Source organism: Fundulus heteroclitus, unplaced genomic scaffold, assembly GCF_011125445.2.
Source record: "Fundulus heteroclitus isolate FHET01 unplaced genomic scaffold, MU-UCD_Fhet_4.1 scaffold_66, whole genome shotgun sequence".
Classification (NCBI taxonomy): domain Eukaryota; kingdom Metazoa; phylum Chordata; class Actinopteri; order Cyprinodontiformes; family Fundulidae; genus Fundulus; species Fundulus heteroclitus.
Window position 1 is genome coordinate 175,844 of NW_023397099.1, and position 113,541 is coordinate 289,384.

Genomic DNA, 113,541 nt, shown 5'->3' on the forward strand with positions numbered 1-113,541 from the left:
TTTAATGCTTTAGTTGAGAACAGTTAAAGATAAGAAAACTTAGAACTTACTAAGTTCTAATTTTAATCAGGTATGGTGACCATACCTGATTAAACTGTATTTTCATACTTCATCCTGATTTGCTGCCATATCCTTTCAATACCTTTTGTAATCAATGCGCCCCCACCCCTTTTGTGTTGAATGAGTGAAGTGTGAGAAAACAGCTTTAATTCTCTATCAAATAACTCTCATATCACTCATGCATTTACTTTTTCAGCAATTCTCTGCCACCAACTATTTTAACTATATTAACTTTCTTTTTCCGCAGCAACAGCATTGGTTATTATGGTTTCATATTCTCCATATGCTTTAATTAAAGATTTCTAATTCTACTCACTTCCACAGGCTTCTAATTTGCTGTTGTTGCCATGGTGAATCATGTTATCTGCGTACCATTGATGAAGGCTTCTCTCATGGTTGTGGTTAACTCAGGGTTTAGTTAGCTGGTTGATCTGTGAGCTCTATTATACACTGTAGTGCTGATTTGCCCATAAAACTGAAGTCACTGGCCGCCATCTTGCTACTCCCTACTCTCACAGAATCCCACAGGATTTGGTTGCAACAACAAGCAGTTTTCTGGCTGTGTGAAAACGTTTCACAGGCAATTCTACAGTCAGTGGATGTACTAACACTATCAACTACTAGGAAATTAGGTGCGGAAATATTTAACGTTATTCATATTAAATATGTATGTATGTATGTATGTGTATATGTGTATATGTATGTATGTATGTGTATATGTATTTATGTATGTGTATATGTAAATATATGTTTTTGTATATTGTTATTTATATATTTATAAATGTTATATATATATATTTAAATAAATAAAATGCAAAATATTTCAGCACATGACTTTCTCAGTACTTGATATTTTTAGAACATAACATAAAAGTATATGGCATTTGACATTTTAAAAGTTTTAAGCCCCCCCTGAACATGAGAAAATCCTCGTTATTCGATGCTGTAGTGCACATATTCCCTAGTTACTGGAGGAAAATTGGGAGTACCAATATGGCGGCTGATGGCTTCACAGCGACTCGTTCAAACAGCGGCTATTAGCCAGTGTATAATAGAGCTCAGTGGGTTACTGCTCTTGTTTATTTTTGTATTATCTTCAATTATCTACTCTTGCTGGATTGGTGTCAAATGTTCTTGGGATGGGGGGTTAAAATATAAATATGAGTATCATGTCTCTTGTAATTGAAATTATATGATGTATCACTGATGCTCAATAAAAAAAGTATTTGTCCTTTACTTCCAGTGTCTAAGGAATGACACCAAAATTGGATCTGTTGCAATAACAAGTTGCTTTTTAAAATACAGTTTAATAATTAAAGGCTACCATTTTGTAGAATATTCTTGTACTTCACTTTTACTTGTCCCCATGTTCTAGTGGGCCCCGTGGAGGCTCTGACATAAAAGTAAATATGAAATTATTAAAAAAGCAGAAATACATACTGTAGAATGTGATAAAAACATCTAACATGGACCAGCACTTACACATTTAATTTGTCTGCTGTTTTTTGCCAGCCCTCTCTCCTGACTTTAACAGATTTTGAGGTGTTTTAATTAATGACTCAAATTCTGCATAACCTTCCATTAAAAGCTCTTGTTCTGCTTGGGAGAAAAACTGTGGGCGTTCTTTGGCCATGCTGAACAGCCAATAGCAGCGCTGCTGATCATTGTTTCTACTATCGATACATTTCCCCCTTTTAAACAAACGCATGAACGTGCAGTTATCTCAGATAACTCAATCCAGCCATACATAAACAACAGGTGTGTTCTAAGAACCCAATTAGCCGGATCATGATTAGCCGGATGAAATCATCTTGGATGTCTCATTTGATCTCGGATGTTTTAAGCAACGTACGAAGAACGGGGCCCAGCTCACCAGAATTGCAAAATGGTACAAAATAACTTTATTATTCTTTTGTTAACAGTTCACCTTGAACTTTATTTACTGAACATCATAGATTTGCTATGCGCACTGAATCCAGATGGAATGCGCCATCGCCATTTTTCTGAGACTGAAAGGGATAAGAAATGTGACAAAATAAGTTTCCGAGGGTTTTGTTTGGAATAGGGGTTCCCTGGAAATCACAGCTTCCAATTAGGATTTATGGGAGAGGAGGAGAGATAAGAGTGGATGAGATGGGGGAAGATAAAAATCCTAAAATATTAAATCAAGTATAAAATCAAAATCATAATAAATATTTTGCTAAAATTACCATTTTTAAGACAGAAATCATCGTATGACAGGATGTGGCCTGTACTATCAATAAGGTGTTATGGAGACCAGTTGCCTCTATCCAACCAATCAGTGTAAAATAACGACCTGTTCCTGAAAGTAATGCATCTATTACTCCATATCGGATTATTATGAGGGGTAAAATTATGGTTATACTGAAGTTTCCAATATAAAAGCACTTGTTGGTGGAAAACAGACAATTTAATTGGAAGTCTTTGAATCATGAAGTCACATTTAATTAAGGACTTTATACCACCTAAACTTCTAAAATCTTTACTGGGAATATGATATCAGAGGTCACTTGAGTTCAAAAAAGATTTTAACCAATTAAATTTAAGCTGCCATTCAGTGACGCCTCTAGCATGAGGTAAGTCATGTTAAATGGGGCACATAAATTTAACACCTATTAGCAGCAACACATTTTTTTGTGATCCATACAACCTGAATTTAATACAATTTTTATTAAACAGAAGAATTAGCATAAACCAACACACTAGAAAATCAATTTTATATAAGCTAAATGTAATTTAAGTTTCATACATAAAATTACAAATAAAATCTTACTAATATTGTTCATTTATTGAACAGAAAAGATTCACATAAATCCTTCAATGAGCCAGCGAGGATGACCAACACTAGATTGTTTGCTTTTAGTTGGTTTAGATTTTCCTACATTTTATTCCAACTGCTTTTTTACTTGCCTTTATTCTGTTTTTATTTTTCTATGTTTTAATCATGTAAAGCACTTTGCATTGTCCATGACCCAATATCAAGGCGCCTCAAGAGGATTTAGCTACATGCTCAGAAACGTGAAAAATTAGGGAGAACACTGGTCTTACGATTCTTTCCCCAAGACACAGTAAATAATTTGCGTACGCAATACTTAAAATTATAAAAAACTTTAAATTCTCTTATTCCGCCCATAGCTAAGGAAATTCATTATAAAACATTTAATGATATATACCCTTCCAATGACTTTATGCGTCTTCGTTTTTGGGTTTGAAGGCAGCTGCTGTTATTTTGTGAAAATGACATTGAAACTACTGACCATTTATTCTTTCATCATTTGTTCTCAGAGGCATTGTGGCTGGATATTTTCTTGTGGTTGCGTCCTAGAGATTCTCAGCTGGGAAATTCTGTCTAAAAGACATTATATACACACTGATTCTGGAATACCAGAAAAACTCTTTCTTAGTCAACACTATTCTAATACTTGGGGAAAACAACAGGTTTCTTATCTTTATTAATGCCCTCAAAGGAATGCAAAACTCCAAGTCTAAAAAAACTTCTCAATATTATCAGTGAACACAATCTGGTAGCCAGGAAAACGTGAGGCCGTTTAACTTAATTTATCTTAGTAATATTTTATTCTTTGTATACTTTCCTCTTTTTTCTTCTGTTTTTTTTCTACCTGTTTGCTGTACCTATGCATCTAAGTATTATGTATATGGATATGGATAATTCATATGTACAAATGTCTTTTTGTTTGTTGATGTCATGGTTGAGTTTTGGTTTGGCTTTGTTTTTCTGTTATTTTAATTTTTTCATCTCTTTTGGGTTAGGTTTGACTTTATTTATTGTTAGTTTTCAGTCATCAGTTATTTTCTGTCAATTTTCACTTCACCTCCTCAGCAGTCAGTCACACCTGATAATCATTTACCAGTCAATTAGCCAGACCCTTGTTCCACCTGTGAAGTGCTCTATTTAAACCTCCCTCTGTCTTCAGTTCAGCACTGGGCCGTCATCATTCCACACCTCTCCATGCCAGTCCCCGTTTTGCCTTGGAAGCTTTGTTTGCTCCTGTTGTTAAGGTTAGTCCTGTCAGTCACTCTAAAGACTGTTCGTTCACTGTTTGTTCCTGGAGAGGTTCTGCTCTGTGTCCTGGTGTCTCCAGAGAACTGCTAACTGGACTAGCCATCCTGAAAAGGCTCTGCTCTGTGCCCTGGTGTCTCTCAAGTTCTGCTAACCTGACTAGCCGCCCTGGAGAAGCTCAGCTCTGTGCCCTGGTGTCTCCAATGAACTGCTAAGCTGTTGTGGCTATGGGCCCTGCTAGCCGAGCAGTATTGAGCTTTCCCTGCGGCCTGTATAGTTGTGACTCTCTCTCACTCCGGCCCGTCAGCTCCTGCCATCACCTACATCCCTGACCTTCTGCAGCCCTGAACCTCCGGTCTTCATCATCCGCCATCCAGCACACTTCCTTTAAATAAAAACTCTTAAACTTTAGTCCCGTGTGCGCGTCCTGAGTTCATCGATAAACAAACCCTGACAGTTAAATAAAAAAACTGAAAAAAAGGGTCTTAACTCTTAGGTCATAGGTTGCATGCCATAAATACCATGTCACAAGTCACGAATCTTAGATCAGACCTGTTGCTCTGCTGCATTTAATATAAAACACACTCTCTCAAACAAATTTACAAGTGGTCAGAATAAAACAAATTATCAGTTGCCTATTAGGGATAAAAAAAATTTAACAACCATTTTATTGGCAAAGCTTTTAAATGTAAAACCTTTCATGATTATACTAGAACGACAAAGATTTGAATAATTAATGACTCATGTAACATAGAAAAATATTTAAAATTGACAATTCCACCAAAAGTAAAAGTACAATATAAAATTATGAATAGTTATTACCCAACAGCAGAAACTCTTAGGAAAAGATTTGGATTTGAGGTTGATGCACGTGTTTTTTGCCTTGAAGAACCTGAAACTATTCAACATCTCTTCTATTCGTGTAGAGTCACACGTCATTTTTGGCAGAACCTGCATATTTGGTTGAGTACCAAAATAGAAAAGATAACACCTTTTGACATAAATCAACTATTAACATACAAAAATGACATTGCTGAGGATATACCGGACATGGTCAATATTGTCATGAGTATGGGAAAATATCATATACATGTATGTAAATGGGGAAAATCAAAAACCTTCATTAATATGTCTTAAAAATGAACTCAAAATATTGTATTCATCTTTATCTTTGTTAGCTGACAAATATGGACATATACAAAGAATTTGTAGAGACATGTCACAATTTCTGGTGCTTTGACTTGACAAAATGTTAAAGTTAACATGATGCTGTATTGGGTCTGTCTCTATAAAGTGTTGATTTTGAATCCTTAAATACATTTGTTATATGTATTTATACTTTTGGAGATTGTTTGTTTTATGCTTCCACTGGTTTTAATGTAAATGCCTGTTAATGTATTCTTTTTCCTTTGCCTTGCACAAGTTAAGTTGATCTCCTGTATATAACCATTTTTTTCTCTTTTTGTAAGAATAGAAAGTGGAGATTCTTATTTGAACATGTAATTAGTGTTCTGATCAATAAAGTTTTAAAAAAAAAAGCTCACGGGGCCACAGGTCACGGGGTGACAGGTCACGGGGCAGATCATGAATCATAGATGACGTTGTCATATCACCAGAAGTTCTGGGGGCGGGGCTGGATGTGTGGGGCTTAGTGATTTGACGAAAGGCGGGGTCTACTCATTTTTTGACATGCGCAGCTTCTTAAGGCGTCTTTGGATATGATATCCATGAATATGTGAAGAACTCTCCGTATGCCAGTTTCTCAAAACCTTTCACAAACGCGTCATAACCAATCATAATTTTACACATTTTTCTCAAGTTCATATGCTCAGTTTTTTCCCTCAATTCCACCAGCAGCTATTCTGTGAATTCTTGTGTGCCCTAGAAGAGGGGAAGTGGTGGCCTAGCGGTTAGAGCAGCATACCTGCATTCTGAGGAGGCTGCAAGTACCTGCTTTGTTTCCTGCTGACTGCAACCGTGGGTCCCTGAGCAAGAGCCTTGGCCCCAGCTCACTTCCTGGGTGCAGCTCACACTGCTCTGTAAACTCTGTCAAACACAGAGACAAATGTCTCCTCTGAAGAAGCGGAATATGTTTCTCTCTAATCGTGTACCCAAGCAGAACATGCTTTACAGAACACACTTCATGCCAGCATTCATTTATGAAGTGTACATTTCAATGGTTTAAAAAGGAACATTAGAGGCCTGGATACAGAAAAGCACGTATTTCATTATCACAAAAAGTTTCACAACGAGGTTTTTTTTAAAGCATTGCAGCACTTACTCTTTTTCTGTAACCCCCCCCAAATAAAAATCTGTTAGTAGCAGAGTTTTCTGAATTTTATTTTGTGACCAGTCAATGGAATTTGGTTGCCAGCTTGTTTGCTGCACAGTATGTCATAAGAAAGGTATGACCCTGCACCACAGCTTACTAAAAAGGAATAAACTGAATTTGATTTGTAATCTACTATGAACACTAACTGTTTTAAAGGAATCTGGACTTTATTTGATGATTTTTAATTCAAGAGCTAAAATACCTGCGGGCTCATCCCCACGGCTCCTGGGGGCTTCGGCACAGTGGGTTTCCTCGGGGGCCGTCTCTCCTCTTCTCTTGGGTGGGGGAGGCTGATTTCCTGTGTTGGCCCCTCTTGAGAACCTTTACTCTGAAATTCAATTCAGTTCAATTCAATTTTATTTATATAGCGCCAATTCATGAAACATGTCATTGCGAGGCACTTTACAAAGTCAAATTCAATCATTCAATCAAATTATTATACAGATTGGTCAAAAAATTCCTATATAAGGGAAACCAGTTGATTGCTTCAAAGTCCTGACAAGCAGCATTCACTCCTGGAGAAGCGTAGAACCACAGGAAGAGTCGTCTGCATTGTACATGGCTTTGCTGCAATCCCTCATACTGAGCAAGCATGAAGCGACAGTGGGAAGAAAAACCACCCATTAACGGGAAGGAAAAACCTCCGGCAGAACCGGGCTCAGTATGAACGGTCATCTGCCTCGACTGACTAAGGGTTAGAGAAGACAGAGCAGAGACACAACAAGAGACAAAAAAGCACAGAAGCACACATTGATCTAGTAATCTGTTCTACATTAGATGGTAATAGTCGGTGATCTGTCTTCTCTGGATGATGTCACAGTTAACAGAACGTCAGACCAGGTGTACCTACTATGAAGAAAAAAGAGAGAGAGCAAAAAGTTAAAAGCTGAAATGACGACAGTCATTTCAATGTAATGCAATGCAAAACTGGAGAACAGTAGAAATCAGTAGAGTGAGAAAATTAGACCCTGATGTCCTCCAGTAGCCTAGGCCTATCACAGCACAACTATAGAGATAGCTCAGGGTAACATGAGCCACTCTAACTATAAGCTTTGTCAAAAAGGAAAGTTTTAAGATTATTCTTAAAAGTAGACAGGGTGTCTGCCTCACGGACCAAAACTGGGAGTTGGTTCCACAGGAGAGGAGCCTGATAGCTAAAGGATCTGCCTCCCATTCTACTTTTAGAGACTCTAGGAACCACCAGCAGACCTGCAGTCTGAGAGCGAAGTGCTCTGTTAGGAACATACGGGGTAATCAGAGCTCTGATATATGATGGAGCTTGATTATTAAGGGCTTTATACGTGAGAAGGAGAATTTTAAATTATATTTTTGATTTAACAGGAAGCCAATGAAGGGATGCTAAAATTGGAGAAATATGATCACGCTTGTTGATTTTCATCAGAACTCTTGCTGCAGCATTCCCTTTGGGCATCTGGGGTTTTGGTTCCCCTGGCGTCTCGGTGCTCTGGGGGACAGATCTTTGACTCCTCACAACCACTATTGAGCATTTTTCTCATGGATAAACTTTACATGCACAAGCTCACTCTTACAAACACCTACAGGTGCTTGGATCCAGGTACTTACAGATTCACTGAATATACTTCAGTGATGGTACCAAGGCGTTAATTGATTGTATCTGTAATACTTTATCGGCTGGTTGTGCTGTTCTTTTTACATCTCTCTTTGCAGGTGAAGAAGCAGGCTGAGGGTGTTGTGTCATTCTTTCCCTTTATCTCCTCTATTTTTCACCTTTTCTCCTTTTTTCTCTACTGCATTTTACTGTCAATATAACATGAAATAATCCCTGCATAAATTAGGAAAAGATTAAAAAAAAAATCTAAAATACAGATCAGTTCAAGAAAATCTAATTTTTCTCTATTTGACCTCAAAGTGTCATTGATCAGAATTTATTTGAATTATGTTCCATAAAGCCAAAATGTGATATGGCAAATAATGAATCTATCTGTTTATTTTTGTTACATTCTTTTTTGGTGCAAAATAAAACAACTGATCGGTCTCCAACAGTAATTACTATTATTTATTTATTTATTTTTTTGCCTGGTGTGTGAAAATGTCACTGTTGTTTTATTATCATTATTATTTGGGATACAGTCCACAAGCTTCTACAGTCCGTGCTGCATTCTTCGAAGGCCCCTGGTGAACGTAGGCAGGGTCCTTCGAAGGATGCAGCCCCTTGAATTTGGACCCCGCTTTAAAAAATGAGCACGCGGAGGGGAGCCCCGTGACTGTATTACGTCGGCGGTGCTGCTGTCGTCATCTAGCTTTCCGTCCGACAAAGAGCTGAAAAGAGGAGCGAGCGCTCACTCTGTCGTCAAATCTGGAGAACGCGGTGCTCGTTTCTTGACTCCGATGCACGTATTCACTTTAAACTTGTACTAATGCTTTGAAGTTTTAGAATGAGTACACATGAAAATGCCGTTCATACTACATTCAGTTTTAGTGGAGAAGATCTGACAGCAAAAGGAACAGCAGACGCTTTAGGATTCATGATTAATTTACTGTGGAACAGAGTGTAACCGAAGGAAGCTTTGGCCGAGATTGTACAGAAATGTACTTCATTCTCTTTCGTGCAGTCCATAATAATAATTGTAGCTACTACTGATACTACTACTATTAATAATATATATGTGAATACGACGTTAAGTGACTTGTGGTTTTGAGAAATGGCAGATACAAATATTCTGTTATTGAACCAACACAGCAGAAGATTATGGTATTATGAGGGAGATAATAATAATAATAATAATAATAATAATAATAATAATAATAATAATAATAATAATAATAATAATAATAATAATAATAATAATAATAAGGAAGAATCATTATTAATTACAATCAGCTTTATTTGCCAGAAGTGTGTACACATCCAAGGAATTTGACTGTGGACTGTACATAGTACTTTCACAATAATACAATAACAATACTACAGTAACAAAAATCAAACACGGGCTGCAGCATAGTGGACACTTATGAACACACTGTAAAAAAAGTGGATAAATTGAGACAATATTGCAAGGGTTTGATGAGCAGAGTGCAAAGGATACAGGAGTTAATTATTATTAAGATTATTGTTATTATGTACATCTCAGAGGTGGAAATGATGTACAGGTGCACATACACATACCAACGTACATGTGCACAGAGTGTTGATGTAATAAATGGGTATTATACACGTTGTTATGTACATTAGGTGAGATTTGGTATACAGTATATGCAATATTTCACAGTGAAATGGAGAATAATAGATTAATAACTGGAGTTGAATCCAAATGCAGACAGGTGGAGAGGAGCAGCTTGGTGGTAAAAGGCTTTAATAAAGATAACACAAAAGAAAAACTTCCAAGATAGGCATGAGATGGATGCAGCAATAACTCTGGCAGAAACAGGCATTGATAAAAATGGCATGGACAAATAAAATAATAAATAAGAAGCTAAACCTTAAGGGATAAACTACCAACACCCCTCCAGAAAAAAATATGCATAATGATCAGAAACAGTTAGCATGCGAGTTTTCTACCACCCATTTAATATTATGATAGGATACACGATACATTCTTGAGAAACATGTCCACACAAAATGCTTTTCTATTATGTTGTGGCTTTTACTCTGCGAAAAAACAAATACCACTAATGATAAGAAATATTAATAATAATAATGTCATGGCGTGAGGTTGCGAAGGAGGACCCTAGTGCAGACAGGATCATGAACATTAATTAATGAGAAAAAAACCTTACAGGACACGAGGGATCAGACGGGAGCCAAGGAGAAAGTAACAGCAGAATCCGGTAACGAGTAAAGACAACCAGGCAACCAGGCAGGAGAAGGAATCAAGATAAACACAACACAGTTTGGAGTAACCAGATGAGAGACGAAGAACAGTTGAGATCAATGAAGGCAGAGAATGCTGAGCAGAGGGAAACTCAGGGAGGAAAAACAGAAATAGCATAAAATATGTACAGACAAAAAATCTAATCCACAAAATGTATGAACTAAAATAACAACTAGAAAATAAAAGAGTAAAAAAACACAAACATCTATAAGCATAAGGAAATAACTAAAGAAGTCACAATCAAGAAATAGTCAAAATGCAAAAAAGAAAAAAAGAAAATGTAAATCCTAATTTATCTTTAGCTCTAATGATAAAAAAGCACAAACAGGCTTCAGTTTCCACTTTTATTAATAATGCTGCTGCTAATAATAATAATAATGCTACTACTACTACTACTACTACTACTACTACTACTACTACTAATAATAATAATAATAATTACTTAAACCAAGTAATGTCCAAATATTCTAAGACATATATACAAATAACGAAACATTTTCTCTTCATTTACAGGACAGTCGTTACATTATTAACTAAATACAATTACTACTAATAAAAAACATATACTACTGAATAAATGCAGCAGTGTATTGGCAAACAATATTCATTTATTGTTTTATGGTTTAATAATAATATGTATTTGTTGTATTTAACGTCGGGACCGTAAACAGCGCATGCGCTCTCAACCTACGCCCAAATGCGGAAATGGGTTGAGACATTTCGCGACAGAGTGACTCATCTGTCAAGCGCTCCCTATCTCCGACTCCTCCTGAGTAGTAGCAGTTGCCTCCTGCCCCAACGGTAAGGGAAGAACGTCCCTCTGGTTAACGTGTAACGACAGAGGTCACGCTATAAAACCCTTCCCTCCTCGGCTGTCAGCATCCCCGGCAAGGCGGCAGACAGAGGTAAGAGTCCTGCCTTCTGTCAGCATCTTCCTTCTAGCTGAAAGGCTGAGCTCTGGAGGTTCAAACTAAACTCTTTTCTTGTCCTCGAGGTAGCGGCTAGTACAGCCGGGCGCGTGCCCGCACCTGTAAAGTGTCAGTGGCGCTAAACCGTGTAGTATTACGCGTAAACCACTCTTCAGTGATAAGGTGGTTTTTATTTTTTGATTTAAAAAAAAGGAGAAAAAAAAAGATGAGCTCCAGGCTCTCACTTGTTGGCGCGAAGGGCATTGGTGATTGGTCGGCTTTTTGTCGTCATTCTAGGAAGCTACAGCCCTAATGTCACTGTAAACTTTATACAAACGCGCTTCTGAAAGTGCTTAGTCTCCCTGGGAGCATTAAAAATAGGTAACACCACAAGATGTCTGTTTTATTTCTGAATTAATTTACATAAGAGGCTCCACCTTAGCAGAGTCCTAAATGTTAAAGCTGTCAAATGTTCCACTATTATTCCTCTGCTCTTAATCCTGTCACTTTCAGAGCTTGAATATGATTTATGTGATCAGCTCATAGCCCAACGGCGCTGGCTTCTTTTTCTTCTTTTAAATAATAAGCTCCTCCTTTTTACGTTTTGTCCTGTCATGTTGACTGTCATAAAAGACCCGTGTGGTGTGTTCCCAGCTAAAGGAATGAAGATCTTCCGGTCCAGAGCGATGGCTGAGGATAAAAAGCGGGACGGTTGAAAAAGGCAGGAGACAGCAGTGACTTGCAGCCCTTCCTCTCCATGGAGCCCCAGCAGGCCTCCGCTCCTGAGGATGCGGCCCCCCAGCTGATGCTCAGGGTAGAGCGCCCGGTCTACGACGAGGGTCTCCTCCGGACTCGGCTCCTTCACCGCAAAGAGAACTCCACCACCTTCCGCCAGAGGCTCGCTGACAAGTTCAGGTGAGTCCACTTTGGTCCTGCAGATGTTCTCAAGGTGGGGTTTTCAACAGGTAGTCCTGTTCTAGAACTGCTGATGTGCTCTGGCTGTAGTTCGGCTGGATTTTAGCTCATTTTATTTTCTTTATCCTGGGAGTTGAGAGTTTTGGATTGATTATAAAGATAGAATCGTCGTCTGGGTTCAGTTTCACTGGCCACCGCGTCCAGGCCTGATTTACAGATAAAAATTCTAAAATAATTTTTTTAGCGGGATTGTTCAAGACCGCTTAGGTCAGCTTTAAGATACTCAAGTGACATCAAGCTGGATCGTTTCAGAATCCTGCTATAAATGAGAGGTCTCAAAACCCCCAATTTTAGACCCGTGTCGTTTAACACTTCTCAAGCGTAGGAAGGAAAGTCGCAACATTAGCCCTATTATATTATATTAGCCAGGTGTAACTGGAGTTGGGGCGGGGCGGGGGGGCAATTAGTTACATACAAAGTTTAGTCACGGTGTTGACAGAGTAAACAGCCTCAGGAAATAATCCAATACTGGATAGGATCAGGTGGTCGGAATGCTGCTTTCTGTTTGCCAAAGGCTGACCACTTGGCGTTTTTCAGATGTAGTCCTAACAAGGCCAGCTGTATGCTTTCTGATTAAAAACATGCATCTGTTAAAAAAAAAAAGAGAGTGATCATCTTTTTTTTTTTTTTTTTTTTTTTTTTTTTTTTTACTGTGCATTTGGTCTTGGGGTTAGCCACAAACAGAGTTGCTCTCCATTCTTTAACAATGGTTCTGGGGTCAAAGATGCAGCAGGAAGATCATCAATCCACAGACGATCATCCCGAAGGCTTCGTTGATCATCAGATGTTTTTTTTTGTTTTTTTTGCAGAACTGAGATGAGTTTTACTTTTCTTATTTAGTTTGTTTTGTCTTTTTGTTGTTGGGGTCAGGTGGATTTTGGCGCTAGAACTCCGTTGGTTGCCATTTTTCTCCAGTCTCGTGTTATTGAGTCATGAACTCTGACCTTTCCTGAGACAAGTGACACTGGCAGAGCTAGATATTTTTCCGGGTTCATTAGTTACCTCCTAGATGAATCCTTGGTGCCATTTAGAAGTAATTTGGTTAGGCCGGCCAGCTTTACCGTTGGTTCTGTGTTCATGGCTCTCTCTGTGCTTCACTGGAGTCCAGAAGCCTTTTGCAGAAGGGGATAGATGTCGATTGTTGTTCTTGAATTTCCACAGATGGGGACATGATGGGTTGTTTATTTTTGCCTGCTTTAGTTGTGAGGCAGGTTTTATTTAATATATTTTGTTTCTCTAGCTCTGGCAGTAATCAGCCTGTGCATGACTATTGAAACTGAACCACAAACATGTGGTTCAATCACAGTTAAATGAATGTTTAATAAAGGGAGACATTCTGTTTTACCCTAGGATCAGGTTGGTTCAAATAGCTTTTTTTCCTCCTGATAAATTAGATCATTTGAAAACTTCTTTTTTGTATTTACTCAGTTTATCTGTGTCCGACTTTAAACGTTGCGTCATCTGAAACATTAAAGTGTCCGACACAAACAAAACCAGCAGGAATCTGTAAGAGAGGAAATCCTTTTCAGTTGAACTGCATGCACGTGTGGTTGCTCGCCGTAAATGAGACGCTGAACTGTTTTGAAGCATGGCGGATGGCAGCGTGACTGTCTGTCTGCTTTTTCTAGGTGTTCGCCTGCGAGGGCCAAAGCCGTGGCTTTGAGCTTTCTGCCCATCCTGACATGGCTGCCCTCCTATCCTGTGAAGCAGTACCTCTTCTCAGACGTGATCTCAGGTCTCAGTACGGGAGTTGTGCAGCTCCCACAAGGTCAGTAAAAACATGTCAGGACCCAGCAGCAGATCACTCTGGCTCTGCTTTTGGCTCCACGCTGTCTTTGTTTTTCAATCTCTGCGGGGTTTGACGCTGTGAAGCAATCGCTGTGCTTCCTGAACGGCGTGTTGAAACCTCTGACTGTTCTCTGCTCCGCAGGTCTGGCCTACGCTCTTCTTGCTGCAGTGCCTCCCGTTTACGGCCTCTACTCCTCCTTCTACCCCGTTTTTCTCTACACTTTCTTTGGCACGTCCCGACACGTGTCCATGGGTAAGACCTCATATGACGAGCCTTTTCTGCTGAGTCATGCATGTCAGAGTCGTGAACGGTTCTTTGTTGCTAAATACGCAGCTCAGCGGGATTATTAACGCTGTGGAAAACGTTTACATCGCAGCTGACTGTTCATCACGCGCTGCACCATTACGCTAGTTGTAGCCTGTTTTTCACATTCATGATCACAGCCAGTTAAAACAACATATCTATAAACCAAAACCATTTTGCAACATGAATATACCTGCTATATACTATTTACTCTGAGGTCACGTCTGAGCCTCAGCAGGTTTAGCGTTCACGTCAGTGAACACCAACATTCATACTGTATTCCCAGCACAATGTTTGTATTTTTTTTCCCACTGGATCTTGGAACTTTCTTCATTGTTTCGGTGCGAGATGCTCATAGCCGTCAGCCGCTTCCTTCTAATTGTAAAAAAAAAAAAAGAAGAAAAGACTCCAATAGGTTTTTCATACTTCAGTCTTAAAACCTGTTGGTCTGCTGTCTCTTTCTCCCAACAAGTTGTGACTACAACGGTGCAGTTCTCACATGAAATCCCACTTTTCCCGAGACAGCCGGTTTCCTGGCTGGTCGGACAGGAAGAGTGAAAATTACAATGGAAACAACCACAATACTAATCATTTTGGAAGATGACGACGTCCCAGGAGCTTCAGTTCAACCTGCTGCGATGGAGAAACCTGCGTAGAACAGATGAAACGTTGGTTTAGATGTAGAGGGCTGAAAATGAAGGAAACTATTAGTAGAAAGGTAGGAGAGGCTGTCCTCTCCTCTCACAATGGATCAAACCCGAGGAAGAAACCCACTGAATCCATGTAGAATTATAGCTAATACTAAGAAAAAAATACATGTATTATTGCAGACTCGTGTTTTAATTTATTATAGATCTCATTGCAGAAAATAGACTTAAAAGCAGTCAGTCATCCCGCTGTGATCACACACTCAGATCCCGTCTCCTCTTCACACACACGGCCCTCCACAGACACACACACAGGATCACTGTGAGAGAAACATCAACCTGATCCATGAAAAGAAGCAGAAGACCAGCCAGAGAAGCACCACAGCCCCTTCTGATCATCATAAATATGTATTTAGCTGGTATTTCACCATATCACTAGTCACCCCGGCAGATACCAACGCAGCGGTGGTGTTTTATTATTGCCATATTCAAGCATTACCGCTCTGCTTGTATGATCACAAGCAGTGTCCGAAATTAACTTTGTTATTCACCGGCCAAGTTGGCCGGTAGATGTAAAAATCAACCGGCCAGGCATATTTTTTACCGGCCAAAATATAAATTTCGACCAGACCTCAACTTTTATAAAAATTAAGAGTGAAATTATGTTAATTATGGGGGGCGTGGTTGGGGGCGTGGCTGACTGGAACCTGGAAGAGAAATCTTCCAGAAAAAAAAGAAAATATTGTAGTTGATTATAAAAGACACAATATGAATTATCAGATTCACATCCAGGCGATAAAAAACTCTACAGATTATCATTATTCTATCCATGTTGGTCTTATTTGTGAATGAGGCAGAGTTTCATCAAGCCTGTACGGTCAGTGGGGGTTCTAGACCAAATGTAGCAGGGGGGGTCAGGGTGGGGCCAGTGTTTTTTCACAGGGGCACAGAACAAAAGATTGGGGGGGGGAACTTAACAGGTCAACATTTCATCGTTTAAAATATTAAGTAAGCCAAAGAGCCAATTGTGGCTCTGGAACTGCAGGTTGCAGACCCCTGATCTTTTCTCAATACAGCGGTAGCTTAACGTGAAACAGCTTGATTTTTATTATTGTTATTTTTTTTATATTTATTTTTTAATTATTTTGTTATTTTATTATTGGGTAAAAACATAAACGAAAAAAATGCAACTGATCCAAATGACCAGTCAGTCACGTTATCTTTGTCAGCATTTATCATCCTAAGAAATATAACATCATGTTTTTAGTACAGGGGCCATAACAGGGGCCAGGAACAGTTCTACATGGGCATAGGCCCCTGTTGGCCCCTGTCCAGAACCGCCCCTGTGTACGGTTCAGAAATTTCCCCTCAGCTGCAACACTTAAAGCACTCAGGGTTCACGCTGCGTCTTTACGCTGATCTCGCTGCTGGATTTTACCCTCTTGCGCTGCGCCCCCGATGTTACAGGTTACATGTAACGTAATTTTGCGCACCTGAATTCAAGCGCAACGCACCACGCCCACCGAAGCACCGCTGGTCCTGTGTCGTTAAAAACAAAAGAGCATGAAAAACAGTTACCGACTCTCCTACTGACTTTAATTGGGACATTTTGGTACGAGTGGAAGGACATTAAACGTAGCGATTCACGTTTTGAAGGCTGGCCGCTGATAAAAGCACCTTGCTCCGAGAGGGGGCGGGGGAGGCGCAGTAAGAGCGGTGAAGCACAGAGCCGCAGCGCAGGTAGTTAAAAAAAATCAGAATAAATAAGAACGAAACTTATAAACAGACTAATTGGCGTTTTTTACACTGTATCTGGTTAGCAGATCTGTTTTCTGATCCAGCGTGCAGCCATGACTGGTTCTGAATGTGAAAGAAGCTGAACCAGCACCGCAGAAGGCGGGTCTAGACTGAGCTCTGGATGGACAGAGCTGTGAACGGATCGTATGGGTTTTGTTATTTTTATGTTACTTTTATTTTATTTGGTACAAACATTTACTCGCCATGTGGCAGCTAGCCCTCTGAAATTCACTCGCCAAACGGGAAATTTACTCGCATTTGGCGACTGGCGAGTGTTAATTTCGGACCCTGATCACAAGATGGCCGCGACGCATGCGTCTCAGTTTAGTAATTTGACGTCATTTAAGGAATGCTCTATTGGCGTGGCTACTTTTAAAAAATCCCCACCTGCTTTACATGCGTGGATTCCAGAACCTGGCCATGCATATCATCTAGATCTAAGTTTTCACGTACCATATAATAGGTTTTTCCCCTTTTTCGTGGCATTCACTGTGAAAGAGAAACTACTGGCTGCTTCAGCCTGCAGAGAGCCGCTGAAACTCTACTTGTTAAGTTCCACAATGTTCTGAGCGAAGCACAAAGTTTAAGTAGAAGACTTTTTAATGTGGTGACTTGCATGTCATTAACTGCAAGTGCGTTGAAGTCTGTTTTGAACCGAATTATCAACGTTTTGTTTATCAACAATTATCAGGTCTTATCAAAACAAAGTGAACGTTAGCATGGGCTTGAGCGAATTAGAGGCCATGCTCCTTAGGGCTGGACGCTAATTCAATAACGATATATATCGATCGATAAACGTGTGGTTCAATAGGAAAAAGGGGGTCAATAAAAAGTTCAATAAAAGAACATAGTATTAACATAGAGGTTAATACTACAGTCATTACATCCTCCCAACCAATCACAAACACACCCAGGAGGGTCAGCCTTCAGAGTTCAGAGAGCTGACTTACAGTTTTGGTCAAAAGTTGGTTGAATAAAGGGTTGTGTTTGAATCCATTTATTTAAAAATTGATCATTAAGCAACAGCATAAAGTGATCCTGACTGCAATTAAAATGTATGTTTTAACTTTTTTTTTAATAATTATCGATATCGATCAATGTGATTTCTATTTTATTGATATGCTTTTTTTCTACATAGTCCAGCCCTAATGCCCCTTAATATCGGAGGGTGTCAGTTGAGGTGGTTGTGAACCCTGAAAAGGATGTTTTTTTCTGGGCCCATCTCACTGGGAGGAGACACCAAGGCAGACCCTGAAAATTCTACCCTTCTGGTTTAGGAACGTTTTGGGATCTGCCAGGATCAGCTAGAAAGGTTTACTGGGAACAATGTCGTAAAACTGATGGATGATACTTTCAGTTTTAAGCTCAGAAGACAAACTGTTCCCTAAAACCAAAGCAGAACATCTAACTTTCATGTTGAGTTGGGTAGGGCTGTTTCCACACTTTACAACACAAACAAACTCTTGGAACCTACGTCACATCTGTGGGCTATTTGTGTTCAAAGTCGATGCCGTTTTTTTTATCGCATTGAAACCAGACAGATTATGTAGCAAATTCTTCCATTTATTTGTATTTTTTGGTTTATTTAAACTTAAAAATGACCCTAACTGTTTGCGTATTCCTACTGGAAAAGTAGAATGATGTCTATATTCTTCTTATCCACGTGTTAACCTTTTAAAGCCAAATGATGATTAACAATGCCTCACTTCCTCGGTTTGTTTTTTACTACCTCCGTAAGAGCAAAATTTCCCCTTTGAAGGACAATAAAGTTGTCTGACTGTAGCAGTTAGCTAAACGCGGGCAAACATATTTCTTGGAAAGCTTTTCTTTAAGTGCTAAAATGTCTTAATAGTTAACTGGGCTTAATCTCCATCTTTAGTGAAATAGTTCTGAGAAAAGCGAGCGATGTGGTTTATTAATCTCATGCTGCTTGGCAGGCATCCTAATCTAGTTTAACAGAGGGTGCTGCTACATGAAAGTTGTGCTTGATGTTATCCAGGCCAGGTGCTAACGCTGATCAGAGATCTTGAGATAAAAGACGAGGAAGAAATGTTTTCGTTCAACTGCAGCAACTGTACCCACGGATGACCTCATTGAGTCTGTTGACAAATGAGGACCACTATGGCAAGCTGTTTTAACATAAATTCAGTTTCGTCTGACTATCTGTAATTACGTTCCAGATATCTAAAAATGCATCTTTACTAGACAAAACTACGTTGTGACTATCCAGAATGGTAATTTAAGATATCTGTATTTACATTCTGATTAGGAAAGAATAATAATTCAAGATATCTTCAATTACATTTTGACTAGTCAAAATTCCTTTCAAGATATCTCCAATTACGTCACCGGATTCGTCATTGAAAGCGTCACATATCGGTAATTATAATTTAAGATATCTCGAACGTAATCACGAATTACAATTTTAGATTTCTGAAGTAAGAGATTGTGTGTAAGCCCCTTATTGGCTGTAAGCTGCCCAAACAATTGCCTGAACATTCAATGGCGCTGGCAGTTTTCGACAAAATTGTGAGAAAATGCCACAATATAGAAAGAGCTTTTTCAGTATGGGATATGCGGAGAGCGCGAAAATAGTATACTTCAAGAATGCTTAAGAAATTTGCAAAGAATTTCTGATTTCTTTTCTGCCGACACACACAATGCACTGAAAAACCGCTAAGGGGAGCTGAAGGCTCTAATGTCGACTCTTGTCCAAGCTGGAAATAAGGAATATTCCTCAGCCTGGGCCAGTTCATTTAATAACCAGATGCAGTTTTTCTACTGTGGTAAAGCTATCTGCCTCTTCAGAAATTATGGTAAAGCCAGCTAGCTCTTGATTTTGACATGCTAGACGGCACAAGGCATTACAGCACCCTCTGAAAACAAAAGCGCATCTCCGGTTCACGTGTGATGATCTATGGCAAGCCGTTTTATAATTTCAAGATATCAGTAACGTAATTTTAACTAGGCAGAATGTCTATTTAAGATATCTTTAATGGAAAAGCTGAGTAATTCAAGATATCTCTAATTCATTTTAGAGAAACGGCTTGCCGTAGAACCACATCTGTTTGAACAGACAACAAAACTGACTGAAACTAAGCTGTGAATTCACAACAGGAAGTGGCTGCCTTTGCCACCAAACGGCTCCTCATTCGCCCCGATGAGCAGCAAGGCGTCGTAATGACACCGCTGAATGTGGGAGGCGTGGAGCGGGGAATAAGTTGGCAGCCGTCCCAGAGCTGGACAGGGTGGCCTTCACTCACAAAAGTCATGCTGGCGCAACGTGTTCGCCCTGGAGTGCATGACCCCGTGGTTCCAGTGGAAAGGCTGCACAGCTCCATGGATGAGAACGAGTGGATGGAAGGTGAAGCACGTTCGCCTCTGTTTGGGTACGGGCGCAGGTCAGCGCTGATAACGCACTGAGCCGGCGATACGGAAGACATTTTTGCGTAATGTCCCTGTGCAAACATTTCACATGCTTTTTCAGTCGTGTCGGGTTTTTTCACCGCTTTAAAAAAGAAAAAACACATTAGTTACCTTAAACCTTTTCACACTTTGTCACATTACAGTAATACAAATTCCAATTTGTTAGAATTTTGTGTGATGGACAAACGGTGTTTACGAGTACCTGCGTTCGTCTTCCCACTAACTTTGATCAGCTTCCCCGTCCCTGCTGGAACAGAAAGCCTCCCCACAGCATGATGCTACCACCTCCATGCTTCATTCTGCAGGTTGTTGTGTTGAGGATGAGGCGCTATATTTGTTTTCATTCCTGCATGAAATTTTCCGCATGGGCCAAAAATGTAGATTTCTGAGCAGAGCTTCTTTTGCGTGTATCTGGGGCCTCTGACTCGTAAGGCTTTCATTCACCAATGGCTTTCTTGTTGCCACTCCTCCATGAGGGCCAGATATCAGGAGTGCACGACTGATAGTGGGTCCAGTAGCCTTTCTTTTTAGATTTCTATGAAAATGTGAAAACTATGGCCGCTTTCCTCCCATTTTGCTTTGACAAAAATGTACTGTAGACAAAAGGATGTTTTGGTCACACAGTATTAACTTATTGGAGGGAAGGTGCATTCACAACAAAGCAATGAGACCAAATTAGATTATTTTTAATGGTACTAAGCAGGATTATGTAAAGGGAGAAAGGTATGGCCCTAAAAATAGCTCCTTGGGGGGCCTTAAGTAAGTGGAGCTGCAGAGGATGAGCCAGCATGTCTCAGACAAACTAAAGATAAACATCCTCCATTTGAGATGTTTTAAAAATGTTCTCTTAATCAATAAGTCTGAGGATTGCTTTCTCAGACTTGGATTTGCAGGTTGGATGGACGGGCGACCGTGCAATTTTGAAATTATTGTAGAACTAAATCAGTTAAATCGGTTAATCCAAAAGTTTTGTAGTGTTTTTGATAGGTGTGTCTTTAACGTTTGTTAAAACGTTCTTTTTTTTTTTTTTTGGCCAAGGTTAATATTTTGCTGTGAGACAGATTTACATTCTCCACAAATGCGTTTTTCTAAAATAACCCCGACTATCACAGTGCCGGTTATTTACTTGAAAAGTCAACTAAGTCTCAAAAGGCAATTCACGGTTTTGTAGCTGGAGCACAATTTGTTGCAACAAAACAACCAGAATTTAAAACTATATGAAAATGTAATGTTGGTGTTTTCATAACAGGCAAATAGGAACAAGGTTTTTCTGGTTTTAGTCAAAATCAGAAGGTCAACTTTGCGAGTGTGTAGATAATGTTTATTCTTACATTATGATTAATGTCACGGATGTATTCGTATATCTGACAATTTAAAAATGTGTTTTTGTCCAGGAAGTGGGTTTGCAAGTCCTTTGATGAAACTTTTAAGCTTTGTGTGTAACACAACTCCAGCTGTTCTAAATAACCTTTTCTCCATTTTCAAACAAATGAAAATGTCAAAAACATGAAAGGCTGCGATGTACAGGATAAAAAGGAACAAAGATGTTCAGAGATCAAAGACATTTGAACTAGAGCAGGATGTGCTGTGTGCAGTATTCATCTGTTTTAAAGATTTAGTTGAAGCTAAAGTTTGAACCCCTAATTTGAATATTCTCCCACATTTCCTCCTGACTATAAACTCTCATTTTGTTCTGCTGTCATAAGCTTTCTGTCCTAACAGCCACAATCTAAATCTTTTAGACTGACCACAGATCAAATGTTGCAATTAATTCAAAGCACAGATCCCCCCAAAAAAGGAGTTTGTGGACTAATGCTTTATTTGTAATGAAAGTTCAAAGGTCAGATTTCTACTTCTGTTCATGAGCCACGCCCACTTTGACCAATCATTATAGCATTCCTCCGGCTGTACCTTGTGTACAGATTTATTTCAAACAGGTTCAGTCCTTTTGCAAAATACACCGCTCCACATTGTAGCGCCCCCTAGTGTTTTTGTGTGTGCCTGAAAAGTTACACAAGATCATAAACTGAATCATAATTCTAGGCTGTGATGTGAATTTCATCTGAATATGAGTCACTGTGTCATAGGGCTGGACGATAATTCAGTAACAATATAAATCGATCAATAGACGTACATTGATGATAGAAAAAAAAGGGTCACTAAAAAGTTCAACAGAATAAAAGTTTTCTTTTATTCTATCCATGTAGGTTAATATTACAGTCATTACGTCCTCCCAACCAATCACAACACAGACCCAGGAATGTTCTGCTCCCCAAGCTCCGCCCCCTTCAGAGAGTTCAGAGAGCCTGTGTTCTTTGTCATTTTTTTAAATACTTGCAGTTTTAGTGAAAAGTTGGTTGAATAAAAGGTTGAGTTTGAATTCAATGTTTGTGTGTTCTATATGTAAAATTAGGTTGCTAAGCAACAGCATAAATTGGCCAGGGCTGCTCTCGATAATTATCGATATCGACCAATATGATTTCTGTTTTATCGGTATATGCTATTTTTCTATATGGTCCAGCCCTGCTTTGTCAGATCTTCGCACATTGCTTTCAGCTTTTCTTGCATTTTAAAAACGGCCATGTTTAGCATTTGGCTTCATCAGAAACTCGTATGCCCTGTATTGGCCGAGTTTAGCGTACTCTGGATCGTCCAGAGATGTGATACGGCGTTCTGCTGCAGCTTCTCTAAGGACCCGGTGGGTTTTCACAGCAAACATGTTTCGTTACGGCTACTGCTCTGGCCTCTGGAGCGTTTTCCTACCGTGTCCTGCACGTCTTTGCTCCGTATGAGGATAATTTATCCTTTTAATGTTTAAAAAGCACACCATGTTCACTTGGTAAAGGTTTCTGCTTGTTTAAATTAAAACGGGCCCTCCACACGGCCTGTGGCCTTTTCACACGGCTCGGTTCCACGCCGCGGGATGTTCAGCTCAAACGAGCTGAGACTGGTCCAGAGAAGAAGACATTAGATGCTGCCAGGAGGACAGTAAATTCTCAGCTGGAGTCTGCGAGCGGGGATGTTTGTTTTGGTCTTGCTTGGAGGGATGGATTACAGAGGAGACCTTTAAGTGTTCTGTTTGTGAACCTGCAGGCACCTTTGCTGTTATAAGTCTGATGATCGGGGGCGTGGCAGTGAGGGAAGCACCAGAGGGCTCTTTCCCTGTCCTCCCCACCAATGGCTCCAACTCGTCCATGACCTTTGGATCTCTTGACGACAGGAGAGTCCAGGTGGCCGTGGTGCTCACCACCATGGTGGGAGTCATCCAGGTCAGTCTGGCAGCAAGAGGGGGCTGATATTTAGAGAAAGGGCTAAAGTTTCTCAGGCTCGGAAAAGTGTGTTTACCCAAAGCAGCGGGCTGAATCGGTCTGTGCGTATCACCTCGATGTGAAAGTTTTCATTTCAAACAAAGCCTTCCCTTTACACCTCTAACGTATTTCCCTTTTTTTTTTCTTCTGTCAGTTTGTATTCGGCCTTCTCAGGTTTGGCTTCGTGGCGATCTACCTGACGGAGCCTCTGGTGAGAGGCTTCACCACAGCGGCGGCCATGCATGTCGTCATCTCCCAGCTGAAGTACTTACTGGGAGTGAAAACGCAGCGCTTCTCCGGACCTCTCTCTGCTGTTTATGTGAGTCTGGAAGGTTGGGAGAAAACAAGCGCGCTGGTTTGTTTAAATGTGTGTTTGTGTTTAACCCCCCCCCCCCCCCTCGCATTGTCATTGTTTCTGTTCCCACAGAGCGTTGTAGCCGTATTCAGCCAAATCAAACAGACAAATATTCCCTGTCTCCTCCTGGGCCTTGTGAGCACCGTCTTTCTGTACGGGATCAAAGTCATCAACGAGCGCTTCAAGAAGAAGCTGCCCGTCCCCATTCCTGGAGAGATTATCGTGGTTATTGTGTCAACTGGGGTCTCTTATGGTTTATCCCTGTCGGAGATACACAAGGTGCAAACCGTTGGGAAGATACCATCAGGGTAAGCCTTTATCTATTGTTTTTTTTTGTTGTTGTCAGGGTTTAGCCTCTTGTTCCCAAACAGCAGATTGTAGATGAAACTAGTCATAACATCTCAGCTGAAAAAGATTTGCTGTCTAGGTATGATGTACTGTGAGAGTTTGCTTGTGTTCTCAGGCTTCGTGCTCCCGCTGTCCCAGATTTCTCTCTGATACCAAATTTGATCCCGGATGCCTTCGCTGTAGCCATTGTGGGATTCTCAATGAGCATCTCTCTCGCAAAGACCTTTGCCTTGAAGCATGGTTACAGCGTGGACGGCAACCAGGTGAGGATTGGGCGACGAACAACAAAAGATACCTGCAATATTAAAGTGTGTCTCTGATTGTAAGGCTTTTTTCTATGTTTTGCAGTTGTAAGGTTTATTTCTGTTTGGATCGATTTCACACAGTGATATATTGCTAGTGTTTAGTTCATTTTGATGATTACTACTTGCAGGTAATGAAAACCCAAAAGTCAGCTTCTCAGGAAAAAAAAAGAAAACCACAAGATTATTACCAAAAAAATCTACAGTATATAAGCTCCAATGTTACGGGGAAGACACACTTTTTCCTTCCACTGAATTTTCCATTAATATGCTTGGCTCCATCATTCTGTGATGATGCATTTTTCATGCAGTGACTTGTGGTTTACCCTGCGTATGGAGGGTGTCACTGTTTGTTGGGTAACGGATTCCTATATTAGGCATGGTATGGAAAGCTGTTTTGACTCATAATGATGACTGTTGAACTGCTGAACAAACACTGTTTGATATCTGATTGCCGGTCCATCTCAGATTTTTCTGTGTGCTGCTTTCAGGAGCTGATCGCCCTTGGCTTCTGCAACTTCATTAGCTCCTTCTTCCACACCTTTGCCATCACCTCTTCGATGTCGAGGAGTTTGGTGCAGGAAAGCACAGGAGGAAAGACGCAGGTGAGATGAATGCTGCCACAGTCAGGCCACAACGCTAGGATTCAACTATATTGGTGCCATAAAGCCTGGAAGAATGACCTATAATGTTCACAAACTTCCCTTTTTGGGTTTCCACTCAGATCGCAGGACTGCTGTCGTCTCTCGTAGTGCTGCTGGTTGTGTTGGCCATCGGTTTTGTCTTCCAGCCTCTCCCTCAGGTAAGCGCAGTCCTTCCATGTGGCTGGGAAGACAGCTTAGTGTTGCTCGTTTCTCTATCTATGCCAAACAAAACTGATCTATTTATTTATGCTCTTTTTTTTCAGACTGCACTTGCAGCTATCATCATAGTCAACTTAGTGGGGATGTTCAAGCAGTTCAGAGATATTCCCTCTCTGTGGAGGACCAGTAAGATTGAACTGGTCAGTTGTTTTTTTTTTTTTTTGCACTCAGATTAAAAACTGTTGCTGTTTTCATGCCTGACACACAGCTGGTGTTACTGTTCCTGTTCTAAAATTACCGACAAAGTGCTCAGCGCGCTTCCTCTGTCTTTGTTTCTATGACAACACGCTTAACCTTTTCGACCTTCTGTAAAAATAGACCCCCCCTCCCCCTCCCCCACCGGTATTGAGCAGAGATTGAAGAACATTGATCATGATAATGTCAATTATTGCACTCATCACAGCTCCGTTTTTCAACCCCAGCAAAAGTGAGTTGCTTGTAGATCTTTTGTAGACAGCAATAAACGTAATATAATCATCTTGTTCAAAACCTATTATTGGTCACACAATAATAAATAAGACTGCTATTACACAATCTATGCTGTCAGAAGGCCTCGAATAAGCCAGACTGGTGTATTTATTAAGAAAACAGCTTTACAGCGTATAGATGGATGCATAGGGTTTGCCATCTCAGATGTGTTTTCAGGTAAAAGTCTTTCTACCTTTAAGACAGTAAACAGTAATGTAGTGGTGCATGTCAATAAATTAGAATATCATGTAAAAGTATGTTTATTTCTGTAGTTAAATTAAGAAAATTAACCTATTTATCGACACAGTGATGTATGTCAAGCATTTCTCTTTATTCATTTCGAAGGTCATGGCTTTGTTGATGCAAACCTACAATTCAGCCTCTCGAATTTAAATATTACATCAGACCAAATAAAAAAGTTTTTGGTGTAGCTGTGCTATGATCACACAAGCAAGGAGAACCCTGCTGACTTGGGATTGATAAAACCTTCAGCGTTGTCAAGCAGATATACGAGGAAGGCATGATCACTAGAGACCTTTGCACATAGCCTCGTGAGACCATCCTGACCTCGCGAGCTTTCAAGGTTTCACTTGCAGATCAGTCTGGCTACTTTCCTTTAAAGAAAATTTGGAGCAGTTCACCAAACGAACGTTCAATCAGCGTTGGCTTTGAGGCGGGTTGAGGTGTGATGCAACGAGAAGCGCGACAGTTTAATCTAAAGAACATGGCGGCTTCAGCCGATGAAACTAGCGTTAGCGTGGCTATCGAGCAAGTTTTATCGGAATTACAGAGTATTTCTTCACTGAAAGAAGAGCAAAACACTGCTCTGGAGGCTTTTCTCAGAGGAAAAGATGTTTTTGCTCTTCTCCCGACTGGTTTCGGCAAGAGCTTGTGGTTGTGTTTTTGTCGTCACTGTTAGTACGTCAAATGCTTCGTTGATCTGATTGGTTTATTTGGCCCGTCTATCACCAACCAGATGGATATGCGGAGCAAATCCATCTGGCGGAGTCAGCATACTTTGCACAGCAAGCTGGCTTGTCATGGAAGGATCCAAGCATTTTAATGGAAAGCGAAGTAGAAGGGGTTTAAAATTCTCCTTCTAACGTATAAAGCCCTTAATAATCAAGCTCCATCATATATCAGAGCTCTGATTACCCCGTATGTTCCTAACAGAGCACTTCGCTCTCAGACTGCAGGTCTGCTGGTGGTTCCTAGAGTCTCTAAAAGTAGAATGGGAGGCAGATCCTTTAGCTATCAGGCTCCTCTCCTGTGGAACCAACTCCCAGTTTTGGTCCGTGAGGCAGACACCCTGTCTACTTTTAAGACTAGGTTTAAAACTTTCCTTTTTGACAAAGCTTATAGTTAGAGTGGCTCATGTTACCCTGAACTACCTCTATAGTTATGCTGCTACAGGCTTAGGCTACTAAGCCTACTACTAAGCTTGGTTCTGCTGGAGGTTTTTCCTTCCCGTTAAAGGGGAGTTTTCCTCTCCACTGTCGCTTCATGCTTGCTCAGTATGAGGGATTGCTGCAAAGCCATGGACAATGCAGATGACTCTCCCTGTAGCTCTACGCTCTTTCAGGAGGAGTGAATGCTGCTTGTCAAGACTTGATGCAATCTATTGGGTTTCCTTAGATAGGAAACATTTATACCAATCTGTATCATTTGATTGAATTTGACTTTGTAAAGTGCCTTGAGATGACGGGTTGTGAATTGGCGCAATATAAATCACATTTAATTGAAGGGGAAAGTTGGTAGAAAAAAAGTGCACAAGGAACGGATAACTGTCTCCATGGCAGGCAGGACTGCTGCAAATATTCACCCAACTACTGAGCTCACATTAGAATTCCTGTTTAGTACATATACCATTTGTGCATTGAAAACCTGGTCTAATCTAATATTGAAATTTTTGTGATTAACCACAGTTTGAGTTTCAATTAGCTCTAAGCCATTATCATTCAAATTAAGGCAAACAAACACTTGAAACACTATGTAATTAATCATATGTGTGCCACTGTTTGAATTTAATTAGTAAAATACACACGCTATATAAATAAAATTGAATTGAATTGAAATAAGCAAATTTTACAATGATTTTGTAATTTACGAGATATGCCTGTAATGAGAAACACAAGCTGCAGCATTGGGCTACCTTTGACTAGCAGAAAGTGCTGCTTTTAGATCTTCTCCGATTTTGACTGTTTCATCATGCAAAATCCCCCCCCTCCAGGCTATTTGGCTGGTGTCCTTCGTAGCGTCTGTACTGTTGGGTCTGGATTACGGCCTCCTGGCAGCCATCGCCTTCGCCATAATAACTGTCATCTACAGGACACAGAGGTACTGCTCCCTGTCACCTGCTCCATTTTAATTTCACTGTTACATGCTGAGTCATCATGACCTAGTCATAAATTCATACCACTTATTAAAATAGGTTAAGGATATGTGTTGGAGCAGTCTGGATTGGGCCTAAAACTCATCGTTCTAGAAGTTTTTAATAATGTTTAGGCTTGTAGGTCATGATGGTTGAATTCATTTCTAGGTTTGACAGAAAGACGTTTGTAAAAAAGCATAAAATAAGGTGGCTGAGGATATAGCTGGAGGTTTTTATGATGTTGTATAATGAAAACAGAACTCTGGTATCAATGTCTAACAAAACGGCTTCATGAACTGATGGTATTAATAGCAACTCTGAAGGGAGTTTAAAAGGCAACATTCTCTCAATGATTTGTACAGTTAGGACAAAGTCAGAAGAAATGTTTTCTGGGAGCAGTAGCTTGAACCCCTAACAGACGGGCTCCCAAATTACGGATTTAAAAGGGCATCTGTGGAGACCCCATTCTGCCGGGTATTCTCCACAGCAGGAAATGACTAACTGAGGAAAAACTACCATTCCAAACACTCAAACTCTGACAGCATTTAGGTAGATGTCATTTCTGCTATGATCCTGACCAGGATTGTTACTCTGACGTGCAAAGGCAAGATGGCCTCTGCAATAGGTGTGCAATGCATAGTGGCAGGGTATGTAAGTCTCACTTTTCTCCACATGAGCAGTCCATGTTTTACTCATCACGGTTCAGCCACACTGCTGTAATGTAATTGGCACATCTTGTGATATCTCCATATATCAGGCCATTCAACCTTCAGAAGCTCTTCTAGTTTTCAGGTTCAGGTTTGTTTATTTATACCCTTTAGTAAATTAGCTCTGCAGCCACACAGGACGCATGGCATCTTAGTTATAGAACAATAAAGCACAGTAAAAAGAGGTTTACATGTAATGGACATTTGATGGAAACCATGTCTGAGACAGAAACGATAAATAAACAATAAATAAATAATATATAAAGCACTGGTTGTAATAATAGGATTTAAGGATAAAAAAAAATGCTCCACTGGATTTTAGCTCATTTACAGCATGGAATAAAGTTGTCCAAAGGGTGAGTAATTTTGACAAATAGACCTGGTTATTATTAGTTATCTGACAGTGTATTGTTTGGCTCTAAAAAGTAACTTTAAGCTAATGCTACATAGCAGCTGCAGTCCAACTCTCTCTCCTTCATTTGGCTCAGACACAGAGAAAAGGGACTCGCTACTGCTCACTGTGGGAAGACATGCGTTGGAAATGTTTTCAGAAAGTGGATCTTGGCTTTCTTTTCTCTAACCGACAGAGAACACTGAAAATGTAAAATAAATAAACAAATAAGTTGTTCAACTTTTTGTTCCTAAACAATAGGCGCAATGTGCTCCATGGTGTGGCTGCCGACTCCACTAAAACAGTCTGTTGTTGCCGCTGCACAAACTGTGCTCTGTCGTCAAAGCAGGCTTTCCTTGAAGCCAACATTCTCACCACTAAATATTCTGAGGCAAAGAGCGTTTGTGTTAGAGAAACTGGGTTTAGTTGGTGAAGGAATACCTTCATCTTCACCCTCTTTACATAGGAGGATCTTTGGAAGACGAAGACGCTCCCTCTCTTCGTTTCCTGTCTAGTCAGGAAGTGACTGCCCATCCATTCCACATTTTCCCATTATAAAGCTTTTAGGTTTAAAGTGTTGATCAGACGAGCTGTGCTTTTACATGCATCATCATCTATATTAATGTTGATGCACTTTAGAGAGGCATGGTGCAATACAAACAAGGAAAGCCTGTTTTGTGGTTTATGATTTGTACTTTCAAGATTTATTTAGGCTGTCTCTGAGAAAGCCAATTATTTGCTCTTTAAAAGTGTTTTCCTTGTCTTCTAGCCCTAAAAGTTCCATCCTGGGTCATGTTACAAACACGGGACTCTATTATGATGTGGAAGAATATGAAGAGGTGGGTTTAGAGGAGAGATTATTTTTTCCTTTACATATCTTGGTCTGATTATGGGATTTGTGTCTTCCTGTCAGGCGTCTGAATACGAGGGGATTAAGATTTTCCACTCCAACTCCTCGGTCTACTTTGCTAACAGCGACCTTTATGTGAACAAACTCAAGGAAAAGGTAATTCTGTGCACAGTTTGTGGAAATGTGGGGTTTGAGGCAGCTTTCTAGATTTCTCCTTTGTTGTGTCTCTGCAGACAGGGGTAAACGCAGAGGAGCTGCTGGCAGCACAGAAAGCCAGAAGAAAACAAAAGGCAAAAGAAAACAAAGAGCAAAACTCGCCAATTAAGATTTGTGCAAAGGTGTGTCAGATCTCCGTCGTCTTTTCCTGGTTCCTCTTTGCCCGGCCACCCAGTCGGCTTTGTTGGCAGTGTAAACATGTTCTACAGCATGTTCTCAATGTGTCCTTCTGGCTCCTGCTGGGCTTTGTGCGAAACTCCTCGTTCGCTCCGTGTCCTGACTAAAGGCTGCCCTACTGTGATTGGCTTTAGTACAAGGATGAGACGGAGAATGTAACCCATGAGGTCGTGCCTCAGAGCCACGGGGCGCAGGGGCTGACAAACGGCGAGTTGGAGGACAAGCGCAGCGATTCCACCTCTGAGGAGGCTGTCTTCCTCGAGCCTCTCAGCTCCGTCCATTCCATTATCCTGGACTGGACCAACGCCAGCTTTATCGATTCAGTGGGAGCCAAAGCCATCAAACAGGTTCCTCCTTTTACTACCTTTGGATTATTTGCATACTTCAGTTAAAGGTACATGGCCATGTTATTTTTGGGGCTAAATATAGCCCCACAACTGGCACAATGAGCAGATATAAACAGACGTGGCGCCTTCTACCGACAGCATCACACATATATCACATGCTGGTTTGCTTGATTATTAAATCACTTGTAAATAATGTCGGACCGAGCCTGACCAACTGCAATGGCTCGCAGTAAAGCAGCAGCTCAGCGTTATTAAATACACCGATCTACAGCAACTTTAAGAGCCTCACATCAGAAGGTTTACTCACGTCAGTCAACTCTGAGGTTCCATCTGAGCTTTGGCAGGTTTAACGTCTGCTTCAGTAAACACCAATGTTCCTGCTGTATTCTCAGCGACATTCCAGTCTTTTCCCTCTTGGAATCATATTCATCACACACTGGGTCTTGGACCATTCTGCATTGTGTTGCTGGGAGATGCTAATAGCCGTTAGCCGCTCCCTTGTTTTATTCTCTGCTGTGCATACACAGTCTGTTATTAAAACTAAATCCAAAAGACTTTATTTACTAACAAATAGAGCAAAACTAAAGTATAAAACACCAAAATACAAACTAATATGCCAGGATTTTTTCATAAAAACTTTGTATGCAGCCAGAGAGAGCTACTGACGTATAAATAGAAAAAGTCAAATAACATGGCTATGCACCTCTAACCACCATTTTCTGATACAGGATCACTTTTACTGTATAGCATTAACATCAAACTGTCTGCTTCTGCAGGTCATTAAGGAATATGCAGTAGTTGATGTGCGGGTGGTCATTGCTGGCTGCAACAGTAAGTATTAACAAGACCTTTCCATCTTCTAAAAAGTATTCATACCTCTGTTGAACTTTGTCACAGTTTTGTGCTACAGCCACAAACGTCCATATATTTTACTGGGATTTAGTTTGCATCAGGTACTGCCTAACTGGGAAGTGGTAGAGAAATTATACATCTTAATATTCAGCATTTATTTAAACAAATAAAATCTTAAAACTGTAACCTGGATTTGTTTTAACCTCTTGTCTCATGCTGCACTCTTCTGGGGTATAAGTGAGAGGTCTACCAGTTTTATACAGCTTTGCTTATTCTTGGCCAAATAGTGGAAAAAGGCGTCGCTCTGGCTGCACGTTTAGTGTCTGTCCTGCTGGAAGGTAAACCTCTGGGGCGCAGGTTTACCTTTATCTTTAGCAGCTCTGCTGTCCTGACTAGAAAGAAGCATTTCCCACCAGGGAGATGGGCGGTGTTGGTCTTCTGCAGCGTTTTCCATGAGGCCAGAAAGTTGTTTTTTTCTCAGATCACCTTTTTCCACATCTGCTGTGTCCTCCTACATGGTTTGTGAAAACTTTAACCCAGACCTTATAAGGCTTTCTTTCAACAGTGACACGAGCTCTGAGGAGGAGGACTGATATTTTTCAGTCGAGTGATTAAAGCCACATTAGGATTCACCAATCATGAATATACTTTTAGTTTTAGTGTACCCTGTTATTCAGAATACCTTTGCTCAAATGTTTGAACTAGGGCTCACTAAAGGCTTTATAATTATGCCATAATCCAGTTTATGTAACTGCATAATAGAGTACAGCAGTTTTTCCAAGACAAACAATGGATCGTGATGTTATGACATGTGAGGTTCTTCTCATAAATGTGTCAAAACAAAGGATTCTCTTCCAGTTCTAGAGTTTTATGGTAGGCCATTAATTACGCAACAGGCTAGCTAGCTGATAAACAAAACCAAAACTTTCATCAAGTTTGTTTGGCTGCAACCTGGAGTGTTAGAATGTGATTAATGAAGGTCATTAGTCCGACTATGTACTTTATTTCATGATTACATTATTCTCCACATTAATTGGCTCAACTTGACCTGATGAGCTGTTTATTATTTTGTGGTGTTTTTTTTTGTGCAACAAGGCAGCACACTGGATAAACATGGTTGGAAGCACTGGTTTATGCAACTTGACCTTTTAACATTCTAGCTTGGAGCTAAAGTTTATACACGCTCTGATGGATCCACTGCCTGCTTTTTTCCCCTCCTCCAGGAAGTGTACTGGCCGAGCTGGACGCCCTGCAGTTTTTCACCGGGGAAATCTCCACAGACATGGTGTTCCCCACTGTTCACGATGCCGTCCTGCACTGTCAGCACTCTAACTCCAGGCCCCCCGCCGCCTCAGATGAAGCCTGATCACATTCATAGCCTGAACCTGGCCGGCTGTTGGAGCAGTGAACTCATCAGCGAAACAATGGTTCATATTGAACAGTGGTTGTTGTGTTTTTTTTATTAAATAGCACATGTAGATGCTTTTTGTATTCTCAACAGCTTTGACCATCTCAGCTATGTGTACGATTCACTGAGCTTCATCCCTCTGCATCCTCCAGGTGGTCCACAGATACAGAGTAGAGAAAGTTGCACTTTTAACACCTTTTGTAGTTCAGGGCTGCTTTAGACTCGCTGCTGTGAGTTTTGTCCAAATGAGAATCCGAAAATCATTTCGAGGAGTTTAACATGTGGAATCAATGTTTGTGTAAGTGAGCCTCTCATTGTGAAGCTGATGTCTGACATCTGAGGTTACTGACTAATGTTGCTGTGCTCAACGTGTCATTCTGAACAGGTTACATGTCGTATTTACATTGGAAATGATCAAAATGGGTCACTTGTCTTGTCTGTTACTGCGCTGCGATATTTTTTTGTAGTTAGGATTTTAAAAGAAATGGGACTTAAATCTGGAATAAACTTTATTTTTACTTGAAACCAAAAAGACTTACAGGTCTGACTTAGTTTGTTTTTTTTGACAGTGAAACTTCACATCAGAAACACAGTTTTCTTAGTTGTAGGTCATGTATCTGGGGGTGGCGCTGAACTTGGCGTAGGATTTGATGACCTTGTTCACAGCCTCCAGGAAGTCCTTCTCTGTGGCGATCTTCCTGCGAGCCCTGATGGCGAACATCCCTGCCTCTGTGCACACGCTGCGGATCTCAGCACCTGATGAAACAAAGTGTATTTACAGCGTACCGCCGTAGATCTCTGCTGCCGTCAGTCTAGCAGGAAACCTCTAACCCTCCAGATAGTGGCATGCTGTCACTGAGACACGCCACATTTCTATCCTACCTTCTGTTCTGTAGTGTGAATCCTATTTCCATTCTAAAGCTTGTAATGTTTGCAATGAATGCATCAAACTTCTGCTTTCAGCTTCCCTCAGACCTTGAAAAGACGCCACACCCAAACTGACTAACTGCTGCCGGCACTTTGCATAGTCAAACCCAGGCTAGACAGGACTAGATCTTATCCACCTGACAACATTTATTCACAACCAGACATTGTAAAACAAAACCACTAGTTCTCTAATGCTAAGCCTTGACTAAGGTGAGGTAAACTCAAACCAGTACACGAATGTCCAAATTCATATTCTGACAGAACTGTCCCTCGTACATTCAAAAGCAAGAGGATGTGATTAGACCGCCCTCTACTGGCCGCATTAACACTACACTTAAAGAAACAAGTGAACACAAATCAGCCATCTATAAAAGAACCGATCTTATGTTCCTGGCTGATCACTACAGATAAGTTAGTTTATCAAAGAAAAGGTGCAGGAGAGAAACTATGGGGAAAGTTCTCAGACACAGCTGACATCTAGCCTTACCGGTGCTGTTGGGACAGAGGCGAGCCAGAAGCTCAAAGCGAATGTCTCTCTCCACACTCATAGAGCGCGCATGGATCTTAAATATGTGGGTGCGTCCCTGCAACACAGAACAACAAGTGGATTCGTTTCTAGTAAGAATCACAGTTTTGGTGGAGCTCAGAGCAAACTCAACTCTTAGACGCTCACCTCCAGATCAGGCAGACTGAACTCGATCTTCCTGTCCAGACGTCCGGGCCTCATCAGGGCCGGGTCCAACGTGTCGGGTCTGTTTGTGGCCATCAGCACTTTGATGTTGCCTCGGGGGTCGAAGCCGTCTAACTGGTTGATGAGCTCCAGCATAGTCCTCTGGACCTCATTGTCACCCCCGGCGCCATCGTCAAAACGAGCACCTGTTTAAAAAAAATGGATTAAAAAAGGAAGAAACAGCAGAACCTTTAACAAGACGTGGCCCTAATTAAGAGCTCTAAATCTGCAGCGTTACACTAGATCACAAGACAACCAGAGATGTATTTAATCAACATGACAGAAGACTCTAATGAGCTTAAACACAAACTTAGAGGTTTGGTCCTTTGAACCTAGATTATGTCAAGATGGCCTGAATTTCTTTTGACCTCAGATCTGAACTGCTTTGATCAAGATAACCTAAACAGACAAATTATGATAAATGAACTCATTCAAGTCAGAGTTGTGAACATGGTTCATTTATTTAGGTGGTGAACTATGAACCTAAAAATCGATGAATTTTAACCTGCAGAACCAAGACTAAAACTATCTCACCTCCAATGGCGTCGATTTCATCAAAGAAGATCAGACAGGCCTTCTTGGTCCTGGCCATCTCAAACAGCTCCCGCACCATCCTGGCTCCCTGTAAGAGCAGAAAGACGCGGTCAACACCTCCTGCATTAACAGTTTCAGCTGCTGCGTGTCCTCCGACTGCTGAGCTCACCTCTCCCACGTACTTCTGCACCAGCTCAGAGCCGATGACTCTGATGAAGCAGGCGTCGGTGCGGTTGGCGACGGCTCGGGCGCACAGGGTCTTTCCCGTGCCGGGGGGCCCGAAGAGCAACACGCCTTTAGGAGGCTCAATCCCCAGATTGACAAACCTTTCAGGCTGGTGAAAGAGGTACAAGAGCAAATGATCAACGTCCATACACTGGTATCTAAAGTTACACATTCAAATTCAGAATCAACTGTTTACAAACAGCTTTCTATTAGCTCTGTTTAGGGAACCCAGCTTTAAAACCACAGAACCTTTGACAGTAAATGCTGCTGGCCTAAGTGACCTCACTCCTAACTGGTTTTAAATAAAATGAGAATATGGAAGTTTTATGTTTAAGTGTTCGCTTTTAAAAGCAGGAGAAAAGAAATCCTCTTTGGGGTTCCACAAGGCTGAGTGCTCGCTCCCCTAAAACTGATTTCTCTTCCTGTCGCCTCTATAAACGGAGAGAGAAATATCCATAAATACCGTCCAACCAATTCACAAGTCAAAGTAGTTGTGTTTGTCACTTTCTTCTTGCAATGTCAGTTTCAGCAGTAAACTACACAACTCTAATTGGAGATGTTTGCAAACACAAAAACATTAAGGTTTTGGCTTTTCTAAAAAATCTTTACACCATTGGTTCCATCAGAGCACCATTAAACAAATGCCTTTGACAATCTGATTTAAATGTGGGTATCGTGCGCCATTAAATAATATTAAAAATAAAAAAACAACACATTGTAACCAAACAGTTGTCTTAAAGTGTCCAATTTCATAAGGGGCTTGTTTTTTTTTAAATCTATATTTGTGTTTGTAAGGATTTGACTGCAGTGACATGAAGTCACAGCCATACAATCTGTGGCTAAAGGAAAAGATTGTGAGGACGTTTTAAATACTCTGTTATTACAACAATAACCGGAAAAAAAATAATGAATCATCAAATTTTATGTCCACACCACCCAACCCTGGTTTGATGCTTCCTTTTGTTTAGGAAACCCAAAAGCAAAGCGCTCCTAAGCAGCTTTCCATTAACTAAATCTACCAAAGTGATGTCACCATACTGAACCACACATTAGGTGAGAAACTGTTTGTAGGTTTATCCAAACAACCAAGAGGTACACTGCAGCCTTCTCTCAACTTGTTTTCCACAAACACATAATTCTGAACCTTTTCCCTGATATGAAGCCTTTTTATTTGTTTCCAGTTAGACAAAAGCCCCATTTGAAAATGCCTTAACAGACCATAACATTAACTCACTTTCTCAAAATGTTTGATATGCTCAGTTTTTAAACCTGACCAGGTGTTCTTGGTAATCCGGCGTAAGATAACCCTGGAGCTTTGAAATATGAAATCATATGAATAGAAATGTGTGTTAGGCAGTGAGAACGCGGTTTATTCATGCGGTTGTCATCCTTACGTGGAGCAGCGGAGTTTCAACCACTTCTCTCAGCTTCTCGATCTGCTCCTTACATCCTCCCACATCACTGTAAGTCACATCAGGCTTCTCCTCCACCTGCAGCAGCCCGCACAATCGTTAGAATCACAGCAGGCCAACAGATAAACCAGTCCAGAAGAAAATAAACACTTTATCCAAAAATCTGTTTTTTTTAACCCATCATTCTATTAGTGTCACAAACTCGTACCTGCATCATAGTAACGGTGGGGTCGATTTTTGGAGGCAGAGGAATGTGGATCTGGTACTTGTTCCTGTCAACCCTGAAGGAAGAGAAGGGGTGGAAAATTATACAGATGTGTTCCAACATGTTAAAAATGATGTTGGAACACATCTGTTTAATTTTGTGTGCGACACTTCAGAGCGTGACGTCAGCCTCACCCGACCCTCATGCCCTCCTCGATGTCAGTGGGAGCCACCTGGTCACTCAGGTCCACCACAAACTTGGCAAACTGTTTCACATTGATGATGTATTTGGGATCCTCGGAGTCTGCATTGATGATCTTTGTGCATCTATGTGAACAAAATGGAAAACACACCATGGACCAATGAGCCACTTTGATTTATTTCCCTTTATATTTTGTGAGAGATCGGGTTTTATTACAACACTGGATGAACATTATATCCTTTTTCAATAAAAACTATGAGAAAATCTACAGTATGTAACAGTGTCTGAACCTAAGCTGGTGTGTGATGCCCTGTTTCATTTGTGCTTAAAAAAAAAAAAAAATAAAAAAAAATAAAAAAAAGAAGACACTTCTAAAATCCATTTATGAAAAATGAATAAGAACACCCCTCAAAGTCAGAATTTTAACCTGGAAAGTAAGAGGTTTCCTACCAGCTTGAACATTAAAATCTAACATTAAAATCTCTTTTTTAATTGTTGAATTCTAACGTTTTTTATCCTGTTAAACACACTGAACAATCTCTATAAGTGAGTGGGTTGGTACAGAGTTTGAATGCACAGAACACTCAGATTTGCAGTAATTGCACTAAATTGTTGGTAACTAACCTAATAACCATTTAAGACATTTAGCACCAACTTCTGTGATAACGTAAAAAGAAAAGACGCTGGTTAAAGGAGTGCAGACAGCAGGAACAGGAGCTCTATGGTTGCTGCACTATGATATCGAGGTGAGTTGGTTTCTTTTTGTTGTTTTAGGGTTTCCCTCACCTCAATTTCTGATCAGTTACACGTCACATTTAACCAGCGGATCACTCTGAACACACGGCAGGAATAGCTTTTAAGATTATCTTAAGACACACGGCGATAGTCGGCGCAAAAATCAGGCTAGAAATCCTGCCTCAATAGAGCAAAGTTCCTCTGTTCCATCCTCCTGAGATTTAGACATATGCCTAGTGTGGAAAAGTGTGGATTTAGACATTTTGGTCGTTTTTTGGAAACGTCACACTTAAAGTAAGGGCCTTCTATGTGAAATAAACAGAGAGCAGTACAGTTCCTATTGCTAATTGTGCTAGTTGCTATTATAAAATACTAAAAGATGTTCAAACATATTGACTATATGCAGGTGATTCAACATCACAGTAATACTGTTCTCACACACATGCTGTGTGACGTGGCTTTTGCTTCTAATATGAATAAAGACCTGTTACTGCATGATGCCAGAAAGAAATATGTCAAATTAAAGTTCTTTGAGGGAAGTTGAAAATAGGGCTGCTCAATTAAGTGCATGTGCAATATAAACGCAATTTAAAAAAACACAATTTCCAAATCGCAATTTTTGACTATGCAACAATAAGTGAGTCAGATGCCTCCTTTAGGTGTCAGTAATATGTTTAAATTGGGTTTATCTCCACATGGAAGGGAAGACAGTTGCAGCAGTGAGATAATCTAATTGTATTACTTGTTTTAGAGTTTATATAATCATACATAGCATTAAGTACAGGTCAATCAGTTTAATACATAGACTTGTTTGTTGGTTGCACTTTATGTTCAACAAGGATTGATGTCCAAATCAATTAAAAGCTGTTCTCTTGAATAATATTCTGATAAATAAAAACATTAAAAGTTTATGTTTTAAATAGTCCTTGTTTACAAACATCTTTATTTAGAGGCCATTTTTGTTGCTTGTGGTTAATGCAGAGAAAAGTCAGAATCAAATCACAATTTTGGTTGAAATATATCGTAGGCAGAACGCAATTATTCCTGCTCTGAGTTGAGACGCAGCGGCTCTTTTAGCACCTAATCTGCACAGCGATGAAACAGATAAATCGCATTAAATCGCAATATTAAGATAAAAAAAATATCGCAATTAGATTATTTTCCAAAATTGTTCAGCCCTAGTTGAAATCAACTAAGATCTGAATCACTGCATCTCTAACCAACAGAAGGAACCATTTGTACCAGAGTCTTATTTTCTTTGTATAGTAAGTCTATATCAGAACAAATGAAAATCTTTAATTTGTTTGATGTTTTTCATCCAAAACACCTTTAATAACGTGCAATGAATGTAAATCATAATGTGATGGTAATTTGAGGGAAATTTGCAACATGTGCAGATTTCTAATGTTGAAACCTGTTTATGCTACAAACATCAGTGACACTGTTATCTTAGATCCATAAGAGATCAACTAGATCTGCCACCAAGAACCAGAGGTGAGCCAGCAGTTTATGTCATCAGGACAATAACCCTACATTACAGGGTGACTCTGGAGACAAGAATGAACGAGATCCTGGAAGCAAAAGTAGACCTTTAATTACTAACTGGATCAATATTTAAAAAGGCCATTGCTTGCCAACCTTGCAACCTGCAGCGGCTGTTCACTTTGAAGAGTCTGCTTGTCAGCAGCCAGATCCCAGAGCGCTGGTGGAGCCAGGCCTGTGTCTGACTCTTTGATGCCTGTGGAAAAACACAAACACAAAAACAACTGCAATGATTCCGCTTATATGCAGCACCTGTGGCTATAGGAAAAAAAACAGCATTTCTCTCCTCCTGCACTTTGTCAGCGTAGACGTGAAGATCTGGAACCTACAGCTGCCATTTCTTCCCCGTGTGTTCTGAGTGTATTTTAGGTCTGTCGGAGCTATCGCCACAATGCAGGTTTCTCGCTGATTTCTGACAGGAATTTAGGTTTTATTCTAAACTTAATTCAGTTTCTAATTAGTGCTGAGAAAAGTAAGGCTACTCGTTATCAAATGGAGCCATAATGGTAATTATTCTGTACGTCTACAGCCTTTCAGTTACAATACTATGATTTTTTTGCTTCTGTAGAAATGACACATCATAAATTCCAGCTGCCTTTAATGTTTCTCCTAAGCTAGTCATCGCTCCTTTACTTTCAGCTCAGTCACCTGGGTTTGCACGCAGGTAAACTCACACTCAGGAGAGAGAGAGCGCTCAGAGTCACTACATCATTTTTACCTGCCTTGGTAAATATTTCTGCGTTTTGTAAACAGGCTCAGGTTCTGAGGATGACTGCACTAATATTGCTGAGCGTCTCCTGGCCATGAAGACTTCTGTGGAGTCTTTTGATTGAGGTAGCATGAGCCTGTTATTAAAGAGAAATGCCTAAATGACCAAGAATTATCCCCAAGAGAATAAGGATCGCTTGTGTTCGGAGCGCGGGATCCAACGGGATGAATGCGTCCTTTTTCTGTTGCGTCGCAACGGAAAAAGGACGCATTTGTTTATTTCACATGGTGCCCTGATTATTTCAATAAACTGAGAATGTTTGACTGATCGAAAGCAGCAGCGCTACTTCAACATGCCGCCACCTTGAGCGGAAAACTTCTACAACTATACGACAATTATTCCTACCACTACGTGACCTGCTTGTATTTTTTTGCACTTCTTTTTTAGTCTCTGACACCCAGTATTCAATACTTCTTACTTTAGATGTTTATCAGTGCACCTAGACGTGTGTTGCTATGTGTGGACGTATGTGTGTTTATTTCCTAATCTGAGCAACTGAAAACAGGGAAAGAAGCTGAGGGTCTCGTCACGTATATTTTCATTTGCTTTTATTCATAATTTCCCACTGAGTAACTCAGAGTCATACCTGTCAGCTCGTTGATCTTTTTGAGAAGCTGCTGAATGTCATCCTCCACTTGTTTGATCTGTCTGGAGTATGTGCTTTGACCCTGGTGACACACACACACACACACACACACACACACATAGAGTCAACATCAGGTGGGAATCAATCCCAAATGTTACTTATAACAGAACAACAAACTCTTCGGGTTGCTCTTAGTTGGATGATACTCACATATGTTTTGAGCAGAGCGATGTCGCCTTCATCCAGAGCTGTAGCGGAGCATCAAAACATGAATGAGTTTGCATTCTGACCCGGGCCGCTTGCCAGTTCTGCTCAACTGACTACAGTGAACGCAACGTGCTACAAACGCTAAACTTCTCCACGAGAAGACGCGTTCAAGGACTACATGCTGAGAACACTCGCCTTAGGGGAGGCATAGAATATCTCCATTACTACGAACAAGCTAAGCTAATGTTGGCTAACATTGCTAACTTCAACGCTTCCTCGTCCGTTTTACAAACATGTACATAGGTGTGTGTGTGTGTGTGTATAAAATCAACCTCTGATGGGGGCGTCATCCTTTTCCTCTTCTTTGGTCTTCCTCTGGTCGTCTCCTAAATAGTCCGGCATTTTTAACGTAGGCACAACTTGTTTCCGTCGGAGAAAAATGGAACCGCTTCAGCAGCTAAAGTCCACAATTACACAGCAGCTTTGGGTTTCCGCTACAGACCGGAAGTGCCGCTCGGAATTATATTGGGGATGCGCCGAATATTTCAACACCGGTTTCACAACAATGCCAGCGCCTCAAGTTACCGCCACAAATTAATATTTACTAATTTATGTTGTACATTTGATTGTTTTTTTTCCCTTGTTGTTTGAATAAGATATAAGGGAGCGAATAAAAAAAATAAGTGACAGCGGAACTGAAGTTGGAAGCCGTTGGGCGAACACGGAGCGGTGTCGTGGCGAGGCCTCGCAGCTTGTTCTCGGACTGGCAGCACCTGCACCGGGAGGCCCATGTGGAGCAGCAGTGAGCGGGCCCCACACCTCAGCACCTCGCCGGCCTATCCGTTCACCGTTTCGTCTTGTTGGACGCGCGCCGCCGCCATTGCTCCAGGATGCTGCTAGAAGCGACGGACGGAGAGGACACGGCCGTGTTTAAAGCGGCTGCCGGTAAGCGGCGACCCGGACGCAGGCCACATGAAAACAGCTAGCCACGCTCGCGCTCACTTCAGCCCGACCTGCTTCCGAACACACCGCGGGAGTTAGGACGAGCACGCGGGGCTCATTGTGGCGCCGTAGTTGTGCGACCTTTCTGGTTAGTTTGCGGTAAACGCTGTTCGCTGTGTTGCATAATGTTTCCCCCTCTGGCTGCCCACGGATACTTGGCGTTTGCTCCAGTAATTTCACACAGACTAGCAAACTCCTCTGCACGTTGGAACTTATCTCATTTGCTTTCTCAGTCCTTTTTTTTTTTTATTATTAAACCTGTGAGTGTTTAATCTGCTCAGAGACCTCGTCTGAAGGCGAAGCAACCTTCACTAGAGGTAACACAGGGGCAGGGGATGTTCACCCCAGCAGGCATCCTGTGGCATCAACTGCTTCCTGGTTAATTCCCATAGTGCTGCTGCAACAAAGTAGTTCAAGGGTGTGAATACTTTTACAAACACTGTAGCTCTACAGCACTGTGACGAGAATAATCAGATCCCTTAACGTGGAACAGCTCAGTATAGAGGGCATTAATATGTGATCAGCTAATGTTTTGGAAGAGCAGAGGTGATCTCAAATCATAATGCGACATTAATGCTCCACATTTCCAGCTATGTGTTTGCCGTTCAGTTTTATGATCTAAAACATTGCAGCACAGAGGCAGCTTGGGACAGTTTACATTACGGCAAACAAGTCCAACTAAAACACAATTACAATCAGCTTTTGTTCAATTTATCATGTAAGCTTTTGTGTCTTTTTAAATAGATTATAACTTAATCGTAATTTGGACGTCGTTTTAGGAGAATCCCTGTTATAATTCAGCGCGGTTGACTCTGAAAGTCCTCAGTTTGAGGATTATTGTTGGCTTTTTACACTGATATTATGAGAATGTGCATAAGGGAGGGGGAAATGCCATAATACTTGTATTTAATGCTTCTGAACTGCTTCTGATCGGTCTCTGAAGTCTTCTGCGCTGCTTCTGTGAAAATTCACAGCTTCTGTGCAGGTTCTGGTGGAGCCGGTGGGCCGATGGTTTGAGGCCTACATCAGGAGGAGGAACAGAAATGTCTCGGCCTCCTTTCAAGAGCTGGAGGAAGAGGAGGAGTCCTCCGAGGAGTCCGAGGATGAGGAGCTACAGCTGGAGGAGCACCCGATGCTCCGGACGCTGGACCCTAAAGACTGGAAGGTACCTGAGAGGAAGAGGAGGGCCGCTGCAGCACTGCTGCTGTCGAGGAAGCAAATTAGTCTGGTTTTTCTGTCTAGCTGTTAAACGTCATGCTTTATGACATTGCTAAATGTTCTTTTGCCGTCTGTATTAAACATAATTGGTTTTGTTTTTAACAAAATTCACCAATGATACAAAAAAAAGCAGGTAAGAAGTCCACAAAGGGTTTTGAAATTTACTTTTAAAGAGGGCTTTGCTGATGCATCATTCCTGCATTATACCCATCCTGCCTGATGGGTATAATGTAGGAATTTCTGTCGAGAAATGAAATGGGGCCGAATGGAACTGAGCAAGACCAATAGCACTATTATAAAGTTTAGCCCCCCCCCCCCCCCCCCCCCCCCCCCCCTGCTATTGTAAGGCTGGGATAGCAATTTGAGTCTCAGTTTAGACCTTTGTCATTCCAAAGAAACCAACCACAGAGTTTTTAGAGGCTTAATTTCTTGTAAAACTGTTTTGATTTTAAGGTATATATTGATACCCAGATGAGTAAAATTCAGTTGTTTGCCTTAAGAAAATGGATTCAATAAATACTGTATTTTTTCGGACTGTAAGGTGCATGTAAAATCCTTAAGTTGTACTTACTGACTGATTTTTTGTGGTACAATGCGCTCAAACATTACGGTCCTGACCAGACCCCTGAGCTGACTACAAGGCTGCCTGACTGTAATGTCGTAACTAGAAGTGCTTTCATGTAAAGGCCCCCACATACTCTGGTGTAGTTCACTCTGTGGAGGTTTGCGTGTACTCCAGGCGGATTCTGCACGGACCCTGTGCGTACAGGTTCATGTCACACTATAAACTTCTCTGAGGCAAGAAGTCTTTACATGGAACTGTTTTATAATCGACACTGAGTTGCTCCAAGCAGGCGGCATCAGTCCCTCTCTTTTCTTACTGTGTGTGTACGGTGGGAGCCTGCTGGAAAAGAAACGGCTCTAGGTGCTCAGCTAGCCAATCACACATTTTACCATCTGTTCCGTCGCTTTATCCCACTGGCAAAGTGTGGGAAATAGTACCCTCGACGGTGAAGGGTTAAACATCAGCGGGGAGTCCACCAAGCTCAGTATGCGCACAGTACACCTGAATATGTGGGAGCATTTAGGCAGCCTGCACCTAGAATACGGGCTAGCAACAATAAACCAAGTAAGTTAATTCAATATAAAAGTTACATTTATTTTGGCCTTATGTTAGAAACAGGGCAGTGTAGTTCACTACTCTGTTCACAGAGACAGTTCTCCCTCAGAAGAGAGCTGTGTACGTTAAGGGTAGGAGTGATGATACACACTTAGGAGGAATATTTAGTGTGCCTTATGGTCCGAAAAAAAATCATCTTTATATAAAGAGCATTGATAACTTTGCATTGTTAAAACTAAAGATAAGGATGCAGCAATCAGTCTTTCACTGGCAAATACAGGATTTTGGTTCTCAGAAGTCTGACACACCAGTTTAGTTCCCAGACGCATTAAAAAGAATAAATGAATAAATTTATATTCTCACCTAAAGGAAGCAGTTTAAATATCCCTATTTATGCATCAAAGAAATACCCCTAAACATTGAATAATATATATATATATTTTTAAATATATATTAAAATGGGCTTTAAAATATTTTCTGTTTGTTTTTAGAAACTGGGTAGTTGGTTTCGATCTGCCCCCCTCCCCCCATATTTGACATTACGGTCACAGATTGGAGTTAATTAATGGCAAATTGTCCCGTTCTAATCCTGGTTGTTTGATTGCTGCATCTCTAATTTTAGCCCAAGAACTTTCCAAACGATTCCATCTGATCGAATTAGGAAGATTAGCAGAAAGAGAATCCCATCATCAGCATATAAGGAAATTCCATATTCTAATTGTCGTGGTTGCATACACCTGTATGTGTTTTATTTGCAAGAGTAAGGGGATCTATGACTTATGGGAATCCTTTTATCTTATCTGTTAGAATCAAGATCACTACGCTGTCCTCGGTCTCCCACATTTGCGGTATAAAGCCACGCAGAAGCAGATTAAAGCAGCTCGTAAGTACTTCTCTGATCTCATGGATCATTCCTGTGGGCAGGTATGATGCTGATGTTTGATTGGCTCTGCTGTTTCTCTACAGACAAAGCAATTGTGTTGAAGCACCATCCTGACAAAAGAAAAGCAGCAGGAGAGCAGATTGTCGAAGGAGACAATGACTACTTCACCTGTATAACTAAAGGTGCTCAGCTCTCACATTTCAGGTTGAAATGACCAGAACCCTGAGGTAAAATCCTGACCCTGGTCTCACTGTTGCTGTTTGCTCCTTAGCTATCGAAATCCTGTCAGACCCAGTGAAGAGGAGAGCCTTCGACAGCGTCGACCCAACCTTTGACAACAGCGTTCCCTCCAAAAGCGAAGGCAAAGAAAACTTCTTTGACGTATTTGCTCCCGTTTTTGAGAGAAATGCCAGATGGTCTTCCAAGAAGCACAGACCATCGCTCGGAACCATGGACTCCACTTTTGAAGACGTGGACAATTTTTACTCTTTTTGGTGGGTAGAGAAGTTTTGGTCAATTTCATGAGACTCCACAATGAAGATTGGTGTCTTGATTGCCTTATATACTGTGGTTTTTACTGTTCAAGGTACAACTTTGACTCATGGAGGGAATTCTCCTACTTGGATGAGGAGGAAAAGGAGAAGGCTGAATGGTAAGCTGCTGTGTATTAGACCTGAAACCTGAAACCATGGTACAGCATGACCTACAAACGATGCGTCTTAATATGATGTGTTACTGTCTATCAGTAGCTGTGTTTCCATCCAATGCTCATACGAAGTCTGAGCAAACTATTAAAATGTTGCAAAGAAGAAAATGGGCATCAGAAATGTTTCCATCTGCTGGTTTATAGAGAATTAACCAGGCGACGCACAGCATAATGTCATCGTACGTTGGCGGTCATAAACAGGAAGTAGCAGTTGCTAACTATCATGGACCACAGATCAGTAATGGAGCAGGGCTTTAATGAATTCACAAATATTTTAAGAAACAATTTCCCGGATAAGAAATGCACACGTCTCTGTCGGTCCAAACGTACCGGTTGTTGCTTCCAGACTTGTTTTGGAGCGTTAACGGAATGTCTGGGAAGATGCCAGTGGCAGAAACATGTGATCAGTCATGTGAGGTAAACGTTCGCTACGTCACAACTGATTCCACAAATGTGTTTCCATCTTTTTTTTAGCGCATTTACGTTTTTCAAAAAAGTCAAAAACCACTTCAAGTGAGCGTAAAAACTTTTTTGCCAAAGTGAGTTAATTCAAATTTTCCACCAACTTTTTCCTCATGCGATATTTTAAAATGTGCATTGACAAAGGTTGGTGGAAACGCGACTTATGACTACACAATCCCAGCATCTTGTTGAATTATAGTTGAAATTCATGAGCTCAGAAACACGATCTTTATGCTAAGATTGGACTCCAGAACCTCACATCTTGTATTCGGGTATTTCACCTCTGCTCCGGGTCTGTATGGTAACATGAGAATCGTTTTGGTCCTCAGTCGAGACGAAAGGAGATGGATCGAGAAGCAGAACCGAGCTTCCAGAGCTCAGAGGAAAAAGGAGGAGATGAACAGAATACGCACACTAGTTGGTACAGCCTCTCCGCCGCCTCCTTTTCATACGCTGCTAAACCTGTGAACGGGTTCTAAATCACTGCCATTGTTCTGCTGCAGATACGGCCTACAGTTGTGACCCTAGAATAAAGAAATTCAAAGAAGAAGAAAAGGCCAGGAAAGAGGCGGAGAAGAAAGCCAAAGCTGAAGCCAAAAAGAAAGAACAGGAAGAGAAGGAGAGAGTAAGTAAAGCTGTTTGCTACGGACATCTAAATTCATTTGTCATGCTTAGTTGTACAAACCTTAAATTAATCAGAACATTTCAAGTCAGTACCACACACAGCAGATTGGAATACAGAACGTTTTGATATCAAACGTTTGTAATATCAGTAAAGTAATTCTAGTTCTGCCAAGCATGGCAGCCATGCTGTCACATTCACAGCAGCAGCTGGAACTGCTGCTGGGTGGAGTTACCGCTGTCCAACCCAGACCAACTCTGCTCTGAGAGCACAGGACACGGGTCTGAGCGCAGGGTTCCCTTTGGACAGAACATTTGAGGCCCTGGTGGAGGATTCAAACTGGACCGGAGATCTGATGTTTGAGCAGATGAGTTGTGGTAACGAGCTCGTTTAGCAGCAGTGTGGATTTGGTTGAGAGCAGCACAGTATCAAGGTGCTGCTCTCAAGGCAGAATAAGGACTGTATCCCTGAAATGTCAAATTATTCTGAGGATTTCTGACAAACAAAGTGAAAGTTCTATTTAAGCTCATCCAGCTTCCCAGGACTCATTGGTGGCAGCGCTCAGGTGAAACTACAGCTTTTGGCTACAGTTTGGTAGAGTTCTAAGGTGTCTAAGCTTTAAAAAATTAAATGGAGATTTAGATGGAAAAATGAGAGAACTTGAGAGAACCCGGCACCAAGCAAACCAGACTAAAAAGGTGAATAAGGACTTTTACTGAAATATTTGAACATAAGATTATTCTTTTGAAAGCACCATAGGATGAAGCCTGAATCCATTTTGGGACAAACAATGTGAAAAGATTCTAAATGGATGCATAATAATAATAATAATAATAATTATTATTAATATTGAACTTTATTGATCTCACAATGGAGAAATTCACTTCTGCATTTTAACCCATCCCCTTGGGGAGCAGCGGGCTGCCACTATGCAGCACCTGGGGAGCAATCTGGGGTTAAGGGTCTTGCTCAGGGACCCAGAGTGCAGGCTGTGGGGATCAAACCGTGTACTTGCATCCTTCTCAGAACGCAAGCACACTGCTCTAACCACTAGGCCACCCCCCCCCCCCCCCCCTTTTTTTTCAATCATTATCATTATTAATTTACAGAAATACCCAAAGCTGGGATAAACACTTGCATTCCTTTTCTGCAGTGACAACCTCTCACCTTTTGATTAATGGTTTGGTTTGTGCCAGGCCCGGCAGGCGGAGCTCGATGCGGTTCGTTTAGCCAAGGAGAAGGAGGAGGAGGAGGCCAGACAGGTTGCCCTGCAGGCTAAGAAGGAGAAGGATATCCAGAAGAAAGCCATCAAGAAGGAGAGGCAGAAACTCAGGACCACCTGTAAGGTAAGGACTCACACAATCCAGGGGGCTTTTCTGCCTCGTTAACGTTGAGCAAACAGATAAATTTTTATTTTTATTTATTTTTTTGACACTGATGTTTGTGGGGCATTGAGCTAATGTTTTCTCCTCCTACAGAACTGGAATTACTTTGCTGACAATGAAGCTGACGGTGTGAAAATGATGGAGGAAGTGGAGAAGCTCTGTGATCGTCTGGAGCTGACAAGGTGATCATTTCTGTGGATCAGAACCGCAGCCACCTTTCAAATCCTCCTTTAGTTCACGTTAAACCCCAGGTTGACCTTTCAGAATCGTTCTAAACATTTCATGAAGGCAACCAGACTCCATCAGTTGTACATTTATTTATTTTAAGCCTTTTTGCGCTTCATGGTGGCGTTTGTTGTGTGTGTCAGTCTGCAGTCTCTGAACGAGATCCTGGCCTCAGCCTCAAAGGAGGACAGCAAGGCAGCAGTGGAGAAGCAGGTAAAGCATTTCTTCCTGCATCTGCAGAGATCCAGCCCGTCCTAACTGACCCATGTGACACGGTTGGTTTATTTAGCTGTGGCTGTCGTCTCCAGGTAGAGGAAGTGAACGCCCAGCTGCAGAGGGAGAGGGAGGCCGAGGTCCAGGCCCGGCAGGCGGCTCGCAGCGCCGAGCAGGCCAGCGGAGGGGGGGGCGGGGGGAAGGGCTGGAACGAGGACGACCTCCAGCTGCTCATCAAAGCCGTCAACCTGTTCCCGGCTGGAACCAACGCCAGGTAGGATGGTGGAGCGTCTCTCTGCAACACAAACGTCTGGGAAGCAGATGATGTAAAGATATTAACTAATCCATCCTTTCCTTCACCTCAGCGTTAAGCAAAAGTACCAAGCGGTGTGAAAATGTTTACCAGGTGCTGCGTGGTCTCAGTCGGGCTCATTAACGTTGTTTTTGTTGGGATGTTTTATCCTCCAGGTGGGAAGTCATCGCCAACTACATGAACGTGCACTCCACTAGTGGGATGAAGAGGACCGCCAAAGATGTCATCAACAAAGCCAAGAACCTTCAAAAACTTGGTACGGTTACACATGAAGCAAAGCTAAATAAAGATTGTTAGAATTTATTTTCTCAGAGGGGAAAAATAACTAAAAATAATGTTTTAATTGTTTGTAATGTAACATTCTAGATTTTAATACATGGTTCCTACACAGTCATGAACATTTGGTTTACTTTCCCAACTCTCCCAAGTATGGACAAATTATTAATATCAATATTTTCAGTTTTCAGGCTTTAGTTGTTATCCTAAAAGATAATAAAAAAAACTTTGTTCTGAAAACCTGGGGGCTTTTTAAATCGCTTTTATATTTAGGTGTAGATGTTTATCTCAACATCAGTTTTGTCCCAGTTGCTAATGATTTTGGAGTTGCTAATGGATACACTTATCCAAAAATAAAAACAGGATGATTTCACAAGATTTGTTGTCTTCCAAATCCCCTTTCTATCTGGGTTTTAATCCAGATAGAAAACTGGATTTTTCTTTACATATTTTGTTGCATAGTTTGAGGCTAGGCGAGTTTATTTATAAAGCACTTTTCAGTAACAACACAATTGAAATTTCTGTACATTAACAAAAAAAGAAAAAAAAAGCAACCAGGGACCCTGACCAGAAGCTAATGCTGCTTAGGGGGCCATGGCACGGAAAGCTTTGGGACCCCTGATCTAGTCAATGTGTTATTACTGTGGATTTAAGCTTATCCAAGTTTGTGAAATAATCCTTTAACACTGCCGAATCAGAAGCCAGCTTCAGCTTTGTTGTTTTAGTAGACAAAGATAAAACCTGAAAAAAACTGAGGGACAATTATGAAAATTGATTTTGCAGAGCTAAAGGTTATTTTGTTTATGTAAAACAGAATAGTTTAGCTCCTGAAAGCTGACTTTGAATTGTTTCCCACCAAACCGTCAGATCCGCTGCAGAAAGACGAGATCAACAGAAAGGCCTATGAGAAGTTCAAGAAGGAGCACACGTCGGTGCCGCCCTCTATAGACAACGCCCTGCCCTCAGAGAGATTTGATGGTAAGTGGATTATCTAGACAGAATGGAGGCCATTCACTGTGTGGGTCCATAAGGTTTCTGTAAACAAAGCATGTGTGAACTTTAACGTCACAAAGCTCTTCTTCTGCCATCACCTGGTCTGAAATGTCTGGTTTAGTCTTCACCAATAAAGGGACTCTACTTGTTATTACGCCTGAACCCTGTAATCAGACTATCAGAACGTCCTGGTTACCTACTAAAACAGCGGTCACTAACTAGTCTCTGTCATTCGTCAGCCTCTGGAGGTGAAGGGAACGCCGGGCCCTGGACCACAGAGGAACAGAAACTTCTAGAACAAGCCCTGAAGACCTACCCAGTGAGCACGGCCGAGCGCTGGGAGAAGATCGCTGCTGCTGTTCCTGGACGCAATAAGAAAGACTGTATGAAGAGGTACAAGGTATGTTCCCCCACACTGGCTGTAGGTCATGTGACACTTTTACAACATTTAACAAATGAATGAGTGGTAAAATGTGTTGCTAACAGAATCTTGCTGTCTGTCTGGCAGGAACTGGTGGAGATGGTCAAAGCCAAGAAAGCTGCTCAGGAGCAAGTGGCAGCCAAGAATAAAAAATGACACCAAGCAACAAATGATGATAGAATCTCTGTTATTTTAATGTTATTGTGTTATTCGTTATTTTATAATAAAAAAAACCTAGACTCAAGACTTTAAACATGTTTCTGTGCAATTGATGGTTCCTCAGCAGTGGAGCTCAGCTTCTCATCCAGAACATCCCGCTGCGGATCTGGTTGTAGTCTGGCAGCTGTTCTATTGGACCTACAGCAAAAAAACCATATTCATAATTTGGTTTATGTAGCTCAGGCGGATGGATTTAACAATGCACTACTTTTTAGACTTCAAGTTTAAAACAGCTTTTGTATAATCTCACTGATGAGACTGACAGTATATCACAGAGCGTGATCCCAGTCTTAAAGTGGACACATTGCTCCAAAGTGCAGCATTTTTAGCTTTTCCACTCTGAATGGAAAAAAAAAAAAAGATTTCTAAAGTGCAACATACCAACAGCTGCGATGGCAGGAGCCCTGTTGTAGATGTATTTGGTGCAGACCTCCTTGATGGTGTGGGCATCAATGGCCTGTGATAAAGGATGACAAAATATACCTTCTTCAACCAGTTATCCAAACGGTTCCAAAAATCGCTTGTAGCTCTGGAAACAATCTTTTAAAACGGTTGCAATGTGATGGAAAAGTGATAGTTTATCATCAGGTGCAGCTTCTCAGTTGCTTTACCAGCGTTTCCATTTTTAGATGCCAGTTTGCTAAATATGATCTCAGCCAATCACGTGATAGCAACTTGAGGCATTTAGGTTGGGGTCCCCCCCCCACAACTATCTGCCATGTGGATGCACAGAGAATGGTGTGAGAAGGGGAAATTACCCAGTGAATGCAAATGTCTTGGTATCATTACAGGAAAATAAGCCAGCTGGTCTGAGGCTAAGATTTCTGGAATAGCATCTCTAAACCCACAAGACATTGTTTGCATTTAAAACAGACTCTAAAACAAATTGAAATTTGTTAATGTAGGATAGCTGATATGCAATGAAATAACTGATTCATACCATAATATTCTTTCCATTAATAGTTAAGTCATTGACCCTTATGTTTTTTTTCCTTTACATGCTGTGAGATTGCATATTTTGTGCACTTGAGGGGATATGATTTTTTCCTGGAGGAGTCAGCAAAACAGCGCCCCCTAGAGTCAAAGAATTTGGAAAATGGTATAACGACTTCTTTGACAACACCTTTTGCTTCTTCAGCCGTTCTCATTCCCTCAACACCTGCAATAGTTTATTAAAGGCCTTTCAGTCAAACTGAAAGATAAGGCTACCATCATTATTTTAAAAGAATTAATACTTGACTGGATACAATATTAGTCATCAACTGATACAGGGTTGTTTTTTTAGACCAATACCGGTTATTATGACATCGCTAATGCATGAATGAAGAAGGAGATGCAACAAAGTACCAGGTCACAGAGAACACGACCCTGGTCACTCTCTCACGAACCGACTAATGGAGCCTGTAGAGGCAACTGCAGTAAAATGGACTCCACACCGCTCAGCTGATCTGTTCTCAGAGAGGAACAGACGTGGTTCCCTCCCACTCACAGTGACGGAGGCAGACGTTCAGAGGCAAATGCAGCTAAATTAGACGGCTAAAAATACAATAAAAGTTGTAAACTTACTCTTCTTGGCAATCGGTCTTACAACATTGCCAGCCGCTCTCTGCCCGGGAGGTGGCGGCAACCAATGCGCGTCACGTGACGTCAAAGCATGGCGGCTGAACGCGCTGATGGATCGGCATGCATGCACGTATCGGCCGATACCGATACAAGACAAAAACGCAAATATCGGGCAAAAATATCGACTGGCCCGAAAATATTGGTCGACCTTTAACCAATATGTATGAGTGATATTTTAATGCAGGCTGATTAAAAAAAACAAAACACAGATAAGAAAACAGAATCACTGACCAAACTCAGTGATTTCTGATTAGTGTGACCAATGACGGAACAGAGAAGCAGGATTAACTAAGCCGGGCTGTTAGCCTGGTCTGGAGCAGGATTGCCTCACAGAAGAAATCCGCATGGTAACTTATGTGCTACTGCTTTTGTGAAATCAAGTCCAGGCTTAATTCAGTCAGGATCTCTGGAAAATCCCATCTTAATCCTCTATCTTGGTTTTGTGAAACAACCCTCTGAAGGCTACTTCCAGCAGCAAACAGCACCACGTCACAGAGCTCAAATTATTTTGAACTTGTTTCCTTAACATGAAGAAAGACCGTACTCTAAAGTCCTCACTCCTCAGATCTTAGTCCTTTCTGGGCGCCTTTGAGATGTGGTGGAACAAGAGATTCACATCGTGGATCGGCAGATCTCTCGCTTTGGAACGCCATCAGTGCCAGTGTGGACTTTAAACGTGTCAGGACACATTGTTGAGTCTACGCAACAAAGAGATACAGCGGTCCGTCTGGTTCAATCAAAGACTAGCAGGGACTATGTAATAACATGGTCGTAGAGGTTGTGTAGATTTCCCTGAAGGACTGCTGTGCTCTGGGCTCTAAACGCGGTTGCTAGCTGACTCACATCGATCCGGGCCTCCAGTTCATGCAGAGGTATCCTGCGGCTGTAGCACAGCATCTGTCTGCCGATGTCCTCGCAGATGGGGGTGGACCCTGCGGAGAACCCATCAGCGTTAACTCAAGCGACCGCCTGATCTGGGCGGTTCTGCGTTCTGCTGACCTACCGTCCAGATGCAGGAGCATGTTGGTCTTGAGCAGGTTCTTGGCCCGGGCCACCTCGCTTTCCGTCACGCTGGTGCACAGAGACATCCTGTCACGGGGCAGTGATCAGTTACTGGACCTTTCTCTCCCGGTCCTGCTCCGTGTCTGCGTGCGGGTGCGCTCACCATTCCATCTGGGTGAAGTGCATCATGTCGTTGATGGTTCCTGGCTCACACACCATGTAGAGACCCCACAGGCCCGTGTCCGTGTAGCAGGTGTTGAAGGACTGGAAGCTGTGGCACAGGTTTCCCTGACAAGCCATCTGAGCCAGTTTACTGGACAGGTTCTGAGGACGCAACCCGACTTTTATCAGCACATCTGAGCTTAAAGGGCCAGCCATCAAAATTCAGAGAGGGAGCTTTTAAAGGAAAACTGCGCATGGAAAAAAAAATAAACAATGCAAGCGCAAGTTCTCCTCGCCACTCACCACGCCTCCGCCAAACGAGCGGTCCCAGTTCCCAATCAGGGTGTTGGCCACCATCAGGGGGAGGGTGTCAGGGTGAGACCACCCAACTGCCTCCACAGCAATGGCGATGTGAGCGAGGGGCATTTTATCGTCCCGCACTCGGATCTGGAACAGAAGCAGAGATCGGCCACTTCAACGGAGGACTGTGAAGGTCCGCATGGCGGCTGAGGAATGCTGGGAAATGTGCCGCAGTGAGCGGAGGTTTCTCTACGGGGTGCCAACACGGTCTGAAAATCCTAAATAAAAACTGGGTATGGAAGAAATTGTTAGTTACCAGACTTTATATCTTATTCTAGTATTTCAAAGTTAAAACTCAGAACGTCTGGATTTTTTTTTTTATATTATTTTTATTCAGATCGGGACCTTTAACTTCAGTTTTCCACATACAACACGTGATGGTGGCATCTACATCTTTTTCCTCATGGGTTTGAGATTGATAATATGTGCAGTTGTGAAAGATATAAGAAGAAGAGGCACCGGTCATCATGATTATTAACGTAACTTTGTTTTACAACTACAAGTGGAAATGTGCGAGTGCCGGCTGCCGGAGCAGATGAACCAACTAATCAGGCAGGTGACGAGGACACGATGAGTTTTTAGATAGAAATGTTCACCTGCTGAGGTTAACTTTGTCTCGTTAAGCAAAATACATCAGACTGGCTTTTTCTGACGTAACCCTCTTCAGCTCAAATGACCTCAGTGAGACTCTCCTTGTAGACATCTAATGCTCATCGCCATGTTGCGGTATCCCGTTCTGGTTTAGATTGAATTACTTTTATGTATGATGTCTATTTTTTTCTGAAGCAAATTCTTTTACACAAAACAATGTGGATTCAATGAAGGCAAAGTCCAGTTGCAGCCAGGCATCCCCACACCGTGCCACTTCCTGCTCCGTACGCCGTAGCTTTAAAGCACAGACTGGCTGAAGACAGCTCAATTTACCGTTTAAGCCACATTTTAGTTGTTTCAGTGTAAGAAAGCTCTGCAGCTCCGGGCGAGGCCAGCTTCTTACCTCACTTCCTGTAAAGTGACACGGAGGAAGAGCCGGGGCTCCACCTTGATCCCGGCTGGGAAGTCTTCCAAAGTGATACTTGGCCAAGCTGATGAGTTCCTGGTGGCAAACCCCTGATTAGGAAGGAGACAGACATCAGGGTCAGAGCGATCTCTGCTTGGCCCTGTTCCTATGTCAGCACATGTCAGGAGTAACATTTGTGAAGGGCAGGTGGACAGTTTCCATACGCTCCTCATGGACATGCTTATCACAGGAACCATGAGCTTTAAAGGTGCATCTAAGCCAGGAAAGGATTAAACTGCTAACAAGATAGATTCCTTTTAAAAGCAAGAACTAGGTGCATGTTAAAATTTATTATGGATTTTCTTTATTCCAAACAGGGTCTAAATATTTGGTTCAATATTTGGTGAACTGCTCCTTAGCAAGTTGTAAAGAAACCTGTTTCTTCGTAGCCATCAACAAACTCCTGGTGTTATTCTGCCTGGATGTCTGACCCACATTCTTATCAGAAATACTAGAGTTAATTTAAATTTGTTGTTTTTTCGGCATGGACCTCGCTTCTAAACACAATTCCCAGGTTTCTCATAAAGTTGATGTTGGTGCCATTCCAATTAGCTTGATCCAAAACTGGTTTTGATGTTTGTTTGGATTCCCTTTTTCTACTCAAACTCCCAATTGTGTCCAACTGTTAACCACCTAGCTGTTGGGTTCAGGTGAAGACGAAGAGAACAGAGGTAGTCCTCCTGCTTCATTAGTCCACTCACATTGCACAGCTACCTCTGGAGGCTAAACAGGCCCTCAGCATTATGCTACCACCACCGAGCAAGAAGCCCCAACATGACTTCTCCAAACAAACTTCTCATCATTGTGGCAAAATAGCCAAATCCTTGTCTTGTCATACAGTAAAACATCAATTTTCATAAGTTTTTTATTAGTTTTTCAATTATTATGGACACATGGGTCAGAACCATTTGCGTAACTGGCAGGTGGTTATTGTAGGACGCTGTAGACCGCAACTACAGGTGGTCATCTAAAAATAAAGAATCCTAAAACGGCTTTTAGGTTTCAGACATTCTGGATTTTGTATCTGTTACATAAAGGGATAAGACATCAAGTCTGGAAATCCCATCAGTTTCCATTTTTCCTGACCTTATCACACATGGATAAGGTTGAAATCAGCTGCAGCTCTTTTCCCAGGTTTTCCAGGCTGTGGGGAAACCATGTGCCTTGTCCAAGAGGGACAGCTGCAAACATCAGTCATACCTGAACGTGTCAACTTTAGTGCCGGTTTCTCCATTCTTGGCCGGTTGTTCCAATAGGCCACTAGAATGGCCCAAAGCTAAACAGTATAGAACATTTCTAAACTATGCTTCAAACCTGGTTCTGTGAAAATAAAACAAAGACTTTAAATGGACCCTAACAATAAGACTGGTCATACATCTAGTTCAATTATAACTGCTTTAACTTTTTGCTCTCTTTCTTTTTCTTCATAGTAGGTACGCCTGGTCTGGCGTTCTGTTAACTGTGACATCATCCAGGGAAGACAGATCACCTGCTATTACCATCTAATGTAGAACAGATTACTAGATCAATGTGTGCTTCTGTGCTTGTTTGTCTCTCTTGTTGTGTCTCTGTTCTGTCTTCTCTAACCCCCAGTCGGTCGAGGCAGATGACCGTTCATACTGAGCCCGGTTCTGCCGGAGGTTTTCCTTCCCGTTAATGGGGAGTTTTTCTTACCACTGTCGCTTCATGCTTGCTCAGTATGAGGGATTGCTGCAAAGCCATGTACAATGCAGACGACTCTCCCTGTGGCTCTACGCTTCCCCAGGAGTGAATGCTGCTTGTCGGGACTTTGATGCAATCAACTGGTTTCCTTATATAGGAACATTTTTGACCAATCTGTATAATCTGACCCAATCTGTATAATATGATTGAACTTGATTTTGTAAAGTGCCTTGAGATGACATGTTTCATGAATTGGCGCTATATAAATATATATATATATAAAATTGAATTGAATTGATAAACTGGCTGATGGCTTAAAACCTGCTTGGGCACAATTATTCAAATAGCAGTGGAGATTAATGTAAATATTTAAAAGTGTCCATCATTTGGACAATAAATTAAAACTGGTGTAACAGGTTCCGGTTTATGAATTTCACTGAAATTAGAAAAAGCTTAAAAGGCCAAACGCATTGTGAAATTCCTGGCTATAATGGGTGAATCTTGAGTTTTCTTGGACTTTGCCATTCACAATCAGACCTCCAGCAGCAGCCAGCACTATCCTGGGTCCTTTGTAGTGGGTAGTGATGTACTCCACCAGGTCTCCTCTGTTGATCGTCCTGGATAACAAACAAACATACGCTGCAATCGACGGAGAAATGAGCACAGACTTTGAGGCAGCTGAACATGTTCCTCTTACTTGATGTTCTCAGTGGGGCCCAGGATAGTCCGGCCCAGTGCGGTGGACTGGTACGCCGTGGCATGCAGGTAATCAAAGACCACTTCCTGCAGGTTGGTCTCCACCTCCTGCATCTCCCTGAGGATCACACCTCGCTCCCTCTCTATCTCCGCTTCACCCAGGGTGCTGTTCTGGATGATGTCAGCCAGGATCTCCACGGCTAGGTGAAAGGAACCAGACGTGAATGGAACGAAGAAAAGGATTCAATCCGAATAGTAGGCCTGGCGTCTCAGACATCTGGATCGACCAGCCTTCCTGTTGTCCTGCACCTCGCGGAAGATCCTTAGAGAACGCTTTGGCGTAGTAGACCGTCTGCTCCCGGGACGTGTAGGCGTTCAGGTGGGCGCCGATGTTCTCAATCTCCAACTCCAGGTCCAGCTGAGAGCGCTTCCGCGTACCCTGTGGCACAGTTGCACTCACCGATGAGCTCGCCGGGTTTGTAGGCAGTGGAGGATGAAAGAATATGCGCCCTTACCTTAAATGCCATGTGCTCCAGAAAGTGGGCTGTGCCGTTATTCCTCTCGTTCTCATAGCGACTGCCAGCATCTATCCATAAGCCCACCTGGAAGAAGGCATTCATAAATCATCTTCAAGCACTGCTATATAGTTATAGACCCTTTAAAGGTGACCTATTAGGAAAAATACACTTTATGCACATTTTTGGACTTCCATTTGGGTCACTACTGCTTCTAGAAACACTCCAAGCAAAAAGAAACAGCTGTATGTTTAATATTTAAAAAAGAAATAAGTTTTTTTTAAATAAGTTTTCCAGATGCCCACTTCTTGTTGGCATCTGGAAAACGAGCCATTTGGAAAAACGTGCCAATTGTTACATCACAATCGCCGGACTCTGCCCCTCGCCTAGCAACCCAAGCGGAGCTCCTCCCACTCACACATTTACCGGAGTATGTGTTGCCCAATGGCTGCAGGAAAGGAGAAATGTTTTGTTGTTGGTCGCTATAAACAACATGTGTCCGTGCACACTCTCCCAGTTACGGAAAACAGAGACGTGTGGCTTCCTTTTTTATTTTTCATGCCAATCACCCAGTCAAAGAAAATGTGCGAATCGCTACCGACAGCCCACGAGAGGATTTACCAAACGACTTCTACTGACGGAAGGTTCTGCCCCTCCTGTTCGTTGGAAATGTGCAGAAGACGGAGATGTCTTCTTAATGGTTTGTCTGGTGTGTTTTGCATTGCTGTTCGACACGAACAGGATTTGTCGTTAAGCACAAGCTAACTGCCCTAAGCTACTGGTAGCCCCGCCCCTAAACCTCCAGGCTGGTAAACCCACTTTAGCCCCGTTTACACTACCCTTGTTAAACCGAGCCGAGCCGAGACCAGTCCGAGCTTGGATCAGTTAACCAAGCCAAGACCGTTTACACACCACACTATCCCGGTTCCTTGGTTGCTCCTCGCCTCCTAGTGACGATCTGCGGTACTGCTACTCTCTGGGAAAAAATGGCGGCGCCCGTAACATTCAGGATGTTATGGTTAGACAGAGTCGGCTTTTGGGACGTGGATAAGACAAACGAACGTCTAATAATGATTTAGAGACGCAGGAAACAACGACAGACGCTGAGGTTCATCACACTGCTAAGCAGAATCATCTCTGGAAATCGGTAAGGAAGCTAGTAATTTTATGAATGTCTGAAATTTGTCTGAATGGAGTGTGAATCGGGACGTGCAGCCAGACACGCCGGAAAAACCACGGACAGTCAGCTGACTGTAAGGAGATGACGCGGTCTGCTCATGCGCTCTTCGTTTTTAGATAACCGGGATAAAAAAAACTGTCCGAGACCTGCTCAGGACCTGGTCTGCAGTTAGCGCCGTCCGGTTATGTTTAGCTCGGTTCAGTTCAGCCTGCTTACCATTTACACACAAGAGTTATCTCGGTTACCGAGCTCGGACTGGTCTCGGCTCGGTTAAAAAAAAGGGTAGTGTAAACGGTGAATTTGTTATTTGTGGTTACATGGAAAATAAGATAACGGGTGACAGATAAACAATAGAATATATTTTTTATTCAGATCTTTAAGTTATTTGTATGATTAGATGTGTATTTAGCTCATTTTCTTTTACATTATACATCTTCACTTTTACAAGTGTGAATGTCTTGCTTTATCAGACGTTTTTGGATGAATTTAACAGCTGGTAAAGATGTACACTTTAGTTGCTAACCTTCAGTCCCCATGGAAAGGAAGGAGCAACATCCCCTGCAACTAACACGAGGAACATCATGTTCTGCTCCAAACCCTGACTGATGATGGCAGATTCTTGCTGCATTATTTCTTACTTTCTTCATTTCATGGTAGTGGTCCCAAAATTTCTATTTTATGACCTTTCAGCAACTTTCCCATCACGATACTTTCACTCCACTTTTCCTTCATGGTTCATTACAGGTCGGGTGAATTCAGGTGTTTTCCAACTGGTACCTCGAAGAACTCATAGTGTTCACCTTTTCCTCTCCAGACAAATCATTTTTCAGAAGCTGTCTTACTTGCACACGCATCTTTTCAAGCTATTGCTCAAATTTTTAATAGGATTAAAATCCACGCTTGACAAAAAAAAAAAAAAAAAAGGACTTTGTTGACCTAAACTCACTTTGTTACCCATTTGGGGGTCACAGTTCCATCTCTTGCGCCCGACCTTTAACCTGAACAGTGCATTCTGAAAAGAGCTCAGAATGGGCGGAAATGTGTGCGTGTGTGTGAAATGTCATTATCTGAGACACATTTTGAACATGTTTTGTATAAACCACAGACCTGTTCTAAACGTTTAATAGGAGGCATAACAGGTCACCTTTAAGTAAAACCTTTTTAGTAAAAAGCGTGGGAGTTTAGGTGGAGCACCCTAACTTACAGTGCAGGTTGTAAGTCCAGAGTCTTCTGAAGCCACCCGGAGGCCGTTCTCTAAAGTGGTCACTTTGGTTTCAGGGACATTTAACACCACATGGTGAGCAGCTGGGGTCGCCAACAGTCTCCGCGGTCCAACAGGAAGCTGGAGAGGGACAAACATGAGAGATGGACCTAAGCGTTATTCAAACAACTGCTTGGAGATTCTAGATTTTGAAGTAATCGTTTATCTTTCTTAAATACTGTCATTTGTATTTACATATTTTAGCTTCATGTTTTTTGGGACATTTACTTTATTTTACTGTTAACAGTTCTGTTTATTTAAAATCAGTTGTGCTCACAAATAAAGCAAGCAACAGCCAACATGGAGAGACCTGGCTTGTGTCTACCCACTGTTGAACCATCTACCGGCTATAATGAGGGAGAAAGAAGGACAACTTAAACAGAAAACCTCTAAAAGGGAGGGGGGGGGGGCATGCACGTGTTTTGACCCAGGCCCACAAATCGCAAAGCTCCACCTCTTTAAACAGCAAGTCACGATGATGATGCTTCATTTAAACAACTAAATCAGCGCTAAATAACCACGAGCCATTGTCCACAGCGATGTTTTACTACGTCTACCAATCAGGGGACTTTTCACAGCAGAGAGGGAGGATGTGGCCGGTATTCCCAGATTAATAAACAAAGATCATGTGAAGCCTTATTGCCGCTAAGGGTTTCCTCTCCATTCTGCGTATAGCTGAATATCAGGAAAAAAAAACAATGTGGTAACGCAGAACATCGACCATTAACACGCTCTTCTTACCCTGTTAACATAACGCGTCTTTATTAATTGCCTTTGAAGAAGAGATCTCCCCGCCGACGTTAGACGCTGTAAGGACGCCGCCATATTGTTTGTTTGTGACACTGCGCAAGCGTGGGGTCAACGCAACATCCGTCAGGTTTTACAAAATAAAAGCCAAAAAAAGAAGGGGAAAAAAGACGGATGTAGAGAACGTTTTAAATGAAAGAAGAAGAAGAAAAAAGAAGAAAATCAGATCAATAATGTTATTTTTTTAAACGGCAAACTAGCTAATGACTTATTTGGGCACTTTTAGTCGTGCTGCTGTTTACAATCTCAAAGTTTAGACTTTAGAAAACTTACTGAATGACCTCTAACGGTGGTGTTTTTTTTTTTTACAAAGTCATGCTCATTATAAATAACAAGCTAGGAAGCAATGGTGTAGTGCAATAAGTTTGCTTCTACAAAGATAACTGTAGCTAAGCGACTTCCCTTTGTGAGTAGCAACAGGTGGGGGCACCCTACCTTGGTCTGATGCTTTACAGAAATAAAAATCCACTAATAGGTATTTAAATCATGGGAATTGTATGATACAAAGTATTTTCGGTTTCGATACAGAAAATTTTTGAAACCTCAGCATGATGGCATCCCTTCCGACTGGTGATCAACTTGCTCACCAAGTTGGATAAATGCCTAGTTCCAACTACCAGGTACTGTAGTGTTGTCTAAATGCTGCAGGTTGTTATTAAAATATATATGATTTTAATCATAATGTAACAAACTTGACAGATTGAAACAGGTAACCCGACTCTCGCAGATAGATTTTGTTCCGCAGAGCTCCACAAATGTGTGGAACCGTGTGGCGCTCGGCCGAACAGGCATGGGCCAGTATGATTTTCATGATATATCATTGACTAAAAGAAAGGTTTCACAGTAATTACAAAACCAAAAAAATTGCATGAACACATTGCTTACATTCAAAAGTAAAAAAAAATAAAAATAACTCCCACTTCCAATTTGTTTATTTGTTTCATTCATACATAGACCTGAGCAAATATCAAGAATAAACACTTTCCAAACTCAGCAGTAATTTTCAAGTATTGGATTATGGTGTATATTACTATTTTGTTCTAAACTTCCATGTAAATAGATTAATACCGTGACGTTTGGGTGTTTCACACATGTTTGTCAGGCTTTCAGCATCTCTTAGGGTCTGTGCCTAGTCCACACTTTTACTGTCCCTGTTGTTTGCATTGGTAAATATTTCCCAAACCTTCAAATTTCTCTTTTTTGAAAGCAAAGGAAACGTGTCTGTCAAGCGAGAAGGGACAGTACTGTCTTTTTCCATTCTTTTTCTGGCATCTCAATAAAAGGTTTTCAAGCACACGCACAAAATAAAATAAAGCATTTTGAAATTGTAAGTTATGAAAACCTTCATATGCCTCATATCACCAGCTATATCACAAGATTATATCGATTTGTTTGGATAATGACACGATATTTGCCGATATCACAAAGTCTTTTACAATTTTGATCGATGCAATCTATATGATGCAATATCATCTGGCCTTCTACTATTACTATCGACTCACAAAAACCAAAAATGATTAGGCCATTTTATTTCTGAGCTGTTATCAGGCATTTAAATCAGAAACAGCAGTCTTCTAATTTTAAAAGAATAAAAATTATAATAGATGAACCGTTCACTATAATCTGATGCCTGCATTTCAAAATAAAAGTGTATCTTCTTAAAATTTTCTGGCTCGATATTTTAATTTTGCAGCAATATACAGTAATTGGGTTGTTTTTTTTTTTTTTTTTATCGATGGCACCACATGTACTAACGACTGTCCACCACAGGACCATGGTTGTAAGCGGGATTTTCTTTGAGGTTGCTGTCAGTTTTTAGTTTTTTTTTTTTTTTCACAATCACATACTCAATGATGTTTTTCAAAAACAATTACAACATCACAAATGTCCCCAATATTTTTTATTGAAAACGGAAAAAAACATTACCTCCTGTCTTAAGTGAATAAAAACTGATTAGTTTTGACAGTGACAAAGATTTATTCAAATGTTAACTCATCTCATGCACAATTAGTGAATATACAGTCGAGGTTGGAGTCTGCATATACATTTTGAAACATTTAGAACCCCATTAGTACACTTGGCCCTGGTATTATTGTTGAATTATGATATTGTTCTTTAGATAGATTTTGTTTCTAAGACTCAGAATATTCCATATTCGACATTTATTTTGAAAGGGTCAGAGTTGGGAAGCGGAAGTCAGAGGTTAGCCTAGCGGGAATCTGCTTCTTGCTTGGCGGTGCTGTAGCTCCAGTCCATTATAGTTGTTGCAAAAACCAAACTCCCCCCTTATGCTGAGTCCAGCTAGCTGCAGCCAGACTTTTCACGGCATCTGTGTGGCGCCTTAGTTTTGTTATTGGTGAGTTTAACCTTCCTTCTAGCCGCGCTGCTAGCAGCCTGTCCCGGGGTTAGCTTGCACCGCTGCCGGGCGGTCTGAACTTCGGTGCGGCGCTGAACACCGTCTGTCTTTGCCCTGGCTTCCAGGAAAACATGGCGGAGCTGATGGACGGCGACCTGGAAGACGGAGAAATCTCCGGCTCGGACACCGAGATGGGTGGCGCTGCGGCCGAACAAGCCAAAGCCCAGGGCTCCCTGGCGTTCAGCGGGGAGTCCTTCCAGCCGAGACCTGCGTCCGCCTGCCAGCCTCCCGCCGCCTACCGGAGCTCCGCCAAGGCGGTGGAGTCCAGCGACAGCGACGCGGACTCCTCCGACGAGGAGGCCGCCGTCTGGCGTCGGAAGCGGCTAAAAGTGTCAAACGCCCCGCAGCCGCCCGCCAGCTCCGCGCGGCCCGGTCCGCCCCTTGCGTCCGCGCGCGGAGCCCCGGAAAGCCGCAAGGTGAACAACATCTGGGGCTCGGTGGTGCAAGAACAGTGCCAGGATGCCATAACAGCGGAGCTGGGCGTGTTCGGCATGGAGGGCGTCAGCATGGCCAGCAGAAGCGTTGAGACTTATAACTTCGTCCTGGCTCGGAAGATGATGGAGAAGGAGAGGGAGGCGGAGAGGCAGTCCAGGCAGGGAGGAGAGGTGAGCATGCTGGATGCTGAGCTGGAGGATTACATGAGGGGCCGAGGGTCGGAGGGTGACGCCAAGCGAAAGCGCCCTGCCAGGGAGAGACTAGGCGCTAAAGCTGAGATGGACACCAAGGGCCGGTACGAGATAACGGAGGACGACCCGGACGACAAGGTGATCGACGAAATCGCGTACAGGCTGCAGGAGCCCAAGAAAGACCTGATCGAGCGCGTGGTGCAGGTGGTGGGGAAGAAGAAAGCCATAGAACTGCTGGGAGAGACCGCCACGCTGGAGGAGAACGGCGGCATGTACACCATGGACGGCAGCAGGCGGCGGACGCCCGGCGGCGTCTTCCTCAACCTGCTGAAGAACACGCCCAGCGTGAGCCGGTCGCAGATGAAGAAGATCTTCTTCGAAGAGCACCAGAAGGAGTACAAGAGCAAGAAGGCGGCGCAGAAGAGACGGCGGCACGTGCTGGCCAAGAAGATGAAGCAGGCCATCGGCACGCTGAACCTGCACGAGCACGACGACGTCTCCAGGGAGACGTTTGCCAGCGACACCAACGAGGCCTTGGAGTCACTGGAGGAGGGTGCAGAGGGAGAGGAGGAGGAGGAGGAGGAGGAAGAGGAGGAGGAAGGGAAGGAGGAAGCTGCTGTAGGGACCGAGGAGACGGCAGTGGTCTACAGCTCTGCAGACCTGGAGGTTTTCTGACCTCCAGGTATTTTCTGAGCAAAACTAAGCAGTACTACAATGAAAATGACACACTGGAAGCACTGTGCTTTGGAGAGTCAAACTGTCCTGAGTTTGGTGTTTTTTTTTTTTTGTTAGCAATAAAAGAATCTTTACTAAAATAGTTTTCTCTCTGTTCTGCTTGGATAATATAATCTTTGTCTTTAAATCTGTTCTGCCTGAACACTGGGCGTTTAGGTGAGTTTCGTGCTACAGTTTTAGACACAGGCAATGATGGCCTTCCTCTACTTCACTGCCCGTTAGAAAACTCACAACTAAGACTTATTATCAGTGCAGCATATAGATCTCTGACAATACACCGTGCATATTCTGGAGCACGTCTGTTTCATATGAAGCATTTTAGAGTAACAGAGTTATTGTAGTACTGGCAAGCGTCCACTGGATGGCAGACATGCTCCTTATAAGCTCCAGCACTACAACCACAGAGCAGAGTGTATTTTAATAGACTTTTATGTGGCGCATAGAGCCCTGTTTATTTTGATTTCCCTGAATAAAGTCCAGCGCCTTTAGATGCCACCTAATTAGTAAAAGTCCATCTGCTTGCCACTTAATTTCGGTATACTTGCATTCCCGTGAAGCCCTCAGACGTTTGTTGATTTGCCGCATCTTAAAACCAGTGTGGTCAGAGAAAGCTGTGAAGAATCTTCACTGTCTGCTATTACGGATCCCTTATTAGTGCCTATGAGAATGATTATGTGCATTATACCTACGATGATGAGCACACTGCAAAAGAATCTTGTAAAAAAAAAAAAGTATATGTAGTATTAATTTTTCAAAGGATTAAAAGTAATAACTTACTGGCAAACTTGCCAATGACTTACAGTAACATATGAGGAAAGTATTACATTGTATTTATCACATTTAAAATGGATACAATTATGGCGTTGGTTATTGGCTATTAAAGACGTAATTCCTAGATCTGAGTTCCTACTTCAATAATCAACTGAATACAGAATTAGCTTCAAATACAAGGCAACGGAGCCTTTACCGTTCTGATGTACATTTTCCAAAATAAAAAACAAAAATGCACTGATTTGTGCACCTGTAATGTCCTATTTGGGAGAACAATAATGCACCTTTTTTTTTGCTTCATTTAAGTTAAAACTGTTGTATTAGACTAATTGCTGACTAAATCAAAAAGTCTGATGGAAACGGGGTGATAAATGACGGCAGTGGTTTTGTCATCTGAATCACCTTGGAGATGATCATGACGACCTTTCATGGCTGCCACGTGAAAATCTAGACATTCTGGCAGAGGCACACTTTATAATCCCGTCACTTATGACTATTATTATTTTTTTGTCTTCTCTGATTATCTTACCATAAACACCGTTTCCCTATAGAGCCTTTCAGAAGTATTTCCACCCCAAGAATGCTCCCATGCCTCATAAAAACTAGCCCCGCCCTGTGCCAAACTTTATAGAATCACCTTTTACATCATATTTAGTGGGTATTTAATGAGGCTGAATTTAGATGCGCTCCACACTTTTCTGATTTTAGTTGTGGAAACCATGTCTTCCTTTTGTTCCCCTTCAGAATCTTGGGTGATTCTGTGGTTGGAGTGTCACCAAATTAGAAAAAAAAGAATACATTAAAGTTTCTGTTTGTATCAAGTTTGAGGGATGTGAATACTTTTGCAAGGCTGTATGTGGTAAAAAAAAAAAAAAAAAAAAAAAAAAGCAAGCTTATTAAGTCTACAAAAAGGTAAGGAGCCTGTGAAGTTTTACTGTCAGGTCCTCTGATCTTTTGCGATGCTTTATCACATTTGTCGCCCTTTGAGCAGAAATGAGCTGTTATATAGTAAAAGTGATCAAAGGACAGATTATCAAAGAACTTTGTGCGCGCCAGGATGTGAGTGATATTCTTCTATCTTATTCATGTGGATGTGTTACACGCCGTCTCTGGTCTCTGGGCCTCTGTATCTGTCACCTGGCAACGCACCTGTTGCCTGGATACAGCACGCCGTTTTTTTTATCTTTAATTTAATTTTATTTTTATTTCCCTTGGACAGAAAAAAAAGACCGGAGATGAAACGCTGGTGTCTTTGGATGACGCAGTTCATCCACGACACAGACAATTTAGTCACTACTTAGCATGTCGCCCATCATGAGCTCTTTTCTGTCTCGCAAATAACCGCATGAGCAGGAGTTAGGTTGTTGCTGCGTCCCTGTGAGCCTATCGGAGCAAATCTTGGAGACATTAGAAGGAGTTTTCTGACACAATTCGACAACAGATTTGCGCTCAGACTGAAGAGAGGCTATGATCTCTTCTGATCTGTCCTCCTCTCCCTGTAACGTGTCCTCTTATCTACAGCACTGGGCCGAAAGAACAGCAGTAAAGGTGAGTTAGATAACTCCATCGCAGCACCATTGAGAAGAGGCAGTGACTCATCTCTTTTCTCTGAAACAAAGGTGACCCAGTTTGGAGCGGCGAAGAGACAACGGACCACATTCATAAAATATTTCAGCTCAGGGGAAAGTGTTGCATTAATTCCTCCTATGGTGGCTAAAAACAAGTCTGGACATTATGTTGCTAAGGACGTTGATATCTGTATTCTATCCCCCCCTGTGAATTAAACTGTACCCAATACTGTGGTGTGTGTGTGTGTGTGGGGGGGGGGGGGTCTAATTAGGATTTTATTAATTTAGGTACGAAAAGCTACCCAAACCTCTCCCTAAATCACCAGTCGACGGGAGTAACAAAAAAGGTTTGGGTGAATTTTTACAGCCCAGACCTAGCCTGATTGCTGTCTGACCCTGGGAATCAACAGGTCACACATGTCTGACAACAAGAAGCTGGCTGTGGGATGTCAAAAAGCATTACACTGTGCTCCAATCTAAATCTAAAGAAATTCAAGAGCAGATGTTAAAGTCATGGACATCTATCGGTCTGCTATTTCTAGGGCTTTGGGAGTCTAGTAAACCGCGGTGAGAGGCATTATGAAGCAATTTATTCCTGAAAACCCTTCAACGTTGCTCAAAGTAAACAATTACGCAAAACAAGAGTGGCGTGTGATTGCCCTGTCCTGTTGGAACACCCAATTCTCTCTGTGTTTCTTTGAAGTGAAACTGACAAATTTGGAGGTGATGGTGCTGCCACTTCTAATGGCAGCAGAAACGCCCCCCAGCATGTTGCTACCATCATCATGGCTGACAGGTGGCAAGCCTGGCTTGCTCAGTCGGCAGACCATGAGACTCTTAATCTCAGGATTGTGGGTTTGAGCCCCAGGTTGTTGCTGCTATTGGCGGTTGGTGATGGTTAAGTAGCCAATTAGAGCAGCAAGCTTGCATTATGAGAGGGCTGCAAGTACCAGTCTGAAGCTTGCAGACTGCCGCTATGGGTCCCTGAGCAAGACCCTTATCCCCAGATTGCTCCTTGGGTGTTTTAAGTTGCCCTCTGCTCCATAAGGGATGGGTTAAATGCAGAAGACAACTTTTGTTGTCTTATGTAATTGCAATGACAAATCAAGAATTCTTCTCAAATTAAGACATACAAACTTTAAACCCAAAGATTGGGTGCACAGGTTTGCATTACATTATTGTTTTCCCCTTCATATCCCATAGTTGTTCTACACAGTTCTGCCCTGAAGCCTACATGTACTCATAATTTTTTTTTCATTTATTTGACCCACGGTGGAAAAATGACTGATGACTGGTGATGTTCGATCATGCTTCTAGTTTACTTAAACTGGATTTTGTCGCTCGAACGGCCATTGGTGTCAAAGTTTCAACCATCTAACTGTTGATTTCACACTAGGTTGATGGATTCGGAGATTGTCGTCTTCTTCATCATTCCACCCACTTTGTGCAATCCAAAAGTACCAAATGGCAGAAAAACAGCCTGACAGCATGATGCTCCCACCACCATGCTTGACAGTTAATGATATTTAAGTATTTGTTTTTGGCAAAATTCGTTACGTTTTCTTACATTTCCTGCCACAAACCTAGCCTTCAAGTGCCTTCAATAAATTTTTAATAAGGCTAAGTAATGCCTTTCAGAAGCTTACCGTTAGCCTGCTCCATGTAGTCCAAGATCAATTTTCATGTGTGCCTGGATCATTGTGGTGCTGGAACTATCAGAACCTTGTTGATTACTACTAAAAAGGTACTATAGGTCAGAAGTGGCATAATTAAATGTCAATTTGTTAACTAATCCAAATCGAGTGGAATTGTCTCTCTGTTTGTGCTAATAACTACCAGCAGAACAGAGAGCCACCTGTTACCTAAGAATATATGGGAGTGGGTATGAAGCCTCTGTGTCTAAATGCAGCTCCAAAGCCATTGGTTTCCTTTCAATTTCCCTTCTAGAACTGGCGTCTTCCCAAGCGTTCCCTTTCAGCAGCGGTCCTCATGCATCGACGTGGGTGACCTTTTTAGTTCTGGTTTACCAGCCAAGTATGCCAGCAGGATTTATGCCTCCACACCATCCTTATATGACATAATTATTGCTGATCATACAGGCAAATGAGGTCGCCTCTGCTGTGACGTTAGGAAACTTTAATTAGAATTTCACTGGAAGGAAACCTCATGTACTATCATTTGATTTTCAAATGTCAACTGATAATAATTGAGCTCAAATACAGAGCAGTGGTTGACGGGTGAACAAATTCTTCAATTCTTAGATTTCCTCTCCACTTGGATTCAAAGAAAAATGTACAATTTCAGAGGCACTGAGTGACTTAATAGAGCAGATTACTGACGCAAAAGAAAGAAGAGAATCTACAGTTGAATTTTTTCTAGATCTACATAAAGCATTTGACACATTTGATCTTAGATTACTTCTATAGGCATGGCAAGGCAGATTCATTTATAAAACTCATTTTCTTCCAAAGGCAACTCAAAGCGCTCGTACATAGAATTTAATAAAAACAAACTAAAAAACATGAAATAAGAACCTTAAAATGAGTTAGAAAAATAAGTACATAAATAAAAAAATATACTCAGGGTAAGCAGTGGCAAATTGAAAGCTTTTCAACCATGTTTTAAATGAATTAAGGGTGGAAACAGTCTTACAGTTCACATGAAGCTTATTCCAGATTTTTGAAGCGTAAACACTTCTTGGAATGATGAGTAGATTTGATTTAGATGACCTTAAGGGTCTTAATGGTTTATAATACTGCAGAAGATCAGAGGTAGGGTTCGGGCTCTGACCTGTAAGCAGTTTGTAGAACATTAATGAGATTTTAAACTCTACATTGAGCAAAAGGTAGCCAATGTACGGAACCTAAAAAATTGGACTAATATGATGATTGTATGTTTTTTGTAAGGGCTCTAGCAGCAGCATTTTGAATAAGCTGTAGATGACTGATGTCCTTGTTGGGACATCAGTCATCTTGTTCTGGAAGTATTCTTAGGTGGTTATATGCTGTGTTAATGATGAGTTTAATGTGATTGTTGAGATTCAGGTCAGGGTTGACGATCACGCCAACATTTCTGGCTTTGTAATAGCTCCTTAAACCAGAGAACTGAAGGTGGGCATTGACTTGTAATCTATGCTCTTCTGGCTCAAAAGTTTAAACTTCAGTTTTGTCTTTGCTGAATTTTTTTTCACACATCCTATATAAATTGCACAATTTATGGCATCAGATCACTTGCTTATGACAGGCTGCCTATGTATTTAGACAACAACTATTAAGATGCACATGCAAATAATAACAATTCTGAGTTGCTAAATTTGCCATGTGGGGTGCCACAGGGTTCGGTACTTGGTCCATTGTTGTTTCTATTGAATAAAAATTATTATATTCAGGTTCATTTACAGGTAGCACAACCTTTTTCTGAACAGCTTTTGGGTTCAGTGGACAATGATGTGGGGTTAGTTAAGCAATGCACTGCAACCAATTATTTTTTTTAAATGGTAAAAAAAATCCAGAATGTGCATATGTTGTAACCTAAATAAATAAACAGTTAAATTTGGCATAGTTAAAGAAAACAAGTGTTGAGGAGCTGACAGTAAATGAAACTGAAAACCTGAACCAAAATATCTAAATCTATTCCAATATTGTGCAAGGTGAAATACCTTTTGTTTTTTCTCAAGTTCTAAGTAACAATCCTTGCGATTAAGAAGAAATCTGTGAGGGGCAAAACACTGATTCGTTTACAGCAATGTGCATTTCGATATTCTGAGACGATAGTGTGCAAGTAGGTAGTAACATTGAGGTGATTGTAACATATTACGGCCTTGTAACAGTGGAGGTGATTTTAAAGCCTTGGACTGCAGTCTCTCATCAGGGGGCGATTGCCCTCACAGCTCATGGGAAGAAGCTGTTTCTAAGTTTATTTGTTTTGGCTTTAAAGCTTTTGAAGCGTTTACCTGATGGGAGAGGGGCAAACAGCGCATTGCCTGGGTGGGTGGGATCAGTGGAGATCCGTCTGGCCCTTCTTTGGACTTGTTCTGCAGTTCACTTCTGTGGGCCAGTCTGTCTCCAGATCTGAACGCTGCATCCCGGGCCTTCAGCAGGGACCACACCAAGCTGTCCACCCATGGTTTCTGGTAAGAAAACACTCTGATTGTCTTTGTGGGTTGGACAGGATCAGTACAGAAGTGGATATAAGAAAGCACAGATGATGTGTAGCTTTCTAAGTCCGCGCCCTTTTTAAATACATCCCAGTCAGTGTTTCCAAAAGGGATTCAGAACTGTATTTAAGTGAAAAGCTCTGATTGTGGTTTTTGTTTTGTTGATGTATTCTATTTCAGTTCTCATTCATATTTTGAGATGTGTTTCTAGTTTTTCCTATTCAAGTTTTTGATCAACTCAATGGAGATTGTACTCGCGTTTATTGATTTAATGTTTTACACTATCTGTGCAGAGGCTACATGAAAACCCAGAGGTTGTTTTTTTTCCCTCTTTGTGCTTGTATTGTGTATTTTTTCGTTTTGACATTACTGATCTGTATTTTAATTGTGCAGATTAACTAAACTAAATAATGCTACGCAAACTCGTGCTATGCTGTGCTATACAGACACTCTGTGCTGATAAAAATCCATTCACTTCAGCAGTTTAAATGTTTCAACTGGCTTTATTTTCAGACATATTCCATTAATAATTACTTAATAACTTATGAGAGTACCTTGCTCTGTCCTGATGCATCAGCACTATGAATTTCACCTAAATCGTCTCTGTATACATGCAACATACAAAACAGGACAGGATTAAATGCTTCACAAAATGGGCTTTATTCCCTCAACTTTCCACTCATGTGTAAAGCATTGATACACCAACATATGTGCCAAGATAATAAAGATTTTAACATAACCTCTTCTGCTTGGTTCTAAAATCTACAGTAAAACAAGCAAAAACAATGGATGTTTTAAATCATTTCAGATCAGAGGCTTGTCCAAAATTCTATCTATAGCCCCATTTGCACTACCCTTGTTAAACCGATCTGAGCCGAGACCAGTCCGAGCTTGGATCAGTTAACCAAGCCGAGCTTCGTTCTGACGACACACCATGCTTTTCTCGGTTCCTTGGTTGCTCCCTGCCTCTTAGTGACGATCTACGGTACTGCTGCTTTCTGGGATTGAAGGCGGGACCAAGCAAATCAAAACGGCGGCGCCCGTAACATTCAGGATGTTATGGTTGATATTGTGATATTTCGGTGTTTGCGGAGAGTCAGGGGAAGAAGGCAACCATTGGTGAAGTTACTTGAGAGAGTCGGCTTTTGGGAAGTGGATGAGACAAGCTAATGTCTAATAAGGATTTACAGACGCCGGAAACAACGACAGACGCTGAGGTTCATCACGCTGCTAAGCAGAATCATCTCTGGAAATCGTGTGGCATGGTAAGGAAGCTAGTATTATTATAAATGTCTGAAATGTGTCTGAATGGAGTGTGAATCGGGACGTGCAGCAATGCAATAAACTGTAGCAATTTCCATTCTCCCTGACCGGGTTAATGATGATAATGTATTTCCGTATAGTCCATGCATTGCAACACTACAGGAGCATGTTCACAAATACATGTTGAATGGTACTATGTGTATGGCTCATTTAGTTTAAAAGAAATCATCAGAAGTGATCATTTATGTCTATGATATTCCTGATTTCAAGGTACAGGTTGGTGAGTATGATCCAATGTTTTATGTTGAACTTTTAACTTTGGGGGGGGTCCAGTTGAACTTTCCAACTGGGAACTGTGGGTGAAGACCAGAGATGGAACATAGCATTAAACATTAAGCAATGCCTGTTTTTACAAAAGTCAGCTCTGTCAATCCGCTCAAATAACTCAATAAAGGTAATTTCTTGCACTTGCAGTTGTAATTATCTCAGCACTGATGCTGGTCTGATCGGTCACTCAGCACACCTGCTCAGCTCCACCCCGCCTTCAATCAGCATTCACCAGTTCCACCTGTTTCCACCACCATATAACCAGCCTTCAGACCAGCCATCAGTGCCAGATTGTCTCTAGCCATCCTGGTGAGACTCATCCAGCATTCTGATTCTGCCTGCCTGCCTGCCTGCCTGCCTGCCTGTAATCCGACCTGTTCTGCCTTTTGACTTCGAGCCTGCCTGCCCCCTGTTCTGATACTGTCTGCCTGCCCCCTGTTCTGATACTGTCTGCCTGTCTGGATGTCTGACCCGGTTCGGCCCCTGGATTGCCTTGTCTGTCCAATCTGGACTGCCTACCTGTGAGCCCGACCCTCTCCGCCTGTGAGTAACTGAGCCTGTGATTCTCTGAACCCTGCCTGTTATTGGATCTGGACCGGACCCTGACCACATTTCTGGACTCCCCATTTGGATTGTTCTCTGGACCTCTGCTTTTTGTTAGGTCGTTTTTGCCCAGTTCTTACTGTTGAATAATGAACCTTGAGCCGAGTAAAGGCTGCAGTGCTTTAGATGTTGTTTTTTAACCTCCTGAATGAGTTGCACGTGATCTTGGAGTAATCTTAACAGGCAGCCACCTATTTGGACGGTTTATTGCTGTTCCATGGCTTTCCCATTTGTAGTAGTCTCACTGCGGTTCAATGGAGTAAAAAAAGCCTTAGAAATGGGTTTGTTGAGGGGTCAATAACTCTGTTTTCTCTGTTCTTGAATTTCTTTAGATCAGAGCTTGATGTTTCACTTTGGGAGCTTTTTCCAGCTATTTCATCTTGTCAGACAGTTGCTATTCAAGTGATTTTTTTTTATTCTACGGGTCTGGCAGTAGTTAGGCCTCGGTGTGTAGAGAGAAATGTATTTTTTGTGTTTAATCATACTTTTTTTTCTTGATCTAATAAGGGACCATTTCCTTTTTTACTCTGCGCCAGGTTTTGTGGATAACTATGATCCCCTTATAAATGAAATCATCCCTTGAAATCTCCTTTTTTTGTATTTATTTAGGTTATCTTTGTCAGATATAAACATTTGTTTGATAATCTCAAACATTTAATTGGGACAAAATGACATAAGACCAAATTTGTAATGGAGCAAAAACCTTTCCCAGCACTTTATGAACACAGGTCTAAAGCCAAAGGGATATCTGGCCCTATACTTGCAAGTTGTACCAATTAAAGTGGCAGTTGGGGTTTATTTGACATTTGTTGTGTGGAGCTGTTCACATGCTTATCCTAACTTTGGGAATCTGTGAAACAGAAATAGCCAGCTTTCAAGTATCTTGAGATCACAGGGTCATTTCTTTCTCCAGAGAGCCTTGTCCTGTTTGATAACTCCATTCACAGCTCATTCTCAACTAAATGTTTTGGCTAGGGCCACCCGGTTGTGTCCTCTAACCCGGATGACAGTCTCATTAATCTGACGGATGACTTCTCCACCCCTGTCATGAAAGGTTTCTATTATGTCGACCAGTGGGTAATTGCCCAGACTGGCACACCATTAAGATGGATCTTTGTATGTTCCCTTAAGCACTCTTGGCAATGCACATAGCTCACATTTGTCCCCCGCATCAGGGAGGATGTAGGTCACTGGTGCTGTGAGATGACATCAAAAAGTTCCGTTTTTGGTTACCAGCAAGGCAGAAGCTGTCAGTGACCTAAAAATGGACATCTTTAGTTAAGATTGTGTATTACCTTTAATTTTTACCTTTTCCAGTGTCCCAAAATTAGAGACGTCTAGGGAAAGATAATCGTTTCTGGCCTGGGAATATTCCTGTAATTCAAATAGAACCAACGTTTCAGTAAAATTTCAGACAAAGCAGCTGGATAGCCAGCCGAAACAAAGACAATTAGCTGTCACGAACGGGTCATGTTATAACAAGGCAATGTTTGTTCTGTGGTCAAAAAAAACTCCACTCTAAGAGAAAGCTTGGGGTCGGCTATCAAAAAGCAGGTAGAGAAACAACAAACTGGGATTTGCTTCAAAACAAATGGGTCTCCAGTTGCTCCAGAAGGTGATATCCAACACATTACAGAAGTTACAAATAAGAAAAAAGAAAGTCTGGACACCCACCGAAAATACCAAGGTCAATTCTGAAAAACCATGGGTATCACCATGCCCAGGTTTACTGAGGCACATGACTAAAGACATTTCTCCTGTGCCCCAGTACCGAATAAATAGACAGAACGTCTATTTCAACTGAAATTATGATTTTGCTGAAAAATCATGTTGTACTTAATATTTTGATTTAGAGGTAACTTTATTTCATGAATTCGTTTTCTAAGACTAGCCTCACATTTTTATGTATCGATTTCAAAGACTGCTAGAGCGTTTTTTAAAGGGTAAGCACAGTGGCAGCAGCATCATGTTGTGTGGATGCTTTTTTTCCCCAACAAGGCCAGGAAAGTTTTTGTCATAAATTATATGTGTAATAAAATGAAATTACACTAATTTATTTAATCCTTTGTATAAAAGTCTTTGTTGTTAATGGCATGTCTGAGATGCCTCCTGTTTGGGGAAACTCATGTATTGTTCCCATTCTTCCACGCAATCTTATAATCCTGAAGATTCTTTGGGCCCAATCTGTGAACTTTTAGTGGATTTTCTGGATTTGGTTTTATTGGGATTGGCTGGGTCATTCAAGCAGTACTTTTATTTCTATAAAACTTACTCAGAGTTTATTTGGCTGTGCGTCTAGTCATAATGTCCTGCTGAAACACCCACATTGGTTTAGTCCTCATTATCCTGGTAGATGGCAGCAGATGTTTAAAAAGATTGTCTTAATGCATTTCTACAATCACCCTGGCTTCCATAAAATTAAATTTGCCAGTGCAGTATCCTGCAAAACAGCCCCAAACCATGATGTTTCCACCCCAACTTCACAGTTGAGGTGGTACTATTTGGTTTATATACAGGGCCTATTGACCCTGTATATAAACCAAATATTAAGCAATGCTTAATGATGTAAGGGAACTAAAAAGTTTAATGTCGATCTCAGTTATGACAGAAAGAGCTGGAAGTCATTTGCACCAAGCAACAAGATTGCTGTTCTAATTAGATTTCAGCTGATTTCCTTTCATGGCCTTTTGCACCTCCCTTTCTTTCTGCATTACTTCTTCTGTGTCCTATATTCTGCTATAGGCTTAGGCTGCTGGAAGACAACAAGATCTATTTTTCTCACTGCTGAGTTCTACTGTTCTCCAATTTTGCGTCGTTTGTTATCATTTCAACTTTTAACTTTTTGTTCTCTGTAGTTTTTCTCTTCTTACACCTGGTCTGGGGTTCCTCTAGCTGTGACACCATCCAGGCGAGACAGATCTCTTTCTCTTTCAAAGCTTTGTAGCTCTCTGCACACTTTCTGTGTAAGAGTAAGGGTAAAAACAGACCGTTTGATTGAAAATCTTGCTGATTCAGGTGAACGGCCATGTCTGGATACGTTTGCGATTTTGTTGTACTTGTTCCTTTTTCAGATGATGCACTGAACAGAGCTCTGGAGATGTTTAAGGCCTGGCATGTTGTTATATAACTCAACCTTACTTCAAACTTTTCCAGAACTTTCTCCCTACTGTGTTCCTCAGTCTTCAGGAGGCTGTTTGTTCACTACTGTTCTCCAACAAACTTCGGAAACCTTCACAGATCAACTGGAATTACTCTGACGCTAAATTATACAGATTATTAATTGGGAGACTTCTGAAGGCAGCTCGTTGCACTAGGTTTTATTTATGGGTATCAGATAACTTTGTAGCAACAACATGACAAAATCTAAAAAAAAAAAAAAAAATTCAAGGGGTGTAGTCCGTGGGCCAGAATCTGTAGGACGTCTCCTTAAGAAGTTTCGTATGAACTGTCAGGGGGCAACTTTCTTGCACTTGGATAAGTTGCTACACATAGCAGTGATCTCAAAACACCAATGTTCCCACGTTTTCACTTGCACATTAATAAGTTAAAGCCGATAAAAAATCTAAACCGTCTGTGGTATCCTAGCGCAGCAGGTCTCGGGGATATTACAGTAAATTGGGCAAAAGTCTGGGCTATTTCTGCCCTGCGATGGACTGGCGACCTGTCCACGTTGTACCCCGCCTCTCGCCCATTGACAGCTGGAGATAGACACCAGCACCCCTCGCGAACCCAGCAGGGATAAGCGTGTTAGAAAAGGAATGATGGATGGTCTGGGCTATTTCTTTTTCCTTGCCATCAAGATCTTTGCCAACTGGCGCCAGAAAATGCTATTATTGGGCTTTCTTCGTCTGGAAACAAATGTTTACCACTCTTTACAGGCGCAGCCATGATGAACGGTTGAACGCGCTTAGCTGACGATACAGCGATCTGATTGGCTGAGCAGCAAAAATCACGTGACCTCTTGGACCGGAGCGCCACAGTTTCGATTTTTTTTTATCAGCTTTAACTTATTAATGTGCAAGTGAAAACGTGGGAACATTGGTGTTTTGAGATCACTGCTATGTGTAGCAACTTATCCCGGGGGAAGAAAGTTGCCCCCTGACAGTTCATACGAAAAGTCATCATATGAAGACTGGCCCACGGACTAATGTGAATTCTTATGCAAGCCTGGTTCCACACTATTAAAGAATCATTTTTCATATGAATTGCTCCTAATCTGTTTCACTCCTGCTTACCATGAATTGGCTCGTTAGATCACTGCCAACGGGTCGACACCACTGTCAGATTAATGAGATTTATTTCCATCTCTGTGCAACTTTAAAAGTCTTTTGCCATGGTATAGACACCACCCAGTGTATATAACATAGGCTTGTGAAATAGATGAGGAATTCAAGAGAGCCCGCCTCTTAATTAAACAGGCTTTTGAACACACTCATCTTCAATTAATCTCTGAGACTCTCTGAGGTCAGAGAAATATTGTTCTTTTCCTCAAATGAATCACCGCTGCTAAAAATAGCCAACAGAGCTGGCATGTCAGTCTACAAGAAAGCCAGATTTGCTGCTATATTAATCACAGAGTCTCCAACACGGTCACACTATTGCTGCCAAGCGCTTTTGTTTCTTCTTGCAGAAAATTACTAAAAGCTCATAATAGCGGGTGGGAAAACTACATTTTTTACAAGGCTCCATAACACGAACATGAGAGTAAAGAAGCATTTTAAAGTATTTTATTGTCTGTGGTCGCTTCTGGACTGATCATCTACAATCTACAATTGTTCCAAAAATTCTGGTTGTGATCTTCACATTCTGGCGAAGGTCGCTCTATGAGGATTGGGAACATCAGATCTCCTTCTGAAGAGAAGGCTACATAATTATATTTCCACCACAGCAGAACTTGCTCAAAGAAACAACTTTTGTGTGGGAGTGCAACTGCAGACAAATATTTGTCTGCAAATATTTTACGACATTTTTTGCCTGTTCAAGAAAGAGTGAGGTCTGCTATTGGTCATTTGTCATGAGTAGAGTCGACCAGGCTCAGTCTGGTGATGGTTCATGCAATTTCAAGCATGATGGAGCACTGTGTCAAAAGAAGTCTGCTGGATCAAAGATCATAACATTTGGATCAGTGGTCAGGAAATGGGCCTCCCTACTGAAGCTGCTACCCCCCGCATCCTGAACCCGGATAAGCGGAAGAAGATGGATGGATGGATGGTCAGGAAATGCCCCAGATTATCATCTCACTGAGAGGCCATGGTCTGGTAGGGAACAGGAGCAAACTAACTGGGATCATCTTCAAGAACTGAGAAGACATTAATGGGTCACAATTAGTCATAAAATATCAAAAAAGTTAATATCCAGCAAAAAAGACACATCTTTTTACTTCCTTCTTGTTACTTGATAAATTAGGATCTTAAAGGTATATAGCATGGGTTAAAGCAAAAATAATCAGTTTGACTGAAAATCTTTTTAAGTCAGCCCATATATTCCCTGGCCGTGGATATCATGCCACATCAGTTACCTCACTTGCTTATTGTACAAAGTCAACATTAACCAAATCTGGTAGTTCTACAATATCCATTGACCATTCCTGTATCTCTCCCACCTTTCAGCTACAGTGCCTTGGTGTCATCCTGGACAGCCTCCCTTCCTCTCCTTCACTTTCCACATCCAGAACATCACCTGGTTAACTTTCACCTCGGCAGCATCAAGTTCTTCCTTCACACTTTTGCCAAACTGGTTCACAGTCCACTCACCTCTTGACTTTACAATTTCAGCTCCCTTCCCTCCCTGTCCTCCAGAAAACCTCCATAAACTACAACTAGTACAAAGACAGCAGCTTTCATCATTACATCATCTACTTCACACCTGAACATTAACTCCACTGGCTCCCTGTCACATTCAATATAAATCAATCCTATGAACATACAAGGCCAACCACAACCATGGACAATGCAGGAAAGACAACCAACACTATGATGACATCATATATTTTAATTTAACACAGATCGCACATTACAATAATCAGTCTGTTTTTCCTATTATTGCACAGCAATTAATTATCACAACTCATGAGTTTATAAAAAAGGCATTATTTAACTTTTTTGAAGTCTAATAAAACGGTTATATGACTGGCAACCTGCCCCCCCCCTCCCCCGATTACCCTGTGTCCCCATCAGATACGGCTTGACGTCACACCTGTCCGGAAAAGAGGGTATAGAATGATTGGATGGGATGTTAAATGTTTAAAAAGTTTAATAAAATTTCTCAAAGTTTTTCAGAAAAAAAAAACATAACTTGCTTTTAAAGATGAACACTTTAATTAGAAAAAATTTATTAAACTTTGCCTAAAGTTAAATATTGCTGTAGGTAATATTGGCTGCTGTAGCTTGTCTCTCTGTCAGACCACAGGAGGCTTTCTAAGCTGGTTCTAGTGCGACTTGGTTCTATAATGTCGCTTCACATCGCGCTCCACCCTGTTTAAAAATAAAAAAGAACTTCATAAAAGCTTTCTGAGAATCGCCTTTCTCTGGCCTCACCTAGTTAGAACCCGTTCTCCAGTCCATATTGTAGCTGCAGTTTAATTTTTTATTTATTGACGTAGTTTCCTTAATAATCTGCATGCATCAAAATCCTTGTGATTTTATTTAACGAGTGTCCTGGTGAGCTGCTGCTGCTGAGGTGGAGCTGCTGCATATTGACTGACAGCCGATGCAGCTCTGCCTTCTTTGTTACAGAAAAGCGCAGGTGGAATTTTTTTTACTTTTTCTGAATCAGACCCATTGAAATGCGGGACACTGTTTCACATTCCGACCATTCTTAAAAAAAAGAAAAAAAAAGAAAAGGAAAAGCGCAGCATGCTAAATTAGCCTGAGCTAGCGCGTAACTCTTTGAGTTTTAAATAAAACGTAATAGCGCATCATGAGGAGATCCCTGGTTGGTTTATTAGCTAAGTTACTGGCAGCGAGGGAATACACGCTGACAGATGACGTGGCTACAGGTGTAAATAACTCATTAATTAACGGCAAGAGCAGCAACAGACACGCTTACGGATGAAGCTGTTGTCAGCTGTTCATTCCGGTGAACTTTATGACCTGCTGGTTTGCATAAATCCAAAGAAAACTTTGACCACCATTGATGCCATCTGAGGGTACTTTAAAATGTTCTCCCAAAAGTTAAAATGATGAAACACCAATAAAACTCAGATTGGCAGATGTCCGCTTCACAAAGACCCACCCTACTCTCTTTCTGATTGGCTAATGTCCCAGCTCTGCCAGGTTTCATTGGATGAAAGCAGTTTAAGTTTAATACCTTGCATAAAAAGTCTAGACGGAACTTTTCCGTCATTTTCCAAATGACGGAAATCCGTCGCAGCGACGGAGAACTTTAGCTCCTGGTATATAGCCCTGTTCTATGCCCAAAAAAGACCAAACACGTTTTATCATGATAAAATAAGGTTATATACACCAAACATCCATCCTGATAGTGTTTTGATGGTCCTTTTTGAGGCTAAATAGAACCCAGGATGGGGCGCGATGAGCAGATATAAACAGATGTGACGGCATCTACCAGCAGCATCACAGAACTATAATAATGCTGGTTTGCTTAAACAATAAATTACTTGTAAATAATGCCAGACTGTGCCTGACCCTCTGCAATGCCTCGCACTAAAGCGGCATCTCGGCCTGATCGAAGACCAACCGTTATTAATAAAATACACCGATCTACAGCAACTTTTAGAGCCTCATATCAGAACGTTTACTCATGTCAGTCAACTCTGCGGTCTCCTATGAGACATCAGCAGGTATAGCGACCACTTCAGTGAACACCGACGTTCGTGCTGTATTCCCAGCAACACTCCAATCCTTTCCCTCTTCGAATCCTATATTTTTTGCGCTTCCTTGTTTTATCCCCCGCTGTGCATGCGCAGTGATGTACTTCTGTTTTTATTATCAATATTGTAATATAAACACGAAAGGCTTTATTTACTAACAAATTGAGCAAAAACAAAGCATAAACTGTAAAATAACAACTAATACGCCAGCAAGACATAACAATCTTTCATAGAAACTTTGTATGCATCCAGTGAGCTACTGACTTATAAATAAATAAAAAGTCAAATATCGTGGCTATGCACTTTTTAGTTTAATTTAATCAACACACAATTGGCCTGGAATCTTTGCTATTGCTACGTTTGTCTTGATTGGACATTGTGTTATGGACAGTTACCTGAGTTAATTCAGGAAGTGATTTAATTGTGCTTTGCTTTTTTGGGTTTTACTTTTTGTATGTATTTATCTTACTTTAAAACTTATTTCTTCACTCTGAATATACAACTAAGTGTAAATATCTGCAGCTACAAGCCTTGCAATTAAAATATGTAAACATTGCATCGCCCAGCACGTTTATTGTTCTATTTGAAATTTATTTATATATATATATATATATATATATATATATATATATATATATATATATATATATATATATATATATATATATATATATATATAGTGTGCGATTTGCAAAAAAACCAGAGGGGGGGATCATTTCAAAAGTTTTATTAATAAATAAAAGTTGTATTAATAATGGTTAGCTAGCAGGTGCTCTTTCAGGTAGCTAGTGTGATTTATGTATTATTGGCCTAATCCTGCTTTGCTACTAAAGGCCCATTTTTACCCCGGTTTAAGATTTTACAATAAAATAAGGAATCATTGATCAGAGGTAGAACGGTTTAAATACATATTTAATTCATAGAAATTAAATATGGAGACAGAGTTACATTACCAATCGAGATCTTTCACCGCGCGGTCGAGAAGTCTGTCTGTCTGAAGTAAGTTTTACCAAGACATTCCTTTTATCAACTTTAAACTCCTCCTGCATGGCTCAGTGGGAGGATGACTGACCCCCTCTGGGGGGTAGATAAAGCTCTACAAATAAGAGTCATATCAATGTTTCTTGCTTAGATGAAACTTTATGGATTTCTCAAAGTTATCATTTTGGTTACTTCCATGTGTTTACTACTATCTTACTTTGGGCTGCAGAGAGACTGGGGGCTTTGGGAATATCGGTCATCGCTCTTTATGAATTCTAAAGTAGCTGTTCGGACTTCAAAAGATAAATCATTTAGACATCATTTGAGTAAGCTTTGACTATACTGTTTGGAGACTGTGCTTTTTTCCAATTTTAGTCTTCATCTTGTAAGACCACTACTTAAATGCTCACAAATTTCTGATGATGCCTTATTCTGGGATGGACATTTCCTGAATCCACATGGACAGATCAAAGATAGACTCAGCAGCATTGCTCCTAAAGTCCAGCCTCACAGATAGTATCCCTTGGTGCTGATAGCCCTTTCTGTTTCTGACTCATCTACCCCTGCCCTCTGCGTTGCTGTCTTTGACAAGTTTTGTACAGTTTCTCTGGTTTCTTTACAGGAAATTGTTGTTCACCTGAAGCCCTCAGGTTCTCCATATGATGCTCTCCCCCCTCAGTCTTTTAAAGAGGCTTTCCTCACGGTTGCACCAGTTCTACATGCAACTCTAAATGGTTGAGTGAATATGTATTGAAGAACATGCAGACAATTTGGAGACATAAAGCAAGTTCGGTGGCAGAGGAGACACACTTTGAAGTTGTAAATATACAATATTCGGTTATTGAACGCATCATCTTCCAAGCCATGACTGTCACCACGATGAAGTAAGTTTTAGGATCAATATTCGTGTTCCAGATTCAGCACCACCATCCTCCTTTCTGACCTGATACAGGCAGTCTCATTGTGGGCAGCTGCTCTCTGCCTGCTCCCTTCCAGACGGTGGCTGTACAACAGGAGGACCACGACGCTGAATCTGGGGGACGCAAATATCCAACCCAAAGCCAACTTCACTGCAGTATGACAGTCCTCATAGTCAGAATCCCAAACTGAACCAGAAGTCCAGCTGTCGGTTCAGGTTCATAGTTGTCTGGTTGAATACCCATTACTCCCACTAAATCTTCTGACATTTTTTGGTTTTCAAAGAAGGCTTCTTTCATGACTACAAGTACACAGCTGGGAAGTAACGGCGTCTTTGGTTCTTCAGCGTTCTGTTGTAGCTGGTCAAGGCTCACAATACATCAGGCAGCTCCGCTAACCAAAACAAGCCGACTTTGGCAGTTATTGACACTAATGCTAAAATCAAGTTATTTAAGTTTGAGGTTAAATAAATCAGTCTCTTGAATGTTTTATGGAAATGCCTCATTAAATTATATTCCAGCTGTGTCAATATATTTGCAGATTTGATTTCAGTTCAGGGGATGTACAGTTGTGCAGTGGGTTGCGCTGTTGCCATGCAGCAAGAAGGTCCTGGGTTCAACTACCCTTGCCCTGCATGTACTCCCTGCGCATGGAAAAAGGGCTCTCTCCAGGTACTCCGGCTTCCTCCCACTCCCGAGGTGTGAGTGTGTGCGAGAATAGTTGTTTGTCCTGTTTTTCTCTGTGTTGCCCTGCAATAGACTGGCGACCTGTCTAGGTTGTACCCCGCCTTTCGTCCATTGACAGGCACGAGCATCCATCGCGACCCCACAAGGGATAGACGTGTTAGAAAATGGATGGATGGATTTCAGTTAATCTTTAAGGCACTTGTGAAACAGAAATAGTGTCAGAAGAATATCTCCTGGGCAAAGGAGAAAAAGGATTGGATACACCTGCTTTAATGACCATTGTGTCATTGTGCTTTATTGGCCAACCCCCTCATGTTGACAATGTTGACATAAACTTTAACCGCATATAGAATCAATTAGATTATTTCAAGAGGAAAATGAGAAACACCAGAGCCAATTATGTAGATTAGCTGAAGGCCATCATCAAAGCAACTTGGGCTTCTTTAACTATTCAGCAAAGTCACAGGTTGACCACCTCAACAACACACTGTGCTGATACAGTCCAAACAAAAGGAGCCCAAGCACTGAGTGCACATATTCGATGAATAATTTACTGAAATAAATTCAGTTTTCAATAACATTCTAATTAATTGATATATACTAGTACGTTGATTAAATATCTAGTGTGGAATCTCATGGCTTTGCCAGCTTCTGATAGATTCATTAACAATTGTGGAGTTAAACAGATAAACACCCGTAGATGATCGAAAAATCTCTACTATACCATGTTCCTCTAAAAATGCCATTAGTTGCTTATAAACCACCATTTCAAGATTGTTTTAGATAAAAGGCAGATTGGATATAGGCATGTAACTTTCAAAGTATTGGGATTCATCCTCTTAAAAAGAGGATGAATTACAGCCCATTTAAGATTAAAAGGAATAACAGGCAGCAACATGCCTGTATGACAATGTACTGAAGGCCCATTTTGTGACTGGACAACTTCACACATGCACCTTACCTGAAGCACTTGGAACATACGCACCGCACTTTTAAGTTATTGCACACAACTGTTTTTAAAAGATATTTATTGAATATTTTGGGTTTCCCATGCAGGTCCGGTAGCGGCACATCACCAGGGCTCTGGACTGCAGAAACAACAATTCTAAATGTGCAATCATTTGTGCAATATGAGATTTTAGTAACATCTTTTATGTGTTTGTGTAGTGTATGTGTAATGTTTTAAAATGCTTTAGTGTTGTATGATGTGGCGTTTTTACTTATCTTCATCTCGTGTCCAGGTGTCTGGCCAAAAGAATTCCCCGGGGGACCAGACACCTACTTGAAACTTCTGGGCTAGACCAAGAGTAAAGAAGGGGCGGGAGAGTAATTTGTGGTTTTAGATTTCTTAGGGGATTATTTAGTGTTTTGGTGTTTAGTTGCTGGGTTATTTTTTACATGCTTTATTGGTGGGTTTTAATGGAGGAGTTTTACATTGGTTTTTAAAATAGCTAATGTCATTGTACATCCCTAGTGGTTGTGATGGTTTTACGTAGTTGGGTGTGAACCCTTTAAAAGGCGTCATTCATTGAGATGTTCTGCCGCTGCTAGGAAACTTGCTGCTATTCCTCCATGCACTTGCAATTTCTACACCTGCACTTTGGATTAATTTTGGAGAAAAGAAAAGAAGAAGAAGAAGATAGAGGACCTCAAAGCTGCCTGGCTTCTATCATTTTCTTCGGTACACCACAGTTATTCCTACCACTCATTGCCTACCTGTGTAATGATCAGAGGAAGCGGACACAGAATTCAGCCAGACCAGCAGAGGTTTCTTTAAAAAGAAGGATCTTTAATAACAGAATTAAAAAACGGAGACAAACCCCAAAAAGCCTGTTGCAACAAAAACGGCAGAGAAACAAACAGTCCAGTTGGGCAGGCAGGGCAGGAACAGACAAAAACAGGATGGTTCAGATCACTGGAGATGAGGGGTCAAAAATCCAAAAGCAAACCAATAAACAGAAACTTTGCAGGAGGAGACTTACCCATACTCAACAAGACTACTAGAGCAGACGATCTGGCCCTGATGGCTGGATTGAACAGGGGTTATATGGAGGTGGGATCAGGTGAAACCAGTAAGAGATAATTGCAGGTGTGTGAAGAGAGCAATCAAACCAGCCATCAGCGCCGAGATCCAGACAGAAACAGAAGCAAGCCAGAAACATAAACAATAACAGAAAACCCGTGAGGAAACTCAAAACACAAAGACTAATGTAGAAGAAACACAATAAAACCATAACAAAAACTCAAATCATGACAACCTGTCCACAGACACGATTAGTACAATTGTCTTTTAATTTGTGTCTTTTATAAAAGGTATATTTAGTGCTTCTAATTTTAGGTAATGTTAGCTTAAAAACAAATTTCAGTTAAAGCTACAGCTGGTAATCCTGTGCAGAAACGCTTTTTGTTATACTCGGTAAAATCGTCCTTCCATCCTGAAAGTAGTCAATACATTATGTATTCACAAAAAGAAGGTTAGACATATCTATCTCTGCCGGAGCTGCAGGCCTGTAAATCATCTTTTTTTTTTTTTTTTTTTTTTTTTTTTTTTTTTTTTTTAATATTTTATTGTTTTTCCAGGGAAAGGGGAAGTGGGGAGCAACACACATTTAGAACAGAACTATATACATACAGGGAGTTTGTCACATACATATTCATACAATAGGATACATTTACATTATAAAGTCATATTAATAAGGTCGGGCTGTTAGGCCACTTGGCTGGAGCAAAGAGATCCCATTTCAACCATCGCTCTAAAAAGAGTTCCATTTTTTGGTTAACATAGGCTGTCCTTTCTTCCATCTTGTATATTTCCACCACAATGCCTCTCCATGTTCCCAGTGTTGGGCTTTCTGGTTGTAGCCATTTTCTTGTAATAGCTTTTTTGCTGGCCACCAACAGAATATTCATTAAGTATTTGTCCACTTTCACCCAGTCTTGAGGAACACATCCCAGATATAAAGTCTTAAAGTCCAGTGGCAGATCCTTTCTGAAAATGTCCTGTATTGAATTATGTATTTCTGACCAAAAACCTTGAATTTTTGGGCAATCCCAAAAAACATGGTGGTGATTTGCACTTTGTTGACCACATTGTCTCCAACAGGTAGGGGTGGAGTCACTGAATTTAGATTTCTGGGATGGGGTCATAAAATATCTAATAAAGTTCTTCCAGTTAAATTCCCGCCAGGTCATTGAACTGGAGCATTTCCATTGATATTGCCATATTCTTTTCCACTCTTCATCTGATATTTCACTCCCTGTTTCCCTTTCCCATTTTGCTTTAATATATGCTGTGGAGTGGGTATTGTTCTGTGATAAGCAGTTATATGTGGCTGATATAATACCAGTACTTAATTTTGAATTATATGCTCTTCTAAATAGTTCAACAAAACTGTGATTTATTTCTGTCATATTTTTAACCTTTGTGTTAACATAATGTCGCAGTTGTAAGTATCTGAAAAAGTCTAGCTTATCTAATTGGTGCTTTTCCTGTAACATCTCAAAGCTGCACATTGAGTTATCCTTCATAATGGTACATAGAGCTGTTATTCCTTTTGCGGTCCAAATTTGGAATCTATTATCCATTGCATTTGGTGTAAAATCAGAATCACAGGAGCACCATTTCAGGGGGAGCAAGTCTCCCTCTAATTTATACATTTTCAGCATTTTTTCCCACACTGCCAAAGTAAATTTTACCCATGGGTTGTCTGTTTGGTGTATGTAATGTTTTAATTTAGAATCTGCTACAACTGCTTGTATAGGGATGGGAAGCATCCTGTTTTCAATGTCTTTCCATTGTGCAAGGTATGATGGGTTGCACCAGCATAATATTGTTCTTGTCTGGGCAGCAAAGTAGTATCCTCTAAGAGATGGTAAGGCCCAACCTCCCTTTTCTTTCATTAGTTGTAGTGTTTTGAGGCGGACCCTAGGTCTCTTCCCCTGCCATATATATCTAGACAACATCTTGTCCCATTCATTAAATTGACTCTGTGGTATTTCTATTGGTAGGGTCTGAAATAGGTATAGAAACCTTGGTAATATGTTCATTTTGATAGACTGTATCCTGGAGCTGAAGCTAAGAAAGGGAATGAGGTTCCACCTTGAAATGTCCTCTTTAATCTTTTTATTTAAAGGGGAATAGTTATAATCTGAAAGTTTTGTGAGATCTTTTGGGATAGTGATACCCAGATACTTAATATGTTTTGTTTGCCATGGCCATGGGTATTTGGTCTTTATTTCAACTTGTGTATCGTAGTTATAAGCTAATATTTGGGTTTTGCTTATATTGACTTTATACCCTGACAATTCCCCGTACTTCTCTAGTGCTAGCATTAGTTGGGGCAAAGAGTGTGTTGGGTCACTGAGATAGGTTATCACATCATCTGCATAACAAGCTATCTTCTGTTCTCTTTCTGCAAGATTTATCCCTTTGATTTCTGAATTTTGTCTTATATATTGAGCGAGTGGTTCAAGAAAAAGTGCAAACAATAGTGGTGACCAAGGGCATCCTTGTCTTGTTCCCCTCTCCAAGGTGAAACTATTAGAGAGATAGCCATTAACTTTGACCCTTGCTGTGGGGTTGTTGTATAAAGTTTGTATAGTGTTAATGATCCTATTGTGGAAATTAAATCTGTGAAGGACTCTGTATAGAAAGGTCCAGGAGACAGAGTCAAATGCTTTCTCTGCGTCGATACTAACCACTATTGTCTCCATTTTGGTCTTAATTACGTGGTCTAGAATGTGTAGTGTCCGTCTTATGTTATCTTGTGTTTGGCGTTGGTGTATAAAGCCTGTCTGATCATTGTGGATCAGGTGGGTCATTAGCTTCTCAAATCTCCTGGCCATTATGGAAGTAAACATCTTGTAATCTAGATTTAAAACAGATATTGGTCTATATGATGCACACTTTGTTTTATTTTTGCCTTCTTTTGGAATGGCTGATATAATTGCCTCACTCCAGCTTGGAGGTATTTGTGATTTTTCCAGGGCCCAATTTAGTGTGGAGAGTATGACTGGGATTAATTCGCTTTTAAACTCCTTGTACCATTCTGCTGTATATCCGTCGGAGCCTGGGGATTTACCCACCTTCAGTTTGTTAATTGTGGCTAGCAGTTCACTTTCTGTTATCTCTGCTATAAGTGTATTGTTCTGTTCCGCTGTCAGTGTAGGCAATTGCAATGAGTTTAAAAAGGTGTCAGTCTGAAGCATGCTTCCACCAGGGACTCTGGTATACAAGATTTTGTAGTATTTCTCAAACGCTTCATGTATTTCACTTAAGTTATTTTTAAGTTCTTTTGTTAATGGATCGTGTATTTTATTAACTGTATTTTCGGCCATTCTCTTCTTCAACTTCCATGCTAGCAGTTTCATTGATTTGGAACCACTTTCATAGAATCTTTGTTTTAAATACATAAGGTTTCGTTTAACATCCTGTGTAGTTATATTTCTTATTTCGGTTCTGACTTTATCAATTTCCTGTAGTGTAGTCCTATCTGAATTCAATTTGTGCTTTAATTCCAGATCCTTTAATTTTTTTTGTAGTCTGTCAAGTGTTCCCTGCCTTTCTTTTTTCTTATGTGAGGCTATTGATATAATTTTCCCTCTTAAGACAGCCTTCATGGTGTCCCATAACATGGGTGGAGATGTTTCCTGATTATCATTAAATTCTAGGAAAGTCTTTATTTCTTTTCTAATTTCTTCCTTAAATATAGGGTCCTTTAATAGGCTAGAATTTAGCTTCCATGTAGTATTTCTGGGTCATAGGTTAAGATCAATTGTGAGATACATAGGTGCGTGGTCACTTAAATCTATTGTCCCAATATCACAAATATGTATTTTATCCTTGTCTTTTCCAAATGTCATAAAATAATCTATTCTTGTATATAGGGCATGGGGGGCTGAATAGTGGGTGTAGTCCCTTCTCCCTGGGAACAGCTCTCTCCAAATGTCAATAAGACCAACATCCTTAAAAAGTGTGTTGATGTTTTTAACCAACCTTGTTTCATCTAATTTCCCACTTGAACAATCAAATTTTGGTTGTAAATGAATATTGAGATCTCCCCCACATATAAGAAGACCCTCAGTTTCTGTTATCATCATTTCAGTTATTTTTTTAAAGAATGATATATCACTTCCTGGGGGTGCATAGATGTTTAGTAATGTGACTGTGTTTCCATCTATCTTTCCTTTAACTAAAATGTACCTACCCTCTTTATCCTTTATTTCAGATAGTTTTTCGAAAATAACTTTTTTGTAAATAAGGATTGCCACTCCTCTTCTGTGTCTTGATTTATATGATGAGAAAAATAATTCGTTAAAACCCATTGTTCTTAGTTTTCCATGTTCCTTGTCATTTAAGTGGGTCTCCTGTAAATAAACCACATGTGCTCTTTCTCTTTTCATTTTAGATAGAATTTTAGATCGCTTAATAGGATTTAACAGCCCGTTAACATTATATGAGATTACTTTGGTGTTGTCACCAGCCATTTGTATTGTCTGTGCATCTTTATGTTTAGCCTCGTGAGACCATCCTGATCTCGCGAGCTTTCAAGGTTTCACTCGCAGATCAGTCTGGCTACCCTCCGTTAAAGAAAATTTGGAGCCGTTCACCAAACGAACGTCCAATCAGCGTTGGCTTTGAGGCGGGTTGAGGTGTGACGCAACGAGAAGCGCGACAGTTCAGTCTAAAGAACATGGCGGCTTCAGCCGATGAAACTAGCGTTAGCGCGGCTATCGAGCAAGTTTTATCGGAATTACAGAGTATTTCTCTGCTGAGCTAACGAGCCTTTACCTGCAGCAGCAAGAGTAGCTTGGCTTGTGGTTGTGTTTTCGTCGTCGCTCTGTTACGAGCGACGACGAATCTGATTGGTTTATTTGGCCCGTCTATCACCAACATAGGCCAATCAGCTAACCAGTATTTTCGCCCCTTCTCAAAATTACTTGAACGGAAGGTTTCCAGATGGATATGCGGAGCAAATCTATCTGGCGGAGTCAGGTAACTTTATGTTGTGACCAGAATCAAATGTTTCACTCCCTGTGAGAACGATGTAAAAAGAACTTACATACCAAAACAAAAAACAAGAAAACAGTGATTCTAAGGCAGGGGTCTCTAAACAACCCTTTGCTGATCTAGTATGAACGTCTAGCATGGGAGGAAAGCCTCTCCTGTTCATGAGGTGAGAGCCTCCCTTAAAAAATAAAAAATAAAAAATATTCATGAAAGACCAACAAAAATAAATTACAGGTAGTTTTAACTCCACCTGTGTCTCCAGCTCTTCTGCTGAGTGAGAAATAAGTCTCTCCCTATCCCAAGAGGCATATTTGCACCCTGTCCTCTGTACACCCATACGCTATGGAAATTAAGTACTTGTGAAGTGAACTGAAGATTCGATTATCTAGACTAGGATCGCCAGCTATGGGATACATAAAACAGAAATAAAACATTGGCTGCCTTTCAATATATAAATGTATAAGTAAAAATAAATAAACAAAAATTGTGACCATTGGTCAACTTTAAACTACAACCAAAATGTTCTCTTTTACAAAGGCAAATAAATTAAAAGTACTGTATGATTTGAATTACATGGAAAACAATTTCCATAATGGTTTGACACATTAGGCTCGCATAGTCAACATAAACCATGTCGCATTCTCTCTCAGTACTTTAAGGAATGCTGAAATCAGAGGGAAAAAATAAAAAATTAAAGAGAGAGAAAGAAAAAAGTGTCTGGCATATTAATAATAAGAGTAGTAAAACAAAATATGTCCCCATAGTTCTCTATGAGTGCCTACCTCAAAGGCATCACTCTGCATTTGAAACGGTCTGACCAGGTACGTTGACAAATCCACTCATCGCTCGCAGTAGGTTGCCGTCTATCCGCGCTCGGCTGCTCTTCCCATCCAACCCATGCGATGCAGATCTCTCTCCAGTCGTTCCTCTTTGGATAGCTCCACTTCAATTCCCAAGTGTCGCAGGCCGTCTGCAGCCTCCCACGCAGAATCGAAAACCAGGGTTGTATCTTGAGTGAACACCTTAAATTTCGCTGGGTAGGGGCTTTGGAATTTGATTTGTTTAGTTTTCAATTGCTTTTTGATGGACGCATATTCCATTCTCCTCTTCTGCAGCTTAGGTGAATAATCATGGCTCAGCGTAATTTTCTCTCCCTTGTAAGTTAGATTCTTCTCCTTCCACGCTTTCTCTAGCACTAGTTGTTTAGTTTGAAAGCTGTGGAATTTCAAGATAAAAGACCTGGGACTTGCCGTTTTGCTGGTGGGTTTTTGTAGAAGGGACCTGTGAGCACGGTCCAGTCGTAGCTCAAACTCGGCCGGCAGTTTAAGAAGTTCGTGGAGAAATCGGTCAATCCACTGGGTTGTATCTCCCTCCTCTGAGCCTTCTTTAATTCCGAAAATCCTCAGATTCTCTCGGCGTGATGCATTTTCCAGCGTTTCACAGCGAGCCTCCATCTGTCTGTCCCGATGCAGGAGAAAAGACAGTAGCTGTGTGTGCCGGCCTTGCTCATCTTCCGTAGTGCTCACTCGTTCCTCCACCTCTGTAATTCTCCCCGCCAGACCTCGGACAGTTTGGTCCATGTTGGAAACTTGTTCGGAGAGTTTTTCAAGCGTCTCGTTTACTTCTTGTCGAAACTTTCTGAGTTCCGTTATGATGGTGACGTTGATGTCACTGTCTGGACCTTGCGTGGTAGGCCTGTCGCTAGACTTTCTTCTTCCTTTGACTTTGTGGCCTTAGTTTTTCCTTTGTTATGACTCATCTTTATGTTAGGCGTCGAGTTTTTCAAACTATGGGGACTAGTTTGTTTTTGTTTTTTAAAAGTTGATATTAATAATATAGGACAGGGAGCCGCACAGCTCATGACGTCACCGGAACCTCTAAATCATCTTTTTTACTGGTTGTCCCACATGCCAGTAATGCTGATGCGCTCACGTTACGTCAGTGTGCGTGTATGTTCCTTGTTAGGTTCTGCTGGCTGGCTGCACATGTGCGCTTCTAGTGTTCGTGTATCCGGTTGGCGTAGCGTTTGGCTTCGGTGTTAGCCATTCATTGTAGCTCTCACTGTATACTTTCAACATGGCTGAGAGTTGCAAAAAGCAAACCACACACACGTTTATGAGAAGAAGAGGAAGGCCTCAGTAGAAAGAAATAAGACCAGAGTGGATTTGTGAGATTTTTTTCACATAATCCCCCTGAGTAGAGGAAGATCAGGGTAAGATGGTCTTGCGCATGCTCAGTTATTCAAAAAGGGACTTTTTGCTGACTCTACTTTTAAGCTTTAAGACAAGGACTGCTTCCCAGTTGCTTGTGGATGTTTTTTTTACACCACACTTTTTCCTTCCACTCAACTTCCCATTAGTATGCTTGAATCTAGCGCTCTAAGTAGCCGGTTTCTACAGCAATGACCTTTTGCCTTCGGGGGCGCGTCAATGACTGTCTACTTAACAACTGACAAGTCACCCATCTTCCCCATGATTGTGAAGACCCCGTTCTTTCTGCATTAAAATCAGTTGGTCTAATCTGCAGAGAAACTGATTTTTGGGTTTTCATAAACTGAAATAATTCTTAAATTTATATTATTTTGTGTAATTGCATTGAAACTCTGACATAAATTAACTTTTCGGTTGCATTATATGAAATCAAATAACTCAGAAACAGCTAATGAAAACATTAGTTGCCCTTCAGCCCTTTGTTAGTTTATACATTATGCCCTTTTATATGTTGTGGACCTTTCTGTAGCATCTGTAACGATTATTCAGGTTTAGTCCCCACGAGCTCTTTGATTTTGCTTTCTCTGCTCCCGGTGTATCATCAATGAGAAGCAGATAAAATCTGTGGGATTGCATATAAAATATTACTTTGTCCTGCTGACCCAACATGAAGCCTTTCTATTTTCAGTTCAAACAACCGGCTTATTTATTTGCTTTACTGCATTACGCACAAACAGACTTTGATTCTGAAAAAACAGGCAATTCCGTTGTGCACTCAATCTTTGGAGGACACTGATTACATATTTTTTTCTTTATGCAGATTTCCATTGAGAAGCCGCTGGCTGAAATATAACAAATCTGATCCTCTGGAATTAAAATGGGGCTGAACCTTTTCACAATAGGTGGAAGCACTGAAAAAAAGGTCCAACGACATCATGGTGTCATGGTTACAAAACCACCCATTATCTTCATTAAGTCATTGCTGCGTTGTGTGTGAGCTGGTAACCATGCAAGTTACCAAGAGGAAGCAGCGGTGACATCATCAGACCTGTCTGCTGGGAAGTTCTTCCCACCCTCCAAGCGTATCGATTTGAGCTATGGCTCATTGGGCACCCAACGGACATGCTTTTTCTGCCTGACTCTACTTGTCATCATTTACATTTTGATACATCGATGGCTGTGATGAATACTGATTTCTCTCAAGGTCAAAACACTGACACCTCGTGGAGGAGAGGGGAAGGACGAGGTGGTAGAGTTTGTAATCAGGGAGAAGGGAGATGAATTAGGTGGGTGAACACATAAAGGTTTCTGGCATAGGGCTGAGAAAGCTGGGACGAATCTGATTGGACAGGCAAAATGGAGGACAAACAGGGAGAAAAAAACGAAACATTACAGCCACACTGCAAAGTTTGAGGTGTGCTGTACTAAGATCTTTTTTTTTTTTTATTATTTAGGAATATTGGGTGTTTACAATCATTTTGTCGCAAAAAGTACTATATTTGATGGGAGCAGGTTTTGGTTAGTTTTTTTCCCCGCTCATGAACAGAACGAAATCTAAATAAACCTAGTAAATAAGGCTTTTATTGAGGAGAATTAAAAATCTATTCATTGAGTCACCCATCCAGCCATTGTTGATACCTGTTTATCCATGCAGGGTCGCTAATGCCTATCTCCAGTGGTCACTGGGCAAGGAACAGCCCGGAAAGATTGCTAGTCCACCAAAGAAACACAGAAAAATATGTCAAACAACCATGTAAGCACACAATCACTCTTAAAGGCAATCTAGCGAGAGCAATTAATCTAATATGAATGTTTTTGGAAGCTGGAGTACCCTGAGAGAACTGACATATGCATGGAGAGAACATCCAAACGCCACCCAGAAAGAGCCTTGAAACCTTCTGGCTAAAAGGCAACAGCACTGAGCACTATGTCACCCTGCTGCCCAGAAACTATAAGCATATGTGATTTTGTACTGCAAAGTAACTGAGTAAAAATTTAAATACCACTGCAAATATCTGGCTGAATCTGAATATATGCAACTCTTATAGATTTTTATTCTTAAAAAATGTTTTAATAATGCATGATTTGCTTTCCACTTCTTTTTGCTGACGTATCACATAACAGCTTAATCAAATAGCTACAATGTGCCAAAATGTAGCCATGGGAAGTGAATAGTTTTGCAACACTTTAGAGAAATGATGTAAAATACGATAATAATGACACGTTTTCAATCAAATGCTGCAGAAAGACTGTATTCAGGTTATTCTCACAACGCTCAGTCAGAAATGTAACAATGAAATGTTTCCATTATTTTCACAACTGTTCTGACAGTTCTTTGAAAGTATAAAATATTTTGCTCAGTTGTTCTCTGAAAGCATTCTTTGCAGTCAGTTTATTGACAGCCAGAATATCTCCCTCTACAGAGTTTCTTCTTGAATAAATAGACAAATTAATCAAGTTCTAACAAGTTATAACAACACTGTGAGCGTCCGTGTTTTTTCCTACTGTCCGACAAGGGAAACTAGAACGCAAGAAGCCGGAGATGATGTAATCTGCGACTTGTTAGTTCTGACTTCTGAGGCAAAAGGAACACACTATAAACTACAAAGTGTGCGCTCCCTTCTCCATAGGCATTTTCGTTAATTCCTTGAGGTGGGCTGCGCCGATACGTCATGTCAAGAAAGGGATTGTGGGATTCCTCATAGCTCCTTAACAGTGGTAAGGGACTTTGCAAGGTTCCTATGCTAAAGGAGCAATAAGAGGAAGCATAAAGGCTAATTTTCCTACCTCCTTCCTTAGTGACTGCACTATTCAGACAGCACTTGTCATGGCAACTGCTGACGCACGTCCGCTTTGGCTAAAGAGTCCTTCCTTACCCAAAAGACGTTTTCCGATGTAGCCTGAGGGAAAGAGATCACAGATAACACAGAGGGAGCAGAACTAGAACCCAAAATCACCTCCCAGTCAGAAGGGAAAAAAAGCTAACGCTGACAAGAAAACAAACCAAAATGCACAAAAGAAAAAAAACCCTAAGTAATAAAATAAACAGACAGGAATGAATTTATGGTAAGCGCGTAACGACACTAATGAGCAGAAAATCAAAAATTAGTATCAATTTTAAAAACAAGGATTCTGTTTTTAGTTACATTTTACCCAAAGATTAGATGTTGAAAGTTTTTCCTAACAATCGATGGAATAATCTTTATTGACATTACAGCAACCAAAGCCTTGTCATTGCCGACCAGCTTTCCCCCCGTTTCCACTGGTATTTTGACAATTAACCATCGTTGATGATCTTCAAGTCTCTCAGGTCGGAAGGCGTTCTTCCAGTCATCCTAATCTTTAGCTTCCACAACAGATTATCTCTTAGATTCAAGCCAAGACTCTAGCTAGGTCACTCAAAAAAATCTGTATGGAATCTGTAAGACCACCAGTCTGATCACGAAGATTAATTAACATTACAAAATGGTTGACAAGGTAGAAACACTTTGCAACTGAACAGGACAATCTGATGGAAAAAGGTAATTTGTGCTGATGTATAAAAGCTAGTAGATTGATGAGCAGACGAGTTGCATTGTGCAGCCTAAGAAAAAAATAGCTTGGGAATTTTTCAGGAACATAATGTATCACTAGAATAGTCTATCTGCCTGTAGAGCAATGCAGTCTGGTAATTTCCTTTATACAACTTCCTGGCCCACAGCAATAACTCTACCCTTTACAAAACCTCCACCAACGCTTTGAGTTAACGTTAAGGAACAACTCAAATTAAGGGCAGAGAATTAGTTTTCAACCGTTGTAGGATTGGACTTTGGTCACCCTGAGCACTACTAGTCCCCATCAGGTCAGTTATTACACCACACAAGATTTCAGTGTGGTGAAAATGCTCGTCTAAACACACAGAACAAGCTGCTCAGTCTCTTAGGTGCTACTCATTTGATTTAATTGTCACTGCCAACGGCTCTACTGTTTAATCAATTATTATTCCCTATTCTGCTGATTGGAGACCTGCAATTATGTTTGTCGGGAGTGAATTTTAACACCACATCTGCTTTCATCTACATTTCTTACATAATCTCTTTTCATATCCTCTTCTGCTTTGCCCTTAGAGTGAGCCCTGTTGCCATGGTGATCTGTTAGCGAAGGGATGCTGTTTGAAGGGCAAATAGGGGAAAAGGCCTAGCAAATGGCCTGAATTAAGAACACACCTGACTAAATGCCTGAAGAGGTTGACCCTGTTGCTCTCCTCCTGTCCTCTCATTTTTCATTGTTCTTTATACCACAACTAACACCTTATGGTTTTTAAATGTCTACTTTCTTGGCCAACGGAGAAAGTAAGAAAGACAACTGAGAGCGGTTTTCTCAAAGACAAATTGCCTTGCTCTGGTGGGAAAAGCTGGCCGGGTTTCATAAAAGCAATGTCTGTCTGGCTGCCCCTGTTACACCGCTGTCTAAACCCATTTTAACTGAGACAGGAAAATACTCAGTTACTTGCCAGATCTAAAGTTTGTTTTAAAAAAAAATCTTTTTAACCATTTGCCTACTGCAGTTCAATTGGTTTTGTTACTGCTGCAGTTACTCCTCTGAGGGGGCGTAATAATTCACATTTTTACAACGTTTTCAGTTTGGGCATTTCTGTTCTGTATCTATACCAAACCATGGATACTGAATGAATGTAGCATGGTTTTAGAGCGGTAAACATGAATGAACAGAATAAAAGTGGAGAACTCACAGTTCAACAACTTAACAACAGAAGAGCACAACAACAGAAGAGCATGGAAAACTATCAAGCCAGAGTCTACTGTCTGGTACCTCAGTAAACTACAGTAAGGATGAAGAAACACCAGTGGATCTAATGAGTGATTTATGTATGCAGTCGTAAGTGCTTGAGTAGAAGCTCATTAGACTTATTCTCTTGCTTCTTGATTACCTTGTGCCTCTCATCCAAAAGGCTTCTTCAGTTCTGAACATGGCTGGAAGTACTGGGCTTAAAAATTGAGGTCAGCACAATCATAATAATAGGGAAATTAGAACATGGTAGCCACACTTCCTACCCTTTACGAAGCTCATTGTTTGGATCGTTGGGCAAGATCAGAGATGGGTGAGTTTTGGTCACATGTTCCAAGGTGTGAATTGCTGAAAAACTGGCTGGCCGGCTAAATAAATACTCAGACTGATTGAATGCTAACAGGTGTATCCTAAAGATATGAACATTTTAAAGGGGCCTGGTCAAGTGCTATGACGTACTTCTATGGCAGTAGCTCACTCTAGTTGCATCCAAAAGTTTTCCGATTAAACTGTCATGCCTTGTTTGGTTATTGTTGTTTATTTCTGTGTTTTACACTTTTGCCCTTTTTGTTAGTGAGTGAATCTTAAATGTTTGCTAATGCTAACTAAAGGACCTGGCAACCGGCTGGCAAACAGTACAACTAAAGGTTGGAATGAGAGCCAGCCAGCGCACGTGTGTGCCACCTACTGGTGGGAGGAAGTAAACTTGTAGCTATCTCCTTTAATGACAAAGGGACGTGTTGAGAAAGGCAAGGCAGAATCAGGTGAGAGCGATGAGGTTATTTGCATAAAAGTGAGAATCCTAAAACAGCTCATTCTGAAAGGAGCTTAAAAGGGATGGAACCGAAGAGGTGAAATCTCATTATCTGAGAAGGATTTTTTTAAAAGAAATGTATTGAACATGTTTTATATAGCCCAAGACTTATCCCAACTTGTTTAAGAGGAAGCATAATAGGTCCCCTTTAACAAGTATTGCTAGCATAGCACCCTTATCTCTATATTTATCAAGTATTTGGATCCTACTAGTGATTATTTTCAAAAAATGCAAATGAGTACTCTTCTCAACAAGTACCAGTGCCTTTCTCGCTCCAAAGTACATGCAAGCGGTCCAGTCCTTTCATAGCAGTCTCTTCTGGCTGCAGTCAAAGCAGGCACTCTAATTGAGCATGCACAAAGTTCCTCTTAGGTGGCCCATAAGGGTAAAAATCAAACCAGACTGTGTACAAAAACAAAAACAAATCTAAGAAAACTAAAATTAATAATTATATAAGACAAAACTTTGTAACTCTGCTAGTGTCTCTTTTCAATCATTTTAGTCTATTATGTAAAGTGAGAAGTTTGAAATCAAGTGTAAGAAACCTAATTATAGCATAGGTAATTGGTGATTTTTCCATTTTTACCTTTTACCGACAGCGTGTTTCGGCCATTTACAACCGCTGCAAAGACTACCTCTGTCTGAATAGATGACGGTGAGGTACACTCATTCTTGTTCTGTTTGCTGACTGTGTGGACAAGCTGCAGTCATCCGTGAAAAATAAACTGTACCCTACATAATGCTGTTTACTTGGGTCTAATTACATGTAGGACTTGTTTTCTTGCAACTGGAGGGATTTGATTGCTAAAATTTGGTTCTCTGTTACTTTTTGTGACGTGTTAAAAAAAAAAAAAAAACTATATGGAGCATCTTAGGTTTAACAGATTTTATTGGGCAAATACATAAAAAAATTAATTGTTCACTATGTTGACTCATCTTCATAATTTGGAGCATGAATCTCAATTTTTGTGCCAAATTCTGACCTGTAATTATGAAGCAAAATACACTGATGCTTCCTGTGAAGATACAAATTAAGTCGCTGTATACCAAAACACTAGACATTTGAAATATTTAAAAAATAAAATGGTAGTTTATATGAGTAGTTACAGGGGTAGAAAAAAACCCAAGTACAGATTGTGAGAAGCTGGCACAGTGAAAAAATATCCGACCACCCAGAATTTCCCGGGATATAAAAATGCTGTCTTGTGTACGGTAAATTTGAAGGTTTGCCAACGAACATTGCACCAGATGGTTTTCTACTGAAGCATAGCTTCCCCATATGTCAATCCTCAGTAATGACTCCCATCAGATTGGCAGGAGGGAGAAAAGGTTATGTGCTCTGCCACTTTCTTCCTCGGCCAAAGATCTCTCTGCAACAAAACTGAGATCCAACAGTCATTAAGTAAGACTCTCACAAATGTAGATACATTTGACATACACTTTATTATTTTTAACTTATAAATCTAAGTTAGTATATAAATATAAAATAGTTATGACACCAGGATTAGAAATACTTAGAAGAAGTAGTTAGGTTGTCAGGTAGATAGATGAATCACCTTTTTTCTATGAATGGCAAATTATGAGGAATGACTCTGTCCTTTATCTGACTGATCAAGTCAGGTCAAATGAGTGTTTCATCTGTCATATCTTGCAGCAGTGGAGGACGGTCATTTGTCCTCCGTCTTATCTGGATCTCTATCATCCATCTACCCAATCTGCACTGGACTTCAGAATGTCTGATTTATACAGTGACAGCGTGTTTGCATGAGGGGATCACTCAAAAGACTTCCCTTCAGCAGCACAGCAGAGATGAGATAGAAAGACAGCAATTTCTATGGCTAAGGTTTCTCTGAAAGCTCCAAGGACATGCCTTTGTGTTGGGAAAGAAAGTCGTGAGGCTTTTAACTAAAGGTTAACAATTCAAATTTAATGTTTCATGGTCTCCATGGGTACAAGATAAAAGTTTTTTCCCCAATACAAGGCATGCAGTGGTTTCACTTTGAGTACAGCACAAACTTTCAGGTGTCTTTCTTTAGTTAGATTGTCAGCTCAATTAGAGAAGAACTCAGAAAGCTTTTATTTTGTGTTTTCCAATTATTTCTGCCTCAGTTACTGAAGGAAGAACCATCACCCTGTCATTTCTTCAAAACGTCTGAATTTTAAAAGGACAGATGTCTCCATTTTTACAACTTTCCTTTTTACAACTATGTTTAGGCTTGTAGCTCATGATAGCTGTATTCATTCTGTGACCAAAATTCAGAAATGTGAAAAAAAAACAGAAGAGTAATGATGTTACATTTAGATTGCTGAACTTGGGCGTCATTCTAAAGCAGGGGTGGGCATTTTTTCCCTCTCCAAAGTATCGCATGGCTGGGTGCAGCAGAACTCATCAAGTGAGACTGAAGGAAATCTCGGGTCCAAGATGTAAGGCTTGCCATCTTAGTCCCTGGAGAAATCCACATTAGAAACAATTCAGTATACAAAAAGAGCATAATGGGCATCCAAGTGAAAAGTAAGTCCGTCCGTTGTCTTCCGCTTATCTGGGGTCGGGTCGCGGGGGTATCAGCTTCAGTAGGGAGGCCCAGACGTCCCTCTCCCCAGCCACTTGGGCCAGGTCCTCAGGAGGAATCCCAAGGCGTTCCCAGGCCAGCCGAGAGACATAGTCCCTCCAGCGTGTCCTGGGTCTTCCCCTGGGCCTCCTCCCGGTGGGACGTGCCCGGAACACCTCACCAGGGAGGCGTCCAGGAGGCATCCTAACCAGATGCCTGAGCCACCTCAACTGGCTCCTCTCGATGTGGAGGAGCAGCGGCTCTACTCTGAGTCCTCCCCAGATGACTGAGCTCCTCACTCTATCTCTAAGGGAGAGCCCAGACACACTACAGAGAAAGCTCATTTCAGCCGCTTGTATCCGGGATCTCGTTCTTTCGGTCACGACCCAAAGCTCATGACCATAGATGAGGGTAGGAACGTAGATCGACCGGTAAATCGAGAGCTTCGCCTTTTGGCTCAGTTCTCTCTTTACCACAACGGATCGGTACAGCGCCCGCTTCACAGCAGACGCCGCACCAATCCGCCTGTCGATCTCCCGCTCCATCTTCTCCTCATTCGTGAACAAGACCTCAAGATACTTGAACTCCTCCACTAGGGGTAGCACATCCTCCCCAACCTGGAGAAGGCACTCTACCGTTTTCCGGCTCAAGACCATGGTCTTGGATTTGGAGGCACTGATTCTCATCTCGGCTGCTTCGCACTCGGCTGGGAACCGCTCTAGTGAAAGCTGTAGATCACGCCCTGATGAAGCCAATAGGACCACGTCATCCACGAATAGCAGAGACACAATCCTAAGGCCACCAAAATGGATCCCCTCAACACCTTGGTTGCGCCTAGAAATTCTGTCCATAAAAGTTATGAACAGAATCGGTGACAAAGGGCAACCTTGGCGAAGTCCAACTCTCACCGGAAACGAGTCCGACTTACTGCCGGTAATGCGGACCAGACTCTGACACCGGTCGTACAGAGACCTGACAGCCCTTATTAAAGGGCCCGGTAGTCCATACTCCCGGAGTACCCCCCACAGGATCCCTCGGGGGACACGGTCGAATGCCTTCTCCAGATCCACAAAACACATGTAGACTGGTTGGGCAAACTCCCATGCCCCCTCCAGGATCCTGCTGAGGATGTAGAGCTGATCCAGTGTTCCACGGCCAGGACGAAAACCACACTGCTCTTCCTGAATCCGAATTCGACTATCCGACGGACCCTCCTTTCCAGAACCCCAGAATAGACCTTACCAGGGAGGCTTAAGAGTTTGATTCCTCTGTAGTTGAAACACACCCTCCAGTCCCCCTTTTTAAATAGAGGGACCACCACCCAACTCTGTCAATCCAGGGGAACTGCCCCCGATGTCCACGCAATGCTGCAGAGAAATGTAAGTCTCCATCCTGAATTTGTGTTCATAAAGGGAAAATTTTAATTTATCCAGTAAGGAGTCAGGAAAAAAAGTATGTAAGACAGCAGCAGCATGGAGACTTTCCTAACCAGCACCCTAGCGAGGAATTAAAAAGCAATATGTTTGCTTGTAAAACCATGCATATTTCATAGTTTTTCTCCCATTGCTCGTAAAGTCAGCTGCTGTCTTTCCTTTGTTTAACTAGAATATTGCATTTTTATGTGAATCTCCTGTATTTTAATTAATTGCACAACAATTAAAATTTCCCCTTTCTGATAAGTTAAATTAAAATTAGCTTGCTATTCATATTATTAATCTAGTGTGTATGTCATGATCTTGGCACGAGTTGTGGTCTGATTCTCATCTGAAACACCTGTGCAGCTCCCCCCCCTCCCCCGTTCTCATTAGTCTTCACCAGATCCACCTGCACCACTGACTATAAAAACAGCTCTTAGACCAGTCACTAGTGCCAGATCATTACGAGCCATCAGTGAGTTTAATCCAGCGTCCTGAATCCCGTCTGCCTGCTTGCCTGTTATGTGACCTGTTTCTGCCTTCTGAGCCTGCCCAGCCCGTTGGACCTGATTATTGTGCTGCCTGGATTTCTGACCTGTTTCTGTGCACAGATTTTGCTTTGGACTGTCTCTGGTTTTCTTATAACCGGGCTCTGACCCTGGACCTGCTCTCGGACCCCAGACTCTGGTTATTCCACCTGATCATCCTGCCTGACTCTGCCATCACAGTTCCGACTCTTTGCCAGCCTTCCGACCACCGAGCTCTGACAACTTCCCTGACCAAACTCTGGATCGCATTAGGGCATCACCAGCAACAGCCTCCACCAATAGGAGCCTGCACTCACCTTCACAGCCTGCTCCCACATTGTGAACAGTGGTTCCTGTCCCTGACGCTAGTGGTTCACCCACGACCTGCAGCCGTTTACTCCTTAAATAAACTGCTTTCTTAACTTCATCTTTTTTTGTTTTTGGTCTGGCGGAATTCTCTGATTGTGTAGGTCTCATTTGTTTCCAGATAATCAGTCAGTTTTTATACTTGTGAAACTTTAACTACAGGGAGAAAGTTAGTCCGCAGAGTCACTGCCACCACTAGTTCCACAGGTGGAGGTCTGACTGTTGACTCTGCTCTAGCTACTGATTGTAGCCATCAAATGGATGGTGTTGTCTCCCTTTATCTCAGCTTTGGATTGTTCTTTCACTTAAATCCAATAATTAAATTGTTTCATAATTCAGGGGCAAAAAGTCCAATTAATTTTGGGTCTGAAAAAATAAATCTGGCTTGTGTTTGCTTCCATTGAGTTCACCCATGTTTGCGCTAGCCATTTGAACACAGACTCAACATAGAATTTAGTATCAAAGTAAAACATTATATAGATCACTCACTGACTGATATTTTAAAGCCACCATTTCCGTTTATTGTTTTGTTTACACATTTAAGATTAGAATGCTACAAAAATGTGGTCTTAATGAAGTGTTTTTTTTAGTTGTATTTTATTGTTTTAAAAGGTACAAATTATAACAAACAAAACAATGTTTGCAGAACAGGAAGCCAGTTATCATCAACATACATTGTTTATTTTTTTTTCCAAAATTCATATTTTGCTTGTTGCAACCTTATAATAAAAGAAAGTCTTACCATACTGTGAATTTCTTTGACAATTTCCATCCAACAAAATTTAAATAGGTAAATATCTTCTGAATCCCTGCTCCCATTACATAACCCAAAATATAATGGCAGTATTGTTCTTGGGGTGCTGTAGCCCAATATCTTCTCAATTTATTTCCCAAAATTGGGAAAAGTTGCGACACTGCCAGAAGATATGTGCTTGACCAACATCCTGCTCTCCACACCGTCCCCAGCAGGGTTGGTGGAGAGACTGCAATGTCTTTTATTATCTTTGGAGTAATAAAATATCTGACTACATTTTTCCAAAAGTAAACTTTCCAATTCCTAGAGCTAGTAGTAGTTACCTGAGATTTACAAATACTGCACCACATGTCATTACTTATGTCCTCCTGTAGTTCCTTCACCCATTTGTCCCTGATATACAGCATTGAGAATTTCCTATTAACTATCAAAGCTTTATACAATATTGATACCACTTTATGATATACTTTTGTTTTATTTGCATCACTTAATATTTGTGTAATTGTATTCATATTAACTGAACTGGGAAATCTGGCCTTATCTCTTTTAAATAGTGGTTCCATACCTGAAGGTACATGTAAAAATCTTGATATTCTAAATCAAACTCCCTCTGCAGAGTTTGGAAACTTGACATTTATTTAGAATGTTTAATCCTTTAATTGCCCATTCCATAAATTTAGAATTCATACTACCTGGTTTAAAATTTGTGTCAAATTTGGCCAACCAGCTAAATAGTTTCATTTCTTTCTGTAGCTTACATTTTCTTGAAATTTTAAACCAAACTTCCAAGGTGAATCTAGAAGTCCATTTTATTTTCGCTTTCCTTAAACATCCTCTTAGATTGTACATGATCTACATTACCTATTTCTATTTGTTTCCACTTTGTCAAGTAGTCAGAATCACACCAAACAATTATAGGCTTGAGCTGCGCTGCAAAGAAATAGTCTTCTAAACTGGGCAATGGCTATCCGCCCTTATCTTTAGGTATTTGAAGTGCTGAGATTTATTTGTCCCACTCTATGAATTGATTACTTGGTATTGCCACTGGCAAAGACTGAAATAAGTATAGGACTCTGGGCAACATATTCAGCTTTATTGTTTCAATTCTAGATTGTAAATCCAGCAAAAGAATAGTCCATCTCTCCATGTCTTGGTATATTTGTCTACCTAAAGATCTATAATTAGTTTCATACAATTTAATGAGGTTATTTGTCATCTGGATTGCCAAATATTATTAAAGGGGAGCACCTGAGTTTTCTCAATATTATATTTATAAACTGAAAGGTGTCCATAATAGTTTAATAGATCTATTAATTTAAGTAAACATTTGTCTGGTTGCCTTAAGTATATTAGTATGTCCATCCATCCATCCATTTTCTGATCCGCTTAATCCCTTATGGGGTAGCAGGGGCTGCTTGTGCCTATCTCCAGCATTCACCGAGCGAGAGGTGGGGTTCACCCTGGACAGGTCGCCAGTCTGTTGCAGGGCAACACAGAGACAAACAACCATTCACGCACACACTCACACCTAAGGACAATTTAGAGAGACCAATTAACCTAACAGTCATGTTTTTGAACTGTGGGAGGAAGCCGGAGTACCCGGAGAGAACCCACGCATGCACAGGGAGAACATGCAAACTCCGTGCAGAGAGACCCAGGGTTGGATTTGAACCCAGGACTTTCTTGCTGCAAGGCATCAGCAATACCCACTGCACCACTGTGCAGCCCGTATGTTAGTATGTCATCTATTGAATTCCATTCAATTTTATTTATATAGCGCCAATTCATGACACATGTCATCTCAAGTCAAATTCAAACATATTATACAGATTGGTCAAAGATTTCCTATATAAAGTTGATTGCATCAAAGTCTTGACAAGCAGCATTCACTCCTGGAGATGCGTTGAGCCACAAGGAGAGTCATCTGCATTGTCCATGGCTTTGCAGCAATCCCTCATACTGAGCAAGCATGAAGCGACAGCGGAAAGAAAAACTCCCCATTAATGGAAAGGAAAAACCTCCAGCAGAACCAGGCTCAGTATGAACGGTCATCTGCCTCGACCGACTGGGGGTTACAGAAGACAGAGCAGAGACACAACAAGAAAGACAAAAAAGCACAGAGGCACACATTGATCCAGTAATCTGTTCTACATTAGATGGTAATAGCTGTCTTCACTGGATGATGTCACAGTTAACAGAACGTCAGACCAGGTGTACCTACTATGAAGAAAAAAGAGAACAAAAAGTTAAAAGCTGAAATGACAAAAGTCATTTCAATGTAATGCAATGCAAATCTGGAGAACAGTAGACTTGAGAACAGTAGAAATCAGTAGAGTGAGAAAAATAGGTCCTGATGTCCTCCAGTAGCCTAAGCCTATAGCAGCATAACTATAGAGGTAGCTCAGGGTAACATGAGCCACTCTAACTATGAGCTTTGTCAAGAAGGAAAGTTTTAAGATTAGTCTTAAAAGTAGACAGGGTGTCTGCCTCATGGACCAAAACTGGGAGTTGGTTCCACACGAGAGAAGCCTGATAGTTAAAGGATCTGCCTCCCATTCTACTTTTAAAGACTCTAGGGACCACCAGTAGACCTGCAGTCTGAGAGCGAAGTGCTCTGTTAGGAATATATGGGGTAATGAGAGCTCTGATTTATGATGGAGCTTGATTATTAAGCGCTTTATACATTAGAAGAAGAATTTTAAATTGTATTCTTGATTTAACAGGAAGCCAGTGAAGGGAAGCTAAAATTGGAAAAATATGATCCCTCTTGTTGATTTTCATCAGAGCTCTTGCTGCAGCATTCTGGATCAGCTGAAGACTTTGAACTGCATTTTGTGGACTTCCCCATAGTAAAGAATTACAATAGTCCAGCCTTGAAGTAACAAATGCATGGACTAGTTTTTCAGCATCACCCCTGGACAAAATGTTTCTAATTTTGGCGATATTCCTGAGGTGAAAATAGGAAACTCGGGAAACCTGTTTAATATGGGATTCAAATGACATGTCTTGGTCGAAAATAACACCAAGATTTTTTACTTTATTACCAGAGGCCAAGTTAATGCCATCCAGATTAAGTGATTGATTAAGAAGTTTATTTTTTGAGGACTCTGGTCCAAAGATTATAACTTCTGTCTTGTCAGAATTTAGATGCAGGAAATTTAAAGTCATCCAGCTTTTGATGTCATCAAGACATGACTGCAGTCGAAGTAATTGATTGGATTCATCAGGATTTATGGATAAATATAGCTCAGTGTCATCAGCATAACAGTGGAAATTAATCCCATGCTGTCTGATAATTTTGGCAATCGGAAACATATATATAGTAAAGAGAATTGGTCCAAGGACTGAACCCCGTGGTACTCCACAAGTGACTCTAGAGTTTCAAGAAGATTTATTATTAACATTAACAAACTGGAATCTGTCCAACAGATAAGATTTAAACCAGCCTAATGCTTTTCCCTTAATCACTACAGTATGCTCAAGTCTTTGTAGGAGAATATTGTGATCAACTGTGTCAAATGCAGCACTGAGATCTAACAGGACAATTATAGACACAATACCATTATCTGAGGCCATGAGAATATCATTGGTGACTTTCACCAGAGCTGTTTCAGTGCTATGATGAGATCTGAAGCCTGACTGAAACTCCTCAAGTAGGTCATTACTTTGTAAATGTTCACAGAGTTGATTAGCAACTACGTTCTCAAGAATTTTAGATAAGAAAAGAAGATTAGATATAGGTCTGTAATTTACTAACTCATCTTGATCAAGTAAAGGTTTAATAACAGCTACTTTAAAAGTCTGTGGTACATATCCATTTACTAAGGATAGATTAATCATGTCTAAAATAGGACCACTGATCAAAGGGAATACCTCCTTAAACAATTTGGTTGGGATTGGGTCTAACATACAGGTAGAAGGTTTAGATGAAGCTAATATTTTAGATAGCTCAGAAAGCTCTACTGCTTCTAAACAGTTCAGGCACCGCGCAGGTTCTAAAGATTCCTCCAACGTTGCCTCACTTACTGAGGACTGAGATCATCATGTTTGGGAGGATGCCAATTATTTTATTTTTAATGGAATCAATTTTATTTATGAAGAATCCCATAAAACCATTACTGCTAAGAGCTAAGGGAATGGATTGATCAATGGAGCTATGACTCTGTGTAAGTTTGGCAACTGTACTGAAGAGAAATCTAGGATTATTTTTGTTCTCCTCAATTAATGATGAAAAATATGCTGCTCCAACTCTGCGAAGGGTCTTGTTATGCAACAATAGACTGTCCCTCCAGATTAGGTAGGATTCCTCTTGGTGTGTAGAGCGCCATTTTCTCTCCAATTTCCTAACATTGTGCTTCAAGGAATGCAGCTCTGAATTAAACAAGGGAGCCATCTTCCTGTGAATAATCACCTTCTTTTTCAAGGGAGCTATATTGTCTAATGCAGAACGCAATGACGAAGTCATACCGTTAACAAAGACATCTATTTGTGAATGGGAAGAAACAACATTGCTGCTATCTGCAGGGCATTTCTGCAATACTGACGATATTAAAAGGGGGACAGACTCTTTAAAGTTTGATGCAGCATTGTCCGATAAAGATCTACTATAATGGAACCCTCTTTTGGGGGTGGAGAACTCAGTTAAATTAAACTCAAATGTTATTAAAAAATGATCAGATAGGACAGGGTTGTGAGGAAATACTGTTAATTCTTCACAATCAATGCCATATGTCAGCACAAGGTCTAAAGTATGGAGCCAAGAGTGCGTCGGTTTATGCACATTTTGAGCAAAACCAATTTAATCTAGGATAGTTTTAAAGGCTACGCTAAGGTTATCACGTCCCAAGAGCCAGCTTCTGCAGCCGAGGATCGGAACGCCAAGGTCCCCGCCCTCTACTACTACCCGTTGCACAATGCACCCGACCCCTTTGGCCCCTCCGACAGGTGGTGAGCCCATTGGAAGGGGGACCCATGTTGCCTCTTCGGGCTGAGCCCGGCCAGACTCCATGGGCAAAAGCCCGGCCACCAGACGCTCGCCAACGTGCCCCACCTCCAGGCCTGGCTCCAGAGTGGGGCCCCGGTGACCCGCGTCCGGGCGAGGGAACACGAGGTCCAATAATATTACTCGAGCCAGTTGAGGTGGCTCGGGCATCTGGTCAGGATGCCTCCTGGACGCCTCCCTGGTGAGGTGTTCCGGGCACGTCCCACCGGGAGGAGGCCCAGGGGAAGACCCAGGACACGCTGGAGGGACTATGTCTCCCGGCTGGCCTGGGAGCGCCTTGGGATTCCTCCTGAGGAGCTGGCCCTGTCACGTTCTGTTCTGGTTTATGTTTATTATTTGGTTAATAATAACCACTGTTTTGATTCCCTCTCCTCACCTTCCCTCCATTAAAACACCGTCAAAAGCATTTCTACAGTGTTTGGCTGAATTCTGGGTTCTTCACCACATCATTCATTACAGTACGAACCGACCAAAAATGAAGAATCTGTCGCCAACACTCCCTCTCCGCTCAGGAGTAGTCATGCTTTTTGAGACGGGGGTTATGGCCAGCATGCAGACCCCCTCGGCAAAGCAACGGGCGGCCGAGTTGCTCTACTCTGCGGTGGAAGCAGGGGCGTATATAAGACGTCTGAGGATGGTGTCCAGGCCCCATCAGCAGCCTGTGTTCAGCCAGTTTTCGGAGGATTGTTTGGATGAAACGTCTCCAGTGCCTGCTCCTCGCAGCTTTAATGGACAGTCTCCAGTGCCTGCACCCCGCAGCTTTAAAGCCCAGCCTCCAGTGCCGGCTCCCCGCAGCTTTAAAGCCCAGCCTCCAGTGCCGGCTCCCCGCAGCTTTAAAGCCCAGCCTCCAGTGCCGGCTCCCCGCAGCTTTAAAGCCCAGCCTCCAGTGCCGGCTCCCCGCAGCTTTAAAGCCCAGCCTCCAGTGCCGGCTCCCCGCAGCTTTAAAGCACCGTCATCCACAGCCTGTAGCCCGGGGCCTCCTGAAGCCTGTAGCCCGGGGCCTCCTGAAGCCTGTAGCCCGGGGCCTCCTGAAGCCTGTAGCCCGGGGCCTCCTGAAGCCGGTAGCCCGGGGCCTCCTGAAGCCGGTAGCCCGGGGCCTCCTGAAGCCTGTAGTCAGGCTCTCCCGTCAGTCGCCTGTAGCCAGGCTCTCCCGTCAGTCGCCTGTAGCCAGGCTCTCCCGTCAGTCGCCTGTAGCCAGGCTCTCCCGTCAGTCGCCTGTAGCCAGGCTCTCCCGTCAGTCGCCTGTAGCCAGGCTTCCCCTCTAGCAGCCTGTAGCCAGGCTTCCCCTCTAGCAGCCTGTAGCCAGGCTTCCCCTCTAGCAGCCTGTAGCCAGGCTTCCCCTCTAGCAGCCTGTAGCCAGGCTTCCCCTCTAGCAGCCTGTAGCCAGGCTTCCCTTATAGCCGCCTGTAGCCAGGCTTCCCTAGTTTGCAGTCCGGTGCCGCCTTCCTTAGCCTGTAGCCTGCCGTCTCCGGCCCTTAGCCCGGTGCCGTTCTTCGCTTTTTCTCTCTCCAGGCCTCAGGTGCTGAGGGTCCCGCTCCGCCGACGGTCTCTGAGGGTCCCGCTCCGCCGACGTCTCCCACCGCAACGCTCGTCTCGGACTCTGATTCGCCGGGGTCGCCCTCTGGGACGTCCGCCTGACCTCCAGAGACGCCGGGGCCGTCCCCCAAGACGTCCGCCTGACTTCCAGAGACGCCGCGGCCGTCCTCCGAGACGACCGCCAGAGCTTCTGAATCTTGGGGGTCATCCTCCGGGCCGCCCACCAGACTTTTGTTTCTAAAACACCTTTTCTTGAGACTTTTCGCTTAGTTAGTTCACCCTGTCTGGGTTGTTTTTGGTTCAGGATTTGATTGGTAATTTTTGGATTTTGTATCTGTTCACCGTGTCGGGTTGTTTTGTTTTGTATGGACTGTGTCCCTCCGTCCTGTAACCCCCTCCACCCACCCGGTCTAATCTGTTTTATTTTTGGTTCGAAGGACGTCTGGAATCCGTCCTTGAGGGAGGGGCTCTGTCACGTTCTGTTCTGGTTTATGTTTATTATTTGGTTAAAGTAGCTCTTTTTGCCCTTAGATTTATTTCCGTTTTTGGATTCTAGTTTAGCCCCTTTATTGTGTTAGTTATCTGGTCCCTGTTTTAGCTCTGCTTTTAGTTCTGTGCTTGGTTTGCTTGGTTTTGTCTTAGGGTTATTTTCTAGTGTCCTGTCTGCTCCCTTAATCACTCCCACCTGTCCTTGATTAGTTTCCCTCCGCTCACCTGTTCTAGCCACCTATTTAAACCTGCCTTAGTTCTCTGCTCCCCGTCGGTTCGTCACACTTGTCACCCATGTGTCTGCTGCCTCAGTTTGGTAAGAGCTCCCAGCACATTGATCCTGTCTGTAACCTGATCTGTTTTGTTCTGCCCAGTTCTGTTGCCGGTTCCCTGTCAAGTTGTCTGGATGTCTGCCTTACCCTTTTTGGACCCTGTTCTGTTTGACTGTTTTGATTCCCTCTCCTCACCTTCCCTCCATTAAAACACCGTCAAAAGCATTTCTACAGTGTTTGGCTGAATTCTGGGTTCTTCACCACATCATTCATTACAGGCCCAAGTGGCTGGGGAGAGGGACGTCTGGGCCTCCCTACTGAAGCTGCTACCCCCGCGACCCGACCCCGGATAAGCGGAAGAAGACGGACGGACGGACGGGCTAAGGTTATCACATTCTGTGTCAACATGAATGTTAAAATCACCCATTATAATAACCAAATCAGATAAAAAGTCTGACAGCTGATCCAAAAACTGAGTGTAAGGGCCCGGTGGACGATACAAAACAACAAACAGAAGAGCTTTTATTGCTTTGCAATTTGGATAAGGGAAACTGAGGGTTAAATGTTCAAAAGAACTGTAGTTATTAATTGGCCTGGGACTAATTAATAAATAAGACTGAAAGATGGTTGCCACTCCTCCTCCTCTTCCCACAGATCTGGGAATGTGGAAATTTGAAAAATCGGAGGGAGTTGACTCATTTATACTAACGTAGTCCTCTTGTAGCCAGGTTTCTGTGAGACAAAATAAATCAATCTGATTATCAGAAACCAAATCATTAACTAACAAAGTCTTTGGAGGGAGAGACCTTATATTTAATAGACCACATTTAATTTTTTTATTTTTTGGTTCAAGGTGAGCCGTATTGATTTTTATTAGATTTTTATGATTTGTTCCTTTTAGATCAGTTTTTGATCTGTTAAGTTTTGGCCGTGGTAAAGACACCGTCTCAATAGGATAATGGTTGGGTAATAGTACAGAAGCTTCAGAGAGGTGTGTTAAACTACAGCTCTGCTTCCTGGTCTGGACCCTGGGTTGTCAGCATTTAGGAGAACTAATAAATCAACAGCACGAAGCCGGGTCTCCAATTCTGACACCCTCGCCTCCAAAAATACTACATTTATTACAAGTACCATTATCACTAAAGGAGGCAGAGGAATAGCTAAACATCTGACACAGAGAGCAGGACAGAGGGGGAGACGTAGACAGAGAATGTTTTAAAAGTGCTTATGTGTTAGAAACAGAGGTTACAGCAAAGATATTAAAGATAAGAGTGAGAGAGTCTGGAGCAACAGACCGTAAATTCACACCGTGACAACAGGAAGTGACACAATACGCATTACCGCAAACAGGAAGTCAAAGCAAAAGTGCATTTGCACTTT

General features: G+C 41.5%; 5 protein-coding genes across 5 annotated transcripts; 3 read left to right on the forward strand and 2 right to left on the reverse strand.

The window, feature by feature from the left end:
* The first annotated feature begins 11,050 nt into the window (after positions 1–11,050).
* slc26a5 (solute carrier family 26 member 5) lies at positions 11,051–33,620 on the forward strand. Its single transcript, XM_012852755.3, has 18 exons — positions 11,051–11,193; positions 11,851–12,111; positions 13,800–13,939; positions 14,102–14,212; positions 23,227–23,402; positions 23,596–23,760; positions 23,869–24,104; positions 24,260–24,407; positions 24,938–25,051; positions 25,171–25,248; positions 25,354–25,449; positions 28,008–28,114; positions 30,016–30,085; positions 30,160–30,252; positions 30,330–30,434; positions 30,624–30,836; positions 31,613–31,667; positions 32,912–33,620. Exons 2-18 carry the CDS (start codon positions 11,954–11,956, stop codon positions 33,052–33,054), a joined length of 2,208 nt encoding a protein of 735 aa, XP_012708209.2. The 5' UTR covers positions 11,051–11,193; positions 11,851–11,953; the 3' UTR covers positions 33,055–33,620.
* Positions 33,593–41,713, reverse strand: psmc2 (proteasome 26S subunit, ATPase 2). The gene is made up of 12 exons (XM_012852761.3): positions 41,502–41,713; positions 41,173–41,210; positions 40,963–41,044; positions 39,704–39,803; positions 37,324–37,455; positions 37,133–37,205; positions 36,907–37,002; positions 35,457–35,621; positions 35,288–35,375; positions 34,697–34,899; positions 34,511–34,607; positions 33,593–33,852 (listed from the first exon to the last, which is right to left on the reverse strand). The coding sequence occupies exons 1-12, from the start codon at positions 41,569–41,571 to the stop codon at positions 33,695–33,697; spliced, it is 1,302 nt and encodes a 433-aa protein (XP_012708215.2). The 5' UTR covers positions 41,572–41,713; the 3' UTR covers positions 33,593–33,694.
* A 131-nt stretch (positions 41,714–41,844) lies between these two features.
* On the forward strand, positions 41,845–51,252 carry dnajc2 (DnaJ (Hsp40) homolog, subfamily C, member 2). The gene is made up of 16 exons (XM_012852757.3): positions 41,845–42,114; positions 43,146–43,336; positions 45,317–45,392; positions 45,476–45,574; positions 45,664–45,886; positions 45,979–46,044; positions 46,890–46,981; positions 47,064–47,185; positions 48,379–48,528; positions 48,661–48,749; positions 48,936–49,005; positions 49,101–49,279; positions 49,474–49,574; positions 50,462–50,572; positions 50,827–50,987; positions 51,096–51,252. The coding sequence occupies exons 1-16, from the start codon at positions 42,060–42,062 to the stop codon at positions 51,162–51,164; spliced, it is 1,854 nt and encodes a 617-aa protein (XP_012708211.2). The 5' UTR covers positions 41,845–42,059; the 3' UTR covers positions 51,165–51,252.
* pmpcb (peptidase, mitochondrial processing subunit beta) lies at positions 51,244–61,619 on the reverse strand. The gene is made up of 13 exons (XM_012852758.3): positions 61,487–61,619; positions 60,689–60,826; positions 58,305–58,391; positions 58,099–58,228; positions 57,791–57,989; positions 57,631–57,710; positions 55,369–55,481; positions 54,318–54,461; positions 54,016–54,176; positions 53,854–53,939; positions 53,694–53,782; positions 51,609–51,684; positions 51,244–51,365 (listed from the first exon to the last, which is right to left on the reverse strand). Exons 1-13 carry the CDS (start codon positions 61,568–61,570, stop codon positions 51,301–51,303), a joined length of 1,452 nt encoding a protein of 483 aa, XP_012708212.2. The 5' UTR covers positions 61,571–61,619; the 3' UTR covers positions 51,244–51,300.
* Positions 61,620–63,704: 2,085 nt separating this feature from the next.
* Positions 63,705–66,224, forward strand: phax (phosphorylated adaptor for RNA export). The gene is made up of 2 exons (XM_012852754.3): positions 63,705–63,908; positions 64,034–66,224. The coding sequence occupies exon 2, from the start codon at positions 64,040–64,042 to the stop codon at positions 65,267–65,269; it is 1,230 nt and encodes a 409-aa protein (XP_012708208.2). The 5' UTR covers positions 63,705–63,908; positions 64,034–64,039; the 3' UTR covers positions 65,270–66,224.
* The last annotated feature ends 47,317 nt before the right edge of the window (positions 66,225–113,541 follow it).

Bases quoted from the DNA above. Each gene is read 5' to 3' on its own strand.
- slc26a5 (XM_012852755.3), top strand. From the start codon at position 11,954: ATGGAGCCCCAGCAGGCCTCCGCTCCTGAGGATGCGGCCCCCCAGCTG. The intron at 12,112-13,799 runs GTGAGTCCACTT...TGCTTTTTCTAG, and splicing joins AGGCTCGCTGACAAGTTCAG to GTGTTCGCCTGCGAGGGCCA. The intron at 13,940-14,101 runs GTCAGTAAAAAC...TCTGCTCCGCAG, and splicing joins AGTTGTGCAGCTCCCACAAG to GTCTGGCCTACGCTCTTCTT.
- psmc2 (XM_012852761.3), bottom strand. From the start codon at position 41,571: ATGCCGGACTATTTAGGAGACGACCAGAGGAAGACCAAAGAAGAGGAA. The intron at 41,045-41,172 runs GTGAGTATCATC...GTGTGTCACCAG, and splicing joins TCGCTCTGCTCAAAACATAT to GGTCAAAGCACATACTCCAG. The intron at 37,206-37,323 runs GTGAGGCTGACG...CTCTTCCTTCAG, and splicing joins GAGGAGGGCATGAGGGTCGG to GGTTGACAGGAACAAGTACC.
- dnajc2 (XM_012852757.3), top strand. From the start codon at position 42,060: ATGCTGCTAGAAGCGACGGACGGAGAGGACACGGCCGTGTTTAAAGCG. The intron at 48,750-48,935 runs GTGATCATTTCT...TGTGTGTGTCAG, and splicing joins GATCGTCTGGAGCTGACAAG to TCTGCAGTCTCTGAACGAGA. The intron at 49,575-50,461 runs GTACGGTTACAC...CCAAACCGTCAG, and splicing joins CAAGAACCTTCAAAAACTTG to ATCCGCTGCAGAAAGACGAG.
- pmpcb (XM_012852758.3), bottom strand. From the start codon at position 61,570: ATGGCGGCGTCCTTACAGCGTCTAACGTCGGCGGGGAGATCTCTTCTT. The intron at 58,392-60,688 runs GTAAGTTAGGGT...GCCTTCTTCCAG, and splicing joins CTGGACTTACAACCTGCACT to GTGGGCTTATGGATAGATGC. The intron at 51,685-53,693 runs GTGAGTCAGCTA...CCTTTATCACAG, and splicing joins AACTGGAGGCCCGGATCGAT to GCCATTGATGCCCACACCAT.
- phax (XM_012852754.3), top strand. From the start codon at position 64,040: ATGGCGGAGCTGATGGACGGCGACCTGGAAGACGGAGAAATCTCCGGC.